Source organism: Canis lupus, chromosome 7 (assembly GCF_003254725.2).
Source record: "Canis lupus dingo isolate Sandy chromosome 7, ASM325472v2, whole genome shotgun sequence".
NCBI classification, from domain to species: domain Eukaryota; kingdom Metazoa; phylum Chordata; class Mammalia; order Carnivora; family Canidae; genus Canis; species Canis lupus.
The window spans coordinates 38557905-38680477 of record NC_064249.1 but is presented as its reverse complement, the minus strand read 5'-3'; the positions used below and the strand labels follow the sequence as shown (position 1 = coordinate 38680477).

The following is a 122573-nucleotide window of genomic DNA, read 5'->3' as shown; positions in this document are numbered from 1 at the left end:
TTTGGCGCCGCCTTCAGCCTGGGGCGTGATCCTGGAGACCCAGTATCGAGTCCCACGTCGGGCTCCCTGCATGGAGCCTGCTTCTCCCTCTGCCTGTGTCTCTGCCTCTCTCTCTCTCTCTCTGGGTGTCTTTCATGAATAAATAAATAAAATCTTAAAAAAGAAATACCAGCTTTACCGAAATGTAATTCACATACTATAAAACCCACCCTCCCAAAGTGCACAGATCAATAGTTTTCAGTATATTTCAGACTTGTGGCAATGCGGCCATCACCAGGATCTAATTTTAAAATGTTTTCATCATCACTGCAGTTTTAAGAATAATGGCAAAGTTGAGTCCCTTGGCGAAATGGCCAGAGCTTCTGTCGGAAAGATTCAGGGGAAGGATGGGGAGGAATGTGACAGAGAGTAAGTTTTTTTTTTTTTAATTAAAAAATTTTTTTTTTCAGAGAGCAAGTTTTGAAAGAGTACAGAGATGCCCGGGGAGGTGGGGAGGGGTGGGGGGTGTAGATTCCAGGGGCAGGAGCACAGCACCTGGGAGGAGCGAGGCCTCCGGTCCAGGGCTTGCTCCCCGAGCACAGGCCAGAGCACAGGCCCGAGCACAGGCCCGGGGGCGGCGATGAGTCGCACCCGCGGCCCGGCAGCAGCCTGTCTCCCCGCAGGGCAGAGTCCCGGGCCGGGTGAGCGCCGGGCTGGAGGCCCAGGGCGCCGGGCGCGGGGCTAGGGGCTGCAGGGGCGCGGAGAGGGAAGGAGGGCCTCGGGCGGGCGGAGTCTGGGATGGGCGCCCCGGGCCGGGTCGGGGGAGCCCCGGCGCAGCCCTTCCGAGTGGGCGCCGCAGACCCCGGGCCTCGCGGGGAAGACCGCGTCCACCGCTGTGTGCGCCCGAAGCTTCCCAGGACCGCGGGCCCCAACGCGTGCAGGGGCAGGGGCGGTGCGTGCAGGGGAGGAAGCGGGAAGGACGCGCCCCAGGGACCGCCCCGGGCCCCTCCGCACGCGCGGCTGGAGGCTGCGCCCGGCCCTCGGCCCCCCTCTGGGCGCCCTCTCCCCAGCAGGGGCCGCTAACGGGGGCGGGGCGGGGCCGCACCGCGCCCTCCCGAGGCCGGGGTTCGACCCCGGACCGCCCCTCGGGGGCCGAGCCTGGGCGGGGTCAGCGCGGGGCGGCCCGAGCCTGCAGAGCGGGAGGCGGAGGCACCGAAGGAGAGCGCGCCCGCCGCCGCCGGAGCCTGGGGGCCTGGGAGCCGACCGCGTAAGGGGGCGCGAGGGCACGGGCTGGGGGCGCGGTTGCGAGGGGCCAACGGGGGCCGGGGGGCTGGGGGCGCGGGCGGCGCTGGACTTGCAGGCAGGCGACTCGCTCACGTCCCCGGGGCCGCAGCTGCGCGGGGACCAAGGTCCAGGAGCGCCCGCGCCTGGCACCCCCCCCCGCCCCCCGGGGCTGCAGGTGCGCGCGGCTCCAGGAAGAGGCCTGGGCAGGCCCTGCGAGCGCGCTCGGGCCGCGGGGTGCAGGTCCCCAGGCCCGCCCTCCCGGAGAGTATTGCTTCCAGGGCGCGTGGAGCCCCGAGCCCCGCAGTGAAATGCTCCTGTGTCACCGAAGTCCTGAAAGCCGTGTCCAGGCTTGCGGTTGGGGCCTGCTTCTCGGCCCTCGTGCCCGCCGCGCGTTCCCGCCGCGCCCCTCGCTGTTGTCCCGGGAGGCAAGGCCTGCCCGCCTCGCAGCTGGGGCGGGGGCGGGGGAATCTCGGTCTGGGGTCCGAGTTCCCCGCGGAGCTTCTGGCCGCTCCCGGAGCCTTGGCGGTGGGGAGAGGGGACCGCGGCTCCCGCAACTCTGCGGTCCCAAGTTTGGCTTCTCTCTCTAAGCCTGTCCCCCCATCCTCCCCGCGGGGCAAAGCTCAGGCTCCGCATAGCCTGCCGCGATTGGGCGCACAGCCCGCTTCCTGCCTCGGCTGCTCTGCACCCCGAGCTCTGCACCCCCGGCTCTGCACCCCGGGCTCTGCACCCCGGGCTCTGCACCTCGAGCGCTGCACCCCCAGCTCTGCACCCCTGGCTCTACACCTCGAGCGCTGCACCCCCAGCTCTGCACCCCGGGCTCTGCACCCCGAGCTCTGCACCCCCAGCTCTGCACCCCGGGCTCTGCACCCCGAGCTCTGCACCGCAGGCTCTACACCCCGAGCGCTGCACCCCCAGCTCTGCACCCCCAACTCTGCACCCCGGGCTCTGCATTCCCCGCTCTGTACACGAGCCCCGCGCCCCGGCTGGAGGCGGAACTGCTGGGGCCTGTGCACTTGAGGTCTGCGAGCAGTTCAGCGCCTCTGCTCAGATTTATGAGCTCCTGTGGGAAGTTGTTGGGGACGTTGGCCAGAGTCTCTGAGGCGCCCTGCAGCCTCTTCTGATGCAGCATCATTGAAAATAAACATTCTCAGGAAGCTGCCTGGCTCCAGAAAGTAAAACTGTCTTCTGGTATGAAGGCAGTTGTGGCTTCCCTCAGGGAGTCAGGGCCTCAGGGCCTGGCCCCTTTGGGTCTGAGGAGCAAAAAATTCTAGGATTGATCAGCAATGTTTCCACACCTGGGAGGGCCATGTGAGGATGGCTTTTTTCCTCCATCCTTAGTGGGGGTGGTGCGGAGGGCTCAGCGGGGATTATGCCCTCTGCAAGCTTGCAGGTTTGTGGGGAGAGAGGTAGACAGTGAAATAAACTGGTAAAACGTAAAATATGTTGGAGGAAGATGTGTGCCATGGAGTAAAGCCCCAGAGAGAGAAAGAGAGTATCTGGTGAAACAGAAGCCTGGTGATGTTTGAATAATCCCAACCAGTTAGGAGTGGCACATTGCCACTGGGGGTGACTATGCACCAAGAGTGGAAAATTGCCATGGGGGGTGACTATGCACTAGGCTGAGGAAAGAGCAAGAGCAAAGGCCCTGTGGCAGGAGCATTCCTGGTGCAGATGAACTTTATGTCTGTTTGCCGAGTGTCAGCCTAGCTGCCACCAGTGCTTTTGGTGTGAGTGACCTCCTGCATAAACTATACTGGCCCAGCATGAGAGCCAGAGGACTCTAAACTTTCTGCCACCTTCCCCCAACCCCCAACCCAGTTCCAGAAAAGAAAAGACCTCCACCATCGCGCGGTCGGTAACTGCTCAGCAGGGCAGCCAGAGGGAACCTCAATAGCATCTGCTCCAGCCCATGTGCCCTCGTATCCCTTGAGCACTCTGGCTGGTACAGGCTTACAGGTGCAGGGTGATCCCTGGAAGTGACTGAATGCCCTGGGGCAGAGAGGCCATTAGAGAAAGGGCACCCACCATTGCAGGAAGCAGAGTGCCTTCCCCAGGACCCCCTTGCCGTGTCCTGGTTCATGTCTGATGCACGCACTGGAGCTCACAGGGAGCCCTGGCCATGGATGGAAGAGCTCAGCATGCCCCAGGCTTAGTAGCCGCTCCCCTGGCACCCTGACTCTTCTCTTCCAGCATCCTGGCTCAGGCCCAGACCCAAGAAGGCACAGGTGGCCCAGACTCCGTTTCTCCGTTCTTGCGTGGAAGTGCCCAGAGATGTGGAGCACAGCCTGGCTCACAGAATAAGAGAGGGCTGGGTGTGAGCCAGATACCCGAGGACACCTTCTCGGGGCCGGAGCACGCACAGTTAGATTGGGCCTGTGTTGGTATGCGGGGCCCCTAGGGCCTCATGCCCAAAGCCCACCTCAAAGGATCCTAGACCCGATCATTAGGGATTCCTTCCTTTGAGGTTACACAGTGATGTGAAAGCACACCTAGCATAGAAGGAAGAGGGGACTCGTGCCCTAGCCATGTCATCGGTATGTCCCCTCCCTGGACCTCGTCCATAAAATGAGGTTGGGCTGTTCAAGCTGCAAGTCTCCTGGTGGCTCTACTGTGTGACAACTGTGTGGTGAAGAAGTCCAAATGGATCCTCAGGAAAGGAAACACATAGGTGGGGAGCAGTCCATATTGGCGGGGCCTGCGTGGGCCCTGCAGCCTGTGCCAGATCCACTGAGACCGCTTCAATGGGAGTGAAGACCACAGCCCAAGGCTGTGGGGCAAAGCCTCACACAGAAGGCAGGGGCTCAGGATCGGGACAGAGGTGTCCATGCCCAGCCAGCTGGCCTCCTGGGGTCACTGTTGGGGTGCTGGTAGGTGTCCTTGGGCTCGGCTCTGCACTTAAGGAGCAGAGGCTCCAGGTGCTCAGGGGGTGAGACTGGAGGTGCAGTGGGTCTCCCCCAAGCAGTTCCCCAGGAGAGGATGCCGCCCCCTGCCTTCCCTAAGGAGGGAGCAGCACTGTGTCCAGGACCCCCGCTCTGCCAAGGAGAGCACTGCGCTGTCCCATCCTTGCTTACATAACTAAACACACAATGATTGTGCAAACGCAGTTCAAACTGGTGTTTCTACTTTCATCAGTGTGTTTACCTTCCTTAGGGAGGTCAAATTGACCCTTCCTCACCTTCTGGAGTCCAGCCGAGGACTTCCTACTTAGTCTCTCTGAGCTTTATTGTTGATCGTCTTTTTTTTTTTTTTTTTTTTTTTTTTGTTTATTCATGAGACACACAGAGAGAGGGACAGAGACACAGGCAGAGAAAGAAGCAGACTCCTTGTGGGGAGCCCGATGCAGAACCCGATCCCAGGACCCCAGGATCACGCCCTGAGCTGAAGGCAGATGCTCAACCACTGAGCCCCCCAGGCGTCCCTGATCATCTCTTTAAAACAGAGAACTACCCCTTACTTCTCCAGGTCACTGTGGTATATGAGATGATGTGTTTAAAGAGTCTTCCCACCCTGTGTCACACCTAAAGCACACTGTGGGGCCCAGACAGACTGACCGACAGGATGGGGGCCACATGTCCTCGCCCTGGGCTCATTGGGGGGCTTCAGGCAGCTCCCTCCTGGCCCAGGAGACTGTGAGGGCATCAGGAAGCTGGTGACCAGAAGCAGGGAGCCTGAAGGCCTCCCCATCAGGGTGTCCCTGGCAAGCACACCTGGGATATGGCTTTCCCTGTGCAGTGTGTGGCCTCTGCTGCACTGAGGGTGACATTCCAGAGTATTCCTCTTCCTGTTAGGGCTAGAGAGACTTGGACCTTTGGGAAACCAGGAGAAACACTCTGCTTCCAGTGCCAGGCCCCAGGTGAGTCTGCATAGTGACAGGCGCAGCTCCGGGAGGTTTGACTCTCTTACCACGTCTTTGGGGGAAAATGGATGTACTTTCCCGCCTTCCTGGGGTTTTATTTTGCCTATGGCAGGACCTACCGGCTGGACCTCACTGTTGCTGCGAGGAGGCAGGAGCGGGCAGGCCCAGCCACCCTGTGCAGGCAGAGAGAGCATGTCCTTGCCTGGCCTGGCGCCTGCCTCCCTCCCTCCTGGCTGCTCTGTCCTCCAGGACCTTCCATTGAACTCCAGAAGTATTTTTAGCCTTTTGCAACTTTTTATTACTTTCTGCTACCCGGACATTGCCACAAGCAAACTAACCCCCACCAAAATAGCAGCAGCCCAGAACTTTCCTCAATACCCTGACCCTCATCCTCAGGGCCACCCTCCACGCCCTCCACGGAGCACAGGGGCCCTATCACCACATTCCAGAGGAGAAGCCGGCTTAGGTTACAGCCGAGGCCCTGCCAACAACTCTATCCCTGACACACCATTGAGGAAGCTTCCAGACCAGGCAGCAGAGCTGGAGGCAAGGGAGGGGCCGAGTGTGGACGTGCTGGGGAGGAGACAGGGTGTGCGCATCACAGCAAGCCCGGCCCACTGCTCTGTCCTCCGGAGCAGGGGTCTTCTCTACTCCCAGGGAGGTGCCAGTGTTGAAACCCCAGGCAGGGTCAGGCTCTGCCCCCGCAGGCAGTGAACTCCGCCCTGCTGTTTCTCTTGTAATTTAAAACCCATGGAAAACCGTAAGGGTCTCATGTGGCAGATGGGGAACTGAAACAGGGCCTCAAGTGACACCAGGCGGGGCCCATGAGCCCCAGTGTGGGGATGCGCCCCCCCCTCCCCTGCATTATTCGACTTCAGGCCTGAGTGGGGGGGCTGTGTAGATGAGTCTACAGTGGCCTCCGCTCGGGAGGCTAAGTGTGTGCAAGTGCACGGGGGTCAGCCAGCCCCGCCAGGGTTCCTCCCTTCCACTACCAACAGCCCCCCAAAGTCTGCCTTCCCCCCTACTCCCCGGGAACCCCCTGCCGTACCCTCCTCCCAGGACCACCCCTCAGCTTCCTGTCCTGGCCCACGGAGCACTTAGCCTTGGCCTGTGTCCCTCTCTCCCACCCGTCGTGTTCTGAGGACTGAAAACCCCTAAGTGATTGCCCGTATGGGTGCACCCCCCTTCACCTGATGGAATGCTTTGAATCCCCCCAGTTCGGTGAGGCCTGGAGAAGTGAGGTTCTCCTTTCCCTGGGGTCCTGGCTCCAGGTTGTTCTCCCAGGTTTCGCTCTGGGTCTTGCAGAGAGGTGAACACGGCCTGATCCCGGGGCAGGTGCATGGGCATGTTGCTCGGCCCCGTGGGCCCCAGGGGGCCGGGGGCAACGTCTGTGGGGCAGAGGCTATGCCGTCAGCCAGTGTCCTCCCCTCCAGGGCTTTCCCACTCCGTGGGGCCAACTGCAGCCCGGATTGGGCGGAGGGTAGGCGGTCTGGGCTGCAGCGAGCAGGGCCTGGGGATTTCGGGAACTTCGGGAAGCCCCTGGGCTTGGGTGGCCGTCAGCCATGTGTCAGCAATGTGTTGGCGGCAGGAACATTCCCATTCCTTGCTGCCTTGGCAGGCTGGCCCTGGCATGGAAGGGAAACCATCTGTTTCGATGTTCCTCTGGCCATCCTCCGGAGTGGAGTGGCGAGACGGGGAGGGCAGCCAAGGGCCCGGGCCTGGGGGAGCATGCGGCCACCGCGCCCACCGTGCTGTCTGGCCAGGCATCAGAAAGGCTCGTGGTGCCACTGTTTTCCCCGCGCTCTGCCCTGGAGTTCCCTGTCCCTGTTCCCGAGGTCCTCCCTCTCCTGTGAGTCTGTCAGGCCACTTGGGAGCACCTCCTGATCGTGAGGTTCTCGCCCACCGGCCTGGGTGTGTCGGGGGTCTCTGAGGGCAGGCTGACAGATACCCCATTGCATTCTCCAGGGTCTTGAGTCTGATCTTCACCTTTTTAAATCCAGACCCTGGTATGTGCAGTCCACCTGGCATACTGGCGGTCCACTCTTGCTTCTGGGAGAAATCTGCCATAACACCCCCTGCCACCCCCGAACCCTCTCCCTGCATCTTACGGCCAGTGTCTACAGAGTAGTCTGAGAAGTAGGTTATATATAACTCCTCTGGGAGAATTCAGACATATTTTTGTTCAAAAGTTCTAGGGGCGCCTGGGTGGCTCAGTGAGTGAAGCATCTGCCCTTGGCTCGGGTCATGATCTCAGGGTCCTGGGATCAAGCCCCACATGGGGCTCCCTGCTCATTGGGGAGTCTGCCTCTCCCTCTCCCTCTCCCTCTCCTTTTCCTGCTCCCCCTGCTTGTGCTCTCTCTCTGTCAAATAAGTAAATAAAATATTTTTTAAAAGTTCTAATAATTTTCAACACTGTCATTCGAAGAATACTTAAATTCATTCACTCGACAATACATTCTGAGCATCCAGGACGTGCCAGATGGTGGGGACCAGAGGGCGGCCAAGGCAGACGTGGTCTCTACCCTCAAGGAGCTTCCTTCCAGCGGGGGTGGCGTATACTGTAGAATGTCGAACAGATGAGCTGAGCTAGGGATGAGAGGCACTCCGTGCTGAGATAGGTCAGGGCAGGCTGCTGGGAAATGGACGCTTGGTTTGAAATTGGAAGGATGAGCAGGAGTTAGGAAGCTGAGGAGAGGGAAGAGATCTGCAGGCTGAGGGACAGGTTTCAGCAAAGCCCCGAGGAAGGAGGGAGCGTCATAGGCCCAAAGGATGCCAAGAAGGTGGGGCTGGGCTCAGAGAGGACGAGGGGGTGGGGGGCAGCTCAGACCCTATAGACCTTGAAGGGTGAGCTGGTGTCACTCCATTCCAAAGGCAACAGGAAGTTATCCTAGGATTCTTTTTTTTTTTTTTTTTTTTAAGATTTCATTTATTTATTCATGAGAGAGGCAGAGACATAGGCAGAGGGAGAAGCAGACTCCATGCAGGGAGACCAATGTGGGACTCAATCTCAAGACTCCAGGACCACGCACTAGGCTGAAGGCAGACGTTCAACCACTGAGACACCCAGGCACCCCTATCCTAGGATTCTAACAAGGGACATGAGGTGGTCAGGTGGATTTCCAGAATAGCACTGTGGCTGCAGAGTGTGTGGGAGGGGGGCAAGAGCACGTGTGACAGAAGTGGACAGGGGCCCTGCTTGGCTCCAGGGGAGGCAGTGTTGGAGGTGGATCTGAGATTATCTCGGACGTGGAGCTGCTGGACTTGCCAGTAGGGTGGATCGACATGAGTGGGGTGTAGGAGGGGGTTCAAGGATGTCTCCTGGCTTTTGGTTTGGCATTCGGGAGGTGGGCAGTCTCCACTACTGGGTGAGCTGGAACCCCAGAAAAAGACAAAGGTTTAGGGGGAGAAGATTGCGGAGCAGCTGCAGATGCAGCAGAGGAGGGTTTGAGATATTCGGGAGCAGGTGGGTGGGCAGGTGGGCGTTGGGGTCCCAGTTAGACCCGGGCAGGTGGCAGTGGGAGCCACGTGGACAGAAAGGATGGCCCCATGTGGACACAGTTCTCTGGCCACCTGATCAGCTTTGTTTACCCATTTATTTCACATTCCCACCTGCCACTGGCCCTCAGAGGCCCACGGGCCGTCAGGTTCTTGGCCACGAGGAAATCACACAGTGGGATCCCAGCCGCGTGAGCAGGTCTTGTGTGGCTCTGGTGTCAAGAGGGTGTCTGACTCACTGTTGAAGTTGAGTCACAGGGCAGACTGTCACCTTCATGGTTTGTCATGTAAGAGATGTATGATTATGTTGTTTTTGAGTAGATAGTACATGCATTTGGTAAAAGATGATTTCTTTTCAAGATATAAAAGCTTATTCAGGGGGATCCCTGGGTGGCGCAGCGGTTTGGCGCCTGCCTTTGGCCCAGGGTGCGATTCTGGAGACCCGGGATCGAATCCCACGTCGGGCTCCCAGTGCATGGAGCCTGCTTCTCCCTCTGCCTGTGTCTCTGCCTCTCTCTCTCTCTCTCTCTGTGTGACTATCATAAATAATAAATAAAAATTAAAAAAAAAAAAAAAGCTTATTCAGTGCTAGACTGTTCCCTCGTGGGGCCCCTGGGTGGCTCAGTCGGTTAAGCATCTGGCTCTTGATTTTGGCTCTGGTCATATCAAGGTCATGGGATTGAGCCCTGTGTGGGGCTCTGTGCTGAACACAGTCTGCTGAAGATTCTTTCTCCCTCTCCCTCTGCTCCTCCCTGCTTGCGCGCCCTCTCACTCTCTCTCAAATAAATAAACAAAATCTTAAAAAAGCAAAAAAGATTGTTCCCTTGTGTTGGGCATCCAAGTGAACTGCCACTGTCCACAGCTTGTGTTTTTGGTCCATGCAGGTGCACCGTTTAGTATGCCTGCTGTTCTCACTTAACTATCAGGGAGATCTTGACCAAGGCAAATAGTTTTTATACTTTTAGACAAAGAGACAATAAATTTGTGAGGAATTGAGAGGATAAAGAAGACGGGTGTTTTTGAGCAACGGGGAATCCTAATCAGAATGTAGACCAAGGCTAGAAGATGAGACACACATCATCGGCTTTCTGGGCCCTCAGGTCCACATCTCTGGCGGTGCAGGTATCTTTTTCCTTCTTCTAACAGGAAGGGCATTTTTCACATGGGAGATTTGTTTCCTGCTTTCGGGGGGGGGGGGCAGAGAAGGGTCTGAGACTGGAAGCACCTCCTGTCTCGTAAGTGACTTTTATTTAAAATAGTCACTGTGCCGAAGGGGCGCATCTGGGGTGGCCTGCCCTAGATTGGATCGATAAACCCGTCTCTTATTTCCATCCCCAGCTGGTGAACATTCAGGTTGTTTGCAGTCTTCCTTCTTACCAGGAGGGAATATCTGCAGCAAATCCTCCTGAGCATATGACAGTTTCTGTAAATGCAAGTTCAGTGCTCTGGAGAAAGGAACTCCAGCCCGGAGGAGCTGGGTCAGAGGCCACATGAGTTTTACATTTTTTTTAAAGATTTTATTTATTCATGAGAGACACAGAGAGAGAGATAGAGAGACAGAGACACAGGCAGAGGGAGAAGCAGGCTCCATGCAGGGAGCCCGACATGGGACTCGATCCCGGGACCCCAGGATCACACACTGGGCGGAAGGCAGACGCTGAACTGCTGAACCACCCAGGGATCCCCAAGTTTTACATTTTGACAGATGTCACAGAATTGCTTGTCATGCAAAAAAGCAGCCTGAATGCTGTGGCCAAGTGGGAAGACACCCTTTTCTGTCCTCGAGAGGGATGAGGGCGCCTATTCCCAGGACCCCCGCCCCCAACCACTGTGCTGCCATGCCTTTCCTTTGAGAACATACCTTTTATTTGGTCAGGCTGCAGGAGGATGTTTGGTCGTTGGATAAATGTCTCAGCCGTGGAGCACGAATACAGCATGGAACATTTTGAAGACTGAGCATTTGTTGCTGAGAGTTTATCTACGGGGAGAGGGGGGACTGGATCTATTTTCTCTGCCCCCTGACTTCTGCAATTAGGGTGCTGCTAGGCTCTGTGTAATAGAAACTCAAAGTGACAGTGGCTTCAACAATATAGAAGTTTGTTTACCTGTCACATGAAGGAAGTTCGGAGTAAGTAATCCAGGACTGGGCTGCTGGCGCCACGGGCAGCAGGAACCCAACATCTCCATCGTCGTCCTAGCATTGACCTCTCCCCTCAAGATCACCTCACAGCCCAAAATGGCTGCCAGAGTCCAAGCATCGCACCTGTATCCTAGGAGGCATGAAGAAGGAAGGGGAAGGGCAAAAGGTGAGTGGTTCGCAGCTGAGTCAGCGCTCTTTATGTCGTCTTCCACACTCGTGCAGGACCCATGCACCCTTGTGCGGACTGTGCACTGTGCAGTCTTAGAGGATGCCGTGCACGTCATCCACATCATGGATCTGTGTATTTATTTACAAGTCCTTCCTAGCAGATGGCAATGAGGCATCTTACGACCAAAGCAGTATATTAGATTTTCTAATTGTGTTTTGAAGAATGGGTGTCTTTTCCTAATTCACACAAAATGCTGTCTGGGCCATGGCTGGCTCTGCCCCGGGTACACTTACAGCTCTTTGTCAGCACCTAATCACTCCATAGACTGACCTGCAGGGAGGGCCAAGAAACGGTGTGTGGCTGGGCTTTACCAACTGAAATAAAACTCCCAAGTGAGGAAAGGAGAGAATGTAGCTGGCCACTCACCACTCTGCGTCAGTCCGAGGGCACATTTGCTGATCATCCAGCTCCCTACAGGCCGCGAGGGCAGAGTGCTGGGTTTTCAGTCACGGGGCTAGGCCACGTTTGTCTCACGTGGCTGTGATGCGCTCACCTCCCCAGGCACATTTCCTCACCCCGCTCTGGAGACTCGGCTGATCAGCTACAGAAGGGTCATCGCAACAGCCGCCCTGATTTCTGAGCTGGAACTCCTGGCTTCGTCATGATGCACTAACAATTTACAAACGAGAGAGGCAGGGACCCCATTCATCTGGTGCAGACCGAAGTGCAAAGACTGCACCCTGCAGCTCGCAACTCAACGCCTATGCGGGACACGGGTGTGGACCCTTGTGGCTCCTCGCTCACGCGTGCGCTTTCTTACTTTCTGCCTAGTGAAGTCCTATTTATCCTTGAAGCCTCTGCTCTGTGACCCCCTCCTTGTGAATCCTTTGTGTCTGTCACTGGAAGGGTGGTGCTGTCCATCCACTTGCCCTGCTGGGACAGGACCTCCTCCTGCTTACTCCCTTGTGCCTGCAAAGAACCCGGCTCCTTGTCACCCACACGCGGTGACTGCCGAGCTCATCTGTGGTCCAGAAAGCAAACTGGTATTTACCTTTCCAAGGCGCCAGTCCAGATCTGTTACCTGCTTTAAAGGACTAAATGACTTCCGGATACCTCCCAGACCAAGTTCAAGTCACAAAAGAGTCGACTTGAGCTTTCAATGTTGTTCCTTAAATGAATCGTCTGTTCGGAAACTTGTGTTTCTGCCTTGAGCAGAACAGAAAGACAGCTTCATTTAAACTATTAGACGGATGTTTCCTGCACCTGGGCCAGAGATGTAAGCACCTACTTTACTTGACCTTGTGTATTTAGCGTTGTGCCTTGTACGTCAGGCCCAGGAAGGCAGGAGAAGGTGAATCCGCTGCTCCATGGGCATCCCTCATCACTTTCAAGTACTTCATGTTCAGTTCTCTTTTTTTTTTTTTTTAAAGATTTTATTTATTTATTCATAGAGACAGAGAGAGAGAGAGGCAGAGCCACAGGCAGAGGGAGAAGCAGGCTCCATGCAGGGAGCCCGACGTGGGACTCAATCTAGGGTCTCCAGGATCACGCCCTGGGCTACAGGCGGCGCTAAACCGCTGAGCCACCCAGGCTGCCCTCAGTTCTCTCTTTTTAAAAATATTTTATTTATTTATTCATGAGAGACACACACAGAAAGGCAGAGACACAGGCAGAGGGAGAAGCAGGCTCCCTGCAGGGAATTTGATGTGAGACTCCATCCCAGGACCCCAGGATCATGACCTGAACTGAAGGCAGACGCTCAGCCACTGAGTCACCGAGGTGCCCCTTTTATGTTCAGTTCTAAGGTCACCATGTTACTCAGTGAACTGCTTCATGCTAAACTGATCCCTGATTTTTTCCCCCTAGTTTCATGAGTATGTGCCCAGAACTTGACCTCAGTGTAGAATTTGGAGAATTCAACTCTGCACGACCTCATTTCTTATCTGAGTTGTCAGGGTCCCTCTGAGCAGTCTCCTGTAACTAAATGACCATCGTCCTCCAGTGATTATGCTAAAAAGAAAGAAATGACACTGGTTTACAACAAAAACTACATTCTCCTTACAAGGCAGGCTAATCGTTTTTTAGGAAGGGTAGCCTGATTCCAAGGATGAAATGCTTTCAATCAGAGGCCTTCCCCCCTCTGCCCCCTGCCCCGTGGCTCTCCCAGCAGAGCATTTGGTCTGTGTTCTGGGGAGGTGCATTACAAACTGAACAACACAGAACAACGGAATTGGATGGAATAGGGCGCCGGAGCTTTCGGAGCTCACCGCCCTGGCTGTGGTGTCAGGAGCCCACACCACGAAGCAGGCACGCTGGCCCTGGAGAGCATTACTTCTGATGTTTTCACAGTAGCTCCCAAACGTCCATGTTTTGAAGGAGGTAGAGTATTTTCTACACCAGCAGGAGCTGACTGCGGGAGCCTCATGACAGACGGAAATAGACAGGCACCTCCTGCCCAGGGACATGTGTTGCAGGATGCTGATAGCCAGGGGTATCCATCACGATACCATCTTCCTCCCAAGTCACGTCCGTGGGGAGCAGATACTCCCAGACCACAGGTGTTCATGCCGTGCATGCACCAAGCAAGTCTCGCAGCCTGTTGTGCACATGGGCTGCAGCATGGCTCTAGGGTCTCTTCCAGCCTGAAGATTCCACACAGTAAGACAGGACTTAGGGGGAAGGGAAGGCACACACTGGCAGAGCACCTGCTTTGAGCCAGCGCTTTTATCCTCATCTTACAGACAAGGCCACAGACGCTCCGAATGGTTTCCTGCTAAGTGGCGGCACTGGGATTCCAATCACTGGAAACAGCAGAGGCTCCCTTTTTGTAAACTCCCAAGATGTTCCAGTTCTTAAAGTCATGGTAGTTAGACTTCAGGGGTCCCCTGGAATGGGGGTTCTCCAGGAAAACCAGGCTGGGCCCTTGAATGGTAACACCATGCTTCCCCAAACCCACAAGGGGTTTGCATGTTACTTGGTGTGCAGTGGGGCTGGAAGATAGTGTGTCACCCACCAGGGGACCCAGTGATCAGTCTGTTCTCCTGCGCGCAACCCCCTTCCCAGAAATCAGTCTACCTGTGACTTCTGAGTCAGGAGGTCTTGCTTAGTAGAGAGAGCCCAGGCGGGTTGCCACAGTTGGGGACAGCGTGCAGGCTCGGGAGGCCCGTGACTGTGGACACCCCAGGCTCCTAACAGGGTTCCTGCAGCGACGACTCCATGCACCTGCCCAAGCCATGACCTTCACGTCTCTTCTCCAGGCTGCGTACAGACCTATCCCTTCTGTACATTGTAATCTCTGTGTAGCTTTCAAAAATGTGAGTGCTGCACCCCGGCTTACACCACCAGAGGAAAACATCTGTGTTTCATTACAGATTATAGTTTTGCTTGACCTCTATATAAAGGGACTCGTGCAACATGTGCTCTTCTGTGTCTGGCTACTTTGGCTTGGCCCTGTCTGCGGGGTCACACGTCGTGTGTACAGCATAGACCGTTCGTCCTCTGGCATGGCGTGCCACCGTGATGACACCAGTCTGTGACGGGTGGTGCGTAGGTCGTTTCTCGTCTGAGGGTTCCATGGATAGAGCTGCTGTGAACGTTCTGGTTTATGGCTTTGGGCAAACACGTGGGCATGTTTAGGTTGGGTCTATACCTACGGGTGCATTGCAGAGGCATAGACTTTGTGAATGTCCAGTTCTAGTAGACTCTACTGGTTTTCCAGAGAGATTGTAGGAAATTGTCCTGCTGGATTTTGATTTATCCTGGTTTCTCTCTAGGAATTGCCTCCCTTACGGTTTTGATGGTGTGCTCCACGTACACCTGCCACTGAAGAGGGAATGTCTGACTTGAGTCTCTGGGTAGCAGGATTGAGGCCCTGCCTCCAGGCCTCCCTGCATCAAGGGTGTGGCTGCACTGCTCTGAGTGCCTCTGTGCAGAGCATGCTGCATGTGGCGAAGGGGGCTGGGCACAAGAAATAGATTGCATTCTAGGTAGAGGAGGGAAAAGTAGGGAGAGACACCTGCAGGGCACAGTGCTCCGAGGCACAGAAATGGGGCCCAGCTTCCTGCTGAGTTAGCTCCCAGAACCACCTGCCCAGCACCCCCCCCCCCCGCCACAGGCCCGGCAGCGAACGTTCTGGCAAAGGCCAAGAGCTGCATCAATAAGCCCAGCAACCTGGAGCAGAGTCATGTGGTCTGCCTAAGGCCCAGGTGCTCTATGGCAGGACAGGTGAGGCTCTATCAGTACTCAGCTCTAGGTCTTCCTGGCCACCTTTTTAAATGTTTTTTAAGGTTTAATTTTTGAGTCATCTCTCCACCCAACATGGGGTTTGAACTCACGACCCTGAGATCAAGAGTTGTAAGCTCCAAAGGACTGAGCCAACCAGGTGCTTCCTGGCCACTTTTTTTTTTCTTTTTAACAAACAAGGTACAATAAGGTTTTTTGTTTTTGTTTTTGTTTTTTAAAGATTTTATTTATTTATCTGAGAAAGAGAGAGAGAGCAACACAAGCAGGGGGAGAGGCAGAGGGAGAGGGAGAAGCAGGTTCCCTGCTGAGCAGGGAGTCCGACTTGGGGCTCAATCCCAGGACCTTGAGATCATGACTTGAGCTGAAGGCAGATGCTTCACCAGTGGAGCTACCCAGGTGCCCCCACAGTGAGGATTTAGGGCTGAATTAGTGCCCCTTCCAGGGGCACACAGTTCCATGTACAGATGACTCTTGCCTGAGTAACCAGGCACAGGGAGCCGAGGGGGTCTGGGCAGGCTGTTGTTCGAGCTGGGGCTGCTGGTCAGGCTGTCTGCTTTCCAACCTGCCTCCTCCATTTACGGGCCCTCCCGGCTTGGACATGCTGCTCAGCCCTCACTTCCTCATCTGTAAAATGGGACCGTTAAGATAACTAGATGAGCCAAATGACATGGGGTGCTCAGAGCAGAGCCCTGAGGAAGCTTCCCCACACACTGCCTGTTCCCTTCCCAGGCAGTGAGCCCACACACACACTGCCTGTCACCCTCCCAGACAGCGAGCAGACACCACATCGGGGAGGCGCACACCGCCGCCCCTGCGTCCCTGGGGTGAGGGCAGCAAGGGGCATGCCATCTCTCAGCGCTGCAATAAGGGCAGGGAGCTTGGAGAGTTCTAGGCGCCCTCAGACCAGGACTTCAAGTACCAGCCCACTGGTGACCCCGTTTAGGAGGGCTTCTGGGCAAGAGGGAACCTCAGGGCAAGCAGGATCGGGAAGCTCCTAGGAATGTGCCAGGCAGGTCTACAGATACAGGAAGCGGATTCGTGGTTGCCTTGGGCTGGGCTGCAGTGGGGGCAGTACGGGGCTGAGATCTAAGGAGTCTCTCTTTGTGGTGGAATGTTCTAAAATTGTGCTTACGGCCACACAGAACTGTGAAGGTGCTAGGAACCACCAGATTGTACACTTCAGGCAGGTGAATTGTATGGGACATGAATTCTGTCTCCTAAAGCTATTTTAAAATTACAGCTGCGATGTGTGGCCGTCTTCCGGCCACCTCACACTCCGCCTGCCTCCTGACCGTGGGAGCCTGCTTGTCCCTGGTGTGCGTGGGGACAGGTCCCTGGCAGAGACAGCAGGGGGCAGAGCTCCGGAGTCCAGCGCTGGGTGGTTGGAGGGGGAGCACTCAAGAGGGTGGAGAGAAGCTTCCAGAGCTGGAGGTGCCTTAGAGGAACCCACGGCTGCAGAAGTACAGCCCCTGCGCCCAACACTCATATTTTTCTAGTTGGAAGGATGAATTTCATAGCTCAGTGTGGTTGTAGATGACTCTTGTCTTTTTTCTCTCCTTTTCCAATTCTTCCAGATGCTTACATTCTTTTTCTTAGGTCAGAAATATGTGAAATTAGGGTGCCTGGGAGGCTCAGTTGGTTAGGGGTCGGACTCTTGGTCTCAGCTCAGGTCCTGATCTCAGGGTCGTGAGTTCGAGCCCCACCTTGGACTCCATGCCCAGCGTGGTGCTTACTTTAAAAAAAAAAAAAAAAAAAAGAATGAGAGACACCTGGGTGGCTCAGTGGCTGAGCATCTGCCTTCAGCTCAGGGCATAATCCTGGGGTCCTAGGATCAAGGCCCTAATCGGGCTCCCCATAGGGAGCCTGCTTCTCCCTCTGCCTATGTCTCTGCCTCTCTCTGTGTCTTTCATGAATAAATAAATGAAATCTTGGGTAAAAAAATAAAGTACCCGAAGTCAGGGACTAGATGGGAGAGCAGGTGGGGACAGGCGTCCAGGCCAGGGTCAGGGCCTGCCTGGGGGTCTCTGCAGCTGATGGACATGCCTCTCTCTTGCAGGAATCATGTGGCTGGAAATTATCCTTGCCTTGCTGCTGGGCTTCGTCATCTACTGGTTCGTCTCCCGGGACAAGGAGGAGACGTTGCCGCTGGGAGATGGCTGGTGGGGACCTGGGGCAAGGCCCACAGCCACGGAGGATGAGAGCGTCCGCCCCTTCAAGGTGGAGACTTCCGAGGAGGAGATAGAGGTAGGGTGCCATCTGTAGGCGGGACTGAGCAGCGTGGAGGGCAGAGAAGCCCCGCCCGTGGGTCCTGAGGCTGGGGGGACCTGCCCAGGGATGGGTCTCCCTCTGCTCTTCTCCCGCCGGGCAGTGCACAGAGGCTGACCCACGCCACCTGCCCATCCCCTCTGCTCCCTCCTCCCCTGCCTCCTCCTTCCCCCCTGCTCATGGGTCGGCAGCGCCCAGGTGAGAGGGGGTGCCAGCTGGCCCCTGGCACGTGCATCAAAGCTCATGGAAAGCAGTTGCTTCCTTCTCCTTTGGGCCCCTCTGAAACCCTCGGAGTAGGCTTGCAGGACAAAGCCAGCAGGTTTTCATCAGGACCCGGGCGGAGGTTCTTCCTGAGTAAGAAGCTAGGCCATGGGGACATCAAATGCTCAGGTACAGAGAAGCTACCCCGGACCAGCACTGATTACGCTCCTGCTGTGGTGCCGGTGCTCATGGTCACATCCAATCCCTGTAGTGAGGACTGTTGTTCCTCTTTCCAGATGCAGAAATTGAAGCTCAGAGGGTAAAGCAGTTTATGCCAGGGACCGAGATGAGAAGCAGGATTTGAACTCGGATCTGTCCAACTCCAGTGCTTATGTCCCTCCACCACACACTGGAGTCTGGGTGGGGGGGTGGTATCCAGTGGGATGGGCTGCAGGGCCAGGAGGGTGAGTGGGACCTAGGACGTCCCCACCCGTTCTTCCTCTCCTTCTGTGCGTATCGGAACACCTGCTGTATACAGGTGCGTGCTGGGTGCCGGGAGAAGAGCAGAGAGCAAATAACTCACAGTCCCATAGCCCAGAGAAGGAATGGGCATGGAGGAAGGGTAACTGAGGGATTCATAGGCATAGATGCCATAAAATGTGCCAACAAAAAGTGAGATTTCTGCAAAAAGCAGAAATCGGGCTGCACCTGAGAGAGAAACCAGGCTGAGGCCCCTTGGGTAGGATAGATGATGCCTTGCTATTCAGGAGGCTGGGCCCTGAGGATGTTACCATCCTTGGGTTCTCAGACTCAGTCTAAAACATCCCAGTCTGGGTGCCTGGAGTGCTTGGGAGGACACTGGCTACAGGTGACACCCGGGAGGCCCCATGAGCCCATACAGACGTCCCGGTCCTGGCTGGTCTTCTCCCCTGATGCTCGCCCAGGGGGCTTGCGTCTTCTCTCCTGGTCTGTCCTTCTGATTCGAGCTGAGTTATAGGGTTTTCCTCAGTGCAAACCACAACCCGGGACAAATCCGTCCTACCACCTGTTTCTACAGCCCCCAGGCTGAGAATAGTTTTTACATCTTTAAATGGCTGAAAATAATCAAAAAAAAAAGGACTGTCTCGTGACATGTGAAAATCACACAGCATGCAGATTTCAGTGTCCGTAAATAAAGTTTTATTGGAACCCAGCCGGGTCCATTTGTCCATGTCTGGTCTGTGGCTGCTTCCATGCTACAAGGACAGAGTAGACCAGAGGCAGCTTGAAAAACCTAAAATAGTTACTGTCTGGCCTCTTACAGAAACGGCTTGCTGGTCCCTACCACGCATAAGACTCAATAAATTAAAAATGTGTATTGTTCATATGTTTAAAAACAGAAGGAGAAGTAAAGGTGAAGTCAAAAGGGGCGAACAGGGCAGCCCGGGTGGCTCACCAGTTTAGTGCTGCCTTCAGCTCGTGGCATGATCTTGGAGACCCAGGATCGAGTCCCACATCGGGCTCCCTGCATGGAGCCTGCTTCTCCCTCTGCCTGTGTCTCTGCCTCTCTCTCTCTCTCTCTCTCTCTCTCTGTCTCTCATGAATAAATAAAATCTTTTTTTTTTAAAAAAGGGAGGAGAACATAAGGGTGCCTGGGTGGCTCAGTTGGTTTAAATGGCCGACTCTTAGTTTCAGCTATGTCATGATCTTAGGGTCGTGGGATCGAGTCCCTCGTGGGGCTCCATGCTCAGCACAGAGTCTGCTCAGGATTATCTCTCCCTCTGCCCTACCCCCCCCCCATTGCACACATGCACACTCTCTCTCAAATAAAGAAATTGTTTTAGAAAGTGAGGAACATAGTCTTTCGGAACAGCCACTGTTGTGGGAAACATGGAGTTTCCTTCTGGGGTAAACCCGACCACCCAGGGTGCACGTCTGCAGACCAGCAGCCTCCTCACCCTCCCGAGGGACATAGCTTTGCCTCTCCTGTCTCACTGTCTTGTGGCTGCAGGGTTTGCTCTGTCTTCTGGAACCAAACCTGCTTTGCCCTGCGTTTTGCTCCAGGACTTGCATCAGAGGATCGACAGGGTCCGTTTGACTCCACCTCTGGAGGATGGGCGCTTCCATTATGGCTTCAACTCCAAGTATCTGAAGAAAATCCTTTCCTACTGGCGGAATGAGTTTGACTGGAGAAAGCAGGTGGAGATTCTCAACAGGTACCCTCACTTCAAGACTAAGATCGAAGGTATGTTCACAGCACCAGCTGCCGGGGGAGGTATGTCACAGGAGTAGCCTTGGCAGGTGCCCATGTGACTCAGACCTAACTTAGAATCCAAATACTGGTCCTCAAGAGGTATTTACAGGGTCACCTCTGGAGCAGAAAGAGACAGAATCCCAACAAATCCAATGGGCCTTAGAGCAAGACAGGAAAACGTATAAATAGTTTAAAAGCCAAAGAAATGCAGAATCTGGTCCAGTGATGGGACAGCCTTTGAGGGGAGGGAGCGGAGGCGTGGGCCTGCCGTGGCACGGGTCAGCTCCAGCCCTGGGGGGGGGGGGGGGTGAGGTCTGCTGAGGGTTGCTCAAGGGATATGTCGGGATCTGAAGAAGTATTGCCCTTTCTGTCGGCAGCTCTGTAGCCCGTGTCCGTCTGTGTGGTAGGTTGTTCCGCACCTGGGAGGGCTTCACCTGGGAGGGCAGGGACCTCCCAGATTGTCTTGGCAAGGCAACCTCAAGATCATTTGGGGTGAGGTCACAGTTCCCTCAGTGGAAAAGCATTTCCCCCCTTTTGAGAAATAATTGACATCCCTCACGGTGTAAGTCTGAGGCGTAGAGCGCGGTGGGTTGATTTATAGTCGTTGTGAAACCATCACCGCGGCGGGTCCTGCTCACACCCAGCTTCTCGTGCAGACACAGGACAAAGAGAGAAAAAACTTTCATCCTTGCGGTGAGAACTCAGGATCGACTCTTAACTTTCGTGTGCGCCCCACAGCAGTGTCCGCTACGTGACCCCCCAGTGCCTGCGACCCTCGCACCTGGGGTTTGCACCTCCTGACCCCCTCCCTCCGGCTCCCCCCCCACCCCCGCCTCTGGTAACCGCATGTCTCATCTCTTATCCTGAGTTCACTTTTAGTTTTTGTTTTAGATTCCAGGTACCCGTGAGATCCTGTAGTATTTGTCTCTCTCTGTCGGGCTTACTGCACTTAGTGCAATGAAGGCTTTATGTTTGCACGGTGGTAGGATTTCCTCGTTTTTTAATGGCTGAATAATATTCCATTGTACACATTCGTACCACAATGTCTTTCTCCGTTCATCCATCCGTAGACACTGGTTGCTTCCGTGTCTTGGCTGCTGTGAGTAATGCTGCAGTGAACATGGGGTGCAGATACCTTTTTGAATTAGTGTGTTCGTTTTTATATATATATTCCCCAAATTGGAATGCTGGACCATATGGCCATTCTATTTTTCATTTTTGAGGAACCTCCATACTGTTTTCCACAGGGGCTGCGCCCATTTACAATCCCACCAACAGTGCAAGAGGGTTCCCCTTTCTCTGCATCCTCATCCACACCTGTTGTTTCCTGTGTCATTAATTTTAGCCATTCTGACAGGTGTGAGGTGGGATCTCACTGTGGCTTGGAATTGCATTTCCCTGATGCTAAGTGATGATGAGCATCTTTCCATGTCTGTTGGCCATCTGGATGGCCATCATGTGTGTTGGAGAAGCATCTATTCTGGTCCTTTGCCCATTTTAATTGGGTGGTTTTTCTGCTACAGAGTTGTATAAGTTCTTTCTGTATTTTGGAGATGAACCCCTTATCAAACGTAAGGATTGCACATATTTTCTCCCATCCCACAGGCTGTCTTTTCACTTTGTGGATGGTCTCCTTTGCTGTGCAGAGGCTTTTTTAGTTTGATGTTGGTCCACTTATTTATTTTTTTACTTTGATGCTTGAGCTTTAGGTGTCAAGTGTTTGAGTGTTCTTGGCTCCCTTGTCAAAGTTTAGTTGACCATATATGCCTGGATTGGTTTCCAGGCTCTCAGTTCTGCTCCATTGATCTGTTTGTCTCTTGGGAAAGCATATGTTAACCCCAGAAATATTTAGAATAAAACAGAAATGCTGGGGTGCCTGGCTGGCTCAGTCGGTGGAGCATGCAACTTGATCTCAGGGTTGTGGGTTCAAGCCCCACATTGGGTGTAGAGATTACTTAAAAATAAAATCTTTAAAAGTAATAATAAAGTAAAATAATAAAATCTTTATAAACACATAGAAATGTTTAGGAAAATCAAGTTCATAGTGTTACTGAGCCTGGGTGGCTCAATCAATGTAGCAACTGTCTTTGGCTCAGGTCATGACCTCAGGGTCCTGGGATCGAGTCCCATGTTGCAGGGGTGGGGGAGGTCCCTGCTTCTCCCTCTGCCTCTGCCCCTGCAAATAAATAAATAAAATCCTTTTTTATGTATTTATTTTCTATTATAGTAAAATATACATAACAGAATGTTGACCATTTTGACTGTTGTCATATGCAATACCCCAGAAAAGTGACAGTAAGCACATTTATATCATTATGCAGCCATCACCACCATCCATCTTCAGAACTTTCTTATTTTGCAAAACTGAAACTGCATCCCTGTTAAACAATAAGCCCTCATTTCTCCCCTCTCCCTCACCTCTGAAAATCATTCTACTTTTGCACTCTGTGAATTTAAGTATGAATTTTGTACCTAAGTACTTCCTATGAGTGGAGTCATTCAATATTTGTCCTCTGCCTGGCTTATTGCACTCAGCGTAATGTCCTCAAATTTCATTTGTTTTGTAGCAAGTGTCAGATTTCCCTTTCTTTTTAAGGCTTTCATAGTATTCCATTACATGGATAGACCACAGTTTGTTCATGCATTCACCCGTCCATGAATGGGCTGCCTCTACATTTGGCTATTGTGAATAATGCTGCCAGGCATGTGGGTGCACAAGTATCTGTTCATGTGTCTGCTTTCTGTGCTTTGGAGGAATGCCCAGAAGTGGAATTGCTGGGTCAAATAGTAATTTTGTGTTTAGCTCTTTGAGGAACTGCCATACTATTTTCCATATTTTACTATTTTTGCACGATTTTAAATCTCCACCAGTAATGTACAAGACTGCTAGGTTTTATTAAAGTTTGTTTTAGTTATTTTAGAGAGGGAGAGAAAGTACAAATGAGAGGGGCAGAGGGAGAGGAAATCTCAAGCAGACTCCATGCTGAGTGCAGAGCCTGATGTGGGGGCTCGATCCCACAACTCTGAGATCACGACCTGAGATGAAACCGAGAGTCACGCTCAACTGATTGGGCCACCCCGACACCCCCAGACTGTCCATTTTTCCATGTCCTTACCAACACTTGTTATATCCTTTTTTTTTTTTTACTTTTATTTGTGTTTAATTTATGCAGAATTTACTCCCAGGCCATAAGCTTTTGTTTCTTCAGCTTCTTCTGGGATGTCTTTGTCTTCTGTGCAGCCTCCTCTGCTGGTTTAGGAACAATTTTGTCTTTCCTGTCAGGACCGTCTCCATGACGCAGGGAGAGCTTATGCAATGGGTTAGTCTGACCATGAGTCCTAAGAGTTCTGCACCACATCTTGGGGGTTTTGCTCACCTGGATGTTCTCTGGCCAGATAATCTACATCTAAACCCTTCAGATCAGCATTACTCTCTGTGTTTTTAAGTACATGAGGTAAAATTCTAGCACTCTTCTTGGGGCCCTGAGCCTGTGTCCAATATGGGCACACCTGCCAAGTCCAACGTCACAGCGATAGCGTGGCACATGCTGCTTCTGCAAAGCGACACCCCTCATGTACCTGGTGGCTTTTCAGGTATGCCTGTCCTTGCTAGTCTGCGCAGTCTCACCTGTGTTTAAGTGAACACTAAGATCTGAAACTCTTGATTTGCATGACTTTTCTGGGTCAAGTGGATAGCAAACCATCTTCAGAGATCACATCCGGCTGTTTCCGGGAAGAGCAACACTTGTGACATTAGCCATCCTGACGGGCGCACTGCAGCGTCTCATTGTGGTTCTGATGCACGATTGTCTAATGATTTATGAGACTGAGCATCTTTTCTTGCACTGCCAGCCATTTGTATATCTTCTTTAGCAAAATGTTCAAGTCCTTTGCCCATTTTTGAAGAGATAGTTGGGTTTTTGTTGTTGCTGGATTTGGGGCTTTCTCTTGTTCTGCCTATCAGTCCCATATGAGCTGTGGGATTTGCAAATATTTGCTCATGTCCTGTGGGTTGTCATACTATTTAGTGGTTCATGTTAAGGAAACTGCATTTTTGGAATTTTAAATATTCATAATGTTCAAGACAATTTGGCCTTTTCAAGTAATGGACTTTTTTAAGATTTTATTTATTCATGAGAGACACACAGAGAGAGAAGCAGAGACACAGGTAGAGGGAGAAGCAGACTCCCTGCGGGGAGCCCGATACGGGACTCGATCCTGGAACCCCAGGATCACACCCTGGGCTGAAAGCAGATGATCAACCACTGAGCCACCCAGGAGTCCCCCAAGTAATGGACTTTTGAGTTATAACTGAGAGTGTGTAACTGAGTAATGGATTCAGATTTTATGTGAAAATCTTCTTGAGTTTACATGAAGTGTTGGAAGATTTAGGCTTTACCACAGTCATAAATTTATTAAAATTCTTTTTTTTTTAATTTTTTTTTTTTTTTTTTTTTTTTTATGATAGTCACAGAGAGAGAGAGAGAGGCAGAGACACAGGCAGAGGGAGAAGCAGGCTCCATGCACTGGGAGCCTGATGTGGGATTCGATCCCGGGTCTCCAGGATCACGCCCTGGGCCAAAGGCAGGCGCCAAACCGCTGCGCCACCCAGGGATCCCAAATTTATTAAAATTCTTAAATTCAAAGTATGTGGAAGATGTATCAGTCAGATCAACTAAAGTTCTTAAAAAGGAAATTGAAATTATACCATGTTTAAAGGAGTGTCATTAAGCAAGTTTAGAAATGCAAACATTCATTAATCAAAGGCCTCTGGAGAATAACTCTCAACACTGCTTAGATTAATAAATATACAGGGGACGCCTGGGTGCCTCAGTGGTTGAGCGTCTGCCTTTGACTCAGGGCCTGGTCCCAGATTCCCGGGATTGAGTCCTGCATCCGCTTCCTTGTATGGAACCTGCTTCTTCTCCCTCCGCCTGTGTCTCTCTTTCTGTATCTCTTATGAGTAAATAAATAAAATCTTTAAAAATAATAATGATAAATATACATGAGCACCTGGCTGGCTCAGTTGGTGGAGCATGTGATTCTTGATCTCAGGGTGGTGAGTCCGAGCCCCACATTGGATGTAGCAAGTACTTAAAAATAAAATCTTTTAAAAAGAATAATAACATTTTAGCAATATAGAGAGGATAATATTTGTAAGTTGAACTCAGAGGCCTAATATAGAGCTAGGTTTCTAAATTTGTAACTAATGAGATGAGGACTAATTTTAAACATAAAGCAGTTGTTGCTGTGCCCTTCAGGGACTTTGATATCTTCGTCATGAGCCTCACAAGAGAATCTGAGCCACTTCATCCAAGCCAAAGTACATATAGATCTTTGTATGAAATTTCCAAAGGTTGCCTTTCGCATCCCTGGTGCCACATTGCCTGGTTTCCTCATCTTGATTCAGATCACTCTGTTGCTGCATCTCTTCACTGGTCGTCTATTAGAGGCTGACAGACAGGGTACCTCCTGCATCCAGGCGTTTTGGGTGCAGAGAACAGGGTCCCTGCCTTCTTTCAGGGGTGATGCTTACCTTTACAGTACAGGGTGAGGGGTTCTGGAAGGGAGGAGGCTCTGGGAGCTTCATGAGCCCCACTGCCACCTGGAAATGTAATGGAAGGCTTCCTGGAGGAGGTGGCATCTAAGCTAAGACTTAAAGGATAAATAGGAGTTTGCCACTAATGTGAGGAAGGTAGTCCAAGAGGAGGAACCAGCACCTCCAAACATCCAGCGGCAAGAAACCCTAGGGGGCTATTCCCTTCCTGGAGGCTGCAGGCTCAAGAGGTCTTACCCCCTGGACCATCTTGGGTTCCCCAGGGCATCACAGTGAAGAACAGTGCAGATGCTCCAAAGGGGGCGACTTGGGGCATTGAGTCGTGCCAGAGGGCTGCGACCAACCCCATGTGCAGTTCAGCTCCCTCCCCAGGGTGGCGGTCCCAATTCAGAGCTGGGCGTGCAACACCCTGCAGCATGCTGCAGACCATAGATCTGCCTGGAAACAGGGGCGGGTGAGGTTGAGGGGACTTGCTTCCTCCTCCAAGGGAAACCCCCATATTTAGGAAGTATGGGCTTTTAACATTTTTTTTTTCATTTCTAAAATTCAAATATTTAAAACTCAAAACGTCTATAAGGAAGCAGTGAAAAGGCAATCTCTATCTCAACCCTTCCCCCAGCCAGCATTTCCCACCCCAGGACAGCTTCTGGTTCCCTCGCACGCATGCTTCCAGGCATCGCTGTGCACACCAGCACCTGTGCATCTGTGTGGAATTCCCTCAGATGACAGTGTGACCATTTGGATTGGAAATCATATCACATTGTGCAGTGTGTCCCAAAGGAGGTAAGGATATCTTCTGAAATGAACTTCAAACCAGGAGTAAATATAGCAACATAGAAGGACATGTTCCAAAATAGAATGTATGTAGAGTTCTGGTTTTGTTCGAAGAAGGTTATAATCTGTGACTGTTTTTTAAGAAGTCTGAGCTGCGGGGCACCTGAGTGGCTCAGGCCATTAAACATCTGACTCTTGGTTTCAGCACAGGTCAGGATCTCAGGGTCGTGGGATCGAGCCCCATGTCAGGTTCCATGCTCAGCTCAGAGTCTGGTTGGGATTCTCTCTCCCTCTCCCCCTCGACACCCCCTGTCTCTAAAATAAATAAATAAACCTTAAAAAAAAAAAAAAAAAAAGTCTGAACTGTCCCAATCCAGAGGAGTCTAAGGAGACATGAAGGCAACATGAGATCCTGGAACACAAACAGGATGTTAGGTAAAATTTAAGGACATCTGAGCTGTATTCACCGTCTGTGGACAGTGGTGTTATTCAGCCGTTGCAGAGAAGGAAACCCTGCCCGAGGGGACATCATGGATGAACCTGGAGGACATTCTGCAGAGTGAAATAAGCCAGTCACAGGAAGACAAATTCTGCATGATCCCGCCTGTGGAGGGATCCCAAATTGCCAAGCTCATAGAAGCAGAGGGGGCTGAGTGGGGGCCAGGACGGGGGAGATGAAGAGACGGGGAGATGCTCGGTAAGGGGTATAGAGTCTCAGTTTTGCCAGATGCCTAAGTTCTAGAAACATCCTGGGCCGCGGCGTGCCCGCTGTTGATAGCACACTTAACAGTTTGTGAGGACGGAGATCTCCTATTAAATATTCTTACTACCATAAAAATAAAAATGTTTTTAAAACTAAGGAAATCTGAAGAAATTACGGACTTTAATGGAGTCATTAACGCATCAGTACTGGTTCATTCCTTGTAACAAATGTACCGGAATAACGTAAGCCGTTAATGACAGGGAAGCTGGGTGTGGGTTCGTGGGAACTTCCTGTACTGTCCTCACTCTTTTTCTATAAATCTGAAATTGTTCCAGAATAAAGGCGCCTGGCTGGCTCCATCAGTGGAGCACAGGCCTTTTTTTTTTTTTAAGTAGGCTCCACCCTGAGATCACGACCTGAGCCAAAACCGGGAGTCAATCACTTAACCCGCTGAGCCACCCAGTGCCCTGAACATTCTAGTCTTGACCTTGGGGTCATGAGTTCAAACCCCACGTTGGGCATCAGGATTATTTTTTTAAAATTATTCCAAAATAACAGATTTATTTTTAAAATTCTGGAAAGAGAACACAATGTTCTCTTCATGTGCTTTTTCCCCCTTTTGATTTATCTGTTTTCCATTTCTTATGGTAAACATATGTTATTTATGTAATGAATTCACAACTGACCAGAACATTAGCTAGTCATGGTGCAGGGCTCCAGGCGCTCTCTGGGCCACCTACCTGCCTGGGAACAGACTGCCCTCAGAGGGGCTCTGGAGTGCCTGGAACCCACTTGCCCACCCTTGGCTTGGATGTGTTCCAAGGGTCCAGCACTCGACTCAACCTTGAAAACGTTTCTCCACTTTAAAAAATTATGCATTAAAAAAAAATAAAAAAATAAAAAATAAAAAAAAATAAAAATAAAAAATTATGCATTGAATTTACATCCCTTATAGAAAAATTAGGAGATCCAGAAGTGCCTGGGTGGTTCAGTGGGTTAAGCATCTGCCTTTAGCTTGGGTCATGATCTTGGGTCCTGGGATCGAGTCCTGCATTTGGGCTCTCTGTTCCACAGGGAGTCTGCTTCTCCCTCTCCCTCTGCCCCTCCTCCCTGCTGGTATGTGTACTCTCTCTCTCAAATAAATTAATAAAATCTTTTATCAAAAAATTAGGAGGGGACACCTGGGTGGCTTAGCAGTTGAGTGCCTGCCTTCGGCTCAGGGTGTGATCCTGGAGACCCAGGATGGAGTCCCACATCGGGCTCCCTGCATGGAGCCTGCCTCTCTCTCTGCCTGTGTCTCTGCCTCTCTCTCTGTGTCTCTCATGAATAAATAAATAAAATCTTTAAAAAATTAAAAATTAAAAAAATTAGGAGGGACAGAAAGAGTAAAAAAATAAATTAACACTTGAAATTGTCTTGCTCAGAGACAACTTTATATATATTTGTAGTTTATCCTTCCAAATTTAAAATTTTATATACATATGAGTTCATATACTTACCTATCCATACATATACATACACATACAGTTCATGTACACACGGTGTATAAATATGCACACATAGGACTGCTTTCAAAAATTAGATATTTGTCTTGGTAATTTGCTTTGACCACTTTGAACTGTTTTATATGTTAAATGAATACATATTTGCACTGTCATATTAAACAGGTGTATTGTATTACAGTGTAAACTATAATCTGTTTCAGCCTCTAATGCTACAATATACAGTTTTTTTCCCCTACTCCTTTGTTTTAAAGGTTTTTTTTTTTTTTTTAGTTTTAAGTGACCTTGACACCCAGCGTGGGGACCCCGAGATCAGGAGTCGCATGCTCTACGGGCTGAGCCAGCCAGGCACCCCACCCCCCCTGTCTTTATTAAGCAGCATTTGCCAAGTGCCACCATGAGCCACGAAGTGTTCTGGGCTCTGGGAACTTGGCAGTGCGTGAACAGCCCGGCCCTGGCCTCACAGGGCTCATGATCTGCTGGGTAGGGGGCATGGCAGCGGTCTGTCCCCTGCAGGGCACCTGTGAAGGCCAGGAGGGGCACCTGTGCAGCTGGAGCATGGGGTGGGTGCACAGCCAGCCTGGGTGGCCGCTGCCATGGGGCCCCGGGGGCGTGGCACCTGCTGGCCGAGCTCTGGAGGGAGCACAGCCTGGGTGGACACGCTGAGGGCCGGGGCTGCAGCCTCCTCGGCTCTGGGGTCCTCTCCACCCTGGGCTGCCTGTGCTCTGTCCCCCAGGGCTGGACATCCACTTCATCCACGTGAAGCCCCCCCAGCTGCCGTCCAGCAGCACCCCAAAGCCCTTGCTGATGGTACACGGCTGGCCTGGCTCCTTCTACGAGTTCTATAAGATCATCCCGCTCCTGACTGACCCCAAGAACCATGGGCTGAGCGACGAGCATGTTTTTGAAGTTATCTGCCCTTCCATTCCTGGCTACAGCTTCTCGGAGGCATCCTCCAAAAAAGGTAGGGAGGCGGGGGGGGGCTGGTGGGGGCCAGGTCTTCACGCAGGCGGGCATGGGGCTGGGACGGCTCCCTTCGGATGGCCCGTGCACCTGCCCAGGCCCTGCCGTGTGCAGTGGGTGAGGGGCGGGCAGGGCCGCGGCCCTGAGCAGCCAATGCTAGCCCGGGCGCCTGGACTCTCGCGCCCTCAGGAGCTCCCCACACGGCAGCAGGTCCACGTCTGGGCCAGCAAGGCCCACCAAGCCCCGCAGGGAGTACAAGCCCACAGAACCTCACCGGTGCTGGCCGAAGCCCGTGCACCCTCACTGCTTGGCCGTCCACGCACTGCCCCTCTCTCCACACCGCCTGCTGGGCCCTGGGTCTCGCTCCCAGGGGCCCTAAGATGCCTCCTCCCCCACTGTGAGCTGCTGTCACCCCAGCATGGGGCAAGGGGGCCAGTGAGGAATTCCATAGGAGCCCGAGAGGGCCCCAGGAGTGACATCTCTGTGACTCTCTTCTCTTTCCCCTTCAAACCAGGCTTGAATTCAGTGGCCACTGCCAGGATCTTTTATAAACTGATGCTGCGGCTCGGCTTCCAGGAGTTCTACATCCAGGGTGGGGACTGGGGGTCCCTGATCTGTACCAACATGGCCCAGATGGTACCCAGGTGAGGGTCACTCTTGGGCATGTGAGACGGCCATCTGTGCAGGGCCACAGGGTCTGCCCGGACGTGCCATCTGAGCTACAGCGCATCCTGTGGGCCTAGAGGAGAGGAGGAAAGGTCCCCCGTCCCCCTGCTGTGCTTGGGGCACCTTGACGTGCATTCCCTCTCTATTTGCTATCACATGGGGCTGGGGACTCTGGGCCAGGTGCACAGGCAGAGAGGCCCAGCCAGATGAGGAAAAAGTCAGACAGTAGACCTTTTTGGTGGCCCATGTCCTGGAAGAGACCAGAACTTTCTGGAAGCTGTATTATCCTTCCCAACCCCCTCCTCCATGTCCAGTGGCCACCCCAGAGGGACAGATTCCCAAAGGGGCCAGGGCAGGCGTCTCAGCCCCATGGCCTCCCCCAGCCCTGATGCCAGCCTCACCTGGACCCTCTGTCTGCCCTCAGCCACGTGAAAGGTCTGCACTTGAACATGGCTCTGATATTAGGTCCCTACATCCTGACTCTGTTATTGGGACGGCGTATCTTGAGTCTTCTCGGCTACACCCAGAGGGATCTGGAGCTGCTGTACCCCTTCAAGGAGAAGGTTTTCTACAGCCTGATGAGGGAGAGCGGCTACATGCACATCCAGTGCACCAAGCCTGACACTGTGGGTGAGCACGCATTCAGGACACTGCAGCCTCCTCCCGGGAGGTGCCCACACCCTTCCATGCACCCAGCCAGGCGCCAGCCAGGGGCCCTCACTTGCCTCAGCAATGCTGCTCACAGGTGAAAACCTCCCGGGAGGGACCGAACTCTGTTTCTCGCGGCATTTCTGGGCATAGGTCAGCCAGTGCATGGCCGGAACATTCCAGACGCCTGCGTGAGCTGATTCAGTGGGCACCATGCCCTGGTCCCCTGACCCCTGCGCCCTGAGCTTGAGTCGGGGAGGGAACTTGGGGGCCCAGCAGCTCCAGGACTGGGGGGCTGGAGGGCATCAATATTCATTTGTAACTGTTCCCCTAATTTGGACTTTCAGGTTCTTTCTTACCTTTCACTAATCTGAGCGTATAAACTTAAAACCCCACCTCTTAAAAAAAGTTTATTTATTTATGTAAGTAACCTCTACACTCATTGTGGGGCTTAAACTCAACAATTCCAAGATCAAGAGTCGTATGCTCTTGATCTCAAGCCAGCCAGGTGCCCCCAAACACCACTTTTTTAAAAACAGCATTCATACATATTTCTTATCGGGGTCCCCCGAAGCTCCCCATGCAATGGATGGATCCCCCAGAAGCAGTGGGGGCAGTACCCCCACTTTTTCCCAGATGGGAGTTCCAAGGCCGAGGGTTATGTAGATGGGGGGTGCACGAGCATCCCAGGAGTTAGGGCAGAGCTGCATCACCCCATGACCTGGCGGCCTGCTCACTGGTCCCAGGCCTGAGTTCCTCCCTTACTTCTCCCCACACCAGGCTGTGCTCTGAATGACTCTCCTGTGGGCCTGGCTGCCTATATCCTGGAGAAGTTTTCCACCTGGACCAACCCAGAGTTCCGAGACCTGGAGAATGGAGGCCTGGACAGGTGAGACCCTACCTGCCAACCACCTGCTCAGGTCCCAGCAGCCATGGCCAGCACGTCCACCTCCTGCCCAATGCCCCTCAAGCCCTCACCTGGTGAACACAGCCCCAGCTCCTCCAGATGAGGCCGCGGAGGCACGGGGAAGTCTAGCCATTCGCTCCAAGCCTCACAGTGCAGTGGTCAAGAATAGGAAGCAGGGCTTCAGAATGTCTATGCTCCATTTGCTAAACAGCCCCCTTCTGGGATCAGTGGGTCCAAGGGGAGCAGCCGGGGCTTCCTCCTCCCGTACCCGGGAGAGCCAGGCTTGTGCCCACCTGGATGTGTGCCCTGGGGAAGCCAGCCGTGGAGGCAGCTGAGGGGAGCCTTGGAGGCCGTGGCTTCTTTAGCATGTGATTCCCAGGCCTCTGGCCCAACTCAGGCTCCAGGAGGTCGGCCCTGACCCAGCTTCTCCAGCATCCATCCCCTTCATTGCTCTGGGGACACCCAGGGCACCAGACGCAGTGCTGGGGTGGGAGGAGGGAGAGATGGGGCTGGCTCCCACCTCGGAGATAGGGACCGTGTGTAGGTTGTGCTCTAGGCCCCACTCCTAGAATGGGGCCCGGTATGCAGCAGGCACTCGACAGATACATACTAGAGGTGAGCTCGGAAAGGCTGTGGGAGTCCCGAGAAAGGAGGATTTGCTCTGTCTAAGGGGCAGGGAGGGGAAATGACTGGGAGAATCAATTAGGCCTGGGCCTTGAAGTATGGGTAGGAGTTTGCCAGTGGAAAGGGTAGAAGAGAATGCAGGCAGAGAGGAAAGCAGAAGTGAAGGCTGGAGTGGTAGACAAGTGAGGTGCCCTTGGAAAGGCTGACTTTGCCGAGGCGTGGAGCAGGTGCACGGGACCAAACTGTGAGCCCACTCACAAGCCCTCACCCTGGGATCTGTTCCCTGCCCCACACTGGGCAGGACCCAGGGGCAACAGGGATCCATCAGCAGCTCCTTGGCAAGGGGTGGCCCTGCTCCTTGCCCACAGTCCCTGCAGCCAAGGCTCGAGGCCCCCACTGATCCCCCCAGCCCTGGGCCTGGGGTTCCTGCACTGCTGCCTGGCCCCCTGCCCACACACACCAAAGCTTTGAGCAGGGCACAGCCGTGCTCAGCTCTGTAGTCTAGAAAGATCACTGAATGCTTGGGCAGAAATGGGTGCTGTGGTCCTTTTCAAGCTTTGACCAGAGCCAAGGGGGAGATGGGAGCCCTTGGCCACCTCGCTGAAAGTCAGTTCCCAGTTCCCAAGTTAAATGTTGATTCTGACCATTCACTTCTCATTGACTGGATTCCATCCTGTCACCACAGTAACATTTAAAAGGAAGTTCATCTTTCTCTCCTCCTGCTCCATGCTGCTGTTGCTAGAGAGGAAGGAGTGTATTTTTTTTTAAGATTTTTATTTATTTATTCATGAGAATACACAGAGAGGAGAAAGAGAGAGAGACAGAGACACAGGCAGAGAGAGAAGCAGGCTCCATGCAGGGAGCCCGACATGGGACTTGATTCCTGGTCTCCAGGATCTCGACCTGGTGCTAAACCGCTGAGCCACCAGGAGTGTATTTCTGAAGGGGAAGATGCTTTGTGAACGTATTCATCATTTCAGAGAAGTTTTCACATTTAATGCTAACATCCCACCCTGCGCCCCTCACCCGCTCCAATGGGAGCAGGGCAGGGGTGAATCGAAGGTTCCTTAAAATGTGGTGCTCCAGAGAAAAATGTGATTGGCCAGCTACAGCTAAACAGCTGACACAAACAAGCAAGTTCAGCAAATTGGCCGTTTTGGGCAAATCAGCATCTGATTAATCAACCAAACTTCCTGGCCAAGAGCTGGGGAGCCAAGTGGAGCTGCCGCAAGTTCCTCAATTCAGGCAGCAGTGACGTCAGCAGAGCCTGGGGTGGGGAGGAGCGGGGATTCTTGGGGGGCTGGGGCAGGGAGAGAGGAGAGGGGCGCAGGGACGACCAGGGCTCAGAGGGGACAGTGAAGGGGGAGGGAGGAGCAGGGGCAGAAGGTTCTACCTCCCTCCTCCCTGCTCAGGCCGGAAATAGGGCTTAAGGAGGAGGAGCCCCTGCAGTGTGTGGCATTTAGAAACAGAAGCGCTTCTGGATTGTGAAGGATATATGTGGATTTGTATACAGACGTGTGAGCACACGTGTGAGGGTTGTGTCAGTGAGGAGGGGCTGGGCAGAGGTGGCCCCACTTCTGGTGGACATGCTGGGGGGGAGCTGAGATCTGGAGCCCATGGAGGGGTCAGGAGGAGATGACCTTCTCTGCTCTGGGGGATGGTTAGCAGGCAGTGCCAAGGAGCGGCCTCCGGGTACAGGGAGGAGCTCTGGCCTCCTGGCTGCAGGGGGAGGATGGAGCCTAGTGAGAAGCCCCTAGCTGAGTGGGGGGCAAGGGTGAGCTGACAGTTGCAAAGGGGTGCTGAGGCATGGGGAGGCAGGAGAGAGGGGACGGGGCACAGAGGGGAGGCGGGAAGGCTGGCCTGGGGGGCCTTGGGCAGCAGACCATGGGCTGGGAAGGGAGAGATAGAGGCTGCAGGCTGGGTGCAGGGAGGCAAGAGCTCTTGGAAGCCCCCAGATCTGGAATTGAACAGGGAAGGCCTGAGCAGAGCTGCTCCTGGAATAGGATTTCCCCAGAGGGGAAGGCAGGCAGGGTAGGGGGCTGTCAGACACCCGATGGTGGGGACTCGTCCGGTCCACAGAGCCCGAGTCCCCCAGGGTCTAGACCATCAGGTGGGTCTGGGCTGCAGAAGGTACAGGGCTGAGGGCATCAAGGGTGTATCATAGAAGTGAGGGGGATGGGGAGGGAAGCCAGTGGGTCCGGGTGCAAGGGGTGCTATCCTGGGAGGGAAGTGCAGAGGCTGGTGGGGCAAAGATGAGTGGGGGGCACAGGGGCAGAGGTGGATACCCAGAGGGCACGTGCAGTGGGCCCCATGGCGGGCTCCCGGGCTTCTGGACACAGGGTAGAGTGAGCCCAAGGGCAGGTGGGGCCAGGGGAATGTGGAGTCTCAGGGTCCACAGACCACATGTGCCCCAACAGTAAGAACCAAATGGCTCTTTTCTCGCCAAGCATGGAGGCCTGCTGCCTGGGTGGGGTCCCCCCACTCAGCAGTCCCGGGGTGAGGAAGAAAGGGGTGTCCTGTGCTGAGTGGGAAGGTGTCTGCAGGGCCCCATGGCTCCCACATGGGATGACACAAGCTTGGCAGGAGGCTTACAGGCAATGCCAGGTGGATCTAGGGGCTCTAAGGGCCTGGAAGCTGGGATCCACCCAGGGCCTGGTTGTGGTGAGCCCACCTGGGGCTGGCCTGAGGGTGGCCTGTACAGAGGGCCCAGGGGTGGTGACCAGCCCAAAGCCGCTGGGTCCCGCTGACCTCGCCTGCTCGTCCCCTGGGCTGAGCCTCTGGGGATGGGCAAGGAGGGGGTGCGCTGACACTGCCCAGGATGACAGTGGCAGCCAGTGTAGCCTGGTCCTGTTGTTGTGGCAGCTGGCGACCCTGGGCCAAGCCTGCCTGTGCCCAACCTTGGGTGCACTCTGACGAGGAAGCCAGACAGGCAGCGGGGGTCCTGGCCTGTGTCTGCAGCCTGAAAGCCTGCCCCTGAGCCGCCTTCCGGTTCTGCTCTCATAGGAAGTTCTCCCTGGACGACCTGCTGACCAATGTCATGCTCTACTGGACCACAGGCACCATTGCCTCCTCCCAGCGCTTCTACAAGGAGAACCTGGGGCAGGGCTTCATGGCCAACGCGCATGACCGGTGAGTCTGGCTGAGCCCACACTGGGCCCCTGCCCACGGGCTTCTGGGCTGGGAGCAGCAGGACCACCGGCTGTCGACCCCAAGGAGGCATATTTGACAGTGGGACAGTACAGCTTTGCCTGCCAGGTGCCCAGGTGCCTGGGATGAGGACACGATGTAATGAGCTCACAGAGGGAAAGCAAGCTGGCCGCAGACCACCAGGATGCTGGCCCGGCTAGCAGTGACGGTTCTGAGGCTTCCAGACTCTTCGGGGGCAGCAAAGAGGAGCTGGCTGGGGGTGTGAGAAGCTGCCCCGTCCCACTCAGCCATGTTCTCCAGAGAAGAAGGCCCCCAGTGGTTGGATTGGAGGGAGCGGTTAGAGCCCTGGGTCTGTCCTCCTCCTTACGGCTTCCTGTGGCTGGTGAACAGACCCCCACCCCATCCTGGAACCCCTGCTACGGGGCAAAGACGGGGACCAGGAGGCCACCTCACCCCTCACTGGGACCTCTGCCCCTTCTAGGATGAAGGTCTACGTGCCCACAGGCTTTGCTGCCTTCCCTTGTGAGTTAATGCACGTGCCAGAAAAGTGGGTGAAGGCCAAGTATCCAAAACTCATCTCCTACTCCTACATGGCCCGTGGGGGCCACTTTGCCGCATTTGAGGAGCCAGAGCTGCTGGCACAGGACATCCGCAAGTTCGTGGGGCTTCTGGAGCTACGCTGATGCCCATGGGGACTGGCTGTCACCCTGGGGCTCCCTGGCCAACAACGTCTGCCCCTTTACCTGGAAGCCCCCACACCCCGCCTCCCGGCGCCGGCTCCCAAGGAGCAGGGAGGCTCCCAGTGTTCTCTTGGCAAAGATGTACACCCCCATGCCTGTCCCCTGCCCATGCCTGGACCCCATGCTCACTGCCAGCACCAGTGCTCCCACACACACAATCAATAATGATAAATGATTTTATTCCTAAAAGTGGCTGGGACCAGGTGACATATGCATGCCACAAGCCCACGTGGGGTCCCCCTCCCAGTGGAGCTGACAGGTCTGCAGTCTGGGTTGAGGAGGGGGCCGCCCTGCCCAACCCTTTCCTAGAAGGGCAAGACAGGCCCACAGAGCACCAAGATGCCACTGTACCCCCTCCCGGTGTCCTGGGCACCTCAGAGCATGGAGCAGGGCCTGAGGCTGGGCGACACTGGGGCGGGATCGCAGGGCCCTGAACCACACACCACTGGGTCCCTACAGGGTGGGCCCCCCACACGCACTGCTACCTGTGCCTCTGGCATTCCCTGGAGGCAGCAGGAGGCTGCTTTTCCTGCAAATGCCCAGAACTGCATCCCAGTCCCCATCCTTGCAGGAAAAGAAAGGAAGGGGCCACCTGCCCTTCCAGCTGGGGTCACAGCCTAAGGGTGGTACATGGCCCAGCTAGGCACAGATACCCCCTCTTTCTCCCCCTTTCCTGACCTGTTCCCCTGGCTCTGCTCTAGGAGGCCACCCCAACCTTGGAGGGAGCAGGCATATGCAGCCCTGCAGAGGCAAGAGAGGGTGGATCTCACCAGTCTGGCTGGTTAGGCACTTCATTAGTGGTCCTCATTGTCCCTACCTGCCACAGGGTGACCCTGATCCAGCCAGTGTCACTGGCAACATGATACAAAAGGAGCCACCAGGTAGGCATGGAGGGCCGCGTGCAGCCAGGAGGGGTGTGGGGCCCCCCAGACGGGCCCATCACCTTCCTGTTCCCACAGTGGGTGCCCGGGATCGGCAGAGGAGGGCTGGAATGGACCCTGACCATCATCTGGACCCCATCTCCGGCCTGGCTCCACCGCAGGCTCTTTGGTTATCAGCTAGTTGAGTGTGTGCCTGGAGCTGGGTGGGCAGCGTCTGGGGCCTCCAAGGGGGGCCCCTCCACTGCTCCATTCTCCCTCGTACCTGATCTGGTCACCACAGCAGCTGGGGCTACGGGTGTAATTCCAACACGTGATTTTGCTAAAAATCCCCAGGGAAGTTGTCCCAGCCACAGAACTGGACGTTTGTGCAGGAGGGAGACATAGAAGGGAGCAGGCCTCTGGCAAGCAGGTCGGAGGACAGGGCTGCATGACCCCCTCCTTGCTGCTGTGGCCGGGAAGGCCGCTGCTCACCACCCCATGGGAGTCCCAGCCTATCTTCCTCAGCCAAGGGCAGGAGCACCTTTCCAGTTCCATCCTTGGGGAGCAGTTGTGCTTAAAACAGGTGGAACGTAATCCTGGGCTTGGCTGCTTTCCCACCTGGGTCTCCTCTCCCGGCTCGGAGCCTGGCCTGGCCGCCCTCAGGCCTCCTGGTAGACAGGCGGCTCGCTGTCACTGTCCCCAGGGCCCTGGGCCGGGCACTGCCCTGGGACAGTCCCGCTGATGCTGTGGATGGCGCCGTAGGTCTGCTGCTGCTGTGGGGACAGGGCTGTTCTCTCCGAGGACAAGCCATTCAGAATCCGGGGCACATAGGGCTGCCAGAAAATGGGGGTCTGAGTGCTTGGAGCAGGGCCAGGCATGAGATTTCAGACCCAGTCCTCCACCCCACTCCCGCTACTCCTCCCCAGAGCCAGGCTAAGAAGGGGATTTGGGCCATCCACCTGCCATGCCTCCTCCCTTGTCTGCAGGGGCAGGTGTGCCTCCAGGGAATGAATCTTCTTTAAAACCTTCTCTGGGGCTGGACCAAGGACAGACACCCCTAAGAATGCCTGACCTGGGGGGGGGGGCGGGGGCTGGACAGAAGGGTGCTGTGACCTGGGTCTCTGGCCCAGGCCTGGCCCTGTCAGGTACCGTGGGGGCCTCACCCCGCAGGCATTCAACCTGCAGAGAACAAACAAGGGCCCAGAACTGAAACCAGGGGATGGGGCAGCATCTTGGCCAAAGGAACGCGGCTTCACCTCTGCAGGTGAAGCATCCCGAGGGCCTAGGGATTCCTTCTCGAAAGGACCACGGCTGCCACGTGATCAAGGGACTTCGGTCTCACCAGGAGCCTGGGAACCACTGAGGCTTGTTGCTCAGGGAAGAAGCAGAACGTACCGTGAAGGGTGCTGGCCTGGGGGCTTCTGCCTCACTTCCTTTGTCCCCTGAGTCTTCTGTCTGCAGACAACAGCACACATTTGTGATGAGAAACAAAACCGATTTTCCTGCACTAGCACCCTCCAAACAAACAGACTATTAACACTCAGGATGGCAGTACCAGCTGGCGCCAAGCTCCCGGCAGCAGAGGGTTGGGGGGTGGGCCTCCCGGGGAGCAGGGAAGGGGTGGGGAGGTGACACATGGCACAACTGCTGCGCCTGCCCCATGGGGAAACAAAATCTGGAGAGGGCGTGTGACGAGGTGGGCAGCGGACCTGCCACCTTCTCCCCTGGGCCACATGGGTGAATGGCTATGGGGGGACCCAGCTCCCTTCACCTTGTAGTTGTGAGGGCTCAGGTGCTTGAAGCATCCAAAGCAGGTGTAGGCCAGGCAGACCAGGATGGTGAGCAGCACGACCAGGAAGGTGAACACAGTGAGGGGGGCCTTCAGACCTGGGGACAGAGACAGGCCAGCCTTGCCAGGGGGGAAGAGGGGCTGCATGTGGCGCAGGATCTGTTTGTGACCTCTCCCACTGCAGGGAGGGTGTCTGTACCAGCCAGGAGTATCCAGGGTGATCCCATGGACCAGCTGCCTCCATCCCCAGTCAGATTCCAGGGCCTGGGACACCACATCCACCTGTCCACTTCCTTGCTGGGTTGGTGCCCTGGGCGAGGTAGGAGTGGGGCTCCCCCACCTGACGGGGCATGGTCACACCCCTTCTGATTTTTCCTTTGCACAAGAATGTAAGCTATGAGGACCCAGGCCTACCCACACCCCAAAGGGCAGCCTGGACCAGTGTGCCCATCTCTGGCTCAGCGCTGATAAGGGGGCTGCCTTCTCTGGAAGCTTCTCCACTAACGTGTCACCAGGGGCAGCTCTGGAGCCGAGCTGTCAGCCGGCCCTCCCCCAGCCACCACCCTCTGACTGGCCATCCAGGGGCGGGATCTGACCAGCTGCTGTGAAGGCCTCCTCCAGAGCTGCCTCCTGCCCCCAGCCCACACCCCACCGTGGCCGGGAGGGCCCCTCACCCAGACGCAAGAAGGAGAAGAAATAGAGCCAGAAGAGACACAAGATGGGGGCGGCCAAGGCCTGGTTCACAGCCGCCAAGTGGATCCTCTTCTCCAGCTTGGCCGGGAGGTAGGCAAAGTAGAGGTTGTGTCGGTCCACCATGTGTTTGAGCAGGATGTAGATGAGGCCTGCAGGGATGGGGCTGTGAGCGGCAAACCCGGCTGGGCCCCAGGGCCCCTTCACCTCCTTCCTCCTGGGACTGGCTCTGCTGCCCCACCGCAGGAAACCCAAAGAGGGCTAAACACACATCCCAGCTGCGGGTGTCCTCTCCCTGTCCCTGTCCCTGTAGCACACAGAAATTCTAGGATCATTCTGCAGAAAGAAGCTACTTTACACCCAGATGCTCAGACTCAACTATTTCTGGGACCTCCCCCACGAGCCCCCCACCATCCCACAAGGCTCCGGCTCTCCCTCCCTCCCCCACCCAAGCTGACCCATTACACCCAGTAGTCGGCAGATGCCCCACAGTCCTACTCCAGGGGCAGCATAGAAGGTGGGGTGCAGCCTCCTCTATGAAGTCATGTTCTTTAAAAAATTATTTTGTTTTTAAAGATTATTACCATACACTTTTTTAAATAGTTGAAGAACATACAGGGACAAGTGAAACCTCCTCCCACCCCTAAACCTCAGCAGGCACTGCCAACAGTCTCTTGGGTGTTCTGTTTCCTTCCAGAATCTTCCATCTCTCTGGAGTTCCTGATGCTTATTTTAGTGGCAGGACTTTGGTCTCTAAAGTCAAACAGTTCAAATCCTGCATCTACTCCTCACTAGTGTCATACTGAGGGCTTCCACACTGGAAGGGCGTGGGCAGGAGACCGCTTCATAGGCCAGCATTGAGTGTTAGGACTGAGAATCCAGGTGGTTCCGGAGGGTTGGCTGCAGGGACCACGGATGGAGGGAGAATCAGCCCCCTATCCCCCCGGGGCTGCTCCGGAGCCACTCACCGAATGGCGCAATGATGGGGCAGGTGATGCTGTAGGCCACGATGACAGTGAAGACACACAGCATCCACGCGTACATGGCTCCAAACTCAAACTGGAAGGCCTGGTTCTGGGCAGAGGGGAAAGGAGCTCACTCCAGGCAGCCAGGGCACAGACGAGGACGCTGGAAATGGGAGGCACACAGCTCCCCCCACCTCTTGGGAACCTTTCTGCCTCAGGCTCAACCAGGCTGAGGGTGCTGAGGACCAATGGCACAGTGACCCCCCCACCCTAAGCTTCGGGGTCAGCCTCTGGGCAACCCCACAGTGCAGAGGCTGGGGTCCCGGGAGGGAGTCTACACTCCAGCCATACCCGCCGCGCCGCTGTACCTGCTTGATGTTCCTGCGGTCGGCCGCGGTCTTGGCCATGATCATGCGGAAGGTGTAGAGGATCAGGGCCCGGCAGCCGCAGCAGCTCCATGCCATTGCCGATGAAGGCCGAGGCGATGACGTAGTTCACAAAGAAGGCTCCCTGGTCAGGCAGGAAGACACACCTGGGGGGCCACCGGGGCGGGGGTGGTGGTGAGCTGAGGCCTAGGAGCCTCTCCCCCACCACCCTCTCCCTCAGGGAGCCTAATGATTCCTCTCCTCCCCGAGTGGCTCTGTTCTCAGGAATAAGTCTCAAAAAATGAACAAGACTCCACTACTGGAGTTTCAGCCTCAAAGATGAACCACATTTCTGCACACGCAGTGCAAAGCAGGTCAGCTCCACGGTGCCCACTGATGGTTCTGCTCGGCCTGGGAGGGACGCTGTGGGAATGCCAGGCCCAGGGGCCCCAGGAGGAGAGTACTGTCCCCTGCAGCCCCAGCCCAGCCCCGGGGGGACGTGCCCCTGGAATGCAGCTCTGAAACACAAGGTGGCTGATACTCACTCCAGCCTGATGGAGGCTTCTGAGGAAGTTTTGTCAAAGAGCCACCGGAAGAAAAAATCCAGACTGGAAGAAAGAAAGAAATGAACGCCATGAGAATTTATGTCCAGTGCTCTGCGTGATGCCTGCATGTTTTCATTCCTCTCTGCTCTGAACATCAGGCGGAAACTCCAGGTCCGAATTTCTTGTCTAAGATGCCACTTGCTCCATTTAACGAGCAGGGCAGCTTTGACAGCGACTCCTTCCTTTTTTTTTTTTTTTTTTTAATTTTTATTTATTTATGATAGTCACAGAGAGAGAGAGAGAGAGGCAGAGACACAGGCAGAGGGAGAAGCAGGCTCCATGCACCGGGAGCCTGATGTGGGATTTGATCCCGGGTCTCCAGGATCGCGCCCTGGGCCAAAGGCAGGCACCAAACCGCTGCGCCACCCAGGGATCCCGACTCCTTCCCTTAAAAGATGGTCCTTGTCCTGAGCGGAAGGTCCATGCTAAGTTTTGTTTTCAAGCTTCTTTTAAAGGAAAAAAGACCCTATATCCAGAAAAATCAAGGAGCCCGCACAAGAGCTCCCCAGGTGGGGTGATGGGGATTTGCACACCCCCCCAAACTATCTCCCCTCTCCTGGGGACAGAGCTCTTCAGATCTAGCCCCCATGCTAATCTGGAGCACAAGGTGGAGGTGATGCGTACCTGGTGAGGCCCAGGGAGGGCAGGATTAGCACCATGAAGATTAAGAATATGTAGACCTTTGACATCATGATGCGGTTTTCTCCGGACCTGCAGGAAGCCACAGGTGAGTCCCCCGGGCCCCCAAGTATCCCAGGTGGCCCCAGGGATACCCCTGATCACTCACTTGGTCCAGTGAGACTCCAGCAGTGTAGAGTAGTACACGATGGTGGGGAGCAGAGCAGAGAAGGACCACAGCAAGAGGGTGGGGAAGAACTGGCTGATTACTGGGTCCTGGAAAACAAAGGCCACAGAGGAGAGACATGGGCATGGCCACATGGGGACCTCTTGGTCCTGCCTGCGCCCCCCCCCCCCCCAGAGCTGATGCTGGGCCTGGTACAGGGTAGGTATTCCAGAGCAGTGGTTGAAAAGGCTGTAACGGCACTTGGCAGGAAGACAGCTCTTTGGAGCAAAGGAAGGAACTTCACATATGGCTCATTTGCACGTGTCCTACTGACCACATCGATCACCCCCGGCCGCCTGATACAAACCTAATAACAGATGCCGGAGGAGGTGGACACACCAAAGCCAGGCCTCCCTGGGGCAGCCACCCGCTCAGCAACCGCTGGCCCAATAGGGGCCCAATCCCTTGTGCGCCTGCTGCACTCAGGACTGTCATCACACAAGCTGACCCACTACTACTTTCCCTGATAAAGTGAGTATAACAAGAGAGGAAATTCCTTTATTTAAGATTTTTCTTTTTTATCTAAGAGATGCAGAGAGAGAGCAGGAGGAGAGGCAGAAGGAGCAGCAGGCTCCCCACTAAGCAGGGAGCCCAACGTGAGGCTCGATCCCAGGACCCTGAGATCATGACCTGAGCTGAAGGCAGAAAGACAGATGGATGCTTCACCAACTGAGCCACCCAGGTGCCCAAGGGAGAAAATTTCTTGAAAACTAAGTTGCATACTTCAGAAAGACTATAAAGGCCAATTTCTTAAAAATGCTACTGAATTAGAGGCACTGGGTGGCTCAGTCAGTTGGGCGTCTGACTCTTGATTTTGGCTCAGGTCACAATGTCGGGGTCATGACATAGAGCCCTGCATCACGCTCCATGCTCAACAGGAAGTCTGCTTGGGATTCTCTCTTTCTCTCCCTCTGCCCTTCCTCCCTGTGCTCCCCCTTTCTCTCAAGTAAATAAATCTTTTAAAAGAAATGTTACTAAGGGATGCCTGGGTGGCTCAGTGGTTGAGCATCTGCTGTCAGCTCAGATTGTGATCCCAGGGTCCTGGGATCGAGTCCCACATCAGGCTCCCCACGCAGGGAGCCTGCCTCCCTTTCTGCCTATGTCTCTGCCTCTCTCTGTGTGTCTCTCATGAATAAATAAATAAAATCTTTTTAAAAAATAAAATAAATTTTAAAAATAAAATTAAATAAAAATGTTACTGAATTATATGACAGTAAATTAACTATAGAAGACCAAGGGGGGATCCCTGGGTGGTGCAGCAGTTTGGCGCCTGCCTTTGGCCCAGGGCACGATCCTGGAGACCCCGGATCGAATCCCACGTCGGGCTCCCGGGGCATGGAGCCTGCTTCTCCCTCTACCTATGTCTCTGCCTCTCTCTCTCTCTCTGTGACTATCATAAATAAATTTTTAAAAAAATTAAAAAAAAAAAAAAAGAAGAAGAAGACCAAGTGACTGGAGATTCAGGAGAGCTCTGTACTTAGAATGGCTCTGCAAGTTATCTGTAGATTCTCGCTTTATTTAAGAAACAAAAACTAGGGCATCTAGGTGGCCCAGTCAATGAAGCATCTGCCTTCGGCTCAGGTCATGATCTCAGGGTCCTGAGATCAAGCCCCACGTGGGACTCCCTGCTCAGCAGGGGATCTGCTTCTCCCTCTGCCTGCCCCTCCCCTTGCTCGAGTATGTGCTCTCTCTCTCTCTCTCAAATAAATAAAAAATAAAATCTTAAAAAACAAAACAAAACTGGCTTATGGAGAACAGAAAAGGAGGGGTCCACTTAGCTGATCCACCCTCCAAAGAACAGGCCTTGACCATACACCCAAAGATTGGCAAAGGCATGAACAACATTTACAGGCTTTAAGTCTAAATAAAACTGCTTAATGTACACTATAGATTTTTAAATGATGTTTATTAACCTCTTAATAAACCTGTTTATTAAATCTGTTTACCAAATCATGTAAGAGAGCTTTAACCACATATTAGCTCATGAGCAGCCCTGTGAGGATGCTATGGCAGGTGTTTCAGTCCAGCTATCGGATGGAAATCGAGGCTCAGAATTCATCAGCAGGGAACAAACAGCAGAGCAAGGGCCAGGACCTCAGGCCCTCCAGCCCCATGTGCCTTCCCAGAGTGTGATTAACTGAACGCTTATTTATTGGAATAAATAAGAAAGATTTAGGATGATATTTCAGCAGAGCTAATTATGAGAAAACAATACCTTTTTAAGCAAATGCCAATTTAGGGAGTATTTAGCTATTCTGGATTCACCTAAGATTTAAAAAAAATCATTTGGGGGCACCTAGGTGGCTCAGGTCATGATCTCAGAGTTCTGGGATCAAGCTCACTCACGTTCAGCTCATGGATGGGTTTGGTGACATTGAACTTGTCTATGGTGGACAGGATGATGGAGGGCGTGGTCAGGAAAAACAGTCCCACGAAGAGAGTGAAGTTGATGCCCAGCCACTGGAACCACCAGCGGAAGCCCTGGATGGAGAGGTTCTTCCTGCAGAGGGGAGGTCATGGCCAGCAGGCTTATCTCCCAAGCACCCACCCCCAGAGTTGGTGGGTCCACAAGTCAAACTTAGGGCAGGAGACCAGCCCGAGGGCTCTGGCTGGGGTCTCATTTCGACCTCAGGAGTACAGGCAAGTGCTCTGTCTTGACCTTCAGGTCCAGTAATGTCAAGTTTGGGTCTCTCCAAAGGAAAAGAGACTGTTCACTGCTAACATGGCTCCCCAGTTACAGCCTGGGGACCAGAACCCACCAAAGAGATGCCATGAATACCTAGGCAGACAAAACAAGGCTATGAGCGGTACTCCCCAGCTATATCTGCAACTTTTGGTGACTGGTGACACATTCTTCCCAGCAGGGGCAAGGGCTGGATGCAGGGAGGGCAGGCAGGGGACGTAAGGGCCAGGGACAGACAGAGACAGCCTGTCCTGGCCTCTCATCCCACTGAGAACAGACAACAAACCACCGGAGTTTGATGAACACTGTGAAGTGAGGTGCAGAACCCTCAGAGGCCAAGCTAGAGCCAGTGGAGACAAGCACCCAAGGCTTGCTCCAGGAGGAGAGCAGAGGAGGGGTAAGGAAGAAACTGAGGCCAGCCTCTCTGGGGCCTCTGCTGGGGCTGCCCTCACCCCCCACATCATGCTCAAGTCTAGCCAATGGCCCCCTTGGACACAGCTCAGCTCGCCAGCCTATCTCCCAGGCTAGACGGGGGAGGGGGAGGCCAACACCTGCCCTAAGGCTGCATGTGGGGAGACAAGGGCCAGGAGCCACGCCTGGCTGCTGGGCATTGCCACGGGGCTGGTCCTAATCCAGGTAACATACCCACTGGATTTCAAAGATGCTGAGTATGAAAAAGAGAAATATCACAACTAAAAAATAACTGATCACACATTGAAATGCTAATATTTTGGATGTTTTGGATTCACTGGAGCAAAGCATGGGGCATGGACACCCCCCTACACACACATCATGCCCCGCCCCACCCCACCAGCCCAGGCTCGGAGAGGAGCAGGGGCCGCCTACGGACCTCCCTGACTGCCAGATCCTGCTCGTGCTTCCAGGTGACAGGGCAGCCCCACCAGCCCTGGGGCCTCTCTCCCACCCCCGCCTGTCCTGGGGGCTCACCAGCAGATGTCCTCAGGGTAGGTGGCAAAAGTCACTGTCCATTTGGAAGTGCAGAGCTCTTTGCTGCAGGAAGATGGCTGGGGCTCCCCTTTGCACCGCAAGCTCTGACACTTGCAGGCATTGAAGTCTTTCAGGATGCTGCCAGGAAAAGCAGAGGTGGCCAGGGCCCGGACACAGAGGGGACCGCGTACATACATGGGAGACAATACCCAGTGAGAGCAGGGCCCCAGGGCACAGGACCTTGGCTTTCTTATTAGTTTGTTACAGGTGATGCTAAGAAACATCGTGCCTGGCACACTGCAGGGAGGACTCCGTCTGAGCCCCAGAACAACCCGGCAAGCCAGGGAGGACTTCTGCTTTATGGAAAAAGAAACCAAGGCTCTCCCACTTGGGTTTGTGCTCCATCCGTCTGATGCTGCCTCCTACGCTGTTGCACAGCCTCACCCAACGCTCCTCCCTGGGCCATCCCCTCTGCCCGCCTAGCACGCTGGAGCTGTGGGCACACCCTGCAGCCGGCCAGGGCCTCACCGCCCTTTCCCTCACTCCCTTGCACTCTGACACCCTGCATCCCTCGCTAGGACGGCCACCCCAACCCCCACCCTCTCCATGTCCCCCACTCCTGACTCAGAACACCCTCTATCTATACGGACATCTCCCCCTTCTGGCTCCCACCTCACTGCAGGGTCTGCAGGGCACACCAGGGGGCTGTTCCTGGGTCCGCGCTGCCCACAGAGAAGGCAGGAGAAGGGGTGTCCATGTGGCTACCTGCTTTCCACAGCCCTCTCCCAACCCCAGGCCATGCTGTTCCCAAGGCAAGATGACACCGAGTACCCATGTGAGACTGCTATGGGAGCCCAAATGCACTCTGGAACCCTCCCCAGGCCTCGGCTTTGCAGCAGGGAGTGCCCCGAGTGCCCAGGGGTCTGTGTGTTTGTATGAAGATGGGAAGCCCAGGCACAGAAGAAGATCTGTGGTCCAGAGAGGATATCTGAAGGAGGGCGGCATCTATCCCGCTGGACAGAACACTGGACACAAAGCAACGGGATCCCCAGGGTGGCTAGTGAGAGCCCAATGGTAGGGTGAGGCCACATCAACCCAAGAGGGGCTCAGAAGAATCAGCCCTGGCCAGCTGTCACACAAACTCGGGCTGCGATGACAGAGGGAGTGTGGCCTCCCCAGCCACATCTGGGGAAAGAGGCAGAAATGCCCCCCTGGCAAATCCTAGAGACGGATTCAGCAGTACCATGCATCCCCAGCAGGGATAGCAAGTCATCTGGAGGGGGGCCCCCCGCGCCCTGTCATACTCACTAGATGGCCATGGACTTCTCCTGGAAGGTGACGAAGGCCATCCCCAGGGGCTGCTCCTGGACACGGCATTCCTCCTCCGCGATCCTCTCCATCAGCCTGTCCTTCAAGCGCGTGTAGTAGGAGATGGCGTCCTCCTGCCAGGGGACAAACACGCCCTGGTGACAACACGGCCTTGGGTGCAGGTCGGGGACCCTGCGGTGTGCTCCTGCAGGGCTGGGCCCTCACCCACTCACAGCCCGGCACTTCACAGCAACAGAACTGGCCGCAGGTCTTGGGGTTGATAAGGGTCCACTGGCCTGTCTTCGCCTGCAGGTTGGTGTAATAGGTCAGGCTCTTCTCAGCCTTCTTCCTGTAGGGTGGAGGGGCAGGTGCAAATGTCAGCTAATCCTGCAGCACACACCCCACACTCACCCTCCCACCATCGGTGCCCACCAGACCCAGGAGTTCAGCTTTCTAAACAAGAAAGGGCAGAGCCACCCTCCTGCCTTCCCCACTGAGGGCTCCAGCCGCAGCCAGCAGGAAGGGGGGTCTCAGTGCAGGAAAAAATTGCTACCCAGCGGGCTACTCCCTGCCAGCCCCCACTTACCTCTCCTTGCACAGGTACATCAGCCTGGCCACGTTGTAGCACAGCTGGACATCCACCACCTCACATGTGGGATATGCGTCCCTGTGCCCAAAGACAGCCATTGGAAAAGAGAACGTCCCAGACAGGAGAGATGCCCAAGTCTCCAAGGCTACCTTGTGTGCCACCAGAGACCTCTTTTCTCTATGTCTTTTATCAGGGATTGCAGATCAGAAATTTTTTTTTAAAGTCTTTATTTATTTGTTTATGAGAGACACAGAGAGAGAGGCAGAGACACAGGCAGAGGGGGAAGGAGGTTCCCTGTGGGGAACCTGATGTGGGACTTGATCCCAGGACCCCGGGATCATGACCTGAGCCAAAGGCAGATGCTCAACTGCTGAGCCATCCAGGCATTTTAAAAATTTTTGAAATTTCATACAAAGAGACCTTTTTTAATAGCATGAAAGTAATTTTTTAAAGACTTTATTTATTTATTCATGAGAGAGAGGCAGAGACACAGGCAGAGGAAGAAGCAGGCTCCCTGCAGGGAGCCCGATGTGGGACTCGATCCCGGAACCCCAGGATCACGCCCTGAACCGAAGGCAGGCGCTAAACCGATAAGCCACCCAGGCGTCCAATAGCATGAAAGTAATTGCCTGAAAGTGACAAGTTTATACTCTCTGGGCTTTAAATCAACAGGCGCTTCTGACAAGGGATGAACCATTGGCACCATCCTCCACCCACCCAAAGGAAGAGAGTTATCTGAGATGAGAGTTATCTTTTCCAGATGAGGAAAATAAAGGTCAGAGAGGCTATATGACTTGTGCCCCAGGCCACACAGCTAGTGACTGTCTGAGCCCTGATGAATCCAGGCAGCCCAGTGCCAGGACCCATGCCCGGAGCCACCACATGATGTTCCCTCCCAAGACACACAAAATCCCCACTGACTACATGACAGGAACCACTCTGGGTACATCTTAGTGAGAGAGACAAAACCTACAGATAAGTCAGTCACTCATTTAAACAGCACCCCAGCGTAAGCATCCCAGCCACAAGACAAATGCCCATGTCGGTCGATCCCCAGGGATTGCAGTCGTGTGCATCAAAATTGCCCCCTCAAATGGGATGGCTCTGATCCAGAGTCTGTATGGGAAGGAGGGGGCTTTTTTCTTTAAGGTATACATTAAATAAAACAACTGTTTCCAAACATCGCCTGCCAGGTACCTTGGGGAGCCATTTCAAGGAACAGAGAAAAAGCATGCCAGTATCTGGCGTTTATGTAAAAGGATATTTCTAAAATACTTGGAGTTTCTGAGGATTTAGTCAATAAACTGTAAACATTCATATTATAACTGTGCATACGCATCATCTGCTTAGCAAGCATTCTTCACAAATAGCTCCAAGTTACACCTTCCTCAACCCCAAGTCCGCACTACAGGGTAGCGACTGCTGCGCCGGTGGGGAGTGAAGACAGAAGCCTCGGCGCCCTTGCCTGCAGCCCACAGGGTCCAGGGGCACCTGCTCTGCCCCACCCACCCCACTGCTGATGCTCCATCCTGCATACCCTTCCTCCCTCCTCCATCTGAAACCCTCCTCCCACCCCCACCTCCACCTTCAGGAGTCCTGGGTGCAAGTGCTCAGCAGGGACTGTCCCGGGAAGGAGGTCCCACCAGGAGAGCTTGGACTCACTGAATGGTGAGCTCTATGAGGACAGGGCTCCGGACCCAGGTGCTTACTCAAGAGACACCTGTGAGTAGATAGATGAGCAGCCCCAGGCCTTCCCCTTCAGGGACCAGCTCTGTCTGGGGCATCAGGCTCAGCACAGCTGATGCTGAGAAGCCCAGGCCAGATCATCTTCCATGTGCTCTCAAGACATTTATTTGCACCTACACCCTGGCCTGTACTCCAGCTACTGTGGTCACACGGCGTAGTGTGGTGGCTTAGAGAGGACAGGCCACCTGGCCAGAACCCTTCTACAACACCAGCACCGATTCGATGCTTGTGTGGCAGGGCCAAGCCCCTCTTGAGGTCTCTGGGTGCCCAAGCAGAAGACAGAGTGCTGCCCTAAGGCACTTGTCCCACCCAGAGGGGCCACAGCCCTGCTCACCGGAAGTGGCTCTCCACAGCCTCCTTTTTGGTGTCCTTGGGAAAGCCCGTGATGAACAGGGTCCGCCGCACCTGCCAGAGAAACGCACCAGGAAGAGAAGTCACCAGGGCAAGCCAGTCTGCAGGTGGGCCCAGCCTTCCCACCCTGTTCAAGTCTCCCCAGAGAAAACAGTGAAAACTCGGAAGGCTCAGGTGTTCTCCTCCTGCAGCCTGGCAGAGAGAGAGCCCTGATGGATGTCATTCACGTAGCATCATCTTCCAGACTGTACAAAGAATACACTTCCAAAGCAATTCTGTGAGCCTCCCTTGCATGACAAGAAAGGGAGAAGGAACCCAGAGAGGGTGAGTGACTCAAATGGTGTCACACAGCAGATCAGAGGAAGACTCAGGCCTGGAACCAACTCACAGAATCTCCTCCTCTCCCATCAAGCTGTGGGTTGCAAAGACAGAGAGCTGCTGGCTCTCCATCCGAACTTCTGAAAAGGTACTCAGAATCAGTGACTATAAGCCCAAACCCCACAAATTTAAGGGCTAGTGGACAAAACAGAGGGGAAAAAATCCACAGTCTAAAATAATCAGAAATTTTTAAAAAAACATAACATCATCTTTGAGTACAAACATGCCAACTGGATTCCACAGAGACCTCTCTGGAAGATCACTGCTCCTGGATCCCAGCCCGTAGGCCTGGGGCACCACTCGGCTCTTGCTCCCACCTGCACCCCCAGCCTCGCTTACCAGGCTCTCCTCCTTGTACAGGATGGACTGGGTGTGATGCCGCATGAAGCCCACGGTGAGGATGAGGTAAAGGACAGCGAAGATGGTGTGCAGCCAGAGGAGGTCATTGCTGGGGGGGGGGGAAACTAGCTGCCATCAGGGCTGGGCTCCTGAGCTGGGGTGGGTGTGCAAGGCTGGGTACCCCTCCCAGTGCTGAGCTGGGGGCCAATGGCTCCATCCCAGCAGATGCCTCCAACAGAGGTCTCATGGCCCGGCTCCTGTAGAGCGGGCATCATCCTGACAGATGGACCCTGCCCCACAGGACCCTCTGGATCTCCTAGGACCCCCAGCAAAAGAGTCGCTGCCTGGGCCATGTCTGTGCCCACAGCCGGGCCACAGGTGCTGGCTGCGGAGGGACCCTCGGACATCAGCCTGCTCGAGTGGGCTATCTGGCCAAGCCCAGGCTCTGGAACCCACTTTCCCCTTGCTCCCACCATCAGCACCCTCACAGCCCCCTCCCCACACTCACTCTGTCTGCAGGTTTGCTATTGTGGTCCTCCCAAAACTGTAAGGGTCTTTATCTGCAGAGAAGCAAGATAACGTAGTTCCAGGGTCAGGTTAGGGAAGGGGTTGCGGTATGGCAAGCCAAGGGGTGTGATCCCAGACCAGTCAGAGGACCTGACCATCCATCCGGTCATCTCAGAGCTCCACCAAACAAGGCCTCTGCTCTACCCAGCAACTTCCCAACCCACCACGTGGGTAAGTCAACACTTGAATTCCTCCTGCTTTGAAATCCTTGTGACATTCCTTGAGAAATCTAAAATCATAATAAGCTGGTCCCAAAAGCAAGTTGGGAATCTCAGGGCATAGAAGTGGGTTCCTGGGGCATCTGGCTGGCTCAGTCAGCAGAGCATGGGACTCTTGATCTTGGGGTCGTGAGTGTGAGCCCCACAGTGGGTGGATAGATTACTTTAAAAAATTTTTTTCTTTTAAATTAAGGGACACCTGGGTGGCTCAGTGGTTAAGCATCTGCCTTTGGCTCAGGTCGTGATCCCAGGGTCCCAGGATTGAGTCCGGCAACGGTTTCCCTTCAGTGAGCTTGCTTCTCCCTCTGCCTATGTCTCTGCCTCACTCTGTGTGTCTCTCATGAATAAATAAATAATATCTTTTAAAAAAGATTAGTTTAAAAAATAAGAAGAAAAAAACCCAGCGGATTCATGATGGCATTTTGGAAGCTGGCTTCCAACAGTTGCTTAGAAACATTGTTCTCCACTCTGATTTTGACTTTGAGCATCATAGACATCTTCCAGATCCACTAATTATGGCCTCCTGATTGGGTGGGGGCTGGACAGTGTAAAATACTCTCCGAAAGCCCTTGATTCTACATATCTTGGGGCTTTATTCCTCTTACTTAGATAGAATCAAATGGACATTGGGGGCCCTGGCTCTCGGCCCCGGTGAGGGTGGGTTCTTCTCCAGACCTTCAGACAGAGGGGACGTTCTGAGAGTCACCCCAAGGACTCCTCATGTCTGACTCTGAGCGGGAGTCCTGGGGTTCTGCTCTACCTCACTGAGCCCCGTTCCCTGGGGCTGCAGCTTTGCCCGGGCCCAAGTCAGACAGGACAAGGGGTCATTACCCAGCAAGTCACCCGAGAGGTTGACAGGCAGGATGACGCACAGGGACAAGCAGCTGACCACCACCAGCAGGAAGATGATGTGTCTCTGGAAGGACAGGTAGTGGATGGCGTCCTCCCCACACCACTCCAGGATCTGGTCATCGCTGGCCAAGACACGCACATGGAATGTCAGTGAGCAGCCAGTAAAAGGCCAGGCCTCAGGTGACCTCGCTTAGTCCTCAGGACCGTGCAGGGAGGCAGGTGCTAATCCCACCCCCACCACTTTAGAGGTGAGGACACAGAGGCAGAGCCCGAGTTTCCAGTCACACAACTTGTGAGGCCAGAGCTAGAATGGGGACCCCTGAGCCTGGCCCCCCCGAGGACCCCCACACCAGGCTCCCTGGGAGCTGCCGTTTCTGGAGACATCTGTGCGGGGGCAGGACGTGGATGCTCAGTTACCCCGAAGCCCCTACCTGCTGCTGGGAATAAACAAAGCCACTGACAACAGGGCTGCTGGGGCTCTTCTGCCAGGCTCACAGCCCCCACTCTTTCTCCGGGCTCCCCACCCCCGGGGCAAGCTTTGAGGCAGAGTGGGAGCCAGCACTTCCAGCATTCCGGGGCTCGGGCCATCCTGCTGCCCCCCTTCTCCCTGTGTCCTGCAGGGTGGGGGGGCCCCACAGAGGCTCCACCCTTTCCTGGGGGCCATATTTGGAAGCTTCAGCTAGCTTGGGGACTGGAAAATTCTAGAGGCTGACAGCCAGACTTCCATGCCACAAAGGCAGAAGAGGGATGTCCTTCTTTCCCTCTCCTGACAGGGAGGTGCGCTGGGCGTCCGGCTTCCAGAAGGTGGGAACAAGCAGTGATGAAGACTCAAACCAATGAATGAGCAATTGTCATCCACGGTGTTTCTGGGGACACACCTCTGACTTCCCAATCTGGCTGGGAATGGCAATCCTAAGGAACCTGTGGGGACCCTTTGAATGGCGGTTGGAATGTTGGCCGGGAGCAGCTGTTAGAATTTAATCATAGCCTCAAAAAAGTCCAAGTGCTGTCCTTTCTGCAACAGGAACAGAAGACGAGAAAAACATGGGGAGTGGAGATGGGAAAATACGGCTGACACAGCATTGCAGTGACAAAGCAGGATCCGCAGCGGTCCCTGCTATAGCCCCCCTTATGAAAATTCATGTCCATGAGGTGGGGGGGTCTGGAGGGGACACAGGACAGTGAAAACAGGGTGCAGGGAGAGACCAGCCACGGAGCAGATCTGCTACCCGCCTTTGTGGGTTACCATGGAAATGATGAGTCAGTGTCTGGCACTGCCCCACCCGGTTCTGGGGGGTGCGGTCCAAGCCCAGGGGCAGGGGTGTGGCCTGAGCCCCACCCAGTGTGGCCACAGAGTAGCCAAACAACAGGCCCTGGGCATCTCTTGGGGGCAGGGTTCCAGGTGACCTCAAATTTCTTCTTACTGGTTCTTTCCCCTACGTGATGGACTTTTGGCGCAGAGTATATGTGACTTCCAGCATCAGGAGGAAATGCCTCCTGGTGGCACAATTTTGCAGTGGCAGAGAAGGGTGGGGTGGCAAATCCACCTCTCCCACCATGTCATTCCGGGCCCCCTTTTATAGTGGAAACTGAGACCCAGAGTGAGGGTACCCAGCATCCCATAACTGCCGGACATCACCAATCCTAAGGGGTCCTTCTTGTATCTTGGCACCTCTGAAAGGTGCTCCCTATGATCACAGCTGATCCTAGCTTGATCGGATTTCTCTCTGCAGGCCTCCCATTTTAAAAACAAGGCAACCTTTAACCCAATGAGGTGAATGCACTAAAGCACCATCTTTTCTCCTCTATGCACTAAATCAGATACAGAAGCCTTCCCGGAAGAGCCTCCTTTGAGGGGGTGCCCATCATCCTTGCCTAGAGCACCAAAAAATCACCTTTAGTTAGCTTGTGCAGGTGCTGTCTGGGCGCCCCTAATGTCAGCCCCCCCACACTGCTTTGGGCCCGAGCTGAGAAGCAGCTAAGAGACCTCATCTTGCAGTCAGGCGTTTTGGCTCTTTCTTCCTCGCTGACCAAACACGCAGAAAACCCACCCAGACAAAGACAGACACACAGACACGCCCCCACTCACACGGGCTCCCCGAGCTGTACTCACTGCAGGCGGAAGATAGCAGTCAGCCAGGGGCAGCATCCCTGGAAATGCAGAGATGGGGGATGAGCCTTGAACATCTTTGTCTTTGGGAGGTGGATGGGATCGCGATATTAAACAACCATCTGACCTCCCGTGGTGTAAAAGCACTACTTCTGTCCTAAGTTCAGCAAGCTACCGCATGTCCCCGAAGTGACAGTCTCCACGCTCCCATTTATGACACGCACCTGTGCCTGGAATTCTGGTAAAAACCTCTCAAGCTCTGACAATCTGTGGAAACATACAGGCTCCGGAGGCAAATCCTGAACTTGAATAAAGAGCTCAGGGCAGCTGTGGAGAAGCTGCTGTGGGTTGCTATCTGGACATCCCAAATCACTGGCTGAGACATGGGGCAGACGCAGGGAAACGGGTGAGACAGTCCCCCCAGGGTGTGTATATGGAGGAAGAGTGTGCCTGTAGCATCTACTGTCCGTCGTGTCTCTTACACATAATACTCCCTAAAGCCAGGCTGTCCCTCCACCCCTGGCTGGAGACACACTACTTTTGGTCATCACGTGTTCAGGGTGATGGGCTCCTGCCTACATCTAGCTCAAGCCAGTAGGCAAGCCAACAAAGAACTGTCCCACTTGGCCCTGAGTGTGATCACAGCAACAGGCGCCGGGACCACAGGGATTCAGGAGCCCTCTGCCTGAGAGTTGATCCTGTCGCACACCCTGGACACCCCCAGCTGCATCTTCCCTGCAGGACATCCCAAGTCCAGGTGGCACAGGGAAGAGCTCTCATCAACGCTCACCACTCAGGACACAGCGTACGGAAGCAGCCGCTCAACAGGTGCACAGCTGCCCTCCCCCACCCCCACCCAGCCAGAGCCACACCTGCCCCTTAGATACCAACCAGCTCGCTTTCAAAATCTTGTTGCCCGAAAAAGGAAGACGATGACAATCTCTGGAATCTGGACTCACTAGAAACACAAAAGGGAAGAGTGACAGGAAATTATTTTTAAAAGTCCAAAACCCGATGTCCAACGTCAGGTATCTTGCCACCTCTTAGAGCTCCAGACCAAAGCTACTGGCACTCCTCCAAGTCTGGCACAAAATGTAACAGTTCGTGAAACATGCAGACAAGGGCAATGACCACTACATGTAGGGATGTAACACTACATCACAAGGGACAAGTGGCAAGGGGTCGGCATCAGCAGATCGTCTCTGTGCCCTGCACCCTGGGGCCTCAGCACCCCAATGCATCTATCTAAAGTGTCTTCAGAGTTCAATGTCTGCAATACATTTCTCAATGTGTTAAACAAAACTTAGAACAAAGACTGTATTTTATCCAATCTACAATTCCACTGGTTATAAGGGACATAACTATTTTGTTTTAAAGATTTCATTTATTTCTTTGAGAGAGAGAGCACAAACGGGGAGGGGGAGGGGCAGAAGGAGAAGGAGACTCCCCACTGAGCAGGGAGTCCAACGTGGGACTCGATCTCAGGACCCCAAGATCATGACCTGAGCTGAAGGCAGATGCTTCACCGACTGAGCCACCCAGGCACCCCAAGGGACAGAAGTATTTTATTTATTTGCTTCTGCAAATGCCAGAACTGAGGCTTTGAGGAAGGAAGGTGCTTTTACAGGCCCAGTCCCTCCCACACAGTATGCATTTCAACACGGCAGCAGCCCCTAGAGCAAAAGTGGCAGGTGTCGCAGGGTGAGCACCAGAGGAGGCCCAGGTGGAGCAACCTGGCACACGTGGCTTTCCCTGATGGCTTCCTATTCTGCATCTTACACAAGATCCGGGCTGTGTGACAACAGCTGGGGTTGGAAACACCAGTATGCAGACCTAGAATACACCCCCTTCCGGGGTCATGAGCCGAGAGCCAGCAGAGCCAGGAGAGGTACGGCCAAGGGGGTCTCCATTCTGCCACAGACTCACCTGATGCTGGCTTAGGGAGGGCCATCAGCCTACACCAACCCGGAGCAAGGACAAGGGCCTCTCCCTATGGCCCTACCACCCTTCCTAACCCTTCTTGCCTCCTCCCCAACCCCAAAGTAGCACATTTCAAAGAAGAGACACTTGAAAATATTCAAGGTGAGAAAGAAAACTGGCATCATTTGCAGGCAATACTGACAGCTCCACATACGGAAAGCAATCAGGTCTCCTCCAGAGCCTGAAACCAACAAGGTTCCAGCCACGGCCAGGCCAAGGCCATGGCCCAAGGGCAGCACTTCTGGCACTGGCTTGGCTCACTCAGTGAGCGCAATCTAGTGTCAGCATCACGTGTGGGCCGCCAGCCTGTCCCAGTCTCTCTCTCTCTCTCTCTCTCTCTCTCTCTCTCTCTCTCATACACACACACACACACACACACACACACACACTCTCGAGGTGATGTGTCTTTGTTACCTGTCTGCTTCTGACACCAGGGCAATACGGCCATAATCCCAGAATTTCCTTCTTATGATGGAAAACACGAATATTAAACACTAAAAGGAGAAAAGAAACCAAGGACAAGCATCTCAGGTGACTTCTAATTAGAGAGTCAGCGATCTTAGAGACTTGCCTAAACTCAATGGGGCTAGAAGGGCCCAGAGAGGGTGCTGAGCTGCCCATGGCCACACAGCTGCATGGTTGGATGCTCTGCTCACCTCATTCGCTAGCGCCTGTCGCAGGCCACCCATGCTGCGCTAAGCTTGCCCTGGCGCTCTTCTTGTCAAGCACATTGCCCTGTTCTTCGCTCTCAGGGCGGCATCAACAGACGCGACCTTCCGCAGCCCTGATCAGCCTTCTGCTGCTCCCAAGCAGGAAGGCAAGATCTGGCCTCATAGCTGCCCTGGGGACCAGCCTCCTTCTTCACTTTACACAAACTTGCATTTTTAATTACAAGGTAGCAGAGCAGCGCCCCCCCGCCCCCCAGGCAGAGCCAGAGGTGGTGAGACCCTTACTCGGTGTTTGGTTGTCCTGGAGGCAAACCCTGTGGATGCCAGTGTGGAGCGAAGCCCACCAAGGACCACCAGGTCCAGCGGGCTCGGCCTCCACAAGCTGGGACCTTTAGCCTATCTAACCCTCCCTTAGCTCTAAACTCTGTAAATTCTAGATCTCTCCTCCCTCCCCAAACCTCTGCCCTGGCCTGGCCGGTCCTCAGCCCTGGTCCCACCTCTCCTCACTCCCCAGACAGGCTCCCTCCCTTCCAGATTCAGGGACCTAAGAGAGGCCATTTCTCATTAGCACATCCCCACCACGTCCCCAGGCAGGAACTGAGCTTTTCAGTGTGGTTTTTGTGTCCCTCAAGGGAATCCAGAAGGCCAGAACCCCAGAGGGACTGCGTTCCTGTTCCCTGAGGAATGCCCTCAAGATGGGTGGGGAAGTTAGTGATGTTTCCAGAAGCAGGTGACTCATGTCTTGGGGTAAACCTGCCTGCCCTCCTGCCCTGCTGCTCCTTCTCGGGGTGTGGACACCTCCCACGCACTCATGTTTGCCAGTTCCCAAGTGTACCCCAGAATATCCAGTGATGAACACCCACCCCCGCCAGCATAGTGCCCTGGAGAGTGACTCTCTCTTCAGCCAACCCCGCTGCAGCCTCGACCACCTCTTCCTCCAGACCACCCACCTCGGCCCACGCCCACGCTCTCCTGGGCCCCTCCTCCAGTAATCCCAGCAATCCTCTAGACCACCACCCCGCTCCTCTGCTGCCCCTACCCACTGAGGCTGCTGTAGGTGCCCGTGTCCTCAACCTACAAGTGGGTTTCTGCTCCAAGACAAGAATCCTTTCTCACAGACACAAGATGAGTGGCATGCGGGTTCCCACAGCAGCCCACAAAGCGCCACAGTGTAGCCACCATGGACATCTGAATCCTGGGTAGAACTCCCTCTTCCTTCCCAGGAATAATTTTCCACTAGCTACTTATATTTATACCTGCCTCTTTCTCTCAATCTGGGCCTAGGGCCCTCCTGCCATGCCAGTCCCATTTCTCAGGCCTGCCCAAGCCCAGCCTCTGGCCCAAAGCAGGGCATCTATACCCTCCACCCCCATCCCACCCCATTTACTCAGCTGATGTGTGTTACCCATGGGGAGAAGGCATCAGGACATGGGCCAGCCACAGGCAGGCAAAGGAAGGTGGCCTTACCCCACTACCTCCCACCTGGCCAAAGGCGAGTCAGCACAGGGGAGAAAAATAGTGTACTTCCAACTAGGGGGGGTGTTCGGGAACAAGGAGGTCTACACTAAAGAGAGGCCACTGAGTGGATCAGCTCTGAGTAAGGTGGGCCTCTTCCGAGGTCTGTCCTATTCTCTACGTCTGATCCCTCCAAATGCCCAGGACCCAGGGGGGACAGAAGGTTACATTTCTAAGCCGGGAGGTGTGGGATGCTCTAATTCAAGCCCACACCTTCCATTCATACCTCCTGTCCCTGCGGACTGCACCCTTCCCACTAGCCCATGACATGACAGGCCAACTCCGCGGTCATGCTCATCATCAAAGAGACAGCTAAGTGGGCCCTTTAGCACAGTTTGATCTCTGAAAATCCCAGGGGTAGGAATTATGAGCTCCATTTTACAGAGCAGAAGCCTGAAGCCCATATGAGCAGTGACACACACAGTGACAGCAGGAAAGCAGCAGAGTTGGCATTTACACTCAGGTATGCCTGGCTCCTCACCTGACTTCCCCAGAAGGCCCGGGGATGGTGGGGTGAGGGGGAGGACATGATTCAGGAGGGGTCTCACCAGGAAGCAGCTGACGTCGATGAGCAGGACGGTGGGGATGCCCCCGAAGGTGATGCCCTGGAGCACGGTGCTGTTTTTGGCCGAGTTGTAGCAGTAGGAGTCGTTGGGCTGATCCCCGATGCCCAGCCGCTCACGCATGGACACGGCCTTGGACTGCCACAGCTCCAGCGACGGGCGGTGGGTCATCGTGCCTGTCCTCCCTGGAGAGCAAACCCGGCAGACGCTCAAGGCTTGGACCCCCCTGCAGCTCCCCCAGCCTGCACTGGCAGCTCCTAAGGTGGGAGCGGCAGCGAGAATCAGGGAGGGACAGACGCCAGGCCCCAAGCGCCTGGCAGAGCCTACGAGAATAGGTCCATTGTGGGGACAGTCCCAAGGGTCAGCTGGGTGGGTGGAGGGCTCGTCCCGGACATGGCTGGCAGCCTCCCCAGCGCGAGGGAGCAGGAAGGAGAGCCAGGGTGCCAGAGCTCCTCCTGCCTTGGGGACAGCTGCTGAGAGGGTCATCTGTGGGAGCCCCTGGGGGCTCTGAGGACAGGCAGGGACAGACCAGGGGAGACAAAGGGGAGGAAAAAAACCCGGGAAGGAGCAAAAAAGAAAGGACATCCAAGTTGACAAGGATGGCTGATCCCCTGGAGCCACAGAGGAGCCCCCGCCCCCACTGCTCCTGGCATGTCCAGCTGGGACAACAGACACGGGCCTTCCACCCACTTGGAGCCGAGGCCCAAGGGTGTAACAGCCTGCCCAAGACTGCAGGCTCATCAGGGCAGCATCGGCTCTCAGCCCCAGCCCCTTCCCTGTCCTGCACGGTGACACACACACATGAGTTCTGGGCAGCCAGAGAAGGCAAAGGGGGTGGGGGGGCAGTGGAAGAGGATGGAAAGGAGGGAGGGGGCTCCTCAGGGCCCCCCAAAGCACACTCCCAGCTCTGAACTCTCACCCCCACCCTCCTGGGTATCCTCGGTCTACTGGAAGACCCAGCATTTCCAAAGCAAATATCACTCCCAGCTGGTTGTTGACCTTTCCTTTCGGAGGCACCTGGCACCCCCGAGAAGCTGATGGAAATCTCCAGTGTTTGTCTCCTGGCACCAAAGGCCCCAGAGTTAATGGCCAGGCTCTGGCCCCCTCCTCATGCCACCTGAGGCTGGAGAGCCAGCAGACACACTGGGCAACCCGACCTCAAGCTCCCCACTCCCCGCATCTGGCTAAACTTTTTGTCAGGGGAGTCGCTACATCTGATATTTCTGTTTCCTTTTTCTTTCTAAGATTGTATTTATTCATTTATTTCTTTGAGAGAGAGAGAGAGCACACGTGCATGCACATGAGGGGGGGGGGGCAGGAGAGACTCTCAAGCAGACTCCTCCCTAATTGCAGAGTGGGGCGCAGGGCTCAGTCTCACGATCCTGAGATCACAACCTGAGCCAAAATCAAAGTCAGACACTTTGAGCCACCCAGGTGCCCCTAGCTCTGAATATTTCTAACCTGTTATAGGAACAAGAGTCTTGAGGGCAAGAAAAGGCACAGACAACCCAACCTGGTGTTTGGACTACCTGGTAATGCCGCTGGGGTGTGTATGGGGGGCGGGGTTGCCACTTCTGAGCCCTGGGGCTGGCTGGCTGGGGACAGTCTCACACACATACGCCAAGACATGAAGGAAAGGGGTGGGGGTGGCAGGTCCAAGGGCATGGGAGGATTCCCCAGAAGGCTGAGTCACTTTTTCACCCCTCTAAGAGACTTGGCAATGGCTGGAGTAAGTGATGCCAGAGCCATGGAGTCGGTGGTTCTGAACAGAGCAGACGACCTCTGAGAGACAGTTCTTGTTGGTTTCCCTGCTTTAAATGTCACCCAGCGGCACCATCCCAACAGAAGGGCCCGGCCTGACTCTCTGCGGCCAGCTCCCGCCCCTCCTCCCCGCTCCACACTCACCAGATGCCAGGAAGGAAAAACTGTGGGTGAGTCCCCTGGAGAGGTCCTCAGTTGGAGCCGGTTCCGGCTCCGGCTCCGGCAAAGACAGGGGCAGCCCTAGCCACCTCCCAAGACGCCTCGGGCCTGCTACTCATTTCCTGCAGGGCTTTCCTGACCCCAGGAACACAGAGCACCAGCCTTTACAGGCTTCTCTAGGGAAGACAGACGGTCAGAGTCCCCGGGAGCTGCCTTTCTCAGTTGGGCACACTGCCCTGTGCTCACACCTGCCCTAAGTCTCTGAACTCAGACACCCACGTGGAGTCTCTGGTTCTTCCCAGGGCGATCCCCCACCCTCCTCTCTCCCTCAGCTCCCCGAACTGGTTCTGGGCGCTCCTAACTCCTCTTCTCTGACTCCAGGCACTGCTGGAGCTGGGGAGTGTCCACTCCCAAGAGTGAGCTGGCTGTGGACTCCAGAAAAGCCTCTGAGTTCAGGATCTCCTCTGGGTCCCAAGGGCAGCTGCCATCCGAGGACTAGATTCAGGAAAAGGGACACAGCAGAACAAGCAAGGGAGGCTTGAAAAGTGACGTGGGAAGAAAAAAGTCATCCTCATAAAATGCCCACAGAGGGAGCACTGTCCCTGGAAGGGAGAGGCTGAGCTCTAGAAGAGCAGAGCCCCCCCACCCACCAGGAAGTACCTGTGACCCCTCCCTCTTCACCCTCCAGCTCCAGACACGCCTCTACAGGACTCTCCTCCTGCCAAACAGGCTCCTCCCAGTGGCTTTACGAAGTTGGAAAGAACTCCCGAGGTCACCCAGCAAATAGTGCCGGCCTGGGAGGGAGCCTCGGGGTGCCTGCAGGGTCAGCCCCTTCCAGGGGAGGCACCCATGTGAGGGCAGAGCTTTAGAGGCCTGCCCCGCCTCTCCAGCCTTCCAGCTCAGGTGTGAACTGTCCCTGGCCGTACACACATGGTGTCCAAAATCTGCTGAAGCCTCGCGGTCCCCCCAGGCTCAGCACTCCCAACCCCCCATCCCCAGCATGTTCCAGAACAGACAAGCTCTGATGCGGCAGCTGGGAGCACAGCCACCCCAGGGCAGCTGGCTCAGTGGCAGAAACCAGCAAGCAGGCCCTGTGGCCCTGGGGGAGCCCTGGCTTCAACCACCCGCAGTCCTCCCTTATTTGTAGTTACGCTTATGCAAATGCCTTATTTGTGCCTTCTGGAGAACGCTCTAGTAACTAAAAGGTAGGAGCCACAGAAGCACTGTGGGGCCCTGCAGCCAGTGGAGCAGGCACCCCGGAGTCTGGTCCCGGCCGCTGGGAGGGAGGGCCGAGGTCCCTGCAAGCTCTAACCCGCCGGCCTGAGTTGGCAGGAAGGACTAGCCCCTGACCAGCAGCGCACACCTGACCGTCGTCACCTTCCTTCCAGAAAGGCTAGCCGACTGTTGCAGGGGGGAGCGTGAGCACCGTCGGTTCTTGTAGGAAGGCCCCCTACAAATTCAGGGTATCTTTACCACAGATCTTCCGATTTTCTTACAACAGCAAGACCACAAGCAGTTCCGGCCCTGCTGCCACAGGAGCTAAATGGGATCTTCCAGATGCAGGAGGTGGTTGCGAAGTGAACACGACGTTCTCAAAGCACCGCCAGACTTTTCAAAAGCTCCTGGCTTTTATTTTAAGTCACTCCTCCAGCTAACGGAGGACTCCATCCGACGCTCCCACTGTCAGAGCCCGTTCAAGAGAGACCTTTGCCCCAACACCAGGCAAACAAGACGCCATGTGAGCAGGAAAGGGAGCCCTGCTTCTGTTGGCATCCTCTGGGGGCACCCAGGGCTCCAACAGGTGCGGGGGGCGGGGGAGAGGGGGACAAACTCGGTGGGACAGGACACCTGGAGGGAAAGGGGGAAACCCTGGTTGCGCAGTAAAGCTGACAGGGAGTCTGTCCCCATCCCCCGTGAGTGTCTTCAGCCCTGCAGGAGCCAGCGCCCCAAGGAGCCCGCAGCGCCCTCCACAGCCCCCTGCGACGCAGGCAGGGATGGGTGAGCACGGACCCTGGGCCCTGGCACCCAGTCACACAACTTGGCAGTCACTTGGTCCACTGCACCGGGCATTCCTGCCCTTGAGGACACTACCTGCAGCCGAAGGGGAAGGCCACCCCACGCCCCAGTCTCAGGTAGCCAGTCTTCTCAGGTCCCCAACCCCAGTGGCTCTGGTTTCTGGGCAGAGCTGTCCTCACCCTTCCGGAAGCCCTGGGCTCCCCAGGCCCGGGCAGGGGTCACCGCCGGGCAGTCCCAGCGGCTTCCACCTTCCACCTGTCCCCCAGCGCAAGGCACCCAAGCGCCAGCCCCTTCCCAGTCCTGCGGGGCCCAGGGTCCGCGAAGGAAGTGCCCCCCCTTCCCAGGGCTGGGAGGTCGGGCTCCGGGGACAGGTCCCGAGGGGAAGGAAGGGGCCAGAAGGGGAGAAGAGGGGGACGGGGGGCAGGGAGGCTCGGAGGGGGAGTCCGGGAAGGCTGCGGGGCCGCACCGACCCCTGCTCCCACCCCTTCCCCTCTACCTGCAGTCTGGCATCCGGCTCCACCTGGCCGCCCGGGAGGCGCCCCACCACTTAAAAGTTGCAAAGTGAAACTCCAGCGCCTCCCGCACATGCGCAGAGCCACGCGCCGCCGGCCCAATTCTCCGCTGTGACCAGCGCCCCACGGCCCTCACCTCGCGCAGTGCGCAGCCTGCCCGACCGGGCCTGCAGCCGCCCCCCAAACAACACGCAGCTAGCTCGGCTCCTGGCGGCGGTCTCCAGGCGGCCTGAGGCTCCCAGGGTCCGGACCCAGCTGCCCTGCCCCACGGGGAGCGGGTGGTGTGTGATGTGGGCAAGAAGGACAGAAAAAATTATTAGATTTCCTTACTGCCCACAGCCCACTGACAAGTCCTTGAAACAGGCAGAGTGACATTCTTCTAGGAGCTCAGCTGCCTTGATGTTGATACTTTGCAAAGAGCAAAAGGCAACCTTATCCCCACCCCTGGGAATCCGTAAATCTACTTTAACATATAAAAATTCCTTTAGATATTTCCTTTTTAAAAATATTTTAATTACGTATTTATTTTTAAAGATTTATTTATTTATTCAGGAGAGACACAGAGAGAGAGGCAGAGACATAGGCAGAGGGAGAAGCAGGGTCCCCATAGGGAGCGGGATACAGGATTCCATCCCAGGACGCAGGGATCATGACCTGAGCCAAAGGCAGATGCTCACCCACTGAGCTACCCAGGTGCCCCTATAAATTTCCTTTATCTCTAAACCCCCCAAGATACATGTTGGCGATCATCCCCCAAGGATATGGCCCACCGACATATATCAGAAGGGTCTCATGACTCGGGCTTTATTACACAATGACCTTCCCCAAACAACAGCTAGCCCCCTAGACGTCCTGTGAACCTTACTTCCAAATTCCTTAGAGACTCACACTCTCCCTAACCCCATCCTGACTTGGAAGTATATAAGGGGCCACTCAAGGGGGCCACCCCAGTGCAGTTCTTGCTGCCATGTCCCCTAACATTCTTTTTCTACACCAGTGTGCACAGTCAGCTGCAAGCTCCCTGGGGCACAGCCCTGATGCTCCTCCTGCAGGCCTCCGTTTAGCATCTGCAGCCCTGGGGGCGTGGGAGCAGGGGAACCTCAGGGCCTTTCTGGCACTGCAGCACTTGACCTTCACAAGAACTTCTCAGGCCTCTCCCAACTCTTGGCTCTCACAGACATTCTCCGTATGTCCCTGGCCCTGATTGGAGCCTGGCTGTGGCTCTCTGCAGTGGGGTGGCTGGGGTGAGTGCCTAGCATCTCTTCCTGCTTTTCAGATAGTTCTTTCCATTCCCCATCTGGCCTTCTCCTTGTCCCTCCCACCCTCACCCCACCCCAAACCCAGCCACTAATTCCTGCAGTTTACCCAGGGCCCCTGCACTCAACCCTCGTCCACCTAATAAATGCCTGGACAGCTGTCCTCTACTGCAGTTACCTTTTGCTCCCAAGGGCCTCACACTTGACCTCCCCCAGGTTCCTGGTCTGGTTGGTTGGCTGGATGTCTGTCCTCCCCCCTACTGCCCCCACCCCTTCTCAGACTGATTGTCTTTGCCTTTATCATCCTTCACACCTGTCCTTCATGTCCTCATTCCTTCCCTGCCTGAATTAATGGCACCGCCACCCCTGGTCTGAGCTGAGGGGTCCAGGGACATGCCAGGCTCCATTCCCAGTTATTAGAATGGTGAAGCCACTGACAAAAAACAAAGCAAAAAATGAAAAGGAGAACCATCAGAATCTTTGATTTCAAAATTTCAGAGAGGGAAGGGATTTCTAAACTTGATTTTCAGTAGATTAAGTTTATTTAGAAATCAAGAGAATGCCTGATGGGTCAGAATGTGAGCTGAGATAGTCATAACCCCAGTTATTTATCATTAGTGTGTGGGGTGCTTGTAAAAACACCATTTCCTTAAGTCTCCAGTAAATACATGGGAGTCAGGGATTGTTCTTGTACATGGGGAAGAAACAGTTTGAAGGGTATGGAATTCAGAGCTCATAAGGGCTGTGCACACTGGCTAGGAATTCAAGGCATCCAGACTGGGAACGAACTCACAGCTTATCTGCCCCTGTCATCTCTCATATCCAACATTTTCAACATCTGCTCCCTTCATCTGCCCCCAAAACTAAAGGCAGTTCTACAGTCTTGTAGTACTGATGAGTTTTCCACCAAAGACTTTTTTTTTTTTATTTTATAGCAAGTGGAAGTGAAACACAGCCAGGAAAGTAAAAACATCAATAGTGACAAGTATGTCTGCTTTGGTTCTAACAGGACAGGTACACTGGATTCTGAATGGCTTCAGGCTCAAATTCCTATATTAGTAGCTGAGACTGTGACTGAATCCCTCCTAGATCCTTCCTTGGCTTTCTAAGTAGGCTGATCTAATCCCCGAGAACTTTCTGTTCCCTCAGCATTCTGCATCAAATGGAGAAATACAGATTATAATGTGTTTTGTTTGCTTGTTAGAAAATGCCCTCACTGTCTGGGTTGGGAATACACAACCTTAGGGCCATTCCACAGGACACAGCCCACATCCAGTGACCGTACAAGGAAACGGTGACAATTTGGCTTTCTGCTCTTAGGTTATAGAGTTGACAGAGGTAAGTGCTTGGGACATCCTGCAGTGAATAACATGAACAGAGAAGACAGGCAGGGACTACCCAGTTGCCAGGGAGTCTTGGGAAACAAAAATCAGCAGGTGAGCTGAATGGACAGAGGAAGCAAATTCAAAGCTCAGATGATGGCCAAAAGTGTTTGCCCAGCAGCAGATCTGTAATCCCCAGCTCTTCCCATGCCCTTGAGCACGCCTGATGCACATGGAAGCCAAACCCCTCAGCACTGCACCCCACACCTAAGGCTCCAGCTTCCTTGGCACAGGCATCCCGTCCCAGGAGCAGCTACACTTCTGCACCCTCATGTTGGGCAGGCTGACCACCCGGGGCCTGGGCCTGCCTCCCTCTTTGACAGTGATGATCATGGGCAGCGATGTCGTCTCCGAGGGGACGCACTGCCGTGGCCCCAGAAGTGGCCACTCGAAGGGCAGAGGCCACGGGGGCTGCTGACAGGTGCCCACACACTCGTAGGCCAGGAACCCCGGGGGCTCCAGGACCCAGTTCTCGGCCCACTTCATCCCCCGCAGGTCAATGTACACCTCCTGGCGGCAGCAGCGGGCAGCCTGCGTCACCGGCACCTCGGGGTCACAGTCGCCCTGAGCTCTGCGGGGACAAGGAGAGGCAGGGGTCAGCTGAGGGTGCCCGGGGCAGGGGGAGGGCCCTGGCGGAGGGGGCGTCTAGGAGGGAAGTGTTCCATCCTGGCTGTGTTCAAAAGGCTGCTTGTGATCCGGCTGGATGACTACCAGTGGCCAAACAGCACAGAACAAGTGCCATCAGCCCCGAGAGTGGCCGGAGAAATTTCCCGCACCCGCACCCCAAAAGAGCCCCTTCAACGGAGGTGGCAGTCCCTAGGTGCCCCATCCGCAGGCCCGGCGCCTACCCGTAGGTCCCCAGGTCCAGGGTGTGCAGCTCCAGCCGGGGCTCCCCCTGCCCGGCGCCCGTGGGCCCCTGGGAGGCAAAGCGCACCAGCCTGTGGGCCCCGGAGGCGGGCGGGCCCAGGTGCTCCCTCTGCACCGACACCTGCAGGAGCAGGGGCTGCCGAGGCCGGCTCAGCTGCTGCCAGAAGGTCACGGCCTCCGTCACGTCAAAGGCCTTCCAGCCGCTCTCGTGGAGGGACACCAGCCTGCGTGCCACAGGGGGGCCAAGGGGGACAGGGGCCTGAGCTGGGGAGGAGGGGGTGGCTCCCGGGGGTGGGGGTGGCTCCCCTCCGCGCCACCCCGCTGGGGACGCCCCCAGCCCCCTCCCCCCCTCCCCTTCCCGCCGTCTCCCCCAGCTGGGACCCGCCCCCGGCCCTCTCCTCCCTCCCCTCCCTCCCCGCCCCGCCCCGCTCGCAGCCCCCACCTGGAGTCCACCAGGGAGGTGCGGTTGGGGCCGTCGTCTCGGACTTGCAGCCACTCGATGGTGACGCGGGCGCGGGCGCTGTACCGGCTCCTGGAAGAGGCGCAGCACCGCCGCAGCAGCCACCACCAGGGCTCCTGTGTGAAGGACCGATCCTGTCTGCCGGGATGAGCATCTGGCCCGGTGCTCAGGAGGCTGGGGGGAGGGGGAGGCTGCTAGATCCTGGGCCGTGCGCAGTGGGAAACCACTATTCCGGAGGCACCGTCCTGGGCAAGGGAACCTGTGATAATTTAGCACCGATGCAGCTTTATCCAATTAGGCCCCATCTGTCCCTCTTTCTGGCTGTTGATGGATTCAGAGATTAGAAGTGGAAGAACCAGCCAATCCATTGCCCCCTCCGACTTCTGAGCCAAGGCAAGTGATGCTCAGACATGACCGCTTCCTAAAGCTCCCACAGTCACTGATGGCTACAGCGTATGTACTATCCGGGCTCCCAATGGCCATCCTGAATTCCCTCTACACCCTCCAGCTCTTCCCAACCAGAGCCCTGCCTGACCCCGGAAGCTGTCCTGGGGGTACTCAGTCCAGGTGATGGGGCTGGGCAGCAGTGGGCCAATCATCCAGCTTCCGGAGGCTTCCTGCTTGTGATGGACGGTACCACTGCCCGAGGGCCACTTTGGACCTGGCCCTGGGCCTAGAGCTGAGGGTACCATGGAGGGCAGGGGGCTGGCATGGGTGTGGGCAGCAAACCTGGTACCCCCTGGAGAGATGAGTGATGGGGGCTGAGGCAGGAAGGCAGGAGGGCAGGTGAGGTGTAGGGCCCTGTGCTTACCACCACCCTCCCGCCCCTCCAGATTTGAACCCCCCTAGAATCCAGGCTGCCAGGTGAGGGGTCAGAGGTCATGCTCAGCCTCCAAGGGTCAGGGACCTGCTGGACCTGGCCTGGGCTCAGAACCAGAAGGGATTCTGAGGTCAGTCAGGCTGGAGCCCAAAAGCAGCTTCACTCCTGCATTAGAGCCTCACATCTGGGGGCTCCAGGGGCCTCCTGTCCCCTTCCTGTTCAGGGCAGGCCCTGCTGGGGGTGTTCCAGAGATGCCCTGTGGCCTGGCCCCACATGCCCTGGGTCATCCCAACCCTGCACCCATCAGTCTCCTTGATCCCAGGCCCAGGGGCCCATGTGGCCCTTTGGGGTCTTCAGACAAGCTCCCAAGTAGGCCCACCTGTCCTCCCAGGATGGCCGGGATCAGCAGGGTGGCCCCTCCCCAGGGGCTCCCTAAGCAGGAATAGGGACCCTCGTTTCTATTCATCCAGCCCCTTCCTGGCAGGAACAAGTCCTGGATTGTCCTTGCCGTGCCACCCACTAGCTGTATGTAATTGGGCGAGTTTTCTATCCTCTTCCATAGAAGTCTCCTCGTATAACATGGGAATAATGTACTGGTTTTTTTTTTGTTTGTTTGTTTGTTTGTTGCAAGGAACTTGTCAGTATTGATCAAGATGTCAGCAGACTGCCTAGTACAGCCCCCTGGTGTACAGTAGGTGCTTAATAAATAACAGGAGTCTTTTCACAGTGCTACTGATTTTTCTAGTGTTTTATTTTTTTTTTTAAGATTTTATTTATTTATTCATGAGAGACACACAGAGAGGCAGAGACACAGGCAGAGGGAGAAGCAGACTCCATGCAGGGAGCCTGATGCAGAACTTGATCCCAGGACCCAGGAATCATGCGCTGAGCCAAAGGCAGACACTTAACCGCTGAGCCACCCAGGCGTCCCTCCAGTGTTTTATTTTAAGAAAATTAAGTTAACACTGTTTTTTAAATCCTTTTTTTAATAATGAACACACATAGTACGAGAGTGAAAGGTACCAAGGGGGTGCATGAGAGACAGCCGGGCTCCTTCTCTTGTTCCTCATCCATCCTTTTCCCCAAGATGATCTGTGCTCTTCAGCGAGACATGTCACTATTTCTCCAGGTGGGCCCCGCCTCTCCTCCCAGGACAGCCAGGGTCAGCAGAGCGGCCCCTCCCCTGGTGCTCCCTAAGCAGGAATAGGGACCCCGGTTTCAGTTCATCCAGCACCTTCCTGGCAGGAGTGAGTCCCGGGCCATCCTTGCCGTGCCACCCACTAGCTGCATGGCCTCCCGTGAGTCCAGAGGACTGAGCCAGCCTCCTTCTGACAGCTGTCTGCTTCAATTGGATAAGGCCAGGAGAGCCAGGATTCTGAAAAGAGCAGGAAGGTAACAAGAGCAGATGTGGCTTGGGCACCCATTGTCCCTCCCCTTGAGTTCCCGGGATACACATTATTAACACTCCCATCTGACCAATAAGGTGATGTACTTGCCCAAGGTCACAGGCCAGCCTTGGCCCCCCTCGGAGTTCTCACTAACAAACTATGACCTTGGACAAGGGTCTTAACTGCTCTGAGCCTCCTTTGTGAAATGTCAGCACTGTTTCCCTCCCAGGGCACGGGGGAGGGTGAAGGAGCCCCGGGAGGTCTGTAAGGCAAAGTGGGAGACCAGGCTGCACCAAGGGGGGTGCACACTGTGAAATCACCCGAAGCAGGGCACTGGGACTCCCTTGGGCTCTGGAACACAGCCTCACCTGGTGCCTCCCTCTACCGGGGGGGAGCCACTCTTCCCCTGCCCCACCCCTCCCTCCTCCTTACCCCCCTGCACTTGAGCTTCCTATCAGCTGCCTCTTGGTCTCCCCAACACAGAGAAGAGGCAAAATCCTTAAATATCTGCTTCATTAATTGAAGAGAAAGGGAGGGAGGAATAGAAGCTTATGGAGAGAAGGGCTTCTAGAAGATCCTTCTTCAGGACAATATTTGAGCAAACAGACTAGTTTATAGGAGCATTTTTCTTTCTGTGCATTTTTTACCTGGTCAAAAAAGAGATTAATATTACTAACAACTCTCCCCAAGAAAGGAAAGAGAGAGAGAGGAGGAGGAAAGAGAAAGAAAGAAGAAAGAAAGAAAGAAAGAAAGAAAGAAAGAAAGAAAGAAAGAAAGAAAGAAAGAAAGAAAGAAAGAAAGAAAGAAGAAAGAAGGGAGGGAGGGAGGGAGGGAGGGAGGGAGGGAGGGAGGGAGGAAGGAAGGAAGAAGAAGAAGAAGAAGAAGGAAGAAGAAGAAAGAAAGAAAGAAATCTGTGTACAATCCTACCACCTAACAGTGATTTGTTTGCTTTTGAGTGTCTGAACCCTGGGAAGTCTGGTGTTTAGGTGGGAAGGAAGACGGTGTCTGGACTCAGGGCTGGGAAGTCCCCACTCCCTGGAGGTGAGGAGGAGGAGGAGGGGAGGCCAGCGGGGCTGTGGACCGAGGCCAGCAGGCCAGGGAGGACAGCCCCACCATCAGGGATGACCCTGTTCTTCCAAGGACAGAGGCTGTGTCGGCTCCGCGGCTGCCTACACGCTGGCGATGGGCCCGAATCCGGTGCTGGGCCTCCGTACTTACCTCCTGGGTGTCTGCTCCAGCCGGAAATGTCCCTTGACAGGTGCAGGTATGATCGAGGCCATGAAGGGAACAGACAAACCAGCCAAACAGCCAGAGCCGGGCCTGTTTGGGCCCCTGCCTGCCTTGTGGATCCCAGGGCTGGTAGACCTTGCGGTCCTGCTGCCATCGCTGCTTCCTACTAGGCCTACGGACTCTTGTTCTCTGCGGTGAGGCCCACAGCAGAGAAAGGAAAAGACAAGCTTTTCAATTAGGGGGGAGAGGCACGGGCACACCTAGGCCACGGCGTCCTGCCCCCAGCCCTAGCGGAGGACACAGGGCGAGGAGGGAGGTACTGGAGAACAGGCGGCGGGGTCCCTGTGCAACCACACCTGTCCACCCATGCAGCCCATTGTGCTGAGGCTGACGTGGGTGCCCCTGCCCGCTCCCCAGGGGCATACACAGCAAGCCCTGGGAACTGGTGGCCTTTGCAGCTCTGGGCAGCATCCCCCAGGCTGGCAGGCCTGAGTCCAGGGGTCAAGGAGCCCCATCTCGTCTGCAGGGGTCAGTCCACTCCTGCTGCCAGCAGCCCAGGGTGGTGTGGGAGCCCGAGCCTCCTCCATCACCCAGTCACCCAGGTGGGAGCAGCCCATCCCCAGAGCCAGGAGGGCCAGCCTCGGTGGGATGGCTCTGGGACTCCACTGAGCCCTGAATATGGGGTACCTGATAACCCGACCTCCTGGCCCTCCTGCTTCCCTTCCTCATCCTGTTAGGGACTTAGGTGCTCAGAGATGGAAGCAAAAATGTCACATGAGAGAAAGGAAAGAAAGAAAAGGTGGGCTGTGCCACTGTGGGAGGCTCCCTACTCTGAGCACGTCCAAGGCTACCTACCCCTCCTCCCCCAAATGTGCCCTCAAGATCAAAGGGCCACTTAGATCCGAGGGGAGGCCTCGGATGGTTGTTGGGGTGTGTGCCTCACCTAGCCGCCTCTGCGGAGCTGCCTCTTCTGCTAGGATGCTTTTCGTCCTCACACAACACGATTAAAGCACTATGTACAGTATTTTCCTGATTTGTCCTTTTTTTTATTATTTTTTTTATTTGTCCGTTTGAATGGTCAGTGGTCCCCATACTCCCGCCCCAGAAACACTTCTGGGGGCTGCATGTCTCTCTGGGATCCTGGACTGGTGGCTCCTGGACACCCTGCTCCCCCACCCCCACCCCCACTCCCCGCCCTCTGCACTGAGTTTAAAAAGGCTTGGATTCTCCAAGCAGGGGGCAAAACTTGCTTGCTGCTCTGGGACTGGAGATAAGGCTGAAAATGTAAACATCCCCCGGAAAGAAAGCGCGTGGACCTGAATCTCTAGAGGGATTCCACAGAGATCTCTATATAAACACACGATAAAACTAAAATGTCATCACAGTACACGTATTGTTTTGAAATTTGGTTTTTATTTTCATTTCCCTTTATTTTTATCATGGGCCTGTTTCCAGGTAAGTATTTATTATTTTTTTAATGGCTCTTTAGAAAATTAAACAAGTAATGCTTGAAAATGTTCTTGATGAAAAAAAAAATGTTCTCGATGTCACGAACCCCAGGAGGGCAGGGGTCCCTGGCTGGCTCTGTCGGGGGCACATATGATGTTTGATTTCGGGGTGGTAAGTTCGAGCCCCACATTGGGTGTTGAGATTCCTTAAAACTAGTAATTAAAAAAAAAAAAAAAACAGCAGGGGGCACCTGGATGGCTCAGTGGTTGAGCATCTGCCTTTGGCTCAGGTCATGATCCCATATTCCTGGGATCAAGTTCTGCTTCAGGTTCCCCACAAGGAGCCTGTTTCTCCCTCTGTCTGTGTCTCTGCCTCTCTCTGTGTGTCTCTCATGAATAAATAAATAAAATCTTTAAAAAAATAAAAACAGCAGGGCAGAAGTCTATAGAGGAGAAAGCAGAAGTCTCCCTTCCCACCTCACAAATTGTCTGCTCAAAACAATACTTTCCCAAAACAGTCAGTGCTGTAGGGCAGAGGTCTGAACAGGCTCAGCAGGAGTCTGTGCCCAGGGAGCACAGGGCTGTGGTTACAGTGTCTGCTGGAAAGGACACTGCTCCTAAGCTCCGCCAAGTTGCTGACAGAGTCCAGCTCCTTGGGCTGGACTGGCTGCAGGCTGGGAGCCCCTCTTGACTCCGTAAGGGCATCACTTAGCAGATGCCACTGTACCAGAGCACCACACACAGGGCAGTTTCAATGACCAACACTCATTCCTCACAGTCCTGGAGGCTGCAAGTCCAAGGTCAGAGCATCAGGGTGCTGGGGTTCTGGTGAGAGCCCTCCTCCAGCTTTCAGACAGCTGCCTCTTGCTGTGCCCTCAGGTCACATGAGGGCACGGATCCCATGAAGGCTCCCCCTTCCTGACCTAACCACCCTGCAGAGGCCCCACCTCCATACACCATCACACTGGCAATTAAGGCTTAAATGTGTGAACTTGGCAGGAGGGGGACACGTTCCCCCGACCATGTGGCCCCTCCATTTTCGTGCCAATTACTATGTGTCAAATGTCCCTTAATGGGGGCACCTGAGTGGCACAGTTGGTTAAGCGTCTGCCTTTGGCTCAGATCATGATCCCAGGGTTCTGGGATCGAGCCCCATGTCAGGCGCCCAGCTCACCAGGGAGCCTGCTTCTCCCTCTCACCCCGTTTGTGCTGGTGTGCTCTCCATGCTCTCTCCCAATCTCTCTCTCAAATAAATAAATAAAATCTTTTTAAAAAAAATGTCCCTTAATGCTTTGCATCCCTCTGACTTCCTTTTTTTTTTTTAAATATATTTTATTTATTTATTAGAGACACACACAGAAAGAGAGGTCAAGACACAGGCAGAGGGAGAAGCAGGCCCCATGCAGGGAGCCTGACGTGGGACTCGATCCTGGGTCTCCAGGATCAGGCCCTGGGCTGAAGGCGGCGCTAAACCGCTGAGCCACCAGGGCTGCCCCCTTTTTTTTAATATTTTATTTTTTTATTTGAGAGAAGAGACCAAGCAAGAGAGAGAGCACAAGCAGCAGAAGCAGAGAGAGAAGCAGACTCCCCGCTGAGCACACAGCCCGACATGGGGCTCGATTCCAGGACTGACTCCAGGATCATAAACTGAGCAGAAACCAAGAGTTAGATGCTTAACCAACTGAGCCACCCAGGGGCTCCAGAAAGCTCTCTGCTCTCTCTGCTACTTAGGGCTGATATAGTTAACTGGGCTCACCCTGAATATTCCAACATAATCTAACTGTGCCATATAATAAAATCATGTAATCGAGGATGTGATATCTCTGCATATAGTCCAATTCTGTGATATCTCTGCATATAGTCCATATAGTCCATATAGTCCAATAGATGAGAGCAGGGCATCACTGGGGGACCTTCTAGAAATGTGTCTCCCATGGTTGACCACTGGTAGGGGCTTGATACACATCTTTTCAGACCTTTTTCCATGCTTTTGTGTACACTTAAGCATATCACTTTATTTTGTGTTATATAAATGGTACTCATGGGTATTTTTCTGTAGTTTTTTTTTTCAGTTAAAATGTTTTAGGATATTTTCTATGCCAACAGATCTTTACTGATATTTTCCAACACCTAATCTTTTAAATTTTTTTTTCTGAAGATTTTTTTGAGGGAGGAGGGCGAGGAAGAGAAAGAATCTCAAGCAGACTCCCCTACAAGTCATGACCTGAGCTGAAACCAAGAGTCACACACTTAACTAACTGAGCCACCCAGGCTTCCACCAACAATTTTTTTAAAGATTTTATTTGTTTATTCTTGAGAGATACAGCGAGAGAGGCAGAGACACAGGCAGAGGGAGAAGCAGGCTCCCTGTGGGGAGCCCAACGCGGGACTCGATCCCAAGACCCTGGAATCACACCCTGAGCTGAAGACAGACACTCAACCACTAAGCCACCAGGTGCCCTCCACCAACAACAATTTTAAAAAGACTTAATGAATAAAGAAAAAACCAACTAGGTCCTTGCATGAGAAAAATTCCAGTGCTTCTTAAATTAATCTACAAATGTAACAGAATTCAATAAAAATATTAGAGTGTGGTAAAACCCAGCATACACAAAGTCAAAAACCAATAATAAGCCAGGGGGAGATATAACATTTGCAATAGGGGAGCACTGTGTCCACAATGTATAGTGTCCACAAGTCAAAAACCAAAATGGCAACTTGGTAGAAAAATAGACACAATGTACTGAATGAATAGTTCTCAGAAATGGAAATACAAATGGCCTTAAACATTTGAAAAACTGTTCACCGTTATTCATAATAATAAATGCAAATTAAGAGTACAGTGAGATGCCACTTTTTCTGTATTTGATTTTTTTTTAAGTTTGGTTTTTAATGACACTGTGCTGGTGAGGCTGTCCTCTCATCTGTTGCTGGAGGAAATGGAGCTCAGTTTGGCAATATCTACCAAAATGAGAACTATAAGGGGGAACTTGGGTGACTCACAATGCTGAGCGTCTGACTCTTGATCTCAGCTCAGGTCATGATCTCAGGGTCGTGAGTTCAAGCCCCCGCACTAGAGTCCACACTGGGCACCCAGCCTGCTTAAAAAAGAGAGAGAGAGAGAGAGAGAGAGATCTATATATACTCTGTAGCCAGTGTATCCACTTGTAGACTTTTATTCAAAAGACACATTCATACAGGTATGAAGTGGCACTTATACTAGACTATTTATTGCAGTATTATTTGTAACAGTAAACACTTGGGAACAGTATGAACTTCATTCAAAGAGATCTGATTACATAAATCTTGCCACATCTGTACAGAGGAATTTTATATAGCAGAAAATAAAATAAATAAAATAAAATAAAATATGAGGCAGCACTACATAGAAGACTGCATTGTGTCCCCCACACATTCATATACTGACGTCCTAACTCCCAGCACCTCAGAATGTGACTGGGTTTAGAGATGGGACTTTAAAAAGATAATTAAGGGAAAATGAGGTCATGGGGGAGGTGATCTCATCCAATCTGGTGTCTTCTAACAACAGAAAATTGGGACCCACAGACCAGGGGTGCACGTGCATAAAGGACCTACCATGTGGGGACAGAGAGATGGTGGCCACCTACAAGCCAGGCAGAGAGGCCTCAGAAGAAACCATGTTTGCTGGCACTTTGATTTTGTGGCTGACGATAAATTCCTATTTCAAGGAGGTTACAGTGTTGGAGAAAATAAATCAATAAATCCTTTAAATCAATTAAACTAATTGCACTGGCTTTGGGGGGTGGGGGTGCGGGCCTGGGACAAGGGGCGGTACTGGAGGGGCCACAGGGAGACCGAGGCCAGAACGGGCAGAGACTGTTCGGTGAACCTTTACAAAAATAACATTATAATAACAAATTGCAATTACAATTTTGAAAAGAGGAATAGACCACGCTGACGGATTAGTAAGATTGGCACAGTGCGGAGAAATAGTGACAATGTCCCTCTGCAGAGCGCAGACCATCTCGGGGAAAAGGATGGATGAGGAACAAGAGAAGGAGCCCGGCTGTCTCTTGTGCACACCTTTGGAACCTTTCACTCTCCTACTATGTGTGTTCATTATTAAAAAAGATTTTAAAAATACTGTTAACATTTTCTTAAAACACTGGAAATTTCAGTAGCACTGTGAAAAGACTCCTGTATTTATTAAGCACCTACTGTACACCAGGGGGCTGTACTAGGCACTCTGCTGACATCTCGATCAATACCGACAAGTTCCTTGCAACAACAACAACAACAAAAAGTACATTATTCCCATCTTATACAAGGAGACTCCTATTGAAGAGGGTAGAAAACTCGCCCAATTACACGCAGCTAGTGGGTGGCACGGCAAGGACAATCCAGGACTCACTCCTGCCAGGAAGGGGCTGGATGAACTGAAATGAGGGTCCCTATTCCTGCTTAGGGAGCCCCTGGGGAGGGGCCACCCTGCTGATCCCAAGCCATCCTGGGAGGACAGGTGGGGCCTACCTGGAGCTTGTCTGAAGACCCCAAAGAGCCACGTGGGCCCCCGGGCCTGCGATCAAGGAGACTGATGGGTGCAGGGTTGGGATGGCCCAGGGCATGTGGGCCCAGGCCTCAGGGCATCTCTGGAACACCCCCAGCAGGGCCTGCCCTGAACAGGAAGGGGACAGGAGGCCCCTGGAGCCCCCAGATGTGGGACTCTAATACAGGAGTGAAGCTGCTTTTGGGCTCCAGCCTGACTGACCTCAGAATCCCCTCTGGTTCTGAGCCCAAGCCAGGTCCAGAAGGTCCCTGACCCTTGGAGGCTGAGGATGACCTCTGACCCCTCACCTGGCAGCCTGTACTCTGGCAAATCCTGGCTCCTCCCCACCTGCTTATCCCAGGCCCCATCACTCTTGTCTCCAGATGTCAGGACCACTGAGAGTCTCCTCAACCCTCCCTTTCCTCCACTCCCCTCTTCCCCTGCAGGACAGCAGATCTGACTTTGGGATGACTTGCAGGCCCAGTCCACTGCAACAGAAGGCCAGGCTCCCCGCCCCCCCCTCAGATCCACAGCCTGCAGAGCAGGGCCCCTTCCTGTGCATGACAAAAGTCTGTCCTCCCACTGCCAGGCCATCAGCCCCTTGGTCTCCCAATCCACACAGGCTTTCTTCTGGCTGATTGCCCAATTGTTTTATTTCCCCAGCAAAACTCTTGAACCCAAGTATAATCCACATTCAGAAAAGGGCCTGTGTTTGCAGAGGGATAAAGGGTCTGGGAGATTGGCCCTGTGTCTGCCTCTACCAATCCTCTTTCTGAGTCCACACTCAATGAACCCACTGTATTAAAGGTGGCTCACCATCTCTGTGACCTCAGGCCAGAAGGGTCCCTTCCTGATGCATGTGGCAAGAGGCCAGGGGAAGAACCCACTTCTCTTTCCTCTGAGTGGTTCATTTGTCTCTTGGATGTGAGTGCCTCCAGCCCCCACACCTGCTCCTTCTCTGTCCCACACCCTCCAGACTCAGCTCCCAGAAAGTTCTAGCATCTCACTGGCAAAATAAAGCTGTGACCATCTGGGATTGACCCTCCATTAGTCACCGGCAGGGCTGCAATGGCCACCTTCCCCTCCCACTGCCTGCCCTGCCCCCACTGTCAACAGGTGTCTCAGACAGACTTGACTCAGAGGCACTCTATTAATTAAAACCCTCTCCAAATTAGCTTGAAATAGATCAGAGAACTAAATAGAAAATGCAAAGCCATAGGGGCGCCTGGCTGGCTCAGTCAGTAGAGTTAGAGATTCTTGATCTTGGAGTCATGATTTGAGCCCCACATTGGGGCAGAGTTCACTTAAAATAAAATAGTTTTTAGGGGTCCTTGGGTGGCTCAATGGGTTGAGCTTTTGGTTCAGATCATGATCTCAGCGTCCTGGGATCAAGACCTGCATCAGGCTCCCTGCTCAGGGGAGAGCCTGCTTTTCCCTCTGCCCCTCACCCCTACTCGTGCTTTCTCTCTAAATAAATAAAAATAAGAACAAACAAAATAATTTCTAAAAATGCAAAACCATAAAACTCCTAGAAGATTAACAGGAGAAAATCTAGATGAACTTGAGTTTGGAGATGACTTTTATTTTTTATTTTTATTTTTTTTAAGATTTTATTTTTTTACTCATGAGAGACACAGAGAAAGAGACAGAGACACAGACAGAGGGAGAAGCAAGCTCCTCGTGGGGAGCCCAACGTGGAACTTGATCCCAGCATCCTGCCATCATGACCTGAGCCAAAGGCAGATGGTCAACCACTGAGCCACCCAGGCGTCCCTGGAGATGACTTTTAGACATATCACCAGAGGCACGATTGGTGAAAGAAATCATTAATAAGCTAGACTTCATTACAATTAAAAACTTCTGTTGTGCAAAAGATACTGCCAAGGGAATGAGAACACAAGCCACACACTGGGAGGACACGTTTGCAAAGGACACATCTGATAAAGAACTGTTACCCAAAATATCAAAGAACCCTCGAAACTTAACAATAAGAAACCAAACAACTCAAATCAAAAAGCAGTCAAGGGGCACCTGGGTGGCTCAGTGGTTGAGTGTCTGTCTTTGGCTCAGGGTGTGATCTTGGGGTCGTGGGATTGAGTCCCTCATCAGGCTCCCCATAGGGAGCTCACTTCTCCCTCTGCCTATGTCTTTGCCTCTCTCTGTGTCTCTCATGAAAAATAAAGTCTTAAAAGAAGAGATACAGATGGACGAATAAGCATACAGGGGGAGGCTCAACAGCACATGTCATCAGGAAATGCAAATTTTTAAAAATATTTTATTTATTTATTCATGAGACACACACACAGAGAGAGAGAGAGAGAGAGAGAGAGAGGCAGAGGGAGAAGCAGGCTTGGGACTTGATCCCGGGTCTCCAGGATCACACCCTGGGCCAAAGGCAGGCGCCAAACTGCTGAGCCACCCAGTGATCGCCAGGGAAATGCAAATTAACCCAATGATGGCTCCATCTCATGTCTACTAAAACGACCAAAATCAAGAACACTGACCCCACCAGGATGCCTGGGTAGCTCAGTGGTTGAGCATCTGCCTTCAGCTCAGGTCGCGATCCCAGAGTCCTAGGATCGAGTCCTACATCAGGCTCCCGGCATGGAGCCTGCTCTGCCTTCTGCCTGTGTCTCTGCCTCTCTCTCTCTAGTGCCTGAATAAATAAATAAAATATGTGTTAAAAAAGAAAGAAAATACTCTGCATGATATTACAATGGTGGATACCTGTCATTTCACATTTGTCCAAACCCAGAGAGTAGAAACGATGGACTTTAGGTGACAATGATATGTTGGTGCAGGCTCAGGCACTGTAACAAATAAGCACCAGGGTGGGGTTGCTTATGGTCAGGGAGGTTGTGCATGTGTAGGGGCCAGGGGTATGCGGGAACTCCGTATATTTTGCGCAATTTTTCTGCGAACCAAAACTGCTCTAAATAAAATAAAGTCTTTTTTTAATAAAGTCTATTAAAACAAACAAACAAAAAATCTCCAATGACTTCTTACTACACTTTGGGTGATAAAACTCAGATGTCGGGATCCCTGGGTGGTGCAGCGGTTTGGCGCCTGCCTTTGGCCCAGGGCGCGATCCTGGAGACCCGGGATTGAATCCCACATCGGACTCCCGGTGCATGGAGCCTGCTTCTCCCTCTGCCTATGTCTCTGCCTCTCTCTCTCTCTCTCTCTCTCTCTCTCTCTCTGTGACTATCATAAATAAATAAAAATTTAAAATAAAAACAAAAACAAAAACAAAAAAAACTCAGATGTCTTCTCTTAAAGTCCAGGCTGATCTTGGCCAGGCTCACCCTCCTACCTCTTGTCCTACTGCTCCTCACTGGCTCCCTCACAGCCTGTCACACGGCCCTTCTTGCTGTCCCCAAACCTGGAATGGCGGTTCCACCCCAGGGCCTTTGCACCAGCTGTACCCTCTGCCTTCAAGGCTCTGCATGCTGACCTTTGCAGAGTTAGCTGATTTTTGTCATTCAGAACTCGGATCACACATCACGTCCTCAGAAAGCCCTCTCTTGACCATTCATAAAATCCTCAGGTCCCTTCCTGTTCCCGCCAATCAAGATGTCTCTTATCATCCAGCTTTATACTCCTCCTGCTACTTAGTCTTATCTACAATGATCTTATCTGTTTGTTTCACTGTTTGTTGACTACCTCCCCATTAGGATGTAGATCCCATGGGCTCAATGACTTTGTCCAGCCCGTTTTCCTGCTGTGTCCCTGCACAGAGAACAAAGACCAGCACTCATGGTGGATACTTCATCGACACTTGTTGAATGAATAAATGAATTAATGAATTGAAAGATGGGAATCTGAGCTCTGTATGGACTTTGTGAGCACCCCAGGATCTCAATTTCTTTGTAAAATGAGGGAGATAAATAGATTTTCCTTCCAGCTCCAAAGTACGGGAAGGGAGAAGCAGGGTGAGTTGGGCTTCTCCCTGGACAAGCCCTGTCCACATGAGATGCTGTGAGTTCCCACCAAGGACTTCCCAGTCCCAGGAAAGGTTCTGGCCACCCAGGAACTCTCAGGGGCCCTTGATCCCTGCCCCACGCCCCAGGGTATCTCCATGGGACAGGGGAGAACCGTCAGAGAAGCCGAAGGAAACCCCAGCACCCACCCTGGCCCACCCCACTGCAGAGAGCCACAGGCCTAGGGCAGGGGCAGGGACATATAGAGAATGCCTCATCGTTGCAGTGAAAAAGGAGAGCCCAGAGATGGGAGAGGCCGGAGAGGCTGCAAGGGTGCCCACATGGGGGTGAAGACCTGCCCAGGCTTTCCCAATTGGTGGTGCCAGAAAGACCCCTAGGGGAAGCTTGCTCCCATGCCTCATTCCCATGGGGAAACTGAGGTCTGCTGAGGTCACCTTATTTGCTGAATGGAGGGATCAGTTTGGAATCAAACTTCTCGGTCACAGGATCCCCCCACATGGCCAATTCTGGACCCCAGGGAGCCCTGTGTCCTTGCATTCTCTCCCCAAATGCCCACCCTGAATGCTCCCCTGCATGCTCTCCCTGCATACTCCCCCTGCATGTTCCCCTCTGCATATTCCCCCTGTATGTTCCCCCGTGCATGCTCCTGCTGCATACTCCCCTGCAGGCTCCCCTGCTCGCTCCCCCTCCATGCTCCCCTTGCATTCTCCAAGCAGTGGGCCCACAGGGCTTTCCTTTGGGAGAAACAAAAATCCAATTAAAAAGCTAACTATTTCTGGCTCAGCCTGGGAGGCTCTGCTGTCTCGGCTCTGCAATTAAAAACGGAGTAACATTTAAGTGAGGGAGGGATGGGTCCCTAGGGCTCTGTGTGACCAGCCTCTCATTTCCCACATAGGGCTTCAGCCTCCTGCTCCTGGGGCCCTTGAAAGGGGATGGTCTGAAAGCCTCACCTCAAAGCACCAGGCTGCCCCGCCCGAGAGGGAGCACCCCAAGAGCCTGCAGGTCAGTGTGACAACGGTCAGCTCAGGGTTGGCCTGAGCACCAGCTAAGAGAGCCTGCATGGGCCGGGGCACACCAGACCCAGCGAGCTATGTGGTCTTGGGCAGACCAGGACCCTCTCTGGACAATGAGGGGTTTGACCTGCACAGTCTTCCCGTCCCTCCAGTGACTCTGGTTCTGGACCACAGCTGTGTCCTCTGGTCAGGAATCATCCAAGATGTGTCTCTGTTTAATTTGGAGTCCATTTTTACAGTTGGAGATTTCCAGGAGATGTGTTAGCTCGGTGTTAGCAACTGAGCAAAACAGAAGCATCCTCTGGGAGGTGTGCGTGGGTGTGTGTGTGCTTGTGCAAGTGTACATCTGTGAGGGTGCAATCCCTTCTCTGCCTGCAAGCCCTCCGAGGCCAGTCCTGAGGACTGGAGACACAAGCAGGCTCATGGTGGTCCCAGGAAGTATTTTTATCTGGGCTCTAGTGGGAAGAGTGGGCAGGCACCCCTGAGGCCTGCAGAAGAACAGGGCCTGTTCCCATCTCACAGGCCAGGGGCCCTGGGTGTCGGGAGGGGAGCAGCTCTAGGTAGATTCCAGACACAGACAGCCTCGGGTAAAGACAAGGAACAGAGCTGGAGACAGCACAGCCCCACCAGTAATGACCAGAGGGCCCTCCACAACTGCAGTGGCTGTCATCTAGAGTAGGCGGCAGGTGACTCTGCAGGTAGAGGTGGAGGTGGCCACTCCAGCCACGGCCTTCACCTCTGAGCACCTTCCCATTCCTCCAAGCTCCCCCCCAAGCACCCAGGTCCTCTGGGGCCTGTGTCACTTGCCGAGTTCCCCAAGCCACCACCACGACTGCCCCTTCTGTGTCTCTCTGGTCCTTCTCTGTCTCTTCTCCCTGATATCTCCACATTCCCCAGACTCTGCTGTTAAGGGCTGAACCGTGTCCCCCCAAATTCCTATGCTGTAGCCTAACCCTCACACCTCGGAATGTGACTGTGCTTGGACATATGTCCTGTAAAGAGGGAAGTAAGGTAAAATGAGGTGGTGTCAGTGGCCCTAACCCAATATGACCTGTGTCCTTACAAAGAGAGGACGTTAGAACACGGAACTATGTGAGGAAAACGGGAGGGCAGCGTCTGCAAGCCAGGCAGGGAGAGAGGCCTCGGAACACACCAGCCCTGTCGATCCCTGGATCTTAGGTGTTTAGCCTCCAGATCTGTGAGACACTAGATTTTCGTTGCTGAAACCACTCCATTCGTGGTACTTTTGTGTACAGTCCGAGGAAACCAATATTCCGATCTCAGGCCAATGCACACGAAGCCCTAACTCTACCCAGCTCTAAGTTATGGTTCAAGGTTGCACATCTACACTCGGGCCTCTGTCCCCGCCTGCTCCTCAGAGGTGGGGCTCCCCGGCAGAGTGGGGCGCACGGGGCTCTAGCTCCGCTGCAGCTGGTCACAGCCCCAGGCACACCATGAGCCTTGTTCTCCTTGTTTGTAAAAGTGGGGATCGGGACACCCATTTGACGGGGTGCTGGGTGGGGATCATTGGGCTGGAGAAGCGGACGCAGATCTGCAGATCCGTGGATGGGGGCAGGCCAGGAGGAAAGCAGGTGTGGCGGCCTGGCCGAGGCTTCCAGCTCGGTCACTCCCTTACCTGATCTGCCAGGTACTGCCAGGAGGTCAGGCCCGTGAGCCACAAGAGAACAGCTGCGGTCCGTCAGGTCCAGCCCCGGGCCGGGCCCTCCATGCTACCTGCCCACATCGTCCCAAGAGACCTGTCAAGTGGGCACCTATCTCCGGCCTCACCTCCTCTGCCACTTCCTGTCTGCTCCCAGCGCTCTTTACCGCCTCTGTCAGAGCATTTACCACCCTGTAGCACGGATGCATTCCCACCAGATGGGGAGCTCCCTTAGGGCACGAAGACATTGCTGCTCTGGTGCCTGACACACAGTGGGGTTCTATGTGTGCAGATGAATCAGTGCAACTGAACAGAAGCTTCCCATGCCCCCCGCCTCATCTCCCGCAGCTGAGGACGTGCACCGTTGCAGCAAGGCCAGCTTCTGTCTCAGCCCTGCCTGCCCCCTGCGCCCCCGCCCCTGTGGTCCCTGGGCTTCTCTTCACCTGGGTCCTATCCCCCAGAGCTGCCCTGGACATCTCAGGACACTGACACCATCACATCGAGGGTCTTGGTACATGAATGTTTTGTATTTTATGTGCCCCAAAAGAAGTTATAAATAAATACAGGTCAACTGGTAATCAGGCAGGTCTTTTCTCGAGTCTTCACCTCCTTTCTGTTGTGTCTCCCCAGATGCCCGGGCATGCTGGCTGTGGGCCATGGTCAGCCCCACACAGTCAAATGGGCATCTGTGTGGGTCTCAGGGCAGAGCCGGGCAGCAGCTCCCCTACTGCCTGAGGGTCAGAACCTCTAGTTCTGCAGCTTTGGTGGGAGATGAGGACCCACCACATTCAGAGAGGCAAAAAAGATAAGGAGAAGGCATTTCTGGCGGAGGAAACGATGTGAGCAAAGACAGTGGGGGGCATCCAGGTGGGGGTGGGCCTGGGGTCTGGACCAAGGAGCGTCTTGGAGAGTAGAGGGTTCTAAGACTGGAACCAGAACTCAGGAATGCCAGTGTTGTTTCCATTTCCCATAATTAAAAAGGCAGGTGTTTGGGATGCCTGGCTGGCTCAGTCAGTGGAGTGTGTGACTCTTGAGTCGGGGGTGTGAGTTCATGTCCCACGTTGGATGTAGAGATGACCTTTAAAAAAAAAAGGCAGGCGATCACTTGGTTTGAGAAGCAGGTCTGGAGCCGGTGGTGCTTGGGGAACAGGGGCCATGGCCATCCCCACCCCTGCCCCTGCCCCAGACCACAGCCTGACCCTGGCTCCACCAGGCCCCAGCTCTGGCACCTGTCTTCCTACTTATCTTCCCTGAGCCTCAGATTCCAGAATGATCCCCATGAAAACAAGAGTGACCTCTGGTTATTGGAGCTGCCTCCTGCCAGACCCCTAGCCCAGCAAGTGTTCCTGGAGGGTAAGCAACTCACCTAAGGTCACGCGACTAAGGAAGGGATGTGATTCTCCAGGCCTCTTCCTGAGCTCAATGACCAAGGACAAGCCTGGACACGGGGCCACCTGGAGAGCCACCCAGGGATGTGTGTCCCTCCAGGGACAGTGGTGCTGAGGTGCAGGAGCAGAGGCTGCTGGGAGGAGGAAGATTTGAGTCCTTCCCTCTAACCCATGCTAAGCCACTTTTTCATAGGAACGCATGAAATCACCTGCCACAGCGGGCACTGGGCACGGAGCTGGATCCGGCCTCCCCACGGGGTCTTGTCCTGGTGTCAGGCCACCCGGGATCTCAGCGGTTGGCGCCTGGTGCCCTCTAGTGGCGCAGCTGGGCACCGACGGGCCAGAATGCGCCTTCCTCCTGGGCCTGCCCCTTTGTTCCGGGCACCTCACCAGGCCACCTGCTGTCCTTGAGCACTCTTCTGGGAGACAAGGGGGACACTGGGAAGAAGACTTGGAATCTGATGGCTGGGATTCGGCCCCGCTGCCTTAGATAGGTGCCTTGGGTTTTTCATGTGTGCAATGGGGGTGCCCACACCCTCCCTCCTGCCTCCCGGGACTCTGGTGAGAATCCAATTGGATGTGATGGACAACAGCACCTTGAAGTTCAAAAGTGCTACAGAAGTATTGTGCTTGAGAGAAAATAACTAAGTGCAGGTCCAGGACGCCAAGGACCAACGAAGGGCTGGTGTCGGGGAAAGAGCCCAGGAGGGGAGAAGGCATCCCCAGCAGAAGAGAGGGTGGTGGGCAAGGGCAGCTGGGCTCAGCAGAGACCAATTCATCCTGTAGGGCAAGGGGAGCCTTCTGGGGACATTCAGACAATGGTGTTGGAATAAGAAGTCGACAGAGATTCATTTCTTGGTCCCTTCTCTTACTCTCTTACTCTACTGCCCAAACCAATCTGCAGATGCAATGCTATTCCTATCAAAGTTCCAGTGGCACTTTTCAGAGAAGCAGAACAAACCATCCTAAAATGTGTGTGGAAGCACAAAATACCCTGAACAGCCAAAGTGAACTTGGGAGAGAAAAGCAAAGCTGGAGGCATCACTGTATATTTCATAGTTAGGGTAACGCACACAGTATGATGTTAGGGTAAAAACAGACACACTGGTCAAAGAGCAGAACAGAGTCCAAAAATAAATGCACACGCATATGGCCAATTAATTTACAACCAAGGAGGCAAGAATATACAATGAGGAAAATAGTCTCTTCAATAAATCGGTAGAAAAACTGACAGCTGCATGCAAAAGAATGAAACTGGACCACACTCTTGCTTTTTTAAAGGTTTTATTTATTTATTTAGCAGAGAGAGAGAGCACAAGCAGAGGGAAGAAGCAGACCCCCTGCTGAGCAGGGAGCCCAACACAGGGCTCGATCCCAGGACCCTGGGATCATGACCTGAGCTGAAGGCAGGTGCTGAACCTACTAAGCCCCCCAGGTGCCGCTGGACCACTTTCTAACACCACACACATTAACTAACTCCAAATGGATGAATGGATTAAAGACTTGAAAGTAAGACCTAAAACCACAAAACTCCCAGAAAACATAGGTGGTAAACTTCTAGATGTTGGTCTTAGTGATGATTTTTTAAATTTAATACTAAAAGCAAAAGCAACAAAAGCAAAAACCTGCAAGCTGGACCACATCGAACTAAAAAGCTTTTGCACAGCAGAAGACACCGTCCACGAAGTGGCAACCTACGGGATGGGGCAAGATGTTTGCAAATCACATATCTTATATATCTGATAAGTGGTCATATCCAAAATACATACAGTCACACAACTCAACAATAACAACAAAACACATTTGATTAGAAAATGGGCAGAAAAAAAAAGAAAATGGGCAGAAAATCTGACAGATATTTTTCTGAAGATGACATCCAGATGACCAGCAGGTGCATGAAAACATCTCAACGTCACTGATCACCAGGAAGGTGCAAATCAAAGCCACAGTGAGATGTCACCGCATGCCTGTCAGAATGGCTCGGATCAAAAATACAAGAAATAACAGGTGTTGGTGAGGATGTGGAGGAAAAGGAACCCTCATTCACTATTGGTGGGAATGCAAACTGGTGCAGCCACTGTGGAAAACAGTATGGAGGGGCTTCAGAAAATAACAAATAGAATTACCTTGAATCCAGCAATTCCCCATCTGGGTATTTATCTAAAGAAAACGAAAACTCTAACTCAGAAGGGTATCTGCACTCCCGTGCTGACTGCAGTATTATTTACAGAAGCCAAGACACAGAAGCAGCAATCCACTCATGGACAGATGAATGGATAAAGATGTGGTATTAATTAATGGAATATTACACAGCCATATAAAAGAATGAAATCTTGCCATCTTGGATGGACATCAAGGGCATCATCCTAAGTGAAGCAAGTCAGACAAAGAAAGACAAATAGAATATGATCTCTCTTATATGAGTAATGTTTAAAAACACAACACCACCAAGATCACAGATACAGAGAATGGATTGGTGGTTGCCAGAGACGGGGCTGGGGGTGCAAGAAATGGGTGCACCATTTTTTTTAGTTTAAATGAATCAAATAACTTGTATTTTTTAAAAGATTTATTTATTCATTTTAGAGAGAGAGAGTATGCTCATACATGTTTGGGGAGGGGCAGAAGGAGAGGGAGAAAATATCTATGAGACTCTCTCCTGAGCGGGGAGCCCAATGTGGGGCTCGATCCCGGGACCTTGAGATCAGGATCTGAGTTAAAATCAAGAGTCAGACACTCAACAGATTTAGCCACCCAGGTGACTTGAATAACTTACATTGTTTTAAGTATATTTTAAATAAAACACTCTTTAAAATGTCACGGAAACACATTTTTAAACAGTTCTTTGTTTTAAAATATATTTGCGGACCAGATAGGTTATCAAGACTCTAATGACTCAATGTTATCAACTAAGAATTTGAAGTTTCTCCTATTTAAAAAAAGGCAAGAGGAATAACTGTTTTATTTGCTTCTACAAAACAGAAAAAATTAAAATATCATATCAGAGGGCAGCCCGGGTGGCTCAGCGGTTTGGCGCCGCCTGCAGCCCAGGGCCTGATCCTGGAGACCCGGGATCGAGTCCCACGTCAGGCTCCCTGCATGGAGCCTGCTTCTCCCTCTGCCTATGTCTCTGCTTCTCTCTCTCTATGTCTCTCATGAATAAATAAATAAATGAAATAATAAAAAATAAAAATAAAATCTTTAAAATATATATATATATATCTTCTCAGAGCATGTTTCCCAGTGGCTTGATACCCTCAAAGCAAGGTTCCCACTCCCCAGAGAAGGCTGTAGGGAAGCCAGTGCTGACCCCATGGGGCAGGCACCTGCGGCAGGGGCAGGGGGCCTGCAGCATTAGCCCCTGTCTCCACTCCCCGCTCCTCCTGCAGGAGGGCACCCCCATCAGCACAGTGAAGGGAGGCGGACAGCCCGGGGCTTCCGGAAACAGGTCTGGTTTAAGGCACTCAAGCCTTCCTCCTCGCTGGCTGTGCTCCCACCTTCGCCAATCTGCCAGTGTTCCCAGCAGTAAGGGGGGAGATGCTAACCAGGTAATAATTCTTGAAGAGAACATAAGATCATAGCTCTTGCCTAGGTGACACTGTGTCCGGCCCTTGATCAGTGCCCACAGTGTGCACGGTGTAGGTCATGCAGGAGAAGCTGTTGACGAGGAATCTCGCTGGGCTGCCCACCTCAGGAGAGAGGACCCCTCGCAGCGCCGGGGCTGCAGGGAGAGCAGGGCCGCATCAGCGCAGCATCACCACCTGCTGAGGTTCCACCGGGCTGCCCCATGACTCAGGCCACACTGGGCTTTACCCATGGCAGTCACCACCCCCAGGGAAGGACGGGCAGTTATTGTTGTTTTTCCATTCTAAGGACCGAATGATCAATTGAAGCTGAAACAGACTAATGAGTTGTCTGAGCTCACCTGGCCAGGGAAGATTGGAACCCAGGCCTTTGCTCTTTGGTTTGTAGAAGTGTATTAACTAAGATGGCAGGAGGGAAACTTTTGTCGGGATTTCACTGACAAGATCCTGGACGTGAAAATCCAACATAAAACTCACATACCTGGGGTACCTGGGTGGCTCAGCCTGTTAAGTGTCTGCCTTTGGCTCAGGTCCTGATCTCAGGGTCCTGGGATCAAGCCCCACATCAGGCTCCCTTGCTCAGCAGGAGGTCAGCTTCTTCTCCCTCTGCCGCTCCCTCTGCCCATGCTCTCTCTCTCAAATAAATAACATATTTTAAAAATAAGTAAATAAAATTCACCTATCTTTGAATTCAGGGGGGACCAGTAACCGAGATGCTGGCATACACCCACTGAGATGACTAATCGTTGTTTGTAATGCCAGAGGCAGATTTCTCATTCTATCTGGGTCACCCCCACTGAAGTATCCCCCAATGCATGGGAAAGTCTCCCATGTCCAGACAAACCTCTCTTGCGGCCACTCCAGCCCACCGAGTGCATTTTCAAGGAGGAGAAAACATTTACCCATGTAATCCCTCCTAAAATGGAAAACTACTTTGAAACTGATTTCCATCTCAACATAGTTTTTAAAGATTTGTTTATTTAGAGAGCATGAGTGGGGGGAGGGGCTGAGGGAGAAGCAGAACCCCCCAAACAGGCTCCATGCTCAGCACAGGGCCTGACATGGGGCTCGATCCCAGGACCCTGAGATCACAACCTGAGCCACAATCAAGAGTCAGATGCTTCACCAACTGAGCCACCCAGGCGCCCCCACAGTATTAAGTTCTAAAATCGAAAAGTGCTTTGAAGTTGACTTCCATCCCAATTCCTTTCTACTTAAAGGTTCCTGACACGCTTCCCTCTTACCAGAAGGAGCCGGACGCTATAGGAAAGGCTCAGATGCTCTGGGGGAGGCAGGCCTCAAGACAGAGTAGGCCCCGATAGAAAGTCATCAAGGGTTCCGCCCATGCCAGCCAGCTGAGCAGAAGCACAGCATTTTAGAGGGGCTCAGAAAATGCTTGTGGAGGGACCAAAGAAAGTCAGAACCTCACCATCAGTGAAATGCCAGGTGCAAAGACAGCTGGCAGGTGCACAGGGCTTTCATTCACCCCAGCAAACAAGAAGCCTCCTGAGGCACCGCAAGAAATAGCCCAGCCCATCATGCACGCAGAAGAATTGTCACGCATTCATTCATCCGTGCCTGCCTGCTGGCATTGACTCAGCTGTATTTACTGAGTGTCAAGCCTGAGGACTGAGGACCAGGGGTGTGGCCTGCAGCCCAGACTGTCCCCCACCCCCACCCCCAGAGGCACCCCAGCTGCTGGGGGAGATGGACGATTAGCACCCGATATGATCAGTGTCACGAGGCAGGAGGCCCAGAGCCACCAGATGGCAGCCCACCCCTGGGGACTGGTGGCACAGAAGGGTGTTTTGGTGGAGACAAGAGACAGAGGACCAGTCTGTTCACTTTAGCAGTGGAAGACACTCGTGGCTAGAGTAGGGTGTACAGGACGTGCTCCAGGCCTGGCTGGCCCCCCTGGGCGATGCGTCCTGCTGGGGCACCCCCCAGGCAGCCTGGCAGCCCCCTAAAAGTTTGCAAAATATATTTGGTGATGAAATAACACCCCCATATGACTTCTAAGTCAGTACAGTGAGAAAAGACTTATAATGAAATGTCTTAGTCCTGTCCCCATCTGCCCTCCCATCGTCCCCATCCCAAGCATCTCTTTCACTGGTGTCTTGTGTAACCTTCTAGAGCTTCTTAATCAGATTTCGTACTCCCACCCCCCCGCCCCCAACCGCCTGTCTTTCATAAAGGTAATGTGCTCTCCACTCTGGCTCGGACCCTGGAAGGAGGTGCATTTCGCTTTCTAAATGCTACTGATGCCACAGACACAATACCCATTTCTGTCTGTGTTCTGGTTTGCTGGTAAAGGGAAGAATAAGTCAAGGTTTTGAAGTGTTTTGATTAGACAGCAGAGAGGCTGTCTGCGCCACCTGGATTGGGAAGGGAAGTGCAGTCGGGCTCTCCAGCGTCCCCCTGAGAGACACAGAGCGTGCTGCCTAGTAAACGGTCACACACACGGGACAAGGATGTGTGTGCCCAGCAGGAAACAGCACAAACATGTTTTAATCTTTTTTTCCCCTTAAGATTTATTTACCTTTGAGGGGAGCAAAGGGAGAGGGAAAGAGAATCTCAAGCAGACTCTTGCTCAGCACAGAGCCCAATGTGGGGCTCGGTCTCATGACCCTGAATCATGACCTGAGCTGAAACCAAGAGTCAGATGCTTAACCGACTGAGCTACCCAGGTGCCCTATTTTTTAATCTTTTAACTCTGGAGGTAAGGCCTGCATATGGCCAGGAAGGAAGGAAGGAAGGAAGGAAGGAAGGGAGGGAGGGAAGGAGAAACCAAGTGAGAACCAGCCGCAGCCCCACTTCTACTTCCCAGGAGTAACTATTGGTGACAGGTGGGCAGATATTTATGCTCTATTTTGCAGGAGAGCAACATCAAGGCAGCAGGTAAGGCAGTTTTGTGGGTCCTGTGAGAGCCAGCTGTGACAAGGGCTTTGAGGCCTGCTCTAGGCCAGGCAGCCCAAGAGTCCTGATGGGCTGGGCACAGGAGACAGGGGGCTGGCTACACCCTGCCCTACTCTCTCTCCCTCAGCCCCTTCTGCCCTCCATGTTGCCCACATGTCCTGTGCCCACATCCATCCTTGGCCCCTGTGCTACTCCAAGCAAGGAGAGTCTTGCTGACCAGGGCACCCCCAGGCCTCATGGGCACTTGGCAGAGGGAGCACTCAGCACGTATGTATCACAGAGGCTGTGTTCTCACTCCTGAAAGGCTTGCAGGGGGCACTCAGGTGCCTTCCAGGTGGCTCGGACTACAAGCTGTCTAGGGCCTGACAGCCAGGGGGCTCCCTTGACCTCGAAGGGAGTCCCTACCCCCAGGGCTGCTAGGCACAGGGGGAAACTGGGCAGCCAAGTGCGGGGCAGAGAGGAACAGAACTGTTCTCCAAGGGCTGACCCTCTCCCCTCTCCCCCAGGAGGACTGGGCCGCAGTCACCCTCAGACAAATCCTGCCCTGACCTCATGGGGTCCAAGGGCAGAAGCGAAGGGCAGGCATCCTTAGCAGGTGAGGATTCACCTAAGCCGGACAGACCCCAGGCACTGAGGCACAAGCCAGGGCCTGGCAGTTAGTAGGTCCTCAGTAACGTATGTTGGTGGACAGAGGCCTGGGAGTAGGGTGGCCTTGCAGGGGGTGAAGAGAAGGGGACAGTCTCCAGTCACCTAGGGCACTTCCCCAGCAGGCACAGTGCAGGCAGGACATGGATCCAAGTCCTGGTACTAACTTGACAAACTTTTCACTTTTTTATTTTTTTATTTTTTATTTTTTATTTTTTTAAATTTTTATTTATTTATGATAGTCACAGAGAGAGAGAGGAGGCAGAGACACAGGCAGAGGGAGAAGCAGGCTCCATGCACCGGGAACCCAACATGGGATTCGATCCCGGGTATCCAGGATCGCGCCCTGGGCCAAAGGCAGGCGCCAAACCGCTGCGCCACCCAGGGATCCCACTTTTCACTTTTTTAAAGCATCGGCAGGATTTATGCATCAAATTCACCCACTTAAGTGTACAGTTCAGGGAACATGTGTGTACACAGCTGAGCAACCATCGCATCTTATTTACAGCCCCCCTGGCTCCCAACGGGAACCCCGTGCTCCTCCCACCCCGGCCTGGCTCGGGGCAGCCATGATCTCTCACTACAGATACACATTTTCTGGACACTTCAGATACGTGGAGTCATAGAACTTGCAGCCTTTGTGACTTGGCTTGTCCCTTCCCGTGAGGTTTCTGAGTGCTACCAGGTCACAGCCAGGCCAAGGCTTTTTTTTTTTTTTTTTTTTTTTTAATCAACAAACGATATTCCATGGAGTGGATGTAACTCATGGTTTGTCTGCTCACCAGTTGGCAAACATTTGGGTGGTTTCCGCTTCTTGGCTCGGATGGATAATGCTGCCACAACTACTCAGCTGCCCAGGTGTTTGTGCGGACAAGCGTTCCTGCTTCTCTTCGGTGAGTGCCTGAGTAGCACCACTGGCTCACATGGTAACTCGGTGTGACTTTCTGAGGAGCTGCCAGACTGTTTGCCCAAGTGGCTGCACCACCCTCCACGTCCTCAATACCCGTTATTAGCTTTTGGGTTAACACCACTGCTGCCACCACCACCATGTGAGTGGTGATGGTTAAAAGTTAAAGTGAGTGGCTGTGCAGTGGTAGCTCACTGGGCTTTGATCTGCATTTCCCCAGAAGGTGACGGTATTAACCATCTCTTCACATGCTCATTTGCCATGTATCTTCTTTGGCGAAATGTCTGTTCGCATCTTTTTGGGCAGTTTATTTAACCTTCTTGAGCTTCACCTCACTCTCCCCAGCTACTAAATCCTAGGAATTCTTTATGAAAGGCATGCAGAGCCTGCCACGTAACAATGATGGCTTTCTGTAGGGTTGACCTAGTCGCTGCGGCCCCACAGGGATGGGCCCACAAGTCTCTCAGGTTGGGAGTCGGAGGCCAGGCTGCCCAAGAAGGATCCCCTCCCACAGCTGGAGGGTGAAGGATGAGCATTACTTGCTTGAGGGGTCTACCCTGTTCTAGATGTTCTGTTGAGCCACTCCACAAGGTCTCACTGCAAACCTACCAGAACCTTCTGAAGTGTGACCTCCCTGTTGACAGGAGACAAAACCTGGAGACCAGATTCAGTAAGTTCTCCAAGTTATCGAGTTGAAAGGGTCAGAAACTAGCCCACTTGTGATGAGCCCAGGGCCGTGCCTGGTGTGTTGAATCACTGCGTTATACACCTGAAACTAATACTGTATGTCAACTAACTGGAATTGAGATTTTAAAAAATAAATCTACCAGCTAATCGCGAGGGAAATAGTGGCAGAAACTAAGATTGGAACCCAGAGATGCTGCTGATGCTGATGTCACGGGGAGAAGGGTGGGGTGAGCTCCCAGGGATGTGCCAGAAGCACGGGCCTGCACTGGGAAACCCACAGCCTCCAACTGGCTGTGCAGACAAGCACACTCAACCCTGGCCCCACCAACGAGAGGCAGCGCAGTGAGCTAAGTTGCTTATCCCCTGCCCCAGGCCTCAGCTGCGTCTGTCAATTGAGGGAAAAAGTAGTCCCTCTCTTGGAGAGCAGTCTGTCTGGATCCCACGCTTGGCAGGTACAGTACCCACTACAAAGCAGACAGCTTCCTCCTTTGTGTCGGGGCTTCTACCCTCCCCCCACTCAGGCCACTTGGTTCTTCTCTGCCATGAATTCGAGCTCCTCCTAGAACAATCCCCTGACCCTGACCTGGGGCCCAGGCTGGAGCATAGTGTCTTCACAGCTCTTAGGACCTATCCCATAATTTCTCATCCCTCTCATCCCTACTTACTGCCTTTAGACAGTGTTCCCCATATAAGCAGGGAACACCAGGTCAGGTCCTCGAGTTCTCTAGAATGAGGACTTAAGATTAAGCATAAAAAAGCAGGTTAAGGGATCCCTGGGTGGCTCAGCAGTTTGGTGCCTGCCTTTGGCCCAGGGCGTGATCTTGGGGTCCCGGGATTGAGTCCCACGTCGGGCTCCCACCATGGAGCCTGCTTCTCCCTCTGCCTGTGTCTCTGTCTCTATCATGGATAAATAAATAAAATCTTAAAAAAAAAAAAAAGGGCAGGTTAATAGGGGCATCTGGCTGGCTCAGTCTGCAAGGTATCCAACTCTTGATCTCAGAGGGTCATGAGTTCAAGCCCCACATTGGATGTAGAACTTACTTTAAAAGGGGGGGGGCAAGGTAACAAAAAATAACTTTATTGAAGCAGCTTAACAGCATTGAGTAAGGCTTTTTCAATGAGACACCTACAAAGCAAGAGTTCAATATAAGCACAGTCTAATTCCCTGCTTTTCTGATTAACTGTAACAATTCTAAGTTGCTCGCTTCTTATCCATTTACAGTTCACAGAGAAAAGCCCTTGTCATGTTTGGTAGCTCTCTCCACCTTGACGTGGCATCAGGCGGACCCTGCATCGGGCTCCAGATGGAGGACTCCAGCTGCAAGTCTGCAGAACTTGCTACTGAGTGGGGCTCTGACTGGAGTCCTGGCCTGTTTCACCCCTGGCAGGTATGCCAGCCTGCCTCTGGCTGCCACCCTCAACCACTCCCAGAGCATATTCCATGGACAAGACAGGAAACTATTGCAGCCTGGCCTGAGCAGGCTTAAGGAGGTTTTATGACCAGGACCAAAAGCTGCTTGCTGGGGCCTGCCCTCACCCTGCACGGTCCCCCTCAGGGCTCTGGTTCTAGAAAGGAGGGCAGAGGCTACCTCAGTCCTTCTTGCCCCCAGAAGCTGGGTTTTTTGTGAGGAGCTTCCCTGAGCTGGAATGGGTCAATGTGTACACTGTGGGGGATTCCAGCTTCACTCTGTCCAGAAGAGTCTTCTTGAGGGCAGCTGGGGACACCTTCTCTTGGTCAGCCATGGACTGCAGCTCTCTGCAAACAAAGCCCCACAGGGTTGAAGGAGGAGCCAGAGCTCCACAAGGCTGCTCTGTACAAATAACCCCCAAGCCCAGAGAACTTGACACCACCCGAAATTAGAACCCCAAATCAAATGCTCCCCTGAGCTTCTCAGAAGTGCCATTCAACTCCATGTGGGTTACTACACACACGTGTAGTTCCACGTGGAAGGAGAGAGCTGGTAGGGACAGGAGACTCAGCAGGCTTGGAGTCACACACCTGTCCAACCCCACCTCCACAATGTACTACGAGCTGCCTGGGCTGGGGAAAATCGTCTCTGGGCCTCATCTTCCTCTTCTATCAATTCAAGCTACCCACCCACCCCCACCATCAGAACTGTGGTAGCGATGAACAAGTAAAACCTGCAAACCCTCAGCTAAACAGAGTCTGAGAAACCATGCTTGTGGACACAGCATGGACTCCAGCACTGCTGACGGATCAGAGACAGCAGGTTCTGCTGGGAGTGGTGGGCGAGAAACCCACCGTGTGCGGATGCAAGAGGCCTCCACAGCATTGATGAGCAGGGAGCGGAAGCCCCCACTCTCTAGGAAGTGCAGGGCATGGATGGTGGCCCCCCCAGGGGAGCACACATTATCCTTGAGCTGGCCTGGGTGCTGCTCTGAGTCCAGTAGCATCTTGGCAGCCCCCTGCAAGAGGTAGGAAGGATTAGAGCAGAGAACTGCTTCTCCTTACCCACTGCCCTTCACCAATCACTAGCCCAGCTTCCCAACCCAGCCCCACCCCAGCTCAGGGGACCCCCCCCCCCAACTCCACCCACAGCCTCCACCCCACACCCTGGTCCAGAACACATAAGGCAGAGATACTGACCAGCAAGGCCTGGGCCCCCAGTCGGACCGCCAGGCGCCGAGGCAAGCCCATCTTAACCCCACCATCAGCCAACGCATCCAGGGCCATGAATGCCTATGGAAACACTCACTGAGTCCCGGGGCTGCAACACCCAGGGACCTCCCTATGGTCGGCTTCACCTGAGGACTAGAACTAGCTCTGAAGGCTGACGTCCTCCACCAGCTAGCTTCGCCCTGGACATGGGCAACACCCAGAGCCCGAGTCTGCCTACCAGCCCATCTCGTTGCCTAAGTCCCCAGAGGGCTGAGGAAGTACATGAGGGGGGCTCACATAGGCGGGCCCGCTGCCGCTGAGCCCTGTGACAGCATCAATCAGGTCCTCCTCCACCTCGGTGCAGTAGCCCACGCTGCTCATGAGCTGCTCCAGGAGCTGCCCATCTTCCACCAGGGCATGGGTGCCTGTGGCGTACACCGTGGCGCCCTCCCGCACCACCACAGGTGTGTTGGTCATGCAGCGAATCACCTTGGGGGCCGGCTGGAATGCCATCAGCTTCTGGAACAAGGAAAGGCCCAAGTGAGCTGCCGGGGCAGGCCCCCCACCCCTACACACAAAACGCTTCACAAGGGCACCAGGGCTGAAATGGGCACCTTTTCCACAGAGCTGATGGTGACCCCGGCAGCACAGGACACCACAATGTGCCTGGGCTGGACGTCGGCCCCGATCTCGTCCAGAATGAAGGGGATGATGTGTGGCTTCACTGCCAGGAACAGGACATCACTGTGCCTCACCGTCTCCTTGTTGTTCCGGGTCAGGTTCACACCCATCTTCTGCAGGAGGAGATTGCCCAGCTCACAGTGCGGGGCAGGCTCACAAGGCCCAGGCCCCGCCAAGGAGGGGATGAGCCCCTGCCAAACACTCTCTGCCAGCTGCAGCCTGGAATCCGCCGGGGAGGCACAAAGTCTCCCCTTGCTGCTGCGGGGCATGCGAGCTAGGTGCTAGCTAGGCTCGCTTCCCCAAGGCAGGTGGGATGCGGCTGCCTCCCATCCCCACCAACCCTCGGGCCCCGCAGCCAACCCCTCGCCAGGCAAGTCCCCCCGCCTCCGGGCTGGGAAGTGGCACGGGCAAAGGGGCAGGTGAAATGGAGCGCCCAGCCGTGGGCACGGAGGTGGGCGCAGCCGGCGGCCAGCACGGCTCCTGCGCCCGCGCCCGCGCCCGCGCCCCCGCGCCCCCTACCCTGAGCGAGGACACGGTGGGCAGATCCATCTCCGGGGAGCTGGCTATGATCTTGTGAGCCGACAGGATGCCTGCGGGAGACGCGACCCCTCAGCCGGACGCCGCGGACCCGGGCTCCCGCGCTCCCGGGGCGGCGGGTCAGACCCACACCCAGCCCCTCCCCCGCGCGGGCTCGCGGCCCCCTCTGCTCCACGGGCCCTGTCCCGCCCGCCGGACGCCCAGCCGTCGGGGCTCGCGGGGCGCAAGGCATCCCCGGCCGGGCTGCGGCTCCCCGCCCCCCGCCCGCGCGCGCCCACCTGCGGCCGTGAAGCCCCGCGCCAGGGCACAGGCCAGCTGGCCGGCGCCGATGAAGCCCACGCTCATGGCCACTGGAACGCGCCCGGCGCCGCCCGGGAGCCGCCGCAGGAGAGAGCCCTCGCCAGCCGCGCGCGCCGGAAGCCGGACCCAGGCCGAGGCCCTCAGCTTCCGGCCCGGCCCCCGGGGCCGCTTCCCACCGCCTCCCCGGCAGGGGCGCCGCGGAGCCTCACGGGAGGACGGGCCAATCCGCGGCCGGGAGCTCTGGAGGACGGACCAATCCGCGGCCGGGAGCTCGCGGAGGGCCAATCCGCGGCCGGGAGCTCGGGCCACGTGCCCGCCCCCGCGCTCGGGATTGGCGGTGGGGCCCTCTGGCGCGGTGCCCGGCAGCGGGGGCTCCGCCCAGCCAGCCCACCGGGACCCGCATCGCCCGCACCCCGCGGGTGGGGCTGGGGCCGAGGGCTGGGGCCGGGGGCTGGGGCTGGGGCCGGGGCCGGGGGCCGGGTCGAGGTCCGCTAGTGCCGTATCTGGCGCGGGCCGTCAGCCGCCCTGGAGGCCCCGGCAGGTCGCGGCCTGCAGGCATGAGCGGGGTCCCGGCTGGAAGTCCTCCCGGCCTGGGGGGTGGCCGCGGGAGCGCCCCTGGGGTCCGCCGCACCTGTGCGGTTCTTAAGAGATGGAGGCCAGGCGTCTTTCCTGCCTCGAGGAGGATCCACTGCTCAGTGTGAAAGGGGCGGGGGGGCGGCCAGCCGCCTGCATTCTCACCTCTCTGCTTTCCAACTAGTTCTTTTCTCCAGCTTCTGTCCTAACTCAGGCGAGCCCGGGGCCGGGGGGTGGGGGTGGGGGCGGCGCCCCTGGGGGCTGCCCGGGGCGGGAGAGACCTGCCCCCCTCCGGGCTGGGGGGACTCTGCTCCCTCCCCCACCCTCCCCGCGCGCATCCGGGAGCAAGCCCCCGCCTCCTCGGGGCCTGAACCCTTGAAGGTGCGGACCAATTGTTCACTGTTATGCAAAATAATATTTCGATATTTTTTTTCCTTTAAAAAAAAAGATTTATTTATTCATGAGAGACACAGAGCGAGAGAGAGAGAAGCGGAGACACAGGCAGAGGGAGAAGCAGGCTCCATGCAGGGAGCCGGGCGACGTGGGCGATCCTTTCCCAGGATCACGCCCTGAGCGGAGGGCGCTCCACCGCTGAGCCACCCAGGGATCCCTTGATAATTTTTTTCTGATTGGAAAAGGAACACATGCATATTGAGGAAAATTCGGGAAATACAAAAAAGTAAAGGTCAAAATCACCCACAATCAGAGTTCCTGGGGATAGTTTCTTGGGAACATTGCTGGTGTATTTCCTTATGTTATTCATGTCTAGGCATATATAGTTTTCCACCCTTGGAAATAAATGACATAGATACAGTTTTGAAGTGTCTATCGTAGATAGTTAATAAACATTTCCCAATGTCATTGAAAAGTTGCTTAAAACAAGATTTCTGTGATGACTTAGTAAATTCCGTTATACGGCTGCACCACACTAACCATTCTCCCAAACATCAGAATTAGGTTTATCAATTCCACAGATGCTCACTGAGCCAGGTTCTGGGGGTACAGCCATGAACAGGGTCCAGGGACAAAGGTCCCTGTCCTCACAGACTTAAAACAGTGTTTTAAATTATTCAGGGGCACCTGGGTGGCTCAGTGGGTTCAGCGTCTGTCTTCAGCTCCGGTCATGATCTCAGGGTTGTGGGATGAAGTCCCAAATTACAGTCCCTGCTCAGCAGGGAGTCTGCTTCTCCCTCTCCTCTGCCCCTGCCTCCTGCTTGTGCTCTTTCTCAAAACTTTTTTTTAAAAAAATTACTCATACTACTGTAAGAAAATCTTTGTCTAACTCTTTGATTATGTGCCTATGTCCATGCATAGTGGCTTTAGAGGCTCCCCGTGGTGGCCATGCCACAGCCTGGCCCTAATGGCACCAGCAACTCAACAGTGCAAACTAGCTGAAGAAAGGGGGGCTTTTGGTACAATCCTTGGGAAGGTACTGAGGAGCATGCTTTCTGGAAGGGGCACATGCCTCAGGAGGAGCCCAGGGACGAGACCCATGGCCCAGCACTGCCCACTCTTTCCTCTCTTCTCTGGTCCTTACTAGCTTCCACTGGGCCTCCTTTCTTTTTTTTTTTTTTTTTTTTTTTTTTTTTTTGGGCCTCCTTTCTTGTAGAAGAATCTTCGCCAGGCAGTGGGGGAAGGTGGGTGCCTCTAAATGCTGTCTGCTCCTCTGAGGGATACTGGGCTTCCCACAGTCCATTTGGAAGGCTGCAGGCCCCCTTGCTTCCCCTGCCTCTCTGGTTATGGCCTGCAACCCAAGAGGTTGCACCAAAGCCAAGTGGTGTGTGTGTGTGTGTGTGTGTGTGTGTGTGTGTGTGTGTTGGGGTGGGGCACAGTGTGCTGTGTCATTCCCGTCACACTCCTTTCACACATCCATCCATCCCTGACCTGCTGGCCTTGGTATCTCTGCTTCAGCGTCCAGTAGAGGACCACGGGGACAGGGGAGGAGGTCACGTCAGTGGCCCCCATGCTGGCTTGGCCACCAGCTGGGCCACAGGAGAGAGGGCTCTGCTGAGGCACTTGGCCCTCTTGATACATCTTGGATGAGTGAGCCACTGGTTGAAAACTGGTTATTTTTTTGTGTGGTACTTTGAGATCTATCATCTTGGGTTTTTTTTCATCTCCAAAGTTTAAAGTTTTTGTGTACAAAGTTCTATGTTTTAATTACAGGCAGTCCCATTTCCTTCTCTTGTATGACCTTGCTGACTCTTATGGCCCTGCCATGGTTCACTTGGTGAGATGCAGAGAAGAAAGACCCTTCCTTCCCTGGGCCACTTAGGATGCCTCTTCAGGAGGGTCAGCCCAGTGCCACCATCCTGCAGTGTATACCCAGGCTCCAGGGCTGGCAGCTGTGTCCTTGGGTGCCCACTCTACCCCTGAACAGGCAGAGAGAAGTCCTGAAGGAAACCAGGGAAGCTCACCAAGCTTCCAGGGCTGCCCACCTTCCCCCCTCTCCTCCTCCTACCTCTCTACCCCCCTCCTCCCACAGTCCTGCTCCTCCCCCTCCTACCTTCCCAGACAAAGTGGATAATGGGTCATTTCTGCCTCCACTTGTCCACGTTTCTCACCCCCAGGGCCTCTGGGCCTCCTTCCTAGTCTGTCTAATTAGCTGGCTCATATCCTAACAATGGAAGAGATCCAGGGAATGAAGGAGGATCCTGAGCTGCTTCCAGCTAATCCTATGGCAAGTCTCCAGAACCCCAGTCCTCCCTGACTTACGGACCTCTCCAGGGAGGCACATTTTGCATGCATTTTTTTCTCCTTTTTAAATTATACCAGTAATCCATGTTGATTGTAGAAAAATTTTAAATTTGATCAAATAGGAAAATGAACATTGCTTCTAATCCTATCACTTAAAGAGATCTAATGTGACTCTTTGGAATTTAACTCTATACTTCTTTGTCCTGGAGTCAGGTACATCTTAAACCTGATGTTTAGGGGTGCCTGGGTAGCTCAGTCAGTGAAGCATCTGCCTTTGGCTCAAGTCATGATCTTGGGGTCTTGGGATGCAACCTCACAGCAGCCTGCTCCCTGCTCAGCAGGGAATCTGCTTCTCCCTCTCCTTCTGCCACTCCCCGGCTTGTGCATGGGCTCTCTCTCTCTCATATAAATAAATAAATCTTTAAAAAAAAAACTGATTTTTAAAACCAGTAGGTGCTCATGTTGTATATAAACAGGTCAGGTTGTATGTAAATGAGATATGCAAAAACCAAATCATGATGGGGTTATGGGCAGTTTTCAGGTCATTCAAAATTATCTTTAATGCTGTTACTTCGCCTTTTAAGTGGAAACAGATTGTAATTACACCTCACTTCTAATGGACCTCAACTGTCTTAATTGCTGCTACTGCCATAAAAATGCACTGCTAATTTTGTATCAGAATAAATGTATCACCTCACATTTTGCAGGTCAAAAGTCTGAGTGGGTCGAGCTGGTGCCTCTGCTCTAGATCCCACAGGCCACATCAAGATGGCTGATCCGAATTCTTCTCCAGACACTCGGTGGGAGAATTGGGACTCCGACTCATTCAGGTTGCTGGCAGAATTTGGCTCCACATGGCTATAGGACTGAGGTCCCCCTTCCTTGCTGGCTGCCAGCCAGGAGTCCTTCTCAGCTTCTGGAAGTCGTTCTCAGCACATTCCCTGACTCATGGTCTCCTTCATCTTCAAACCAGCAATGGCAGGTCTAGCCATTTTCATACTTCATATATTTCTGGCCTCCTCTTCTGCCCTTTTGGGGATCCTCCTGGGAGCTCCTGGGTGTGTTCTGAAGCCAGCCCACAGACACGGTGGACCGGGAGGGACAGAGGCAGGCCACTCCCAATGGGCTGAATGAGCTCAGGAATCTGAGCTAGGAGGTGGTCTTGGGGGCTGCAAGGTGGTAGACCCCATGCCCACCCACCACATCCTAAAGGTTCAGAGGAAGGCTTCACTGGGGTCCAGTCACATACCCCCTCCCTCCTGATGGTCCCAATACCACATCATTATCCCAAGTCTGTCCTGGGAGAAGCTTCTGGGAGCAGGCAAGGCAACTGGAACCCACATTCCAAGGACAGGAGAAGGGATGAGGAGCCTCCATCACCTAGGTCCAACTCACAGGTCGTATCTTCTCATTGACCTTCCCTGCAGCCTCACCTCTGTGCCTTCAGCCAGAGAAAGTTCTCTACTTTGAAGGAATCCTGTGATTCGATTGGGTACACTTGGTTAATCCAAGATCGTCTCCTTATTTTGTGGTCTGTAACCTTAATTACAACTGCAGAATCCCTTTTGAAGTATCGAATAACAGAGTCACATTTGAAGTATAGAATAAGAGTCACAGGCTCCAAGGACTGGGAGGCATGGATGTTTTGGGGGAGAACGTTCTGTCTACCATGCTGTCTCCGTGTGCTGATAAGCTCATCTTTACATTTTAAATTGGACCCAATCTCCTGGATATTTTAGCTCACATGGGATGATGGGAGCAGGCCCATCTTTACCACTGATTAAATGTGACTGGCTGGGAGTCCACAGACCCACAGAGAGGTCACTGAGTAGAATTCTTTAGAAGGTATCCATACCATTCTTGTAAAGCAAAAAACACTATATCCTGGTACTCAACATCCCACAGGGAAGGGCTTCATTCAGACGTCTTATGCAGGTGATCTAGGCATTTCTTTCAGAGCCAAGTCCTCTCACCTGCCTCCAACAGTATGCTTGCCGCGTTCTCAGATCCTGGCTGTCCAGAGACTAGCTCCATCTTTCCCTCCACTATTCCGCTGTTATTAGTTTTGTGGATAAAAACAGAGTCCAAGAACTTCAATAGCCAGTCATAAGGAAACCCCGTTGTCTGGAAAGGGAAACATAGGGGCACTGCCAGATGTGGCAGCTTCCAGATGACATGGTAGCCAATGCCCATATCATCATTATAAGCCATTCTGTGGCATAGAGATTCAACAGATTTTCATCACCCCAGTCCCAATTTCTTCATCTGGAAAATGGGAATAATAATACCAACCTCAAGGAATTTGTTGCAAGACTTAAGTGATGTAATGTATACAGAATCGCCTAGCACAGCACCCTGGCTTATAGTGAGTGCTCAACAAGTGCTAGCTTGCTTGCTACACCACTGTCACCCCAGGTCCCATCCCCATAACCACTGCCAGGGTGAAAATACTTTCTAAAGAAGGGGCATGTGTGAGTGATTGTTCACAATACCGGTTTTGGTATTGTGAGAGCTGGGAGAGGATATAAGTATTATAAATGAGAGCTTAATCTAAAGTTGATTTTTGCAGTGTTTGGCAGCCCCATAGACTGGAGGATCTTGATCACCTCCTTTCATCACATCGTTATGAGAGCTTGTCCCTGTATCACCCCTTCTCTCTGGCTCAAGGGGCACCAGAAAATAAATGCAGAGGCACAGAGTGAAACATCACTTTATTTCAGCAGATTATCTACACTCAACTGCTTTTGCTAAATTTTAATAAAAGTAAATACATGTGGGTCCTGGTGGTATATCCTCTAAAGCAGTGGGGGAAATGACCTAACTATGCACAGAAAATGCTGGGTCTAAGGGGGAGGAGCGGGGGAGGTTAGGGCTCTCTGTCCCCCAGGGTAATGACTCAGAGCTGAATCCCACCTCCTCCCTTGTAAGCAGAAACAGTGGCCAAGGGCTTCCCCGTTGGCTTGAGGTCACAGTTGAGGTCCTGTTAGATCCAGAAGCCAGGTGTCCTGACTGCCTGCCCACTGTCCCCAGCTGGAAACCCTTCGTCCTCCCTCCTCATAATCTCTCAGGGGAGTGGGGGACCCAACTATGTTTACAAGAGTCCAGAATGGATCAACGTTTTGGGGAACAGGAGTTCTGTTTTAGACCTCCTCCGTACCTAGGGAAAACCAGGAGATTTTTAAAAATTCTCTTTTAATTCTCATAATGTAATGGGGTATATCAGTCTGTTTCCGCAGTTCACATCACAAGGCGTGTCATCCCATACGCAGCTGAGGATTTGCTGAAGAGAAGCTCCCAGCTACCAGTCTGTCCATGCCCAGCTGCATCTTTTCACAAGTAGGCTGGGATTTCCTTCTAAAGCTCGGTAGTCCTCACTGCTGCGTTAGTGACTCTTGGAAGTGCTTAGGTGGGTGAGGCTCAGGAGGACAGGAAACAAAAGACCATGCAGCAGAGGTAAAGCAGGGATGAGTTGGGCCGGGGGTCACTAAGGAGGATTTTCACACCTACATCAAGACCTGCTTCTGTGCACCTGTCCAGTCAGAGGCCTTGGCACTGCGTCCCACACCTAAGGCTCCAGCTTCCTTGGCACGGGCATCCCGTCCCAGGAGCAGCTACACTTCTGCACCCTCATGTTGGGCAGGCTGACCACCCGGGGCCTGGGCCTGCCTCCCTCCTTGACAGTGACGATCATGGGCAGCGATGTCGTCTCCGAGGGGACGCACTGCCGTGGCCCCAGAAGTGGCCACTCGAAGGGCAGAGGCCGCGGGGGTTGCTGACAGGTACCCACACACTCGTAGGCCAGGAACCCCGGGGGCTCCAGGACCCAGTTCTCGGCCCACTTCATCCCCCGCAGGTCAATGTACACCTCCTGGCGGCAGCAGCGGGCAGCCTGCGTCACCGGCACCTCGGGGTCACAGTCGCCCTGAGCTCTGCGGGGACAAGGAGAGGCAGGGGTCAGCTGAGGGTGCCCGGGGCAGGGGGAGGGCCCTGGCGGAGGGGCGCGTCTAGGAGGGAAGTGTTCCATCCTGGCTGTGTTCAAAAGGCTGCTTGTGATCCGGCTGGATGACTACCAGTGGCCAAACAGCACAGAACAAGTGCCATCAGCCCCGAGAGTGGCCGGAGAAATTTCCCGCACCCGCACCCCAAAAGAGCCCCTTCAACGGAGGTGGCAGTCCCTAGGTGCCCCATCCGCAGGCCCGGCGCCTACCCGTAGGTCCCCAGGTCCAGGGTGTGCAGCTCCAGCCGGGGCTCCCCCTGCCCGGCGCCCGTGGGCCCCTGGGAGGCAAAGCGCACCAGCCTGTGGGCCCCGGAGGCGGGCGGGCCCAGGTGCTCCCTCTGCACCGACACCTGCAGGAGCAGGGGCTGCCGAGGCCGGCTCAGCTGCTGCCAGAAGGTCACGGCCTCCGTCACGTCAAAGGCCTTCCAGCCGCTCTCGTGGAGGGACACCAGCCTGCGTGCCACAGGGGGGCCAAGGGGGACAGGGGCCTGAGCTGGGGAGGAGGGGGTGGCTCCCGGGGGTGGGGGTGGCTCCCCTCCGCGCCACCGCGCTGGGGACGCCCCCAGCCCCCTCCCCCCCTCCCCTTCCCGCCGTCTCCCCCAGCTGGGACCCGCCCCCGGCCCTCTCCTCCCTTCCCTCCCTCCCCGCCCCGCCCCGCTCGCAGCCCCCACCTGGAGTCCACCAGGGAGGTGCGGTTGGGGCCGTCGTCTCGGACTTGCAGCCACTCGATGGTGACGCGGGCGCGGGCGCTGTGCGGGGACAGCCGCTCGAGCCTGCGGAGCGCCGCCCTGGGTACCGGCTCCTGGAAGAGGCGCAGCACCGCCCGCAGCAGCTCACTGTTGGGGGGCAACCGCCGCTCCATGCCAAACACCAGCAGGTGCGTGGAGGCCTCTGTCGCCAGCCACCTGCCCGCCACCTCTGGGGACAGGCATGGGGTTAGGATGCCTCTCCAGCCTCAGGGCAGCTTCAAGGGGCAGCAGAGCCCGGAGTCTGCACAGAGGACTGGGGGCTGGGGTTCACCTCAAGTGCACAGACTTGCAGCCTTTCTTTTTGTTTGCTTTTTAAGATTTTACTTTTATTTATTTTATTTTGTTTTATTTCATTTCATTTCACTTGGGGGGGGGGGGCAGAGGGAGAGAGACCATTTCAAGCAGGCTTCTTGCTCAGAGCAGAGCCCAGGGCAATGTCACCAACCTGAGATTATGACCCCAGCTAAAATCAAGAGTCCGGGGCGCGGGGCCGTCTCTTTCCGTCGCGGCCGGCGCGGAGCGAGCTCGCGGGCCGGGAGCCCGAAGCTAGAGAGCCTCTTGGCGCCCGGCGGCTGCTCGCGGCGGCCCGGCGGCCCTCACCATGCCACAAAATGAATATATTGAGTTACACCGGAAGCGCTATGGCTATCGTTTGGATTACCATGAGAAAAAGAGAAAGAAAGAAGGTCGAGAGGCTCATGAACGTTCAAAAAAAGCAAAAAAGATGATTGGTCTGAAAGCTAAGCTCTACCATAAACAGCGCCATGCTGAGAAAATACAAATGAAAAAGACTATCAAGATGCATGAAAAGAGAAACACCAAACAAAAGAATGATGAAAAGACTCCACAGGGAGCAGTACCTGCATATCTACTGGACAGGGAGGGGCAGTCCCGAGCTAAAGTACTTTCCAATATGATTAAACAAAAGCGAAAAGAGAAAGCGGGAAAGTGGGAAGTTCCTTTACCCAAAGTTCGTGCTCAGGGAGAAACAGAAGTATCAAAAGTCATTCGAACAGGAAAGAGAAAAAAGAAAGCATGGAAGAGGATGGTCACTAAAGTCTGCTTTGTTGGAGATGGCTTTACTAGAAAACCACCTAAATACGAAAGATTCATTAGGCCAATGGGCTTACGTTTCAAAAAGGCCCATGTAACACATCCTGAATTGAAAGCCACCTTTTGCCTGCCAATACTCAGTGTAAAAAAGAATCCCTCATCCCCACTATATACAACTTTGGGTGTTATTACCAAAGGTACTGTCATTGAAGTGAACGCGAGTGAGTTGGGCCTTGTGACACAAGGAGGCAAAGTTATTTGGGGAAAATATGCCCAGGTTACCAACAATCCTGAAAATGATGGATGCATAAATGCAGTCCTGCTGGTTTAACAGCAGTTTCAGACGAGTAATCCCTTATAATTACTGAAGACTACACACCTGTCAGGAAGACCATTATTGTTGTGGTTCTGGATGCTACCAAACAGCCTTACATATCTACAGTCATCAAGACATTTATTCTACTATAAAAAAGTTGAAATAGACATTTATTAAAATAAAATAAAATAAAATAAAATAAAATAAAATAAAATAAAATAAAATAAAATAAAATCAAGAGTCCATACTTAACCAACTGAGCCACCTGGGCGCCCCTAAGATTTTATTTTTAAGTCATCTCCATGCCCAGTGTGGGTCTCAAACTCACAACCGGGACATCGGGAGTCCAGTGTTCCACCGACCAAGCCAGCCAGGCCCCTGGACATGCAGCCTTCTTTGGGCAAAGAGGACACAGCAAAAATGGGAGGGCCAGTGGAGAGAGAGGGAGAGAACCCCACCATGGAAATCTCTGGTCCTAAGAGTGTCCTAAGAGGCAGAGCAAGAGCCCTGAATTCTTCTCATTTCCCTGTCATGCCCAGGGAGATGTCCCCACCTGGAGGAAGAGGAATCCAGGGCCTATAACCAGCTTTTGCGGGGCAGAGGCAGGACATGTACAGCACCCTCCTCAGATACACTAGTCCATGTGTCCCTGACACCTGGGGCTCCAGGGTGGCAGCCTCATCGGCAGACCTGCCGGCCACATGGCCACCAGCAGTCACCTCTGCTGAGTCGCCAGGCCTCCAGGCACCTGACCCGGCCTGGCTGGAAAGCAGGAGGTGTGGGTCTGTGTCCAGGCACTGAGGAGGTGAGCCCCAGCCCCAGGGAGGCAGGAAGGTGGGGTGGGATTCACACCTGGCCCAGCTCTGATAGGCTGACTTTAAAATGCTGGAATGGGCCCTCCCAGGTCGTCTCATAAATGGCCCATGGGTCTGGGAGGTAGTCAGAGCTGCTGTACCCTCATTTCACAGAAGCCACCAGGCTCAGAGCTGTTGGGTGACTCGTCCAGGGCAGGACAACAAGTACCAGAGCCGAGTCCCAAGCCCAGGGGTCCCTCCTCTGCTCCTGGCCGGCATGCAGATCCGGACAGGGCCTGGATACAGCCATCCTCGCTGTCCACGGGCCCCCGTCCCAGCCCTGCCGATGGCCTCCCCAGAACGGGCCCCCCCACAAGGACTGGGATGCGGCAGCCAGCAGGCAGGTCTCACCTCGGAATCTCTGGCTGAACCTCTTCCCTCGGGAGTGGGCCCCATGGCTGCGCCGCAGCAGGGCCACGTACTGGGCTGTCACATGGGCAGGGGTGACCAGTGCCTCCACGTCGCCCTCATCCAGGACGGGCACCTGGCTGAGGTGCAGCTGGCGCAGCAGGCCGCCCAGGATCCGCTCCCCGCTCAGGGCAGCTCCGGGGCCGGTCAGGGGCAGCGCCCACAGGGCCCAGCACAGCCACACGGGCGTCATGGTGCCGCTGGCTGGGGAGGGGGACGAAGAACAGAGCTGACGTGTCCCCTGGGAGGCTTCAGGAGGGTCCCAGCCGGCTGTGCGGAGGGCCAGGCTGGGCCAGCTTTATAGGCAGCTCTGGGCCTGGCTGGGGTGGAGGGAGGGAAGGGGGGAGGCCAGAAGGGAGGCCTGGAGAGAAGAAGGTCACACCCCTCGGACCTCCTGGGAGCCCAGCAGCCAAACAGGTCCAGGAGCCTGGAGGAGGGGGCTGTCTAGAAGGGGCACTAGAGCCTGTCTGGTTGCCACACCAGCCTGGGGCCTCTGGCTGCTGCTGTCTGGGCAGCTCAGGGCTAACTTTAGGGCATGTTGACTTTTCCTGGCCCTACCCCAGTCCTAGTCTATGAAGAAGTGGGCCTATTCTGTAAGAAAGAGAATCCTATTAGGCAGCTATTGAAATCTCCTTCCTGGAGGCCAGTCTGGGTCTCCGTGTGTTCGTCGGGAAGGAAGGAGGGAGAGGATTCTGAATTCCTGTCTGCTCCCGGCCAGGCCCCATTCTGTGAGCTCTCACAGCAGTCCCTGGACCCCCATCCCCCACACTCCATCTCTACAGTCCCCCTCCTGCTCCTCTCCACGGACCCTCAGAGGACTGTGTCCTGTCTGTGACTGAGGAAGCTGCCGCTGTCAGGCCCAGCTCTCTGGCTGTCCCAGAAAGGGCAGTTTTGCAAGTGTCTTCACAGTCACACGACCGACCTCAGAGTGGGAAAAGCCATGCAGGCTGTGCCAGTCACTCTGGGAGCACTCCACACCGTGAGCCTGGCCTCAGGCTCACATGGGTGCTCAGGTGGACCCGGAGCAAGGGACAGGGACCTGAAAAGCGAGGTCATAGCTGCCCAGAGTCATGTCCTGTCCAAAGCCTGAAGTATGGAGCACATGGGGGTGGGAGCCTCTCAGGGCCTCCCAAACACATAGTTTAGGTTGGCTGGGTGCAAGTATGGGGCCTGTGGGCTTAACTGGCTGTTTGACCTTCTAGCAAGATCCTGAAGGTCTTAGTGACTCAGTTTCCCCATCAGAAGGAGGGGTGATAATAATCGGGTCTACTTCACAGGACTAGTCTGGAAATCAAATGCATTAACATGTGGAGGATGCATAGCCCAGAGCCTGGTATACCGTAAGCACACTATAAGGGTTACCTGTGGCCTTTCTAAAAATGGCCACAACAACAACAATCATTTCTTGAGTGCTCACTGTGCCAGGCACTATTCTCATCTCTGAGCATGTGTTCACAACAGCCCGAGGAGGCAGGTATCCGAATGCACCTTCCAGACACAAAGTCAGAATACTGTTCAGGGAAGGAACCTGCCCTCGTTCACTCAGCTGGAGACCAGGAGATCAACACATACATCTGACCCCAGAGACCCCCTCACGGAGGAAATGCAGGAGACAGCCCTTCCCAAACCATGTCAGCCTCATTCTATCATGCTCTGGAATAGACGATGTTTGAGTGCCAAGGGGCCCGGCAGATGGATGCTGTGTCCCTGACAGGTATCTCCTGCCATGCCTCTTCCCCTGTGCTCCCACACATCTCAGGCAGAGAAAGAGTGAAACTTCTGGTGCTCAAGGGCAGAATGTCCTCAGGATAAGAGCCCAGGGACATTGTGCACAAATTGCCACCATATGCATATGCATATTCGTATGTGCAGGTGCATAATAAACATAATGGCTAATAGTGCCTATGGGTTCCATGATGTTCTGAGTGCTTTAGATACATTAACTCTTTTTTTTTTTAATTCAGGTATCATTGACATATAACATTATATGAGTTTCAGGTATACAATGTAAAGATTTGATATTTATATATGTAGCAAGCTGATCCCCACTGGTAAGTCTGCTTTACACCAGTCACTAGACACAGTAATAAAATTTTCCTTATGCTAAGAAGCTTTAAGATCTATTCTCTTACCAACTTTCAAATAGGCAACAGAGTATTGGTAAGTATCGTCACCATGCTGCGTGGGGGTGCACATCCCCAGAACAGACGTCTTTTATGACAAGAAGTCTGTACCTTTTGACCCCTTCCCATTTCAGCCCCCGCCTCCCCACACCCAGTACTTTATCCTGACAACAGCTCACCATTCTGATCTCATTTGATAAAGAAACTCAGGTGTAAAATCATTGCCTGACTTGCCTGAGTCACACAGCTGGGAGTGTCAGAGGCGGGGATGTTGGAAGGGATTCTGGCCAACGCGGATCCCCGTACCTGTGCAGGGAAGCGGAGGTGCAGGCACCCGGCCGCCAAACCAGGGCAGGAGAGGGGTGGCCTCAGCTCCTTCCCACCTGAATTTGTGCAACCCAGAGGGAGTGCGGTGCTCCTGTCTCCCACTGTCTGAACACCCCTGGCCCACGAGGCACCACCTACCCATTGCAGCCCTCCCCCCCCCCACCCCGGGCCTCCTGCTCTCTCTGGACCAAGTGCAGCCTCCTCAGGAGCAGAGCTGAGGCTTTTCTTTGCAAGTGATTAGCAGGGGCTCACTGGATGCAAACATTTGGGCTTTAAATCAAGCCAAAAGGTGCAGAAGTGACCCATTCGCAGGCGAAGGGCCTGTGGCCCTTTGTCCCTGAAGCTGTCCTGAGTTGGTGTTCCATAAATATGCAACAGGCCGCCACCCTTGCCATTTGCAGAGAGAGGAAGTCCGGTGGCTTATCACTGGCCAGGATGGTGCCAAGGAAGTAACACCGGGCTGCCCTGCGAGGCCAGGGACCCCTCCCTAGGGCCCCAGCATCTAGGCCCCACGAGCCCTCTGGAGCTGGAGGCTCACGATGAGGTCACAGGGGCCCCTGTGCTGGTTTCAGCAGGGACTTGTTCTAACAGGGCTAGGGGAGGTCAGGCCTCCAGGACAGCTGCTCCCCGGCCCACCGGGCACACAGATACCAGGCTCTCCCCTCTCCCCTCAGGGGCCCCAGCCCCTGTTGCACCTAGGGTCACCAGCCAGTTACACTGAAACTTCATTTTCCCAGAAGAAAGTAAAGTACCCCTCATGTGCTGGATCGTCTGCCTCCCCCAGGCTTGTCACTGTGCTCCTGGGTGGGCCTCCCAGCACCCAGACGACTCAATGCTCTCAACACCCAGCATTTCTGACAGGGGAATGGGCTTCCAGGACCTGCTGCTCAGGGAGGCCTGCAAGGCCAGTGGACACCTGAGCAGGTGGTCCACAGTTAGGAAACAGAATTATTCTAGATCCTGGGGACCTCCCTTAGGGAGCTCCTGGGAGCATTTGGCACTCCAGGGGTTTTCCCAGCAAGAGGCCCCCTGCTCCTCCTCTGCTACTTTATAGAATCGGGGAGCTGAGAGCTGACATGGACTGTCCAGGCCAATCTGCCCCTCCCACCCCCATTTTTAAAGCCAAGAAAACCGAGATTCAGAGAGGTGACCCCTTCCCCCAACTTCCCACAGTCCCTAAGGCTGCTGGCATAAAGCCAGGCCTTGGATTCCCAAGCCCAAATTCCTTCCACACCCTGAAGATCTTTCCGGCACACAGTCGTGCTGGACTCCCAAAGCAGGCAAGGTGCACCCCACAGCCTCAGATGATCTGGGACTCAGTCTGGTGGGGCCTGAGCTGGGCAGAGGCCACAGAGAAACAGACAGAGGCCAAACCCCCCTACTCCCCAGGCTTCCTGGACACAGGCTTTTAGTCCGGAATGTGGATTCCAGGCCGACTAAAGTTTTGCTGGGGAAATAAAATAATTGGGCAATTAGCTAGTGGCCAAAAGAAAAACACGAATGTGGATTGGGACACTTTTTACCAGGGACTCATTAGCCAGCAGGAGGGAGGCCAGCGGCCTTTGTCATGCACAGCCGGGTGGGGAAGCAGGCCTGCCTGCAGAGACTGTGGATCTGGGTGGACAGTCTGGTCTGGCAGTCTGCGGGTGGGGTGCGGGGTAGGCTCCAAGAGGGGAGCACAACAAAATCTTGCCTCTTCTGACCCTTGGGAGGGAAGACTACTTATAATGCTGTCTAAATATGCCCCTTCTCCCCAAGGCATGATAAGGTGGAAAAATCCATACCATCTACCAACCTGTATTGCTCGGGATTTTAACGTTTTGCAAAGACTTTTTTTTTTTTTTTTAACTAGGGATTGGTAAAATGGCACGGGTAGGGGGGTGTTTTTTGTTTTTTGTATTAATTCCAGTATAGTTAACATACAGTGTCCTGTTACCTTCCGGTGTATGGGAAGAATTCTATTTAATTTTTTTCTTTAAGATTTTATTTATTTATTCATGAGAGACACAGAGAGAGAAGAGAGTGGCAGAGACACAGACAGAGGGAGAAGCAGGCTCCATGCAGGGAGCCCGACGTGGGACCCGATCCCAAGTCTCCAGGGTCAGACCCTGGGCTGAAGGCAGCACCAAACCGCTGAGCCACCGGGCTGCCCAAGACTTTTATTTTTCACAGATATGTTGGGATGCTAAGAGTATTAACTGTATGAACGCCATACAAGAATGCAAATACCTTGGAACATCATGGGTCTGAACTACACAGGTCTGATTACACACAGATTTTTTTCAATAGATAAAGTCCAGTGTTGTAAGTGCATCTTCTCTTCCTTATGATTTTCTTTTCTTTTCTTTTTTAAGATTTATTTATTTAGAGAGAGAGCACAAATGCGGTGAGGGGCAGGCAGAAAGGGAGAAGCAGACATCCTGCTGAGCACAGACCCCAACACAGGGCTCTATCTCACGACCCTGAGATCTCAACCTGAGACAAAATCAAGAGTCAAATGCTCAACCCACTAACCCACTCAGATGCCCCCTCCTTACGATTTTCTTTTCTTTTATTTTTTAAAGATTTTATTTACTTATTCATGAAAGACAGAGAGAGAGGCAGAGACAGAAGTAGGCTCCATTCAAGGAGCCCAATATGGGACTTAATCCCAGGACTCCAGGATCACACCCTGAGCTGAAGGCAGACACTCAACCATTGAGTCACCCAGGCGTCCCTCCTTACGATTTTCTTTTTTCTTTTTTTAGATTTATTTATTTATTTATGATACACACAGAGAGAGAGAGAGGCAAAGACACAGGAGGAGGGAGAAGCAGGCTCCATGCAGGGAGCCCGACGCGGGACTCGATCCCGGGTCTCCAGACTGCGCCCTGGGCCAAAGGCAGGCGCTAAACCGCTGAGCCACCCAGGGATCCCCTCCTTACGATTTTCTTAATGACATTTTCTTTTCTGTAGCATACTATATTGCAAAAATACAGCATATAACACCTAGAACATGCAAAATACAGGTTAATCAACTGTTTATGTTATCAGTAAGGTTTCTAGTCGAGTAGTTATGTTTTGGGGGAGTTGAAAGTTATGCGGGGATTTTCAATGGCCCAGAGGGGTTGGCACCCCAAACCCTTGTTCAAGGGTCGGCTGTTCCCTGCACTCACACTGGATCTGTTGCACGCATATGTGTTAGGACCAAAGTCTCCTCCAACCCAGGTGGCCTTTAGGTGGCCCATCCTCCCAGCTGATTCTGCCCTCTCCGTGTGGGATTCCCGGGATCCTACAGTGGCTTCCCTGACCTGCTGTGGCCTGGCCCTGCCCTTCTGCACAGCATGGTAGTGCTGGGACTGTGAGGGTGAGCTCCCGCTCTGCACCTGCTCCAAGCCCCGCTCGGCTCTTCCACAACCTCCCACTCCGGCACCTGCCACCTTCTCCAGGGCGGGTCTGTTCTGTGGGCCAGTGCCCGGGCAAGGGGACTCCTGCCCGGAACTGCCCAGGAACCTGCATGAGCACTGACAACTGGGACCCCATGCCTCCTGAACTGGCCTCCCTGGGCACACAGTCCAGGGATGGGACAGGAGCAGGGGGAGGCTGGCTGGGGTTGCAAAAGCAGGCCTGTGAGGGGAAACATCTGTCCTGCCATGAAGGTGACAGGGATCTGGCCCATTCCAGATGATCCAGATGATTCCTCAGCTTCCCAAACGCCTGAGAGAGGTAAGAAAGCCCCCCCGCCCCCCCCCCAAAAAAACAGAAAAATATGTTTTCCTGAGGTCCTTTTTGGGCTTTCCCTAAGCGTTTGAGAGTAAGAACAGATGAACAGAGAGGTTTTTTTCTCTCTCTAAATGCTCCAAACATAATCATGCTATATGCAAATGAATATTTAACACTCTAAAGTTAGCACCATGTAAGTCAATGTTTCCCTCCAAATTTATGTTACTTTAGGGCACCTGGGGGCTCAGTCAGTGGAGCATCCAACTCCTGTTTTCAGGCAGGTCAGGATCTCAGGGTCATGAGATCGAGCCCCATGTTGGGCTCCACGGTCAGCACACTCAATGCGTGGTCTGCTGGAGATTCTCTTGTTGCTCCATCCCTTCCCCCCTCCCAAAATAAAGAAAGAAACCTAAAAAGTAAAATAAAATTAACTTCTGTTACTTCTCCACCACCACCCTTTCTTGCAAAAGACTCTTTTATGCCTTTCTAAATACTTTCACTTTCGGGCAGCCTGGGTGGCTCAGCAGTTTAAGCACCTGCCTTCAGCCCAGGGCATGATCCTGGGTCCCGGGATCAAGTCCCATGTCAGGCTCCCTACATGGAGCCCACTTCTCCCTCTGCCTGTGTCTCTGCCTATCTCTCTCTCTCTCTCTCTCTCTCTCTCTAATAAATAAATAAAATCTTTTAAAAATAAATAAACAAATAAATAAACAAATACTTTCACTTTCAGGAGCACTGGAGCAAGCAGGAGGCTAGTGCTCACTCTGAACTGTGCCCCTTGGCAACCCGGGGTGGGGAGGGGGCTCAGCGGTTTAGCGCTGCCTTCGGCCCAGGGCGTGGTCCTGGAGACCCGGGATCGAATCCCGCGTCGGGCTCCCTGCACTCTCCCTCTGCCTGTGTCTCTGCCTCTCTCTCTGTGTGTGTCTCTCATGAATAAATATATCTTAAAAAATAAAATAAACGGTGCCCCTCTGCCAGGTGACTCCTAGCCTGTCCCTTCTGTGACACAGACACAGTGCCCCCTTCAGAGCCCCCCGGGAGACTCTCCCAAGGCCCAGCCTGGCTTCCAGCCCATGCCCTGCCACCAACCACCTTGCGTGCAACACAGAACAGCCGTGAGTGACCAGCTTTGGGCTTATTCTTCTCTCTTCTTTCTCTTGTCAGAGATGGCAAGAGAAAGTGTAGCACAAATTTCATTTCCTCCATGAAAATCTTCCCCTGGTGTTCTGAGCACCCCCAGCTCTCCCTGACCACTGCGTCCCTGTTCTCTGGATGCTCTTGATCCTCATGGGAACAGCTAGGTGATGCTCCCTGCTAGCATTCCGGAGACAGATATCCAGCAGAGTAGTAGCTCAGCAAGGGACAGACACTCTCTTGTTGGGACCTGTGATCCTGCCTAGCCCAGTGCCTGGCAAACAACCAGTGCTCAAACAGTTTGTGCTGGGTAGGGTTGTGGGGTGGGGAGGGAAGGAGGGAGGAAGAGAACCAAGAATGCATGAATGGATGAGTTACTTTTTGCTAAAAAACTTGAAGGGTTTAATTAGAGAGGAGATCTTAGTCCAGTCCACCTTTGGGGTCACCCTGTTCTAGATGGAAAGTCTTCACACCCCAGACTGGATCACAGTTTCTAGGCTGCAGGTACTGAGCCCATCCACGTGGAGTCAGGCTTCTACCCAATCCAGGGAAGAGCACTGGGGAGGAGTGGTGTTGGTACTCTAATCTGGGGGAGGGGGGGCGCGGCAGGGGGGCTGATAAAGCGGAGAGGAAGGATTTGCACATCCTGAAGGGTGACTCAAAAGGTGGGCTGAGTAAACAAAATACATAATAATGAGCAAGTAGTCATTTGGGAATCCTTGGATTAGCTCTGTCCTGCTGGGACAGACCCTTTCCCCAGCTTTTTTATCAAGAGCTCAACGCAGCACCCATCTGGGAAAGGAAATGAGCTTTTGCCATCCTCTCTGGTGAGAAGCTACTGGCCTGCTTGCCTGGCTTCCTGCATGTTCATTAGGGAGTGTGACACTCCAGCCACCATGCAGCCCTGACACCTCCTGCAAACACTTCTGGCTTCCTATGCAATGCAGTGCTCAGCTGTCCCTGGAGCATTTGGCTGCCACCACTTGGTCTCAGGGCTCTGAGAGGTTCCTGGTGGGAGCTGATGAGCTTTCTAAAGAGCTATGTGTGTAGAGTGAGTGGGGTGTGTGTATGTGTGTGTGGTGTGTATGTGTATGTGTAGTGTATACGCACGTTATGTGTGCATGTGTGCATGATGTCTATATGGTGTGTTTTCAAGGACGTGTCTGGGGTACAAAACCCCGCAGGGAAGAAGGGTCTGTAGCCACAAGCGTGGGTCTCCCACTTGGTCCTCCTCAAGGCAAACACCACTTCTGACACAAACCATGCTTCTCCAGGGTCTCCTTCCTTCGATTTGCTAACTTCAACGGTATCATCGACTCCCCATTACAAGCAAGGACTCTGCTTTCCATGGCCCTCTCCAATTTTTAATAAACACTATGGTAATTGAGTTCTGCCACTTTTGCAAATGAAAATAGAGTGTTCAGGGGATCCCTGGGTGGCTCAGCAGTTTAGCGCTGCCTTCAGCCCAGGGGTCTCTCATGAATAAATAAATAAAATCTTAAAAAAAAAAAAAAAGAAAGAAAGAAAGTTCAAATCTCCACCTCTTGCCCCCAGAGCTACAGATAGTGTCTCATCACCAGGTAAAACTAGGAGGTGAGGACGATGGAGATGTCTGCACTGGGGGAGCCGCAGCCTGGGCATCACTGCGGAGAGCCAGGGCCACCCCGCCCCCAGGGGAGACGACATGGGAGGAGCAGGCATCCACCAAAATCTCTCTAAGAGATGGGGTTGCCTGTGCAACAAATTGTCTCAGCACTAAGTGGCTACAACACCAACACTTCCCATGTCGAGTCTGGGCCGACTCCGCGGAGCCAGGAACAGCTCGGTTGGATGGTTCTGGCTCAGGCTTCCTGAGTGGGTTGCACTCAGCCCGGAGACAGGGGACCAGGAGGGGCAGGAGGGGAAGAGGTCCAGGGAGCTGGGACCTCACCCCTCTGGCACCCTGGTCCTCCCTTGACTATGGCCACGGCACCATGCTTGCTTGCTTCAGAATTTGGAGGGAGGAAAATTTAGAACTTTCTAGAGGCCAGCCTCAGCCACTGTGGACAAATTAATTCCATTTTGAGGTCATGCAGCCTGTGAGGGACCCCACTGGGATTTGAACCCAGGGCCCCTGACCAGCCAGGCTGTTCTCCACAGGACCTTAATCTCATGGGTAAACAAGCTTCTAATCCCAGGGCTCCTTCTGCAGCCAGCTAAACCCATCACTGAGCACCCATCCAGCAGCAGACTTTTCAGGGCTGGGGACAGACAGGGTCCCACCCTGGGGGAGCTCAGCCTCAATGCACAGGTGATGAGTGTGGCTGGGTCCAGCTGATGCTAATGCTGCTGTGGACCCTTCTTAGCTTCCTGAGGAGCAGCTGTTTCAGGTTTTCCTTCCATTGGGGTGGGGCCCGTCCATGTTGACTGGGCAGAGGCAGCCCTGTCATCCCCCGAGCCTCTGGGGTGGGCAAAGGCCCCACTACCCTGACTCACGGCTCTAAGCCCTTGACCACAAAGTAAGTGGCACCCTTGCCATCCCAGAGGACACTGGCCGGGCTGACTGTGGGCCCCTGTTCACATGACCAGGCTTGGCAACGGCCTCACAGCTCAGGGCACCCGAAGAAATAAGATGGGGCCTAAAGAAATAAAGCAATGAGTCAGGAAATGTGTGCCTGAGACCCAAGGGAGAGGTGCTGGCTTCTTCCCACAACACAGACCCCCTCCCTGCCTCTGAGTGACCCCAGTGCCTGGTGACATAGCACGCTGGTCATGCCCACACGTCACGGGGCCTTGGGCTCGTCCCTGAGCCATCTGCCACATCCAAAGAACAAGAAGGACTGAGCCTTCTTTCTAGGGTTGCTAAATCAGTTAGTACTCATAAAACACTTAGAAGGGGCAGTTGGGGGGCTCCGTTGAAGCGTCTGCCTTTGGCCCAGGTCATGGTCCCAGGTTCCTGGGTTAGAGTCCCATGTCGGGCTCCCTGCTTAGCGGAAAACCTGCTTCTCCCTTCCCCTGTTTGTGCTCTCTTTCTCTCTCAAATAAATAAGATCTTAAAAAATAAAATAGGGATCCCTGGGTGGCTCAGCGGTTTGGCACCTGTCTTCGGCTCAGGGCGTGATCCTGGAGTCCCAGGATCAAGTCCCACGTCGGGCTCCTTGCATGGAGCCTGCTTCTCCCTCTGCTTGTGTCTCTACCTCTCTTTCTGTGCATCTCTCATGAATAAATAAATAGAATCTTAAAAAATAAAATAAAATACAGCACTTAGAACAGGAAAGCCCCATGTAAGCTTTAAAAAAAAAAAAAAAAAGGAAAAGGAAGGATGTCAGAAGCTATTTAACTGACCCCAGGCCCCTCAGCCAGTCCCATCCATGAAGAACAGCCCTGGTCAATGGGAAGGGAACACCTCGTTAGGAAGATCCATTGTGAAAAGTCCGTAATATATACCAAGGACCTTCAAAACATTCGTAGCCTTGACAGCTGGTAGCTATGCCCATGGTGAGCAGGGCGTGAGGCGGAGTCGTCCATCACTGCATTGTACATCTGGAGAGAATGTGACGTCGTGTGCCAACTGTACTTCAATAACAAAACAAAAAGAAAAAGAATTAAAGATTTAAAAAATCTTCCTATTCTTGCTCCAGCGAGTCCCCTTTTGTGGATCTATCCCAGGGAGATAATCTGAGATTCAGATAAAGGTTGTTTATACAGATTCTATGTGGCATTTTCTTATAATTACCAAAAAATTAAGAAAATACAAATGCCCAATTCAAGAAATATAAAAAGATGATATAAAATAAATACACAAAATAAATCATTAGTCATTAAAAATCATGTTTAAAAGAACTTAGGGGGCCCACAGATGGCTGTCAGTTGTTCAGCGTCTGCTTTTGGCTCAGGGCCCTGGGATCCAGGGCCCTGCTCAGGAAGAAGTCTGCTTATCCCTCTGCCTCAGCCCCTTCCTTCATGTTTGATCTCTCTCTCTCAAATAAATAAGTAAAATCTTTTAAAAATAAAACAAAACTTTTTTAAAGAATTTTAAATGAGGCACCTGGCCGGCTCTGTCTGTGGAGCGTGCAACTCTTGATCATGGGGTCATGATCAGCCCCACATTGGCTGTAGAGATTAATTCAAAATAACACCTTTAAAAAAAGAATTTTAAATGGCATGAGGAGAGCTCACGCTATGCAGGGTCAATTTAGAGAGCAATACATAGCATCATTTATAATGTATGATTCCAGTCAATATACATAGAAGGGGGAAAAAAGGAAAATCACCGATGTGTTAACGATGATTATTCTTGAGTTGAAGAAATCTGGGTGATTTTTAATGTCATCTTTTTTTTTTTTAAGATTTTATTTATTTATTCATGAGAGGCAGAGACACAGGCAGAGGGAGAAGCAGTCTCCATGCAGGGAGCCTGACATGGGACTCGACCCCAGGTCTCCAGGATCACACCCCAGGCCAAAGGCAGTGCTAAACCACCAAGCCACCTGGGCTGCCCTTTAATGTCATCTTTATACTCTTATTGTATTTTCCAGAATTCCTGAGAGCTTATTTTTTAATAATCAGAAAAACGAGATTTTTGTTTTGCTTTGTTTTTAGTGCACACACTTGGATGTCACGACAGATAACTTTCTGCCAATAACCTGCCTGCTTGGCAGGGGTGCGTTATCTAACCACAGACACCCAGTCTGATGAACCATGACAAGGGGAGAAACTTGAAGTTTGGGGATCGCCAGCATCTGGGGGCTCCCCAGATGTAACATGCATTCCCTGACAACCTCCCTCCATGCTTGGTGCCAGAGGGGCTGCCACTGTGGAAGAGGCACAGACTCCCTCGGGATGGGTGTCCACAGATGGCTCTGAGTTTATGGATTGGCTTCACTGCCCATGCAGCAATCACACTATTTTTAAAATATTTTATTTATTTGTTTGAGAGAAAGAGTATGTGCACACAGGGGTGGAAGGGCAGAGGGAGAGGGAGAAGTAGATTACCCACTGGGCAGGGAGCCCAATATGGGACTTGATCTCAGGACCTGAGACCATGACCTGAGCCAAAGGCCGACACTCAACCCAGTGAGCCACCCAGGTGCCCCCTGCAACTGCATTATTAAGTATTTATTCATTCCTCCTTTTACATCCTTACAACTTGATTCATGTACACACTAAATCTTAATAGATAATCTATGTCCAAGTTGGAGAGATTATGTTTTGAATGTAGTGGAATTTCATACTCGTCCCTGTTTTACACATTTACTATACTTACTGTTTTGGTAGCTATGATTTAATTTTGCAGCCACACCAGAGGTGTTTCCAGTTTTTACTCCTGAAAGCACTGCTATTAAAACATATTTGTGTATGTGATTCTTTTCTCTTTTGACCTACTTCCTTGGGGAGTAAATTTGCAGATGGTACTAACATTCTCGTCTCTGTCTGCCTAGTTGCACTCCAAAAGGATGTTCACATGTTCTAAGTCTCCAGCAATGAAATGAGTGTACATGTTTCCCAGAATCCTCAACAGGGAATCTTCAGATTTTTTTTTTTTTTTTTTTTTTTTTTTTTGGGAATCTTCAGAGTTAGCTCTCTTGGGTTGCTCACTACCGGTGTAAGAGCCATAAAATGACTCCTCAGTGTTGTTTTAAGCTGTACTTCCTTATAATTTTAATTATTTCCCATATTTATTGTTTCCTCTAGACTGTCATGTTGGACAAGAATAGTTTTAGACATCAATTGCAGAAAATATCCAAGAGGTAATATCCTCTTTCAGCTACAGTTTCAACTTGTCTTCAAAGTCTTTAGTGTAAAACAGTGTGATATTGGTAGGAATAGATAAATACACCAAAAAAATAAGAGAATCAGAAACAGACCCCACAGGGGACGTGGGGGTGGCTCAGTGATTGAGCATCTGCCTTTGGCTCAGGGTGTGATCCCAGGGTCCTGGGATCGAGTCCCGCATCGGGGTCCCCGTAGGGAGCCTGCTTCTCCCTCTGTCTATGTCTCTGCCTCTCTCTCTCTCTCTCTGTCTCTCATGAATAAATAAATAAAATGTTAAAAAAAAAAAAGAATAAACTCAAGCCAGACAGGGAAAGAAGATACAATTCATCTATTTGACAAGGGACTCGTATTCAGAATACATAAAAACTTAGTAAAAGTCTCTCAGGAGAGAAAACCAACAGCAGAATGGACGACAGACAGGCAGGCACAGAGAAGAGACCCACATGGCCCAGAAACACAGAACATTGCTCAGCCTCACCAGTCATCGGGGAAATGAAAGTTAACACAATGCAATCCCACCACAATCTGACCGTTAGGTGAGACAGGAAGGACCACATGTTGGGGTCTCTCCCACCATCTCCTACAGCTAAATGTGCCCATATCCTAGGACCAGCGCAGGTGTGTGGCCAACAGAACAGGGTCGTGCATCCCTCAAAAGCATGTGTTAGAATGTTCGTTGTGCTACTGATAATGCAACCAAACTGGAAACCATCCAAATGCCCATCCATCATAGAACAGATGCAGCGCCAGGCAGCAGGAGGAAGTGCAGAGCAACAACCGTGAATGAATGACAACTACCACAGGCGATGCGCTGAGTCCCACATCCACATGTGCACCACGGAGATCGGACTTGTATTCCAGCCACAGGAGCTGGGATGCTGCTTACCCCTGAGGGTGGTGCCCAGGTGCAGGTACAAAGGGATGCTGGAGATGCTGGCAATGTTCTGATTCTCCAACCAGGTGCTGGCCACACCATTTGCTTGTACAAACCTCACGCTACACATTACGCCTTATATTCACTATTCTTCGTGTACGTCACGTTCAATAACACAGTTATTTCCAGTCACCATCAATGAAAAGACCTGTCAAGAGTAGGAAGGTTGCTTTAGCAGAATATTGCTGAGGCCTCACTTGCTCTGGAAGCCGGGGGCC

At 53.6% G+C, this 122573-nt stretch overlaps 6 protein-coding genes and 2 long non-coding RNA genes across 9 annotated transcripts; 3 read left to right on the top strand and 5 right to left on the bottom strand.

Annotated features, from left to right (window-relative positions):
* Positions 1-1088: 1088 nt before the first annotated feature.
* EPHX1 (epoxide hydrolase 1) lies at positions 1089-36284 on the top strand. Of its 2 annotated transcripts, XM_049112467.1 has the most exons (10): positions 1169-1246; positions 10491-10920; positions 17222-17409; positions 19675-19855; positions 29137-29364; positions 29878-30007; positions 30454-30659; positions 31458-31566; positions 35212-35337; positions 35837-36284. In XM_049112467.1, exons 2-10 carry the CDS (start codon positions 10851-10853, stop codon positions 36036-36038), a joined length of 1440 nt encoding a protein of 479 aa, XP_048968424.1. In that variant the 5' UTR covers positions 1169-1246; positions 10491-10850; the 3' UTR covers positions 36039-36284. The 2 variants fall into 2 exon arrangements, with proteins under 2 accessions (XP_025286466.1, XP_048968424.1); XM_025430681.3 differs by lacking the exon at positions 10491-10920 and having other exon boundaries at positions 1089-1246.
* Positions 36258-61339, bottom strand: TMEM63A (transmembrane protein 63A). The gene is given in 24 exon segments (XM_025430678.3): positions 36258-37788; positions 38351-38410; positions 38727-38842; positions 39419-39586; positions 40403-40508; positions 40768-40833; positions 40835-40931; positions 41310-41372; positions 41994-42080; positions 42157-42263; positions 44560-44713; positions 45845-45982; positions 47153-47286; positions 47378-47501; positions 47739-47819; positions 49822-49892; positions 50556-50664; positions 51064-51115; positions 52172-52314; positions 54306-54343; positions 55194-55260; positions 56697-56776; positions 59014-59213; positions 60934-61339. Coding segments are annotated over 23 exon segments (2421 nt in total). The 5' UTR covers positions 59200-59213; positions 60934-61339; the 3' UTR covers positions 36258-37614.
* On the top strand, positions 56772-60560 carry LOC118355171 (uncharacterized). The gene is made up of 3 exons (XR_004817090.2): positions 56772-57177; positions 58850-58928; positions 60499-60560. It is a non-coding gene; the product is annotated as an uncharacterized LOC118355171 (long non-coding RNA).
* Positions 61340-63997: 2658 nt separating the features above from the next.
* Positions 63998-68040, bottom strand: LOC112648160 (left-right determination factor 1-like). Its single transcript, XM_035719439.2, has 4 exons — positions 67961-68040; positions 67424-67615; positions 66963-67205; positions 63998-66685 (listed from the first exon to the last, which is right to left on the bottom strand). The coding sequence occupies exons 1-4, from the start codon at positions 68038-68040 to the stop codon at positions 66322-66324; spliced, it is 879 nt and encodes a 292-aa protein (XP_035575332.2). The 3' UTR covers positions 63998-66321.
* Positions 68041-69226: 1186 nt separating this feature from the next.
* LOC125755371 (uncharacterized) lies at positions 69227-71765 on the bottom strand. The gene is made up of 2 exons (XR_007411713.1): positions 70868-71765; positions 69227-69636 (listed from the first exon to the last, which is right to left on the bottom strand). It is a non-coding gene; the product is annotated as an uncharacterized LOC125755371 (long non-coding RNA).
* A 22893-nt stretch (positions 71766-94658) lies between these two features.
* PYCR2 (pyrroline-5-carboxylate reductase 2) lies at positions 94659-97887 on the bottom strand. The gene is made up of 7 exons (XM_025430675.3): positions 97713-97887; positions 97417-97487; positions 96831-97010; positions 96514-96735; positions 96205-96297; positions 95860-96023; positions 94659-95352 (listed from the first exon to the last, which is right to left on the bottom strand). The coding sequence occupies exons 1-7, from the start codon at positions 97777-97779 to the stop codon at positions 95187-95189; spliced, it is 963 nt and encodes a 320-aa protein (XP_025286460.1). The 5' UTR covers positions 97780-97887; the 3' UTR covers positions 94659-95186.
* A 5850-nt stretch (positions 97888-103737) lies between these two features.
* Positions 103738-108656, bottom strand: LOC112648818 (left-right determination factor 1-like). The gene is made up of 4 exons (XM_025430674.2): positions 108325-108656; positions 105673-105919; positions 105212-105454; positions 103738-104933 (listed from the first exon to the last, which is right to left on the bottom strand). Exons 1-4 carry the CDS (start codon positions 108572-108574, stop codon positions 104570-104572), a joined length of 1104 nt encoding a protein of 367 aa, XP_025286459.1. The 5' UTR covers positions 108575-108656; the 3' UTR covers positions 103738-104569.
* Positions 106232-107286, top strand: LOC112648819 (ribosome biogenesis protein NSA2 homolog). The gene has a single exon (XM_035718521.2). The coding sequence runs from the start codon at positions 106352-106354 to the stop codon at positions 107132-107134; it is 783 nt and encodes a 260-aa protein (XP_035574414.2). The 5' UTR covers positions 106232-106351; the 3' UTR covers positions 107135-107286.
* Positions 108657-122573: the final 13917 nt, after the last annotated feature.

Coding starts and splice junctions, on each gene's coding strand:
- LOC112648818 (XM_025430674.2), bottom strand. CDS start 108,574: ATGACGCCCGTGTGGCTGTGCTGGGCCCTGTGGGCGCTGCCCCTGACC. Junction 105,920..108,324: donor GTTCAGCCAGAGATTCCGAG/GTGAGACCTGCC, acceptor GCCTGTCCCCAG/AGGTGGCGGGCAGGTGGCTG. Junction 105,455..105,672: donor ACCTCCCTGGTGGACTCCAG/GTGGGGGCTGCG, acceptor TGTGGCACGCAG/GCTGGTGTCCCTCCACGAGA.
- EPHX1 (XM_049112467.1), top strand. CDS start 10,851: ATGGCTGCCAGAGTCCAAGCATCGCACCTGTATCCTAGGAGGCATGAA. Junction 29,365..29,877: donor GGAGGCATCCTCCAAAAAAG/GTAGGGAGGCGG, acceptor CCTTCAAACCAG/GCTTGAATTCAGTGGCCACT. Junction 30,660..31,457: donor CACCAAGCCTGACACTGTGG/GTGAGCACGCAT, acceptor TCCCCACACCAG/GCTGTGCTCTGAATGACTCT.
- PYCR2 (XM_025430675.3), bottom strand. CDS start 97,779: ATGAGCGTGGGCTTCATCGGCGCCGGCCAGCTGGCCTGTGCCCTGGCG. Junction 97,488..97,712: donor GCGGGGCTTCACGGCCGCAG/GTGGGCGCGCGC, acceptor CGTCTCCCGCAG/GCATCCTGTCGGCTCACAAG. Junction 96,736..96,830: donor CCATCAGCTCTGTGGAAAAG/GTGCCCATTTCA, acceptor TCCTTGTTCCAG/AAGCTGATGGCATTCCAGCC.
- LOC112648819 (XM_035718521.2), top strand. CDS start 106,352: ATGCCACAAAATGAATATATTGAGTTACACCGGAAGCGCTATGGCTAT.
- LOC112648160 (XM_035719439.2), bottom strand. CDS start 68,040: ATGATTGGCCCACTGCTGCCCAGCCCCATCACCTGGACTGAGTACCCC. Junction 67,616..67,960: donor CGGGGTCAGGCAGGGCTCTG/GTTGGGAAGAGC, acceptor CCCTCCCCCCAG/CCTCCTGAGCACCGGGCCAG. Junction 67,206..67,423: donor ACCTCCCTGGTGGACTCCAG/GTGGGGGCTGCG, acceptor TGTGGCACGCAG/GCTGGTGTCCCTCCACGAGA.